Source organism: Anomaloglossus baeobatrachus, chromosome 1, assembly GCF_048569485.1.
Source record: "Anomaloglossus baeobatrachus isolate aAnoBae1 chromosome 1, aAnoBae1.hap1, whole genome shotgun sequence".
NCBI lineage: Eukaryota > Metazoa > Chordata > Amphibia > Anura > Aromobatidae > Anomaloglossus > Anomaloglossus baeobatrachus.
Genome location: NC_134353.1, coordinates 633,285,822 through 633,430,000, shown reverse-complemented (window position 1 = coordinate 633,430,000; position 144,179 = coordinate 633,285,822). Strand labels below are relative to the sequence as shown.

Here is a 144,179-nt window from a genome sequence, read left to right as displayed (position 1 = left end):
ACTATCTGCCTGAGCCACTTGCTTGTGTTGACCCTGAGAAAGGACTGTTTTTTTTGTTTTGAATATTGTGGCTGAAGAAAAGCTATTATTTTTGTTTTTTGAGACCACACCCTACCAAAGTGTAATAGAACATGAGGCCCAGATGCAAGAGAGAATTGCTAACGTGATGCCTATTGTGAGACAGCACCTCCTCAAAGCACAAGAACCACAGTCTAGGGCAGTGATGGCGAACCTATGGCACGCGTGCCAGACTGGGCACGCAGAGCCCTTTTTGCTGCCATGCGCACTGTCGCCACATTCAGCCACTTTGCACTGTCGGTGTGATTGCACCAACAGTGCAAAGTGGTGTTGGGGCAGAGGAGACATTTCTCCTCCTTCTGACACGCCTTCTCTCCTGAGCCGCAGGCCTGTTGCCTAGGAGACGGAGGAGCGTCAGTAGGCGGCGCCGGCGTCTTGTGGCCGGACGGGAACTGAAGTGACTGAGGACGCACCGGTGGAGCGGGTGCGGCAAGGTGAGTTTTTTTTATTTTTTTTATTTTTAAGCTGTGTGCGGCTGTGCCAATGTGTGGGGGGCAAACATGGGAGCACGGGGAAACATGGGAGCACGGGGGAAACATGGGAGCACGGGGGAAACATGGGAGCACGGGGGAAATATGGGAACACGGGGGAAACATGGGAGCCCAGGGCAAACATGGGTGCACGGGGCAAACATGGAGCGCATGGGGCAAACATGGGAGCACGGGGCAAACATGGAGCGCATGGGACAAACATGGGAGCACGTAGGAAACATGGAGCGCACAGGGCAAACATGGGAGCACGGGGCAAACATGGGTGCACGTGGAAAACATGGAGCGCATGGGACAAACATGGGAGCACGGGGGAAACATGGGAGCACGGGGGAAACATGGGAGCACGGGGGAAACATGGAGCGCATGGGGGAAACATGGAGCGCACGGGGGAAACACGGAGCGCACGGGGGAAACACGGAGCGCACGGGGGAAACACGGAGCGCACGGGGGAAACACGGAGCGCACGGGGGAAACATGGAGTGCACGGGGGAAACATGGGAGCACGGGGCAAACATGGAGCACACGGGGGAAACATGGAGCACACGGGGGAAACATGGAGCGCACGGGGAAACATGGAGCGCACGGGGGAAACATGGAGCGCACGGGGGAAACATGGAGCGCACGGGGCAAACATACAGAGCATGGTGCAAACATACAGAGCACGGGGCAAACATACAGAGCGCGGGGCAAACATACAGAGCGCGGGGCAAACATACAGAGCGCGGGCAAGCAAACAAAGTGCGGGGCAAGCAAACAGAGCGCGGGGGAAGCAAACAGAGCATGGGGCATACATGGCTGCAAGGATGGGGGAAACATGCAAATATGGAGAGAAACATGCAAAGATGGAGAGAAATGTGCAAAGATGGGGGAAACATGGCTGCAAGGATGGGGGAAACATGACTGCAAGGATGGGGGGAAACATGGCTGCAAGGATGGGGGAAACATGCCAGGATGGGGTACATTTAAGCAGGATGGGGGATACATTTACCAGGATGGGGGGAAACATGAAAGGATGGGGGGAAATATGCCAGGATGGGGGTACATGAACATGCCAGGATGAGGACAAATGCCAGAATGGGGAACATTTAGCAGGAAGGGTGACATTTATCAGGATGGGGTACATTTACCAGGAAAGGGGACATTTACAAGGATAAGGGAACATGCCTAGATGAGGTACATTGACCAGGATGGGGTCATTTAACAGCATGGGGGAACATGCCAGGATGGGATACATTTACAATGATGGGGTACATTTACCAGGATGGGGTACATTTACCAGGATGGAGAACATTTACCAGGAATGGGGTACATTTACCAGGAATGGGGCCATGATGGGGACAAATATACAAGAATGTAGGAAATATATATCCGGATGGGGGACATGTTTACCAGGAAGTGGCCAGGAAGGGGGACAGAACTACACAATGAAGGGGGAGGGGAGCAACTCGTACGTCTTTATGGGATTTCAGGATATTCAGACTTTGAAACGTAGATGTGGATGTGGATTACAGGGTGAAATCTGACTGTATTCCATGCTAAAATCTCTGTCTAATATGCTGCAATTTTTTTCCAGAGGGATCAATCCAACTGCTGTGTCTGGAAAGGGGTCAGCTTCAATGTGTGGTAAGCATGAGCGTGATGCCCCCTGCTGAAGAGAAGACTGCAAAGGTAAGGCTACAATCAATTATTTACATAATAGGATTGGTTGGCACTTCGGGAAACAAAATGGGTTTAGGGCTACAGTTTGGGCACTCGGCCTGTAAAAGGTTCGCCATGACTGGTCTAGGGTGTATAATAAGTCAGCTACAGCAAGACAGTTCAACCCTGGGTATTGAGTATTTGTCCTGGTGCCGATGGTGGAGCGCAAGTTCTTGGCCAATTGGCAGGGACCCTTTGAATTGGTGGAAAGTGTTGGTGAGGTCAACTATAGGGTTCACCAACTAGGGAAAAAAAAAGCACTACCAGGTTTATCATGTCAACTTAATGAAACCCTGGCAGGCTAGGGAACCTCTAAAAAGCCCCTTGCTTGATGGCTGAGTCCAAAGCAGGGGGGGTAACGTTCGCAATCGTAGTGATCACGACAACTCCTGACGATACAAGGGGCCAGCCAGCCCCAGCAACGGTTTCAGCTGGATGTGCGTCCAAGGGCGTGCATCCAGCTGAAATACATTGCAGCACAGAGACCTATTGGGTCCCTGCACTGTGATGTGCCAATTAAGGCTATGAATATTCACTGCTCCCCACACCCAGAATCCAGGTCATGGGGAGCAGAGAATATGCCAGCATCCGGCAGCTGACTGCACTATAAATTGACAGTGACGTCATGCGCTGCACTGCTTACATGCTGGTCAGTTGCAGCATGCCATCATCAGAAGAGGACACCGGGGGAGAGGGGGGAAGGTGAGTATATTCGTTATTTTTTTTTTACTGTGTGCAGCACCTGAGGGTATCATATGTACCAGGATGCAGCCAGGATGGAGACATAAACCAGGCTGGGGCCATTATGGGGATATATATACCAGAATGGGGCCATTTTGGGCCATATATATGATGATGGGGCCATTATGGGGACATGTATAACAAGATGGAGCCATTATGGGGACATGTATGCCAGGATGGGGCCATTTTGAGGAAATATATACAAGGATAGGGCTATTATGGGAACATCTATACCAGGATGGGGACATATATATATATATATATATATATACATACACCAGGATAGCGCAATTATGGGGACATTTATACCAGAATTCGGCCATGATGGAGACATATATACCAGGATGGGGACATGTATATCAGGATGGGGTCAGGATGTGGACATTTACCAGGACGAGCCATGAAGGGGACATATATTCCAGGAAATAGCAATGATGAGGTCATATACTAGGATGTGGCCATGATTGGGATATATATACCAGTATGAGGCCATATATGCCAGGATGCGGTCATGATTGGGACATATATACCAGGATAGGGCCATATATTCCAGGATATAGCCATGATGAAGTCATACACCAGGATGGGGGACATATTTACCAGGAAGTGGCCCAGAGATGGGGGACATCAGTATAGGATGGGGGCCAGTACTACACAATGAAGGGGGAGAAGAGGAAATTCGTATGTCTTTAAAGAATTTAGAACGCTACAATGGCCCATACATATGAGCAACATGTTGGGGAAAGTGTAGGCTTAAAACTTTGCATTGGACTCTAGTTATACCATTGGTTGGAAGCCAACATGGAAGATGTCAAGGTGGCAGAAACCTTGTCCCACTCCGAAAAGCAGCAGAGCTGAGAGTTGTTGCACCAAAATAGAAACCTCTTCTCAGGTCTCATTCAGGTCATAAAGTATGAGGTTCTCATGGAGCCTTATGTTTGTGTCAACTTGAAGCCCTAATATCTAAGAGTGGCTGGTCTAGTCCCATAGTGCTGGTACCAAAACCAGATGGGGAGTGGCAGTTCTGTAACAACTATAGGTAGCTCAATGAGGTGTCTAAATTTGACACGTACCTGATGCCCAGGGTAGATAAGTGTGGCACCCCTGAGGCTTCAGTCGCTACAGAGGTACTACACCTCAGCCAGAGGTGTGGTATCCCATCCCTGGTACGGAGGAGGTCATCCACCAGTATGCACACAAAACACACACAACACCTCAATTAGCAGCTCTCCACCGGGTCAGGGTTAGGGCTTGGTTCCATTAATGCCATGTACAGTCACCACACTGCTGGTGATGTTTCCTCCCTCCCCCTAATCCGACAGATCAGAGGGGGGTGTCTAGTGAGTTGGGGACACTAGTGTTTGGCAGTTATAAGGAGCACTGGATGAGTGAAGACCTGTAGCGTGGAGCTAGTGCAGCTCGGCCAGGGCACAAGACAGAAGGGGTCCTAGAGACCACGGGAAGTCCACCATACTTCCGTTGCCTCGTTCCACATGCAACCTTGGAGTGGAAGGACTTGGCAGCAGATAGAGGACTCCACTATTAAAACCAGAGGCTGAGGGCCATTTAGTACCAAAGCCAACTCCACACACGAATCCACTGGAAGGTGACCACATATGGCCAAGGGATAGAGCTTCAAGCCACCCCGACAGGGCCCACGGACACCGGCTCAGGGCACTGTGTGTGTTTAGGTGCAGGACAGGCGGGAGAGAAGTCAGCGCAGGAAGACGACCAGGGAAGGAACACTAGAAGGGTGCACCGGTCTTGACCTCCGAACTGGAGCCCATCACAATGAAGCCCCAGCACTCCAAAGGCGGTCACTGACATGTCGTGTTACCTTGGAACATGCTGCAGTGAGTAAAAACCTTGAGACTGCATCCCTGTGTCTCTCCGTTATTTGCCTGAGCCTGCAGCCCTGCCATCGCCTACTACTACCCCCATCTGCCCTGGGGCCCAGCTCTCCCTGTGGAGAGCTGCACCATCTAAGCTGCATCGCCATCTGTTCTAGAGGTCCCCATCCTGCAGCGGTGGCAGCCAACTTGCCGCATACCACAGATGGCGTCACGAATAACTGTCATCATCCCCTTCATATTTAAACGACACTGCAAGGGTCACGGAACCGGAATATTAAAATATTAAACGGCTAGGGCCAGCTCAGTATATCACCACTAGAGATGAGTGATCCTGCCGAGGATCAGATCTGGTTGGGATCACCGATGTGATTGACGCTCATTTTGTATTTCCTCCATGGTTGGTAGGGTATCAAATACTTATTACTCTCTGCAAAATGTAAATAAATTTATATAATTTATACAATGTGATTTTCTGGATTTTGTTTTGGATATTCTATCTCTCACTGTTAAAATTAACCTACCCTTAAAATTATAGACTGTTCATGTCTTTGTCAGTGGGCAAACTTACAAAATCAGCAAGGGATCAAATAATTATTTCCTTCACTGTATATAGTGGAAGGGAGTGGTGGCCAACCGGAAGTACCTGAGGCCAGGAATCAGAAGCGGCTGTAAAGGAAAACTGACATTAACCCTAGAGGCACCAAAATAAAGGAAATACATTTATATGAGGAGTCGCAGATGGCAATGTGAGACTCTGGCCCAGATCCTGTCACAAGTCTCTAAATGCAGAGAGACGGCTGTGACAAGTGACCCATTACTTTTAAAGTTGTGTCATTACTATAATTACCTCCTCTCACCAATACAATCCTACACAATGTGCAAGAAAGATAGTTCCTCTAAAAATAACAGTCCCATATAATGTAATTGTAAGGGGTAGTCGGACCCCTGGTAGTGAAGGAGCAGTTTTTCCCCCTGAAAACGCCACAGTAGTATGGTGGCAAATTGTAAATGTTGATGGTAAAATGTTACCTGTCATAAACTGTTTCCCCACTAGGTGCCAGTGTAGAGCAGTGTTTCCCCTGGTAACAGTGGCAGGGAAGGAAGGGGCAGGGCAGCCTAGGTGGGGAAGGAAGGGTTCTGAATGCAGAGTCCAGTGTGCAGTGAGATGTGAGAGGCGAGCAAGCTCGGTCTGAGTTGACGGGGCAGAGTGTGGGAGTGAGACGAGGCAGTCAGCCTGAGTGAGTACTCTTGGCTAGAAAGCAGAGGAAACCCATGAGAAACGGTGGAAGAGTTGGGACTAGTCCGGAGCCGGTGGTGTGTACTAGAGTGGAGTGCAGCTATCAGGGGGATAACAAGTGGCCCCTGCAGGCGAAGGTTAGTGCCCTGACAAAGAAGTGGAGAGGTGAGAACTTATCCAGAGCCGGTAGTGTGTGCTGGATCTGCCCTACAGTAAATCCGGGTTAGAGCGCAGCTACTAGGGGGTTAACGTATGTCCCCTGCAGGCAAAGGAAAGTGCCCGTAGAGAAAAAGGAAACCGTTTTTGTAGAAAAGGACCTGTAACTTGTAACGTACTAAAGTAAACCTGCTGCAAACAAAAAGATGGAAGCTTTGTTTAATAAATCGGTGTTTGGTTTATCTGCTGCCTGCAATTGTCTCTTTCCTGAAAGTGAAGAAGGAGCTGGAGAGCACAGAAAGAACGCGGTCATGAATGGGCCCCATGCATCCACACTCTGCCCCAACAACACACCTGTTTTGCAAGTAACGGCCGGGCCGGGGTTCAGCCTGCGGCCCACAAGGCGAGGGGACCCGACTACACCCCCTGAGGCGCCCCCTGCCCCCGTTACATAATAATGCCCCCAGTGTACTATCTAGCAAGTAATAAGGTTCCCTTTTTGCCCTCAGACAGCAACAATATGCTTATGTTTTCTCCTTATGCTTCTCGCAATATTATAATGCTACAAGTACCTCCTTCAAGGAATAACTACCACTCTTAAAGTAACAATGCCCTCAAATAAAGTAATAATGCTCCAAGTTTCACCTTAAGGCTATGTGCGCACGTTGCGTAAATACATGCAGTTACGCTGCGCTTTGTAGCGCTGCGTAACTGCATGCGTCCTGCGTCCCCTGCACAGTCTATGGAGATTGTGCAGGGGCCGTGCGCACGTGGCGTTTTAGAGCGCAGCGCTTCGGCTACTGCCGAAGCGCTGCGCAAAAAGAAGTGACATGTCACTTCTTCCGTGCGCTTTGCCGGCAGCTCCTGCTCTGTCTATGGGAGGAGCTGCAGGCAGAGCGCATGGAATCGGCTTCACTACGGACATTTCTGCAGCGATTTAAAGCGCACATGTGCTCTTCAGATCGCTGCAGAAATTTCTGCAGTGAACTGTACGCAACGTGCGCACATAGCCTAAAAATTAATGATGCCCAAGTATCACCTTAAACACTAATAATTCTAGAGTAGCCTAATTGAAACTAATAATACCACTATTTAAAACAAAAAAAGACTCAAAAGGACCACCTTCAAAACTGATAATGTTCATGAGTACGGGCATATGTGGCACCCCTGAGGCTCATGTCGCCACAGGGTACTGCACCCCACTTAAGGTGTAGTGCTGATCATGGATCCAAAGGAGGTCGGTGCCGGTTTCATCATACACAACCACATACACACATGGGTTGCCCCTTCCCCACTGGGGACTGGGCTAGGGTTGGGCATAATTATAATAATCTTTATTTCTATAGCGCCAACATATTCCACAGCCCTTTACAATTCAGGGTATAAAAGGGGTTGCCAACAGTGTGGCATTTACAGGATGCCATCGCAACAGGGGCCCCAATCCACTAGCTTAGGACCTGGGAAGGGGGAGGAGCAGCCACCAGGGAGAGTTAGGGGTCACACACACAGTTTTTAGAAAGTTCTACAGAAGATGTGACAGTGAGCAGACGTCTTTCCCGGTAGCTCCTGTGGGAAATAGGAATTTAACGGTCGCTGTGGAGGATACCATGTCAATTCACCTGGGACAAGCGCTGTTCAGGGTGCAGCACCCTAGGATGGTGCAATTCCACGTTGCATCACCAGATTCTGCCAGACGGAGAGGTCCAATGCTTCTTCGACGACACAAGTTTCCAGAGCCAAGTGGCACCTAGGATTCTGGGGCCTCAATCACGATCAGACTCAAGGGGATCCACGCTACTGGCATAGGGGACAGTACTCTACCTAGTATGAAGGGAGTCTAAGTGCTTCAAGCCACAGGGACCCACAGTGAGGGCACACAGAATACGGCACCGGTTCTGACCTCCCACGGATCCGGGATAGACCTAAGCCCATCACGGCAGAGACCAGTGTGACCGGGCTAGCAGCTGAAGTCATGAGTAAACTACACCCTGAACTCGCAGAGACTGTGTTGGCTCGTCCTTACCAGCGCCGCCGCCCAGCGCTTAGACGCCGACTGACATTACCTTCCCTCTTTATCCACCCAGGGCTCGCTCCGCCTGTGGGGAGCGATACCATCCCGGCTGCCTTAACACCTACCCCGGAGAGGAATCCTGCAGCGGCGGCTACTCCTGTCTGCATACCACAGGTGGCGTCTTGATAAACTCTCCCAAATACGCAGCTCCCCCACCCCTTACTGTACGCCTTAGGGCAACGTAACCGAGCAAGGCCACCCTGTGACATTGCCTGATCCAACCGAAATGGCCTGGTGACGAGTAGGTTAACTACCTGCCCTGTGGGGCGCTGCACATACATAAAAATCATGGGTCCCCATAGTAAAAGTCCTACTTGGGCACTTCCCAACTACACAGAAAAAAATATTCAGTGGAGTCAACTGTGCCATGGTGTATTAGTGAGTTGGAGGAGGATATGGACTGGTGAAATGAATACCAGGAGCTCTAATGGGTCACAGGTTACGTGGCACAAAAAACTTGCCTTGCCTTTGGTGCTGGTGTGACGCCCTGGACTAGCCAGGTAGTCACAGACATAACAACATACACACCCCCCCACCCTAGACAGTTACAACAGTCAACCAAAAACACTTGTTGCCTCCCTCCAGGGACTGATGTCCACACCAGGTGGGTCGGAGCCAGGCGGTTGGCCCCACCCACCGAGGAGTTCATAGGCCTGGAGGCGGGAAAGCAGTCAGAGTAGTTTGGAGGTGAAAGTGAGAGGTCAGAAACTGCAAGTGTCTGGGTCGGAGCCCAGGCACGGACAGCAAGGTTGGCAGATGGTGGTGGCCGTCTGCAGGAGTTAGCGGAACTCTGCAGAGCCGTAGGACCGGGGTCGGGCGGTGGCCCGCCGGTACCAAACCAGGGAGCGGAGTGAAGCTAAGCACACAGGCAGGGCCATCGGACCCCGACCAGGCTTGGAGACACCGACAATAGTCAAATCCGAGTGTGACAGGAACCCCAGGGGTTTCCCAACAACCAAGACCCGACAGAAGGCAACAGTCCACACCGAGAGGATATACAGCCACCGACACAGGCTAGAGATCCAAGGGCCAGCGCCTACGGGCAAAACGGGCTCCTACGGCACCTATACGCCGGGGAGCAGACTACCGGTGGGCAACCACAGGAGTCAGAACATTCTAACAGGTGCAGAGAACGACAGCCACCATCACACCGTCCGGGGAGAGCACAACAACACTGCAGCCGGCTGCGGGACCCGTCCATCCAGCCGTTTGGTTTACCAGAGACTCTGACATTGATTGCCTGAGTGAGTACACCAGTGCCGTCCGGCACCGCGCCGCGCTGCCCCTGCAACCCTGCACCCCAGCCATCCAGCCAACCCCGTTACACCACCGGGCCCTGGGAACATCAACCCCCTACCCACAGAGGGGACAACATCCTAGCTGCTCGCTACCATCTCTCCCGGGATCCCCGTCACCAGCAGCGGTGGTGCCATCATCTCTACGTCCCGTGGGTGGCGTCACGAACTCTCTCCCCAAACAAACCATTTCTTTTCACTCACGGGTGAGGAGCGTTGCTTGAGTCCCCGGGTCCGGCCCACCGCTTGAGCCACCGAGCAGCAGAAGCCCCGGACCCAAGCGTGGTGAGCGCGTCCCCTCCGCCCACGACACTGGCAACTCATGCCACACCACTGCCATATATCAGACATAGAAATAATGTCAACTTTCATAATGGCCCCATGAACAATCCCTTTTTTTTAGACAGTTTGATAAAAAATGTTTTATAACATGGATTTTACTTGTGTAAACACCTTCATGAATTTGTGACAAATATAATTTTATTGCAACACATCTGGAATGAGTTCCGACATCAATCAGCCCCAATAAGTTATATGTAATTCATATGCGACAGATTGAATTTATCTTCTGCAGCCTTTATACTGTATGTATGGATCAGTACAATCGGGGTGTTGCATGCATGCCATCTCTTGCTAAGTGCCATCATTGCGAAGTGCTGGGCAATTACCTCAATGGCAGTGGACTAACTTCCGTCTTCTCTCTCTCTCTTCTCACAGGTATATAACTCTGCTTCCTGTCAAGTGAATTGTCTGTTCCCCACTGCATTGGCTGAATATGTGTTCTGGTATATAACTCTGCTTCCTGTCAAGTGAATTGTCTGTTCCCCACTGCATTGGCTGAATATGTGTTCTGGTATATAACTCTGCTTCCTGTCAAGTGAATTGTCTGTTCCCCACTGCATTGGCTGAATATGTGTTCTGATATATAACTCTGCTTCCTGTCAAGTGAATTGTCTGTTCCCCACTGCATTGGCTGAATATGTGTTCTGGTATATAACTCTGCTTCCTGTCAAGTGAATTGTCTGTTCCCCACTGCATTGGCTGAATATGTGTTCTGGTATATAACTCTGCTTCCTGTCAAGTGAATTGTCTGTTCCCCACTGCACTGGCTGAATATGTGTTCTGGTATATAACTCTGCTTCCTGTGACGTATGCTCTGTCATTTTCATAATCTATGTAATACTCACTGATGTATGACTGTATATTCCTCTTTGTAAATGTTATCTGATGGTGGATGGTGTAAATCTGTGTAGACTGGAAGTCCGGGTGGGTGTCAAATGTCCTGTTCCCTTTGATTCCTTAATCATCCCCTGGTGTGATCAGCATTTGTTGATTTCCCTTAACAAGCTGGCCTCCCACAATCCCACTCACCTACCCCTCTAGTCAGCCCTATATATTTGTGTCTTTCTTAAGGGGCGCATGCATGCGGGGTGTTGCATGCATGCCATCATTGCGAAGTGCTGGGCAGTTACCTCAATGGCAGTTAGTCAGGGCAGGAGTCTGCAGGTAAATTACTCTTTGATGCCATCTGTTTTAACCTTAACTATTATTTCACTCTCTATCATCCTATGTGCTTTTTCTGTACACTTTCACCGCCCTGTCCCCGCTCCATCACCACTCATCCACATCAGCCCCTCTCTCCTCCCTTCTCCTATGTACGGCTCCCAGGCTCTTTTCACCTATCTTAATAATCTGATTCAATCAAGCTCCAGGGACTTCCAAAAAAAGCCATGCCACAAGTCCAAAAACCATCTGATCTTTCTCCTTCTACTCCTACTTCTTTCAGGTGATATCTCTCCTAATCCCGGTCCACCCCAGGCTAACTTTACCCCCTCCCCCACCTCCCATAGAAACCCTGATAATATTATTAACATTCCCTGTACACCCTCACTTCCCTCTTTTTTAATTGTGCTCTATGGAATCCATGGTCTGTATGTAACAAGCTTCCTTACATCCACAACCTCTTTCTCAATAACTCTCTTAACTTACTAGGCCTAACTGAAACCTGGATTCAGGATTCTGATACTACTTCCCCTGCTGCCATCTCTCATGGTGGTTTACACTTTTCCCATTCACCAAGACCTGGAAACAGACATGGTGGTGGAGTCGGCTTACTCCTGTCCCCACAATGCACTTTCCAGGTCATCCCCCCCAGCTCCATCACTCTCATTCCCATCCTTTGAGGTCCACACCATTAGGCTCTTCCATCCCCTTCCCCTCAGAGTATCTGTCATATACCGTCCCCCAGGCCCACCCACCCAGTTTCTTGACCACTTTTCAGCCTGGCTGCCACACTTCATGTCCTCAGAGTTACCAACCCTGATCCTAGGAGACTTTAACATCCCCATGAACAGCCCCTCCTCCCCTTCTGCATCCCAGCTTCTATCTCTCACCACCTCCCTTGGCCTCTCACAGCTCTCATCCTCTGAGACACATGAAGATGGTAACACCCTTGACCTGGTCTTTATCCGCCTCTGCTCAATCTCTGATTTTGACAACTCACCTCTTCCCCTCTCTGACCACAACATCCTCTCCTTCAAGCTCACAAACCCTCGTCCGCCCCAGCACACTCCCACCAATCACACATTCAGAAACCTACAGGCCATCGATTCTCAGACACTTTCAGACTCTTTACACGCATCACTGTCCCCTATATCCTCACTTTCCTGCCCTAATCTGGCTGTAAAGCACTACAATGACACACTCAGGACTACGCTAGACCAAGTAGCGCCCCTCACCCTCAGAAAGACCAAACACAGAGTAAAACAGCCCTGGCTCACATCCCAAACTCTACTTCTTCAGCGATGCTCCAGGAGCGCTGAACGCCTATGGAGGAAAACCCGCACACCAGAAAACTTCATCCACTACAAGTTCATGTTAAGGACCTATAACTATTCCCTTCACCTCGCCAAACAGACCTACTTCACCAACCTTATTTCCTCACTTGCCAACAATCCAAAAAAACTCTTTGACACCTTTCACTCCCTCCTCAGTCCCAAAGTACAGACCCCTGTCACAGCCCTTCATGCTGATGACCTGGCCTCGCATTTCACAGAGAAAATTAAAAACATCCGCCAAGAGATCAGCTCCCAGCCACCAAGCCCTGTGAATCCCATCCCTCCCCATATCCCATCCAGCTCACTTTCCACATTTGACCCAGTCACAGAGGAGGAAGTCTCCAGGCTCCTATCCTCCTCTCGTCCTACAACTTGCCCTACTGATCCCTTCCCCACACCTCTACTCCAGTCCCTCTCTCCGGTTGTCGCCACTCACCTAACTAAAATCTTCACTCTCTCTCTCTCTTCGGGTATCTTCCCCTCCTCCCTCAAACACTCTATCATTACTCCATTATTAAAAATACCTTCTCTCGATCCATCCTGCACAAGCAACTACAGACCAGTCTCTAATCTCCCCTTCATCTCCAAACTCTTGGAGCGCCTGGTCTACTCTCGTCTCACCCGCAACCTCTCCACTCACTCTCTTCTAGATCCTTTACAGTCCGGCTTCCGCCCTTTACACTCAACAGAAACGGCCCTTGTCAAAGTGACCAATGACCTATTGACAGCAAAACGTAACGGTGACCACTCTCTGCTTATTCTTCTTGACCTTTCTGCTGCTTTTGACACTGTTGACCACCATCTCCTTCTCTCTATGCTCCATTCTATCAGCCTAAAGGACACTGTTCTTTCCTGGTTCTCTTCCTATCTTTCTGGCCGTTCGTTCAGTGTATCATTTGCTGGCTCCACATCTTCTCCTCTCCCTCTCACTGTTGGGGTCCCTCAAGGTTCAGTCCTTGGCCCTCTTCTTTTCTCCCTCTACACTGCCCCAATTGGTCAGACCATCAGCAGATTTGGCTTTCAGTACCATCTTTATGCTGATGACACACAGCTATACACCTCATCCCCTGAGCTCACCCCCGCTGTACTACAGAACACAAGTGACTGCCTGACTGCAGTTTGCAACACCATGTCTGCTCTCTATCTGAAACTTAACCTTTCCAAAACTGAACTTCTTCTTTTCCCTCCATCTTCCAACTTTCCTCAACCTGACATCTCCCTCTGTGTGTGGCACAACGATAAGTCCTAGGCCGCAAGCCCGCTGCCTGGGTGTTATACTTGACACTGATCTCTCCTTCACCTCCCATATACAATCTCTTGCCCGCTCCTGCCGCTTGCACCTCAAGAACATCTCTAGAATCCGCCCCTTTCTCACTATGGAAACGACAAAAACCCTCACCGTGGCCCTGATCCACTCTCGCTTGGACTACTGTAACTCTCTATTAATTGGTCTCCCCCTAACTAGACTCTCTCCTCTACAGTCAATCCTTAATGCAGCAGCCAGGGTCACCTATCTGGCTAACCGCTACTCGGATGCCTCCGCTCTGTGCCAGTCATTGCACTGGCTGCCCATATATCATAGGATCCAATTCAAACTGCTTGTTCTCACCCACAAAGCTCTCCACAGTGCAGCACCCCCCTACATCTCCAACCTCCTCTCTGTCTATCAGTCCACCCGTTCTCTACGCTCTGCAAGCGACTTTCGACTAACATCCACACTAATTCAAACCTCCCACTCCCGGATCCAAGACTTCTTCCGAGCTGCACCAACCCTCTGGAACGCTCTACCCCAAAAAGTTAGGACAAATCACAACTTACTCAGCTTCAGACGCACCCTAAAGACGCATCTTTTTAGGGCGGCCTATCACACTCCCTAATCATATTCGATTCACATAGTCCCCCTACAACCTCTCACAACATAGCTCCACATCAAACTCCATGGCACCCAAAGGCATCTCAAGGCTCGGGCCCACTGGTCCAGGAAACCATTATCCAGCCCCATTTCCGTGAGATGGTTGGATTGTCATTGTAAATAAGCACTTGAACCTTGCCTCTCCCCCCATCTCATTGTAGATGGGTCTCTCACGAGCAGGGTTGTATTTTTTTTTCCCTCTAAATATTGTATTTCTATAACTGTTACTTGTTTGTATATGATCCTCCTGAATTGTAAAGCGCTACGGAATATGTTGGCGCTATAGAAATAAAGATTATTATTATTATTATTATTACAATATTGGAATTTATCTCATTGTACCAAATATTTACAGTAGTTAATCTCTGTCCACATCATCATGTAATTGATTCATTATGGATACCTATTTAGGCACCTCTAGGTCTTATAGAAGAAATATTCTTTGGTTTGCTCTGCATGATGTTTTTTTATTGGCTCCAAGGCCAAGCTTTGTACCATGTCATTGAAAGCACTTTCCTTTTATGTTCAACAGCTAAATTTACATTGAATAGAGTATTAGTGTAGATGGAAATACTTCATGATTTGCAGGTTGTGGAGCTGTTTTATCTCCAGATAGAAATTAAGATTAAAGGGTCATGCACGCAGCTAAACAATGTGCATGGAGACTTTATAGCTCTCTAGTGTTCAGACACATGGCTCTTTTGGGTGGCATTACATATATACTAGGGTCAGAGGCATAGCTAGGTGTTCAATTCAAGAGGGGGCGAAACGTCTGAATGGACCCCTAACCAGGCAACCATGTTTATGTACCGCCCCGGGGCTCGGCCGGCTGCCGAGCCGCTCGGATGCGGGCTCGTCGGTGGGTGGCTCGAGCTCCTCCCGGAACCGGGGGTCACGTCGCTCTGAAGGGATGCTGGCGCTACGTGAGGGGTGGTGTTCGGTGGGGAGGTCCACGGCCGAGGCCGGGGTTGTTATTGGGGGTTAAGTTCCTGACGCCACCCATGGGTTGTGATGAATGGATGGACACCACCACTGCCGTTGACTAGGCTCCCGGGGACGGTGTTGCGCAGCTTGGTGTTGGCCCCTCCGTGGGTAGGAGGTGATGGTCCCGGGGGCCCGTGGGAGGTGCTGAGGCAAGGGATGGATGCGTGCTGGCGCGTCGGTGTGGTGCAGCGCGGTGCGCGGCCCAAGGACACTGTTGTACTCACTATTACAGACACACGGGAGTCTCTGGTAAACCAAACAAGATGGTGGATGGTGCCCGCAGCCGGCTGCGCTTTTCCCCTTTTTTTTAGATTGGTGGTTTCCGCCTTTCTCCTGCACCTCAGTTTTAGTAGAATGGTGACTCCTATGCCTGATCAACGGTAGTCCGTTCCCCAGCTTTGTGTGTGTGCCGTTAGAGCCCGTTTGCCTGCAGACGCTGGCCCGTGGGATCTCGATGCCTGAGCGGTGGCTTTCTAACTCTCTGGTTTGGCTGTTATCTTCAGTCAGGTCTTGGGTTCGAAAGGACCTAAAGTCCAGACCCCAATCAGTGAATTCGACTTGGTCCAGTGGCTTTTGGGCCTCGTACTGGGTCGGAGTACCCCTCCTGGTGCTCCAGTTTCCAATCGGTTCCCCGGTTCGGTACTGGCGGGCCACTACCCGATCCCGTTCCCTTACGGTTCCGCCGGCTGTAATCCCAGCTCCTGCAGGCGGCCAACACCGTCTGCCTCCTGGCCACAGGGTATCCGGGCTCCAACCCAGATCCCTGACAGATGTCCAAACTTTGCTACCACTCTCCTCTACTCCTGTCACTGAACTCTCTTTTTCCCGCCTCAGTCTCTCCGAACTCCTCGGTGGCCGTGGCCAACCGCCTGGCCCCGCCCCCCGGGTGTGAACGTCAAGTCCTGAGAGGGGTGACTCAGGGTTTTAAGGTTGGCTGCTGGTACCTTTTTAGGGGGATGTATTTGTGCAAGGTCCTACCTGTGACTACCTGGCTAGTACAGGGCGTCACATTTACCCTTCTGTTACAGTCTGCATCCCTCTATCCCACACAGCAAACACCTGTCTGTCACAGCCTGCACCCCTCTATCCCACACACCCTGCAACCCCCAATCCCACACAGTCTGTACTCCTCTGTCCCAGTCTGTACTCCTCTGTCACAGCCTGCACCCCACTGTTACACCTTCAACCCCTCTGTTACAGCCTGCAGCCCTCTGTCGCACTCTGCAGCCCTGTCATAGCCTTTACCTCTGTCACAGCCTTCACCCCCCGGTCACAGCCTACACCCCTCGGTCACAGCCTGCACCTCTGTCACACCCTAGATCCCTGTCACACTCTTCACCTGTGTCACAGCCTACACCCCGCTGTCAAAGCCTGAACCCCTGTCATACTCTGAACCTCTGTCACACCCTGCATCCCTCTGTCAAAGCCTTCAGTCTTCATGTCCTTCTCTTCCCTCATTAACTGTTATGTGCTCTCATCTTCTGCAGCTTCTCCCTTATCTTGTATCTCCTCGCACATGGGTCACATGGGCTTGACATCATCGCACGTTCTGCACCACTTGCAGATATTTTCTTCCGTCTGGGCTGAGAGCAGATTAGAGCTTCCCTGCCTCTGCAGTGCTTATGTATTAAACACTCCCTCCACTCCCTCATTACCTGTCATGTGCCCTCATCTTCTGCAGCTTCTCCTTTATCTTCTAGCTCCTCCCACACGGGTCACATAGATTTGACATCATTGCAGGTCCTGCACCACTTCCAGATATTTTCTTCTGTCTGGACTGAGAGAAGATTAGAGCTTCCCTGCCTCTGCAGTGCTTATGTATTAAACACTCCCTCCACTCCCTCTTAAAAAAAAAAAAAATGCCGGATTTGCTACTTCGCCAGGCAAATGGGAATGGAGTTTAAAAAAACAAACATAAACTGGTGTCTTAACATGGTCCTGGATGGCAATAGCTCCGCGTGGGTGCCTCTAGGTCATGGGCCAGGGGTGACTGCCCCCTCTGCCCCCCAGTAGCTACGCTACTGACTAGGGTGTTATTCTCAAGATACATAGATGTATGTATAAAAACCAATCGATCCAATCACTGGTGGACACAGAGAGAAAAGGGCCCCTGTGCAAGAACATACAGTACAGACCAAAAGTTTGGACACACCTTCTCATTCAAAGAGTTTTCTTTATTTTCATGACTCTGAAAATTGTAGATTCACATTGAATTCATCAAACTATGAATTAACACATATGGAATGAAACACTTAACAAAAAAGTGTGAAACAACTGAAAATATGTCTTTTATATTCTAGGTTCTTCAAAGTAGCCACCTTTTGCTTTGATCACTGCTTTGCACACTCTTGGCATTCTCTTGATGAGCTTCAAGAGGTAGTCACCGGAAATGGTTTTCACTTCACAGGTGTGCCCTGTCAGGTTTAATAAGTGGGATTTCTTGCCTTATAAATGGAGTTGGGACCATCAGTTGTGTTGTGCAGAAGTCTGGTGGATACACAGCTGATAGTCCTACTGAATAGACTGTTAGCTGCTTTTTTATTGCCATAATACAAATTCTAATTAAAGAAAAACGAGTGGCCATAATTGCTTTAAGAAATGAAGGTCAGTCAGTCCGAAAAATTGGGAAAACTTTGAAAGTGTCCCCAAGTGCAGTGGCAAAAACCAGCAAACGCTACAAAGAAATTGGCTAATATGAGGACCGCCCCAGGAAAGGAAGACCTAGAGTCACCTCTTTTGCGGAGGATAAGTTTATCCGAATTACCAGCCTCAGAAATCGCAGGTTAACAGCAGCTCAGATTACAGACCAGGTCAATGCCACACAGACTTCTAGCAGGAAACACCTCTCTAAAACAACTGTTAAAAGGAGATTTTGTGCAGCAGGCCTTCATGGTAAAATAGCTGCTAGGAAACCACTGCTAAGAAACCACTGCTAAGGACAGGCAACAAGCAGAATAGACCTTTTTGGGCTTAAGAACACAAGGAATGGACATTAGACCAGTGGAAATCTGTGCTTTGGTCTGATGAGTCCAAATTTGAGATCTTTGGATTTAACCACTGTGTCTTTCTGTGACACATAAAAAGGTGAACGGATGAACTCTACATGCCTGGTTCCCACTGTGAAGCATGGAGGAGGAGGTGAGATGGTGTGGGGGTGCTTTGCTGGTGACACTATTGAGGATTTATTCAAAATTGAAGGCATACTGAACCAGCATGGCTACCACAGCATCTTGCAGCGGCATGCTATTCCATCCAGTTTGCGTTTAGTTGGACCAGCCGGCCGCTGTGTGACGTCGCTGTGACGCCGAACGTCCCTCCCCCTTCAGGAAGTGGATGTTCGCCGCCCACAGTGAGGTCGTTTGGAAGGTAAGTACGTGTGACGGGGGGTTACGACTTTGTGCGACACGGGCAAGAAATTGCCCGTGCCGCACAAACTATGGGGGTGGGTGCGATCGCACATGCGAACGCACGATTAATCGACACGTGTAAAGCAGCTTTAAGAAGAAGATTGATCGGGTCCTACTCCAGATGACCTGGCCTCCACAGTCACCAGACCTGAACCCAATCGAGATGGTTTGGGGTAAGCTGGACCGCAGAGTGAAGGCAAAAAGGCCAACAAGTGCTAAGCATCTCTGGGAACTCCTTCAAGACTGTTGGAAGACCATTTCCGGTGACTACATCTTGAAGCTTATCAAGAGACTGCCAATAGTGTGCAAACAGTAATCAATTTTCAGTTGTTTCACAGTTTTTTCTTAAGTATTTCATTCCACATGTGTTAATTCACAGTTTTGATGCCTTCAATGTGAATCTACAATTTTCAGAGTCATGAAAATAAAAAAAACTCTTTCAATGAGAAGGTGTGTCTAACCTTTTGGTCTATACTGTATATGGCCCTTTTGCAGCCCAAAAGCTCATCATAATGCTCAATTCCACCTGCTTTAAAAGTTAATATGGTTCTCCTTACCCCTTGGCCCCTTATGTGGCCGCACAGGTTGCACCAATGATATGTCTGTCCATGGATCAATATCACAATTTATTTTCTACATATGAAATTGGAGACATAGTGAGGTACAATAAGTGCCAATACATTTGTATGACCATTGTATTACAGCTATAAGGCATAATTCAGCCTTGTGAGTAAGCAAACAAATTTTTAAAGTACCGTATATAGATTTCTGTTTGCATCCTATTTGAGAGAAATCCAAAAGGAACCAGAATGGTGATCTGTTTGCCGCTGTGCTACTGGAAATGATGAAATGTCCAATACGCAGAACCTGTATAATTCAACGCATTTCGAAGTGCTCCTCAATTCTTCATCAGGCTAGCTCCCCTGAATAAACCACGCTTATACAGTTCAGCAGCGCAGGTGCAACTACATCACTATTCTGGTCCTTTTGGATTTCTTTCAGCCTTACAGCCCGTGGTATCTGCAGCAGCTAGTTCTAGACTTTATTCAGCCACACAAAGTGAGTGACCATCCCACTTAAAATATAAAAATTATTTCCGGGTAAGACCCCATTAGCCCTCGTTTATCCACAGTTTTCCTCTAGCATCACATTTGGGCACAGTGTTCGGATTATGCATTTGGATAGTACTTGGAAAATAAAGTTGTAGGACATACAATTGCATACATTTATTATTAAAGGAGTTGTCCACTACTGGACAACACTTATTAATGGGCCCGTGGAGGCAGAAAAATAATGTTCATGTCGCGGGCGGAGGAGGGGACGCTGCGCTCTCCCACTGCTCGGGTCCGGCTGCCGCTGCTGCTGTGGCCGCTGCTGCTCGGTGGCTCGAGCGATGGGCCGGATCCCGGGGACTCGAGCGGCGCTCCTCACCCGTGAGTGAAAAGGGGTTTGGTTTTGGGGATTTATTGTCCGTGACGCCACCCACGGTTGTGGTGATTTTTGGTGACACCACCGCTGCTCTGTATGGGGATCCCGGGAGCGGTGACAGGGAGCAGCAGAGTTGTTAGTTCTCCCCTCCGTGGGTAGGGGTTGGTTGTCCCGGGGCCCAGTGAAGGGGTGGAGGATGAGAGATGGCAGGCCAGGTGCGGGGCCTGGTGAGGTGCAGGGTCGTGGGGGGGCAGCGCTGTGCCTCACGGCACGGGGGTACTCACTCAGCCTGAGACGGTGACACAGTTCTCGGTAAAACACACGGCTGGAAAGACGGTTCCCACGGACGGCTGCTGTTTTTCCCCGGTAGTTAACGGTGACTGTCTCTTTCCCTGCACCTTGTGTAATGTTGGTAGCGATGGGTTCCCACCGGTAACCCGCTCCCCGACTTGGATATGGGCCGGAGGAGCCCCTCTTTTCCTGCAGGCGCTGGCCCTGAGAAACTGGTGCCGTGGCGGTGTCTCTCTCATACGGTTGGACTGTTGGCTTCAATCGGGACTTAGTTGTTTGGAAACCCGGAGGTCCCCTTCACTGACGGATTTGGCAAATTTACGGCGACTCCTAGCCTTGCCGGGATCCGAAAGGCCCCTGCCAATGGTGCTGGCTTCTCCTTGTGTACCGGTCTGGTACCGCCGGGCCACCGCCCGTCCACGGTCCTTACGGCAACTCCGATAGGCCACTCCTGCAGACGGTCACCGCCATCTGCTAACCTTGCTGTCTCAGTCCGGGGCACACACCCGGACCAACTTCAGGCTTTCAAACTGTCACTTTTTCTCTTTCACTACTTTCCCTCCTTCTACTTCCACCTCCACAACTCTAACTCTCACTGCCTGTGTTCTCCCTCCTCCAGGACTGTGAACTCCTCGGTGGGCGGAACTAACCGCCTGGCCCACCCCCTGGTGTGGACATCAGCCCCTGGGGAGGGCAACAAGGATTTCTGGCACACACCCGGACTCACTTCAGTCTGCTCTCTTGCCACTTCACTACTGCTCACTTTCCCTCCTTCCACTTTCACTGTCAAAACTTAACTCCTCTCACTTCCTCCTCCAAACTCCTCCACCTCCACAACTCTAACTCTCACTGCCTGTGTTCTCCCTCCTCCATTACTGTGAACTCCTTGGTGGGTGGAGACCAACTGCCTGGCTCCACCCCCTGGTGTGGACATCAGCCCCTGGGGAGGGCAACAAGGATTTCTGGTCTAGCTTTGATGTGCCTAACCGGGGTGTAGGGTGTGGTGATGTTATTACCTGTGACCCCTGGTTTGCCCAGGGCGTCACATTCACATTGAGGCTGTTGCCGACCCACCATTCTCAGCATTGCATCCCCTCAGTCTTCTTTCATCAATATCAAGCTGGGCACTCAAATTGATATTTCATGTGAGTTGAGCAAGAAGAAACGGTACCAAAAAGACGGGTGATGCAGAGCTGAGCAAAGAGAATGGTATCGGTTCACGTGGTAGGTATTGTCTGAGTTTTTTTAATTCACACATCTCTGGGCCCATTGATAGGGGCTTTCCAATAGTGGTCAACCCCTTTAACTCACATTACACAAAAAGTAAAAAAAAACCTATAATGCTCATGCATACATATTTTTGCAACATACAATTACATTGGAAGTCGACAACACTTGTCAATACAGTTGTGAACAAAAAGTCGAGCCAGACATATGGAAAAAGACTAATATGGGTCGGATTTTAGACAATTTAGGTGTGCGTTCCATACATGATAATATGGTTTCCGCAACCCCATTCACATACAGCAGAAATTTTCAATAGAATTTTTTGGTGCAAAAAAAATGAGAAATCTGCTGAGCAAACTGGCTACTTATTTTTCGGAAGCTTCACATGAAAAATCTAAGGATCAGCCCCAATAAATCTGTGACAGAATTCTAAATCTCAGAGTGAAATACATATTAGAATTTTATTGCATAGTTAGAACATTGTGTTAAAAAGTTAATAAAGGCTGTGCATACTTTCAGCAATAGTCACTCTGGAATTTGCATTGTAAATGTAAGGGGTACTTTGCACACTACGACATCGCAAGCCAATGCGTGCGATGCCGAGCGTGATAGTCCCCGCCCCCGTCGCAGCAGCGATATCTTGTGATTGCTGCCGTAGCGAACATTATCGCTACGGCAGCTTCACATGCACTCCCGTGCCCTGCGACGTCGTTCTGGCCGGCGAACCGCCTCCTTACTAAGGGGGCGGGTCGTGCGGCGTCACAGCGACGTCACACGGCAGGCGGCCAATAGAAGTGGAGGGGCGGAGATGAGTGGGACGTAAACATCCCACCCACCTCCGTCCTTCCACATAGCCGGCGTGAGCCGCGGTGACGCAGGTAGATGTTCCTCGCTCCTGTGGCTTCTCACACAGCGATGTGTGCTGCCGCAGGGGAACGAGGAACAACATCGTACCGTCGCTGCAGCTACATTATAGAAATGTCAGACCCTACACCGATGATTCGATTATGACGCTTTTGCGCTCGTTAATCGTATCATAAAGGATTTACACACTACGATATCGACAGCGACGCCGGATGTGCGTCACTTTCGATTTGACCTCACCGACATCGCACCTGCGATATCGTAGTGTGCAAAGTACCCCTAAGACCCTGCTAAACAGACAATGCACCACATTTTTTTTATTATAGAATCTCTACATTTTTAGACTAGTTTACATTATAGAACAGTCCTGCAAAAAAAATCTAAAGAGAAAAAAAATCTGAAATTATAACTTTGCAGGTCAGCCGATGACAAGAACATTAATCCTGCTCAGGGTATAGAATTGCACATTTTGTCTGAAGTCGGCTCAAGTAGTTCTTTCAACAGTACGCTTTCATAATTCGCGGGGGGTGCTTTAAAAAAAACAATCCTTCAGAAAACCACAGTAGTACAGCTCAAAGCAAAAACCTCAAGTGTTGGCAGCAGCTTCTGTATATGTAATGTTTTCACCTGCTTGATGATAGTAAGATTTTCTATAAAAATACTCATATTTTATATTACAATTCTTATGAGGAATCCATATCAATAATTTCATTGTTGTTGCCACGAGTATGTCACAGCCTGATGTGATCTTGGGGATATCTGAGATCAGAAGGTCATAGTGTATTGTTGATTGCAGATCTGCTTTAGTGTCTGCATGTCTTTTTCCCTGAGTTGGAGCGTATCTAATTCCATCCTGTACGTAGGGGGTCAATCTGCATTTCTATCCAGCGGAGACCTAACAGGTAGTTGTAATCTCAGCTGCAGCCACTCCCTTATGTTATAAATATGCACTCTTCACTCCACCCTATGTCGGCTATAGCTCAAACCTTACCTGTCCATGTTGAAGGAGCTTGTCTCTGCAGAGCTGTGGTGTTGCAGCTGCAAAGCTCCTGCTGAAGAAACTTTGGAAGACTCATTGTTGTGTCTTTCCACTCCTATTTGTCTTACCTCCCTTGTGTTGTCTTATTTGCAGTGGCAAGACTAGCATCTTGCTGACCATCACTAGTCAGGATGAGCTCAGGGCAAAGTGAGAGCCTAGGCACATGATTGTTGACGGGGGACGGACCCTTATAGGTATGTTAGGGATTGTAGGGATCAGCCTCAGGTAAAGCCATTCCCATATGCCTAGACCCAGTTCCTTTCCTTGTATCATTTCCCCTGTATACCCTGTATGTTGTGGCACTCGCCAGGAGTCCCATCTACACATAGCCGGACCCCAGTAGTCAGTGCATGACAGTTGCCCATTAGAGATGAGCAGATCGATTTGCCGAGAATCGACTTTGAATCAAGTCAAATTGCCTGAGATTTGCAAGTCAGCACAAATTTGAAAAAAAAGCCTGATGCCATTTCACACAATCCTGAGTCACAAACAGGGCTAATGACTTCAGGTGTGGATGTGCGGCCTTCCTCATAAAGCCCTGCGGCTATCACATCACATGGCCTAGTGAATCCAATCAAGTGCGACTGTCCGAGCCAGAATAAAAGATAAGTACCAGTTAAGTTGCGCCATTTTAGACCTTTACAGCTCAGATATAGGAGTTCAGAATACACAGCTTATTCCACATAAGGACAGAAAAAGTCCTAATTGGAGTGTATCATACCACAGATAAAGACAGTATAAGTCCCTAACTGGATTGTGTTGTACTACTGCACTAGTGCTGAAGCACATTGAAAATGGGAGTGGCAGTCAGTCTGTGAATAATCCAAATGTTCAACTGATAAAGGGAGGCACCTTAATAGCAGCATTTTTTTCATCTGCACACACTGAAATTGCAAATTGGGAGGGCAGTTTAACAGACTGTATCCTAATTTTGCTAGTAATGAAGAATCTTGAAACCTAGGCTTGTGTATCACATGTATGGAAGCCTGAATTTATGTATTCAAAGACAAATCTCCAAAATCCAGAAATTTAACAGCTACTTTTTTTGCACACTTCTTTGTTGTTGTAGTAGTCCAATATTGTACCTTTACATGCGACCCAAATACAGCAACCTGTTTCTGCTACTTGCTTTTAGAAAACAAAACTAACAACATGTTTTTTGCCCCACTACTTTTTTGTAAAAAATAAAAAAAGGAGTGCAATTTGTTTAAAAAAAACTAATTTTTATATAATGGACATATTTAAAAAAAAAATTAATACTAATTTTAAACGGGTGTCCAAAGTCAAATTAAATTTTCATCTAAATCCCTACCTATTTAGAGCCGTAATCTAAGCTATTTTCAAATATACTTGAAATAAAAATTCTCTACCGTTCCTTAAATACACTAATTGCTATTGTTTTATTTTTTTCCTATTTCCTGTCTGATGACAGTTTGCTTGAGAATCCTGGAGCATGTTGGGATACTCAAACAAAGCGTTATCAAAGCATGGGGCAGAGGCTGTGGTCACTTTCACTACCCCTGCCACCTCCTTGAAACGAAGAACCCTCAGTGACCCTTGTTGCTCTATTTGACTCCAAACTTGCGAATCCTCACATCGCTTTCACTGTGCATTGTGAGGATTCTCCGGTGTTAAGGTCCAGTCACACTAAGCAACTTACCAGCGATCCCAACAACGATAGGGATCGCTGGTAAGTTGCTAGGAGGTCGCTGGTGAGATGTCACACTGCGACGCTCCAGCGATCCCACCAGCAACCTGACCTGGCAGGGATCGCTGGAGCGTCGCTACACGAGTTGCTGGTGAGCTCACCAGAAACCAGTGACCAGCTCCCAGCGCCGCATGGAAGATGCTGCGCTTGGTAACTAAGGTAAATATCGGTAACCAACCCGATATTTACCTTGGTTACCACCGCACGGAGCTACACGTGCAGAGAGCAGGGAGCAGCGCACACTGAGCGCTGGCTCCCTGCTCTCCTAGTTACAGCACACATCGGGTTAATTACCCGATGTGTGCTGCAGCTAAATGTGCACAGAGCAGGGAGCAGCGCACAATGCTTAGCGCTGGCTCCTTGCTCTCCTAGTACAGCACACATCGGGTTAATTACCCGATGTGTGCTGCAGCTAAATGTGCACAGAGCAGGGAGCAGCGCACAATGCTTAGCGCTGGCTCCTTGCTCTCCTAGTTACAGCACACATCGGGTTAATTAACCCGATGTGTGCTGCAGCTAAATGTGCACAGAGCAGGGAGCAGCGCACAATGCTTAGCGCTGGCTCCTTGCTCTCCTAGTTACAGCACACATCGGGTTAATTAACCCGATGTGTGCTGCAGCTAAATGTGCACAGAGCAGGGAGCAGCGCACAATGCTTAGCGCTGGCTCCTTGCTCTCCTAGTTACAGCACACATCGGGTTAATTAACCCGATGTGTGCTGCTTCTACATGTGCACAGAGCAGGAGCCGGCACTGACAGTGAGAGCGGAGGAGGCTGGTATCAAAGGTAAATATCAGGTAACCAAGGACAGGGCTTCTTGGTTACCCGATGTTTACATTGGTTACCAGCCTCCGCAGAAGCCGGCTCCTGCTGCCTGCACATTTAGTTGTTGCTGTCTAGCTGTCACACACAGCGATCTGTGCTTCACAGCGGGACAGCAACAACTAAAAAATGGCCCATGACATTCAGCAACAACCAACGACCTCACAGCAGGGGCCAGGTTGTTGCTGGATGTCACACACAGCAACATCGCTAGCAACGTCACAAAAGTTGTTCGTTAGCAGCGATGTTGCTAGCGATGTTGCTTAGTGTGACGGGGCCTTTAGTGCAGTGATGTGCAGTAGACATACTCCCAACCAGAATTCGTCTAGACTGTTTCCAGCTTTGCATAATACACTTACATTGAGCTCGCTGGAAACAGTCTAGTCAGAGTCTGGCCAGGAGTATGTATATCACATACTTGAAGACACATGACTGCCGTTCTTGGCGCTAACAGCAGAGAATTCACACAGAAAGCAGTACAGGCAGGGCTGTATTTTGCCTTCATGCTGCCCTAGGCACTTTAAGCAGTCGCGCCCCTTAGTGACAACGTAAAACTGAGTTTTCGCACACGACATCTGTTTAAGGCAGATCTACTCTGTAGCACACTTTAAAAAGTATCAATAAGAAACGAAGGGCACTAAACCCCCCCCCCCCAATGGGGATCACCACAGGCACATCAAAACATAGCATGAGTATAAAATATTCCCACCACACCGTCCCCACTTATATACTGTGACTGTGACACTGCCCCTAATAAACTAAAACACCACTCTGCCCTTCCTTATAAACTACTGTATATCCACCACACCTTCCTCGATTATGAAATATGATCTGTACATTGTGAGGAGGGAGCAGCATGATGTAAGGACAATGTCCCATGCATGCTGCCCCCTCCTCACAATGTCCCATGCATGCTGCCCCCTCCTCACAATGTCCCATGCATGCTGCCCCCTCCTCACAATGTCCCATGCATGCTGCCCCCTCCTCACAATGTCCCATGCATGCTGCCCCCTCCTCACAATGTCCCATGCATGCTGCCCCCCTCCTCACAATGTCCCATGCATGCTGCCCCCTCCTCACAATGTCCCATGCATGCTGCCCCCTCCTCACAATGTCCCATGCACGCTGCCCCCTCCTCACAATGTCCCATGCACGCTGCCCCCTCCTCACAATGTCCCATGCATGCTGCCCCCTCCTCACAGTGTCCCATGCATGCTGCCCCCTCCTCACAGTGTCCCATGCATGCTGCCCCCTCCTCACAGTGTCCCATGCATGCTGCCCCCTCCTCAGTGTCCCATGCATGCTGCCCCCTTCTCACAGTGTCCCATGCATGCTGCCCCTCTCCATGAGCTCCTAATGCTGCCTTCCTCTTTTCCATAATGAGAACTTCATGTTGCCCCACTCATGCTAAGACCACCACACTGACGCTTATGCTGAGACCCCCCCCCACACACTACCCCACTCTTGATATTGACTCCCCTACATTGCTCCACTCCACACTGATCCCACACATGCTGCCCCTTCTCCATAATGAGCTCCCAATGCTGCCCCCCTCTTATTCTGAGTCCTTACACTCCCCCCACCCAATCGATGTTGTCATTGCACTATCCCTCATCCCTTGTCCTCTGTCTCTAGCATTAGCCCCTCTCTCCCACTCCCCCAGCATCAGCCTCTCTCCCCCAGCATCAGCCTCTATCTTCCCTCAGCATCAGCCTCTCTCCCCCAGTCTCAGCCTTTGCCTCCCCCCAGCCTCAGCCTGCCCCAGTCTCCGCCTCAGCCTCCCTCCAGCCACCCCCAGTCTCAGCCTCTGCCTCCCTCCAGCCTCCCCCCAGTCTCAGCCTCCCTCCAGCCTCCCCCCAGTCTCAGCCTCCCTCCAGCCTCCCCCCAGTCTCAGCCACCCTCCAGCCTCCCCCCAGTCTCAGCCTCAGCCTCCCTCAGTCTCAGCCTCTGCCTCCCTCCAGCCTCCCCCAAGTCTCAGCCTCTGCCTCCCTCCAGCCTCCCCCCAGTCTCAGCCTCCCTCCAGCCTCCCCCCAGTCTCAGCCTCCCCCCAGTCTCAGCCTCCCTCCAGCCTCCCCCCAGTCTCAGCCTCCCTCCAGCCCCCCCCAGTCTCAGCCTCAGCCTCCCTCCAGCCCCCCCCAGTCCCAGCCTCTGCCTCCCTCCAGCCTCCCTCAGTCTCAGCCTCTGCCTCCCTCCAGCCTCCCCCAAGTCTCAGCCTTTGCCTCCCTCCAGCCTTCCCCCAGTCTCAGCCTCTGCCTCCCTCCAGCCCCCCCCCAGTCTCAGCCTCTGCCTCCCTCCAGTCTCAGACTCTGCCTCCCTCCAGCCTCCCCCCAGTCTCAGCCTCGGCCTCCTTCCAGTCTCAGCCTCTGCCTCCCTGCAGCCTCCCCCCAGTCTCTGCCTCTGCCTCCCTCCAGCCTCCTCCCAGTCTCTGCCTCTGCCTCCCTCCAGCCTCCCCCCAGTCTCAGCCTCTGCCTCCCTCCAGCCTCCCGCCAGTCTCAGCCTCTGCCTCCCTCCAGTCTCAGCCTCTGCCTCCCTCCAGCCTCCCCCCAGTCTCAGCCTCTGCCTCCCCCCAGTCTCAGCCTCTGCCTCCCCCCAGTCTGAGCCTCTGCCTCCCCCCAGTCTCAGCCTCTGCCTCCCTCCAGCCTCCCCCCAGTCTCAGCCTCTGCCTCCCTCCAGCCTCCCCCCAGTCTCAGCCTCTGCCTCCCTCCAGCCTCCCCCCAGTCTCAGCCTCTGCCTCCCTCCAGTATCAGCCTTTGCCCCCCCCCCCGCATGCGCAAATCTCCGGTCTGCATTAGAGACCCCCCCATGCTCCTTATGAATCCACTTACCTGCTCCAGTGCCCGCCGCCATCTTCCTGGCTCACGTGAGTATCCTCTTCTGACACCGGCTTCCATCACGGCATCCTCCGCGGCGTCCTGCTGTGAGCTCTGCATGTGACGTCCATACAGCAGTGGACGCAGCACAGAGGAAGGAGCTGATTGGCGCGCGCCTGTGACCACGGAAGTGCAGGCGCCGGCAGTTCTGGGGTCAATCAGCTCCCTGTGCTCGGCGGCCGCAAAAAAAAAATGTAAAAAAAAAATTATTTTTTTTTTTGCTGCCAGAAGGTGCCGCCCCCCACAACCTGCCGCTCGAGGCACCGGACCACGGGTGCCTAATGGTAAATACGGCCCCATGCAATATGAAGGTTCACAAGCTTGCAGTCACATAGAGTGACTGCAGACGAGTCATTTTAGACCAGACAACCCCTTTAGTCCTTTTTCCCTATAGTGCTTCAGAATGCATACAATAAAGAATGCAGATATTCAAACTGTGGACATTCAATATACTAATCAGACTATATCTCATAACATAACTGTCATGAACAAAGATCCTAAATCCAATGATTCTCACTAAATCTACACTTCATACTATGTATAATTAATATAATGCATACCTATCAGATGTATTTAGATCCAGTGTGAAATGTTAAACACATAATTAGCTATATCCTATTCCTGTACACATAATCCCACCTTCATACAGTTTCTGAGATACACACCCTATATTTTTATTCCCATTTTACTGCAACGCTTGTATGCTCATCTTTCACTTATTTCATTCCTATGTGCACTTCAAGGGAATATGTCAGCAGGATTTTGCCCCCCATAACTATTTATATATGCATGTAGCTGACAAAGACAAGTCCACAAATACCTTTTACATGGGAAGTCCATTTCTCTAGTAGTGAAAAAACAGCGCTTCGATTGATATGCAAATGAGAATATAGATCTAAAGCTTTGGTCACTCCAGCTCTATTCCCTGCCGAGCACAGCTTCCTCTTGCTTGTTTGATGGCTCCTTCGCCTGATGTCAAACAGAATAGAGTCTGCCAGTCAAGCGGGAGGCGTTGCTGGGCAGGGAATAGAGCTGGAGTTGCTAGAGTGGTGTGATAGTAATGGACAGTGAACCACTGGGGAGCAGCAGTGAAAACTCTACCAATAAAGTAAAACTACGTCCCCAGGAGCAGCACAAAAATGATCACCCACTCCACATTCTCTCCTCATTAAACAGCAAAATCATGCTGCTTAGTACAAAGAGACCAGTTAATTGATATGGGGTGAGTGATAATGTGTGCACTGCTGGTAGGGATATACTTTTACATTATTAGTAGAGTTTTCACTTTCTCTCCGCAGCGCTTCAATGTTCATGACTGTCACGCTGCTCTCTGCTCCAAACAGCGTGACAGCATCACAACACGCCAACTACAGCAAAGAGCAGTGTGACAGTCATGCAGAGTGAAGCACTGCGGAGCGACCGTGAAAACTCTACTATTAAAGTAAAACTAATCCTCATCAGTAGTGCCCTGCACACACCATCTTTCATACCACAGAACTGAACATGATCTTTCTGCTCTAAACATTGGCGCTACATAGCTCTGCTCGGCATGCCGGTAACCTGCTGACGCTACCTAGCAGCAAATTTCAATACAAAGTTGGCAATTTGCATACCATGTAAATGGCTTTACCAAATTATGTTTTAATAGTTATATTTAAAAATGTGTTTATTTTATAATGTTTAACATAGGTGATGTTTAATGACATGTTTTTTGAAAACAAAAAAAAGAAAATTTAGTCAAACATTTAAATATGTATTTGACTTTACATTTTCTAAATTGTAAAGACTTTCCCCTAAAAAAACAAAACATAACAGAATTATACAATGAATTTACATGTGTCTCAGGAAATTGGAAATTTTTCTCACTTCTTTTTCAGTATTCTCTGTTAGATTTTAACAAGACTATTTCAGTAAAGTTAAAAAAAAACTTGTAGGATGGCAACCATGAGGTCAAGGCTATCGCCTGTTGCATACATTTCTAAATTTGTAAAGGTAGCTGGGAATTCGGAGGCAGTGATGCTCTTGTAGGGGGTGAGCATACCCCTACAAAAGGAGATAGTACCGGATATGTTATTAATAAAAATGTGTGATCTATATATGCATGTAGTTGGTGTTAGGGCACCCCTAGTGGCCGGGTGGGACGGCTGTTGCCACCGGGGAGGAGGAGCCGGCTGTAGCATGGGGGAAGGTGTGAGTGTGTGTGAGGTTGTTGGATCCGGGACGTGAGAGAGTGAAGATCAAGGGGCAGAGAGTGGGGCTGAATCAAGAGGGGACGCCGGAGAGAACGGGAGAGTGTACGGATCCTCGGAGAGTGAAGCTACCGGTGTGGGTCCGGTGTGTGTGTGTGTAACCGTCAGTGGGAGCCCGGTGAAGCGGAGTAATCAGGGCACAGCCCCACAGGAGGATTCGTTAGGGCAGGTTGTCCCCCAGCCCAGGAAGTGTTATCTGGTCTGCAACCGCCGGATTGAGACTACGTGTGTCCAGTGTGTCAATAAATATGTCTTTTGTTTGCATCACATCTGGCCTGAAGACTGTTTGTACCGCTGCCGGCGACGACACCAACACACTCTGCCCCACCAAGCCAGTTCCCGACCTTGAAGTAGTGATGGAGCCAGGGGTAAGCCTTGAAGCAACAAAGGCCACGACTACAAGGCCGGAGGCGCCCCTGGCGCCTCATTACACTCTTATCCTGGAATTTTGGATTACAAGAAGAGGAAGACCTGCGAGGATTCATAATTTAAGGTTGGACTTCAGAAAGGCAGATTTTGATTGACTCAGAAAGAGGGTAAGAAATGTCCAATGGCTGGATGTTCTAAAGGACAGAAATGTCCAAGAACAAGGGGAGATTTTGCTAAATGAAACTCTCAATGTACAATCAATAGCAATCCATAAAAGAAGGAATAATTGGAAGCAATTAAATAGACCAGGATGGATGAACACAGAACAGTTGCTAAAAAGGAAAAAAAGTAATGAATATCAAATGGAAAGAGGGGGGCATATCCAAAGAGAAACATTATGCTGTGTGCAGGGCAAGTGTTAGAAGAGCTAAAGCCAGTAATTAAGTGAGGCTTGCAAGGGAGACCAAAGCAATGCAAAAAGGTTTTGGGGGGTATTATAAAAAAGCAAAGGAAAAGTCAAAGATGCTATAGGATTTTTACATGATGAAAAGGGTGAAGTGGTCAAAAATTATGCTGAGAAGGTCGAACGTTTAAATTCCAATTTTCATCTGTGTTCTCTAAGAAAGCAAGTGTAACATCAACTGCTCTTCACTGTACTATCAATGGAAAAAAATAATCCACACTATCTATAAACAGAGAGATAGTGAGAAAACACTTAGCTATAATGCCAGCCTGGAACCACAGACTCAGACTGGCTGTCACGGACAGGCTAGAGGAAAGACGCTCACAAAGCAGGACCCTGAGAAACCCGAAACCCTTTAACCCCTATACAGGGATTTGGAATTACTGCAGGGCCCCGGAGATCGCTAATTGTGGAAGGCTGCAGTCCAGAGGAGAGTAGTAGTCAGGCAGGGTCAAACCAGGAGATGCAGAACAGGGACAAAATCGGCAGACAAGGACATAGTCAGGAAACCAGGCAGAGGTCAAATCTGGATCTGGCAGCAAGGTACAAAAACGGCAGGCAGGAGGGTAGTCAGAGAACAGGCAGAGGTCAAAACACAGGGATCACTATACAGAACAGAGCGGGAACTAGAAAGCAGGAATACAAAACTATTTCTGGCAGTGATCAGCAGACAATAAGGGGAATTAGAAGAATGTGGTGTCTTCCCATTGGCTATAGCTGAATGGTGGTAACTTCAGCTGGAAGACACATGCCACCTACAGTCAGCCAGTAGTAATGCAGGTCCCAGGGAAATCCAGCTTAGTGGATGAGCGGAACCTGCACCCCCATCCCAGAGTCACTGGCATCAACTCCTCTCCTATCACCAGTACAGTCCATGGCGGGAACACAGTGTCACCTGGTGATCAAGACAGAAGTCGCAGGAGCGGACTCTGGTGGAGACGTGACATTGGCTAATTTAAATGAATTTAAATCTCTTGGCCAAGATGAATTACATTTTAGGGTACTGAAAGAGATAGCAGAGGAAATTGGAGAACACTCGCCAGTATCTTTGAAAATTCCTGGAGAATATGAGACGTTTCAGAAGATTGGTGAAGGTCAAATGTTGTCCCTATCTTCAAAAAAGGGAAGAAGATGGAGCTGACAAATTACAGACCAGTGAGCCTTATTTCAATACGAGAAAAGATCTTTGAACAAATTATGTATGTAAGCTCTTGGCTATGAATACAGTAATTAACCAGAATCAGCATGGGTTTGTAGCAAATAAGTCATGCCAGACTAATCTAATTTCCTTCTAATATTGAATCAGTGACTGGGTGGATCAAGGATATCTTGATTTCCACAAAATATTTCATAAAGTATCTCATACTATCCTTATTGAACAAATGACCAAGCATGGGATTGACAAGGCTATGGTTAAATGGATCCATAACTGACTAAGTGATTGTCCTCAAAGAGTAGTAATAAATGGTTACACATCTAATTGGAAGAGTGTTTAAAGTGGGGTACCACAATGCTCTGTCTTGGACCCAGTTTTGTCAATATTTTTATAACTGAACTAGATAAGAGAAATCTAGGTAAACTAATCAAATTTGCAGACAATGCAAAGCTATGAGGGATAGCTAACACTGGTGTAACACCGTTGGTGTCCCTGCATGTTTCCTAACCCTACTTCTGGGAGGGATGCCGTAATGCTTTGGGTGCACGTACGCTCCCTTCTTCTTAAAGGGCAGCGTACCTAAATCCGGAACTGTCTGTCGGCCTATGGCTGAGAGGCACCCGGTTCTTAAGGCATGCTTCCCCTTAGGGAGGTGCCCGAGCAACGTGTTAAGTTAGCTGTTTCTATGTTTGCTAGTTGTCAGGTCCCCTGACCCGATCCTGTGTTTCTGGGTACATATCTAGCCTGTTCACCTGTTCCTGATTCCCGTTGGTGTACCTGTATCCTGCATCCTGCTCCTGTGTCTCAGTACCTGTCTGAGTTCCTGAGGGTCCTATATACCCGCACCTGTGTTCCTGTATGTACCAGCCATCCAGCCTGTACTAGCCATCCTGCTTGTCTCAGCTGTACTGCCTGTCTCAGCTGTCCTGCCTCTACCAGCCATCCTTTTTGCCACAGAACCGGTGGTTGCCTTGGAGTGGTACCTGGTTCAACCCCCAGTTCTGACTTAGCCAGTTACTCTTGCACCTAGAATTGGACCCCATTTGTCTGCTCCACCACGCTTTGACAGCAACCCTAAGCAATGCTGCAGGTTCATCATCCAGTGCACGCTGCACTTTTAACTATTGGCTCATCAATTTCAGTTGGACCAAGATAAAGGGCATTTATTATTTTGTACCTGGAAGGAGAGGCTCTTGCATAGCTCAAACCAAAACTCAAAGGGAGAGGATCTTGTAGTTTCGAACCTGCACACCTTCCTGGAGGCATTCTGCATGGTTTTCGAAGAGGCGGGTCAAGTCACTGTGAACGTCTTCTCAACTCAGACTGAACTTACAGTAGGCCATTATGCTGTCCGTTTCCACACCCTGTCCTCAGAACTTGGAATAATGAACAGCTAGTAGCCACATTCTGGGCCGGCCTGAAGGGGAAAATTAGGGACACATTAGCAGGCTGAGATCTTCCAACCTCACCAGATGACTTGGTTTCCCTGCTTATTCAGATCATCCTCAGGATTTAGGAAACACCAAAGAGGTGTTCCATGAGAGGAGGTCGATGCGCCTGGCCCTGACCATCCAGATGCCGGTCATTCCACAGTCTTCTGCTTTCACAGCTTCTTGGGAACCCATGGAAGGTGACTGAGTAAAGCTGGCTAAAGATTGTCAGGTGCTCCATCGCACAGAAGGAAACTGCTTCTACTGATGTAGTCCGGAACATTTTATCCTTTCCTGTTCCAAGAATTCAGGAAACTCTCAAGTCTAGGGTCTGTTGGAAAGGCTACCCTAGGTGAGAAGAACTCTCCAACCCTGACTCTGTCAGTGTCCATTTTATGTGGCAATGACCAGTTCATCAAGTCAGCTTATCTGGGCTACGGTTGCACAGGAAACTTCATGCAAAAACTGTGGTGGATTGATACCAGATTCCCATCGAAAGGCTTCAAAGTCCTCTGGTGGTGTCATCTGTTGATGGGAAAGCTTTCTCCTAGGTCGTCTATGTGCTACATAATCTGGTACATCCACTGCTTCTGAGCCTGCCGTCACGATGAATTCATGAGCCCATCTATGATTGGAGATGCAGTGAAGGGCTTTCATGGGGTAAATCCTGCCATGAGAAATGTCTTGTCCCTCTCCATCCTGCCTGATCACTAACGACTCCAAAAAACCTAAAGGGTCTGCCACCCACCTATTGGTAATACTTAGACATCTTCAATAAGAAGAAAATGGAGATGTTACCTCCACACAGGCCGTATGACTGTCCAACAGACGCCATGTCTGAGTACATAAAAGAGCATCTGTGAAAATGATTTTTACAGAAATCCTCTTCTATGTCTGGTGAATAAGAAAGATTGCTCTCTCCAGCCCTGTATCAACTATAGGGGCCTCAATGAAATCACAATCAAAATGAAATATTCATTGCCTCTTATTCCAGAATACTTTGATCGCCTCAGAGGATGCAGGATTTTCACAAAGCTTGATCTGCGAGGGGCTTACATCCTTATCAGCATATGCCATGGGGACAAGTGTAAGACCGCCTTTAATACTCAGGATGGCCATTGCAAGTATCGTGTAATGCCGTTTTGGCTCAGCAATGCCCCTGCGGTTTTTCAAGAATTTGTAAATTACATCTTCCACGCCCTGCTCTACTTTTGTGTGGTGGTGGTGTACCTGGAAGAAATCCAGAATTTCTTGCCCGATCTCCTCACTCACAGGAGGAATATTCATCCAATCCTGCAGAGACTGAGGGAAAACTGCCTGCATGCCAAGATTGAGAAGTGTGTTTTTGAGGAGACCTCTCCTCCTTTTCTGAGTTACGTTATCTCGGATACAAGGCTTAGGACAGATCATGAGAAGGTATCTGCGATTCTGAAATGGCCCCACCCAGATGGTGTAAATGCTATCCAACGGTTTCTGGGGTTTGTTAATTCTTACTGTCAATTTATTCCACAATTCTCGAACCACTCCAATTTCTGTCCTGATCCACAAGGGAGATGATACGATGAGATGGACCACGAATACTGAGAACACTTTTACCTCTCTGAAGCAGGCCTTTTCATCATCTCCAGTGCTGCACAGACCAGAGGTCAATAAACAGTTCCTTGTGGAAATGGATTGTTCTTCTTTATCTGGACCTGGGGCAGTCCTCACATAGAAATCTTCTACCGGATGAATGGTAACCTGCAGTTTCTTTTCCAAGGCCTTCTTTATTCCTGAACACATTTATTTGATTGGCGACCATGAATTGCTGGCAATTAAGATGGCTTTGGAGGAGTGGTATTACCTACTAGAAGGAACAGTCCATCCAGTTGTAATTTACACCAACTATAAGAACTTGGCCTACCTGCATTCCACACAGAGGGTAAATCAGCACAAAACTAGGTAGTCATTGTTTATTTCCCCAGTTTGACGTTGTTCTTCATTTTAGGTCAGCAGACACAAATGTCAAGGCCGATGTACTTTCTCGGTTCTTTTTGTCAACCAACCAGTAGGAGAAGCCACAACACATCATTGAGTCCTCCAAGATGCTTACTGTGGCTCCTGTCAAGTTATCTCATTCTCGGGTTCTACCTGGTATCATCTCAGTCGCAGAAAACGGCTCTTCTCATCTTGTGGAATTATTGGTGGCCAACGCTGCACAAAGACATTGTGTACTTCATCTCTGCCTTGCCTTCTTATGCTTGTAAAAAGACTCCTAAACAGCCTCCGGCTGGTTGGTTACTAACTCTTCCTGTGTCTTCCTCCCTCTGGCAGCACATCACGATGGACTTCATCACAGTTCTTCCGGAGTTCTCTGGGTGTCATCTAAGTGGTAGTGGACCATTTTTCTAAGATAGCTCACTTTACTCCTTTGCCTGACCTTCCTTCTGCTCCCATACTCGCCGAGAAGCTCATTTAGTATATTTTCCGTTTTCACGGCTTACCCATATATGGAGAGTATCTGATAGAGGTGTCCAATTCAAGTCCAGATTCTGGAGAGCCACTTGCAAGTTGATGAATGGAGTTTTTGTCTGCCTACCATCCTTGGTCCAATGGTCAAGTGGAATGGTTGTCAGGTCTTGACTAACTTCCTCCAGCACTTCATCAATGCATACCACAGCGACTGGATCAAGCTGTTGCCTTCAGCAGAGTTCTCTTCTAACAACCATGTGAGTGAGACTTCGTCTAGTTCTCCAATCTTTAGCGTGCATACTCAACAGCCCAATATTCCCTTTCATGTTTCTACCACTTTTGGCGTTAGTGCGACAGATGCTCTCACTAAGAGTTTCTCCAGAATCTGGGAGGACTCCAAGAACACACTGGTAAGGTCGTCAGAGTGGATGAAGAAGCATGCAGACAAGAGGCGTCTGGACACACCTTGCTTTCACCCACCTCAAGTTACCTTCCTACAAGTTGGACTCTCTCTTTATTATACCTTTTGAGAATCTCAACCAAATTAATGCCATCTTCTACCAGTTGACGCTCCTGACCTCGCTACGTATCCCCAATTCCTTCCATGTGGCCCACCTCAAGCCTTTTGTTCTGAGTCTTTTCTTCAAAGATCTTGGTACCTTGCATTTACCTATCTACTCGTAGGATATCTTCGAGTTGAAGGACATCCTGGCCATGAAGAGGGTTAGCGGAAGAACTTGAGGAGGAGAGCTCATGGTAACCAAAAGAGAATATTAATGCTCCTCTCCTCCTGAAGAAGTTCCTTTCAGGCTTGAAGAAAGAGGAGCGGAAAGGGGGGTATGGTAATGTCCCTAGCATCCCTGCATGTTTACTCACCCTCCTCATGCTCTACTTCCTGGCCACGCTGTTGTGTCCTCCCACCGTGCTCCCCCAATGCAGGTCTCCCTTGAGCTAACAGAGGCTCTAGTGAAGACGAGGAAGTCGCTTAGTCACGCACCTCCTGGGTAAGCTTGGACCCATGGCATTATGGGTCCACACTGACCAGCACGTCAACTAGAATAGAGAAAGGATTCAGAAGGATCTAGATAAGCTGGAGCAATAATCAGTGACTTATAGAATGGTATTTAAAGGGAACCTGTCAGGTGCAATATGCACCGAGAACCAGGAGCAGTTCTCGATATATATTGCTATTCCCTGTCTAATTGTCCCTGTATACACTAGCATAGATAAAGGGATCTTTAGAAAAAGTATTTCTAAAGATCTTTTATCTTATGCTAATGAGCGCGGGGACTAGTACCGAGGGTGTTATATCCCCCAACTAGTCGCCCTCTCAGCTTGGCAGCATGCCCACAGGGGTGTACAAACATGCTATGCAATGCAGCGTCACAAGCGGTGCCGCATGTAAATGTTCTGAATGCAGGGCACTTCCAGTCATGCGCAGTATGAAGCCGTGTGTATGCTTCCCAGCTTCAGAGAGCTCTATTGCACATGACTGGAAGTTCCGGGCATTCAGAAGCACGGTCACAGCTATCACAGGTATGTGTGGTACCACTTGTGACTTCTGCATTGAATGGCATGTTAGTACGCCTCTGTGGGCGTACTACCATGCTAAGAGGGCGGACTAGTTGGAAGATATAACACCCTTGGGACTAGTCCCCGTGCCTATTAGCATAAGATAAAAGATCTTTAGAAATACTTTTTCTTAAGATCCCTTTATCTCTGCTAATGTATACAGGTACGGTTAGGCAGGGATTAGCAATATGCACCCAGAACTGCTCATGGTTCTGGGTGCATATACACCTGACAGAGTCATTTTAACAGAGAGAAATGTGTGCCGCCCCCGCGTCAGCAGCCTGCCGCCGTTGCTCGGATCCGGATCTGCGATGGCTCGAGGGGTCTCTGGACCCGAGTGGTCGGGGTCTCGCGGCCACTCGGAATTAAAGGGGGTTATTTACAGGAGATTGTATGGACAGTTCGTGACGCCACCCGTGGTGCGTGGTAAGGTGTAGTTCCACCGCTGCAATGGGGAGTTCCCGGTGGCGCTAGATGCTAGTGTCGCGGGCGGAGGAGGGGATGCCACGCTCTCCCTTCTGCTGCTCGGGTCCGGCTGGCACTTGCGGCCTGCTGCCGCCGCTGCTCGGTGGCTCGAGCGATGGGCCGGATCCCGGGGACTCGAGCGACGCTCCTCGCCCGTGAGTGAAAAGGGGGGGTTGTTTGGGTGTGGGAATTGTTTATTGTCCGTGACGCCACCCACGGTTGTGGTGATTTGTTAGCACCACCGCTGCTCTGTCTGGGGATCCCGGGAAGGATGGTATGGAGCAGCCAGTTGTTGTGTTGCCCCTCCGTGGGTAGGGGTTGGTGATCCCGGGGCCCAGTGATGAGTTGGGAGATGCAGGGCTTGGTGGGCGCAGGGACGCGGCACTGTGGTACTCACTCAGCCTGAGACGATGACACAGTTCTCGGTAAAACACACGGCTGGAAAGACGGTTCCCACGGACGGCTGCATTTGCTTTCCCCAGTAGGTGACGGTGACGGTCACTCTGTCCTGCACCTATGTTTCTGTGTTGGTAGCGATGGGTTCCCACCGGTAACCCGCTCCCCGGCTTGGATATGGGCCGGAGGAGCCCTACTTTGCCCGCAGGCGCTGGCCCTGAGAAACTGGTGCCCTGGCGGTGGCGGTGTCTCTCCTCAATGGTTGGACTGTTGCCTTCAATCGGGACTTGGTTGTTTGGAGACAGACGTCCCCTTCACTGACAGATTTGGCAAATTTACGGCGACTCTTAGCCTTGCCGGGGTCCGAGAGGCCCTTGCCCCGGTGCTGACTGTTCTTTGTATACTGCTCCAGACCGCCGGGCCACTACCCGTCCGCGGTCCTTCCAGCAACCTCCGAGCAGTCCCCCTCCAGACTGTCACCGCCGTCTGCTGACCTTGCTGACACTGTCCTGGCACACAGCCGGACCAACTTCAGGCTTTACTACTCTCACTTTTACTCCTTTTCTGTTACTTCAGCTTTCCTCTTTAGCTCCACTACTACTTCCTTCTGCTTCACTCCCCTCAACTGCACTCAAGCTCTGCCTGAGCTTAACTCTGTTCTTTCCACTTATCCCTCCAAACTCTAACTGCCTGGTTCTCCCGCCTCCAGGGCTGTGAACTCCTCGGTGGGCGGAGCCAACCGCCTGGCCCACCCCCTGGTGTGAACATCAGCCCCTGGAGGAAGGCAACAAGGATTTTGGTAGCCTTGGTGTTCCTAACTGGGGTGTAGGGTGTGGTGGTGTGATGACCTGTGACCCCTGGCTTGCCCAGGGCGTCACATTCCCCCTTAGCAAAATGCAGACCGTCCGCGGGCTGCCCGTCCAACACCGGTTTTATTTTCTGAAAAAGGTAAAAACATAAACGGTAACATAGCAACTCATGACAACATCCCACATCGGGAGGCACATTTCTTACACGTTGCTAACGGTTTACGGTTACGGTCTCCGCTCTCTCCCACCCAAGCAACCTGGCCCTGATGCTACCCCTAAAACCCAGGCAGCACCCCTTGACCCAAGTCCAGCACAAGTTACCCGAGCGGGATCTGTCCTTCCCCTCCAGAGGGTAGCCACCGGTTCCTGTGGTGGCTGGGCCCCAGCCTGCTCTGCTGAGGGCCCTCCCTCCAACCTGCCTCTCCGGAGGCGGCAACTGCGGAAACGGTAACGGTAAAACAATTATTTACAAGCCACTAACGTTTGTGGTTGCCCTGCAAGTTCACGGGCTTGTCCATGGAAAGTTCTCCATGCAAAACAACTTTCAAACGGTCCCCACGGGGACAACGGTGCCGGCAACGGCCGGTTTTCTCAATCACGGTTTGCAGACAATCTGATGAATCTTCGGTTATTATTTTTGCTTATCATTCTTTTTCAAACATGCAAACAGGTGGTCCCAACGGGGACTGCTGCAGCGGGCATCTGCTGCCCTACTCATACTCTTCTGCTGAGGCGGACCCATCCTCTGCCACCAGCATATCAAACATGCACTGACATGCCTGCTGTGACAGGGGCACCCGGTACCCATTTCCACCGGTACGCGGGGTGTGGAAAACCCCGGGGTCTCCCACATAGCGGGGACGCTCACTTGCCTCTTCAAACTCAGCAGCGGACCCGGGGCTGGGGCCAGGGCCATCACTTCTTGTTCCTGCGTCAGGCGGGTTGCCGCCAGCTGCCGCAGCCTCCTGGCCTTCAGCATCCAGCATATCAGATCCCTCTGTAGCAGCACGGGGCAGCAGGTTAGGCGAGTCTACACTGAGGCGCCCCAGGAGTACCGGCAAGGATGATGCATGGGTCGACACGAGGCCGGGCCCCTCAGCCGCAGCGGCCGCTCCTGGTAGGACATAGGGACGTGGGTCACCAGTCGGTTCTGCTACATCTGTTCCCCCTCCGTACACCGGGGCAGTTGCAATCAGCATCTCCACCTCGTTGGTCCACTGCTCCACCATCCTGAGGATCTGATCCTGCTGACGTTGGTGGAATTGAATCACCCAGGCTTTTATCCAGGCCACGGCCCCGGGCTCGGGGTCTGGCACAATCACCGCTGGAGCCTCCAACACATCTTCATCAAGGGGGCTCGGCTCCGGGGGCTTCTGGGGAAGCAGTGCAGGGCTGCCCCAGACGCCTGCAGCCGCTCGGTCCGCTTGGGCGGACGGGCAGGGTACCGCTACCGGTTGGGCAGGTAGCGGGCCTAGTGGCGGGGCGGCAGCAACTGACGTGGGTAGCGGGGGAGGCAGCAGGGTGAGCGGGTGTTGGCCGGGCCCCTCAGCCGCAATGGCTGATCCCTCCGGAATACAGGGACATGGGTCTCTTACCCGCTCCTCCAAATCTTCCTCCATCTCGCATCTCCACATAGCAGCCACCACGTCCGCCATGTCGGCCTCCCACTCCTCCAGGAGGAGCTGCATCCGGGCCTGCAGACGCTGACTCAGCGGGGTAGTCCGGTTCTCTATCCACGCCGCTGTGCCGGGCATGGGGATCTCGCTGCCGTTTGTTGGAGCGGACATCTCAGCAGTCGTGCTTTCCAGGAACTGGCAACAAGATGGCCACAGGGTCCTGGCGTCCCTGCTTTTATAGCTGCTCTCACATGCAGCCAGCCGCCATCGCGTCCCCCTTAGCTTCTTTCCGGCCTCTCCTCTATTGGGGCGGAGTTTTGGCCTTCGCGCCTCTGCTACTCGAGAAGACGCTCGAGCGGGAACTTTTCGCGCAAAAGATGGCGACTTCCGAAATTTTTCAACCGGATACCTCCGGCGGTCACAAGGCGCACCTCTACCCAACGGCAGAGCGGTAAGATCCTGTTCGTGACGCCAAGTTGTTGCGGGCGGAGGAGGGGACGCCGCGCTCTCCCTTCTGCTGCTCGGGTCCGGCTGGCACTTGCGGCCTGCTGCCGCCGCTGCTCGGTGGCTCGAGCGATGGGCCGGATCCCGGGGACTCGAGCGGCGCTCCTCGCCCGTGAGTGAAAAGGGGGGGTTGTTTGGGTGTGGGAATTGTTTATTGTCCGTGACGCCACCCACGGTTGTGGTGATTTGTTAGCACCATGTACCCATCCGTGTACCCGTCGTGCCCTGGCCCCTGCCCGATGATGGCAGAAGGCTTCCGGCTGTCCTCCGTGACAGTCCGTGCCCCTTGTCGCGATCCCCCTGCGACCGGGGTCCAGTTCCTACCAGGCCCAGACCAACATCTGCCACCTAGTAAACCAAGGAGCCCAGCTCCAGACCTCCTCTCACCTTCACCTCCAACACTACACTGACTGTTTCCTTTCACTCCTGACCTCCGCTTAACCAACCCCCAAAGTGGGCGACCCTATTCCCTTCAGGTCAGCCACTGGTGTGTCTGGTGGGTGTGGTGCAGAGTGTTCCTAGGATTTTGATTAGCTTGGTCTTGGCAACACCAAAGGTCAGGGACCCGTAACCAAGGAGGAGGTGGATACTGTGCAGAAGGTTAGATTGCACAATACCCTGTGACGACCTGATAGGCCAGGGCGTCACAAATGCAAAATTCTACATGTGGGCAAGAAAATTGAAATAACAGAATGGGATGGTGAGCGGACTGTAAACTGTTCTATGAGGAATGGTTAAAGGATCTGGGAATGTTTAGCTTTCAAAAAAGAAGGCCAAGAGGAGACTTAATAGCTGTCTCTACAAATATCTTATAGGAAGTCACAGTGTGGAGGGATCTGTCATACAGTGTCTGGCTCAGAACTTGCCGAGTGTCAGGACTACTTCTGATGCTTTTCATACAGCAGAGTCAGACACGCCACACAATGCTGCTTTTGAGCTGCACAGACAGGCTTGGGTGCTGACCAGCTGTGCTCATGTTAGTAGGCTTGCAGGAGTTAATTTCTGCTAGCCTGTGGATTACTGCTTGAGGCACATGGGGCACCCCAGTGGTCTGGTTGCCACAGTAGTGTTGCACCACAAGGGTTAATGTAGCGCCCCTGAAGCCATCAAGGAGCTACAAGGTACTGTAACCCCACCGGGATGCAGGTCCTACCACCAGGGACCCAGAAGACCAGTGCCGGTAACAACAAGAACATTCCCGTTAATCCCTTTTTTTCCCCAAAATTCCCCATAGACTGGTACCAGACTGTTGGACCAATGGATGGCCACTTAGAGGTGGAGACGATCCAGTCCACTAGACAACCAGGTGGGAGGGGCAGACAGTGGACAGTCAGACAGGGAGTCTGCAGGAGTCGGTGACAGAGAGAGGAAATGAGACACACTGACAGGAGGATGACAGTGAACTGAGGGCCCAAGCGGTTGGTTGCCGGTGGAGTACGGTGGAGTACTCCCGGAACAACAGCACCAACGGGGTACAGAATCCTAGGTCAGGAAAATGCTCCAGGCAGACCTGATAAAATCTGCACAGTGAGGGGATCATCAAGGAGCTCACTGACCTTGAAGTTCGAGACTCAGTAGCAATGGGAGAACTGGGGAACAGGACCAGAGACTCCGACCCCACAGGGTTCACGCTACCGTCATACGGGCTACCGTTAAGAGACTACCAGGAGGGGACCCCCAGCCGCTCCAAGCCACGGGGAGCCACCAACCAAAGAGAGGCGCAGGGGAAAGAAGCCACCAGGTCACTAAACCGGCACTGGGACTAAGGAGACCTGCGGTCAGCACCAGCCTTCCTCGGGTGACCAGTTTCCACCTTACTATGAGTAAATGAACCAGTTACACTGCAACCCCTTGTGTGGCCTACCTTATTTCAACACCCATCTACATCATCTATCCTCTGGGGCCTGGCCCTGCTTGTGGAGGGCCTAACATCCAGCCTGCCACTAACACCAGCCCCAGCAGTGAGAACTGTGCAGCGGTGGCTCCATCTACATAGCCGCAACCCGCAAGTGGCGTCACGTATAAACTTTAATTTAATCTCCCCTGTAAATATACCCCTGTTAAAAAAAAGCACCCAGGGCACGGAACCGGGCAATGGCCACCAAGTGACATTTCCTCAGTTATACACCGCCCGGGACCGAGTACCCCATAACCCTGGGCGACACATTAATACTAAGCCTGGAAGAAAGAGGGGGAGTCCCTTGGCCAGTGGTACCTACATTCAACGTAGTTCCTACTCCAGGCCAGCAGAGGGAGCTCTAAACCTGATGTTCTGGGGAGTTTCCCAGAAGCTATGACCTGGGGGAGGAGTTAGAGAAGTGACAATTTGGAAGCTGACCGTTGAAGAGAGAGGAGCTCGAGTGAGGAGCTGGAGTAGTGCGGACAAGCGAGCAGGGGTCTGGGGCTAAGATAGCTGAGCCCAGAAAAGCCAGGACTGCAGAGAGGCACAGGAGGAAGATTCTGGGGAGCGGAGCTGAACCAGCTTACCTCAGAAGAAAACGCTAAAGACCGGACATCGGAGTCCATAGTTGCTCGGGGTACTCGAGTCCCGGTAACCAAATCCGAAGGGCAAGAGGACTGCAAGTCTCCTGGCCCCACAACAACCCGAAGGTACAGCCGCACATCAGGGTTCCAGAGCCGCTGCCAGCAGAGCGGTACTTGAGAAGGCCCGCGCAACCTACCATATGGGTAAAGGGTAGTACTACAAGTCCCAGCAGTGAGGGCCTCCGTTTGACTAATGCAGCGGGGTCCTGTAAGAGAGCAGAAGAGCGTAGTTAGAAGACCTCAATACTCACCTGGCCAGGGAGATACTCCCCAACTGCTTCTAGGCCAACCGGATCATTATCATCACCTGTACCGGTCTCCCCGGACTTTACCGGTTGTTTTGGATGAAAAGGAAGGAGGGAAAGAAACTGCTGTCTTTGTCCATCATTGTCCGTAACCCAACCCTGCACCCTAAAGTCCACCGGATTCCCAAAATAGACTTTCCAACGGTTGCCCCGGGGTCCCGCTCCACCTGTGGGGAGCAAGAACACCTCAGCTGCGCCATCACCACCTGCCCTGGGAAAACACGCAGCACAGCGGCAGCCCACATAGCCCCAGACTAGTCCAGCCCAGTTCCAAGTATTGCTTAAGGCTCTGGGGCTGGGCGTGTCACACATGTTGCAGGAGACTTATCACAGTTGCCTCCTCCCTTTTCCCATTCTGATGATAGCTTATGCGATCCCGGTCCTTGTGCTTTGATATCCAGTTGCTGATGAACTTCTTTGTGCTGTTTGGTGTGTTTTGGAAATTGTCTTGTTGTCTGATTATTTCATCCCTTCCTTTAGTTTCCTCCTGAGCACGTATTATCTATACCTCTGTGAATGATTGCTGTGAGTTTCTGTTTATTTGTGTGGGATTAATCACTCCTGTCCTGGCCCTCTCCTGGGTGGAGGGAAGGGGGCCACTAGACCGGAGTTGTTGAGGAGCTAGGGTTAGGAAGGCTTCTGAGTTATCTTGGGATCCAGGTCAGCCAGGGTTCAACTAGCCTGAGGGCTAGTTTAGTCTCCCCTGTTCCTTGTGGTCCCTTCACATCATATGACAGAATCATCCTTATTCTCCTTTGCATATGGAAACATGAGAATCAATGGAATGAAAGTGGAAAGGAGAAGATACATATTAGATATTAGAAAAATCTTTAAATCTTTTAGACAGGGAGGATGATCAGTGAGGGGAACAGGTTGCCACAAGAGTTCTCCTTCAATGGAAGTCTTCAAACTGAGGCCCGACAGACATCTGTCTAAGATGGTTTAGTGAATCCTGCATTGAGCAAGGGTTTGAACACAATGACCCTGGAGGTCCCTTGCAACTCTAACATTCTAAGATTCTATGATTTTCTGTTCCTTTAGTTATCAGTTAGGTATAATTCTGCCTTTTCCCCTTCCAATTGTATTCTTTTCTCACTAGTTGGTTCTACTTATCAAACAGAAATGTCATGATTACATTTTAAAAATACCCATTTCTGTGTTGACCAGCCGTCACGAGTGTGCCTCACTCTGGGGAGGCCTTTGGCAAGTCTGGGAACAGAAGGCCACAGAACCTTATTTTTCTCAGGTCTAATACTTGTAATTGAGTGAATCTACTTTCATTTAGTCTTGTAGGGGTAAAAGGAATCTTTCCTATCTGGCCGTCCTTTGTATCCTTAGTCTCAGGTGCAGCTATTTGTGACCACTCCCCTTGACTATAAAAAGTCACATGTCTTACCATCTGTCGCCGGGCATTCTATGTTGTCCACCTTGGAAGGAGCCGGTCTCTGGAAGAAGCTGAGGATTCATGAGTATTGAAGCTGTGGTGTTTAGCTGTATTGGAGGAGCTTGGAGTGTTTTCCCTTTTGCATCTATTTTCCATCTGTCTGTCTCCCTCCTTACCTTGTGTTATATTATTGAAGTGGTGAGACTAGTGTTCTTGCTAGCCTTCTCACTAGCAAGGGTGAGTTCAGGGCAACCAAGGGACTAGGCACGTGATGGCAATGATTTGAACAACCCGTATAGGGACGTTAGAGAGCATAGGGAACAGACTCAGGTGAGTTACATGACATGTCCTTTTTCCCCTCTTCCTATGTCCAAAGCCTTTCTTCTATACAATTCCCGTTCTTACCCTTGTGTTGCTCTATATGATGAGCGTCTGTACACTCTGACGTGACACCAGCCCATGTAATAAGGTCCGAGAATGATCCTATGACTGTGCCTTAAAAAACCTACTGTAACCGTCAAAAGGACCAGTAAAGGAACTCTGATATGCTGATTGATATGCAGTTTTATAAACCGCAAACTGCGATGCACTGTTACTCTGCGGGATCTGACCAGATGGGCCTACACCCCCTAAGCGCATTAAAGTGATTTTCCAGGTTTACTATATTTAGGTCATTAGTATCAAATCTTGAGAGACCATCAACTGTCACCACCATCGATCAGTTGTTTTCAGCTTTGGTCATGGCAGAATTGTAACAGGAAAAAACGCCAAATAGCACCCTGTAGTGGATGTTCCCACTTACTGCAATTCAACTCCAACTCACGTCAATTTCTGAGCAGCAGTATGCGAGAACAGCTGATACAAAGTGAATAAAGTAAGACTATTTGAAAACTGCTTCACTGTTTTCATCCGGAACTGAAAATTAGCTGATTAGTGAGGGTGCTAGATGTTGTACTGCCACTGATATGATATTGATCATCTATAACAAGGATAGTATAACTTTAGTTTACCCAATTATGAAGCTATTTATGTTCAGTGAAATGGTGCAGTGTAGAGGCAAATTACATATCCCTAAGACAAATTTGCTCTAATCACAGGATCTAAAGTGTATATACTTATCAATGTAAGTGCACCTACAGTGGATATAAAAAATCTACATGCCCCTATTAAAATGCCAATTTTTTTACATGTAAAAAAAATCATACCATGAAGAATAATTTCAGAACATTTTACACAAAAAATAAACCTACAAACATGAAAGCTGAAAAAATGATTGAGCTACTCCTTCATAGTACCCCTTTTTTTGAATTCACATCTTGTCTATACAGCTTTCCACAGGCCTGTATAAGACAGTCATGCCATTCATGGGTCCTACTTGGCCCCCTCGTCTATTGAGGTCTGCTGGCACTTAAGGTGGTATCACACATAGCGACGACGACAACGACGTCTCTGCTAAGTCACCATTTTCTGTGACGTAGCAGCGACGTCCCATCTCTGTCGCTGTGTGTGAAATCCAGCAACGACCTGGCCCCTGCTGTGAGGTCGCCGTCGTTGCTGAATGTCCTGCTTCATTTTTTGGACGTTGCTCTCCTGCTGTGAAGCACACATCGCTGTGTGTGACAGCGAAAGAGCGACAAACTGAAGCGAGCAGGGAGCAGGGAGTCGGCGTCTGTCAGCCTGCGGTAAACTGTAACCACGGTAAACATCGGGTAACCAAGAAGCCCTTTCCTTGGTTACCCGATATTTACCTTAGTTACTAGCATCCGTCGCTCTCACGCTGCCAGTGCCGGCTCCCTGCATACGTAGCTGGAGTACACATCGGGTAATTAACCCGATGTATACTCTGGCTAGGAGTGCAGGGAGCCAGCGCTAAGCGGTGTGCTCTCACGCTGCCAGTGCCGGCTCCCTGCTCCCTGAACACGTAGCTGGAGTACACATTGGGTAATTAACCCGATGTGTACTCTGGCTAGGAGTGCAGGGAACAGGGAGGCGGCACTGGCAGCGTGAGAGCAGCGGACGCTAATAACTAAGGTAAATATCGGGTAACCAAGAGAAGTACTTTCCTTGGTTACCCGATATTTACCTTAGTTACGCTTCCACGCGTCGCTGCTAGCTGGGGGCTGGTCATTGGTCGCTGGTGAGATCTGCCTGTTTGACAGCTCACCAGCGACCATGTAACGACGCAGCAGCGATCCTGATAAGGTCAGATCGCTGGTCGTGATCGCTGCTGCGTCGCTATGTGTGACACCACCTTTAGAAAGGTGAAATACTAGAGATAGGACCATCCTTAATTGGGTATACTTTGTAATGATGGGATGACTTTTAAATTTTTTTTTTATCAAAATAGTGTCAACCAAGTAACCTATGTTATTTACATCTACTATTTATATATACTTAATGCACAGTATTTTCTCATTATTTTTTTTCTTGGTTTTACTTATTAATGGCCATAGTGTTAATGTACACATTGCCACTTATACCATCAAATGTGCTGGACCATTTTTTTCAGTTATTCTTTAGTTTCTTGAACTCTGTACATACAGGGCTATAGCCAGTGGTGTAACTAGAGTATGATGGACCCCGATGCAAAGTTTGGACCTGAAACCCTCCCTCCCCCCACGTACACCGACACTCAGGGTATGGGATAATGATGCCGACACACGGGGTATGAGATAATGACGCTGACACTCGGGGTACAGAATAATGACGCTAACACTTGGCTCTTTCCCTCAGCACCCAGGTTTTCCATGATCTGAAATCTCTTTTTCTATCAGCACCCAACTTTCCTATGTTCTGATATCCATCTTGTCTTCAGCACCCAGCTTCCCCATGCTCTGCTATACATCTTTCCCTCAACACGCAGCTTTCCTATGCTCTGATATACATCTTTGCCTAAGCACACATCTTTCCCATGCTCTGATATACATGTTTGCCTCAGCACCCAGCTTTCCGATGATATCAGAGCATGAGAAAGCTGGGTGCTGAGGGAAAGAGCCTCTTTCCCTCAGCACAAAAAACTTTTCCATTACATGCTTGTATCTTTGTCCCCCCTCGTATATAGCTCTCCAAATACTATAATGGTCCCCACATAGTCTTCCATATAGTATAATGGGTCCCACACAATCCTTCATATATTAGAATGCGTTATCCTCCATATATTATAATGCATTTCCCATAGTTCTCCATGTATAAGGTAGCCCTCATAGTCCTCCATGCATTATATTGCACCCCATAGTCCTCCATATATTGTAATGCACCCCATGCACCTCTCCTTGCTCCCCCACTGCTTTGGTCAGAGCATCCTCCCGTCCTGCACGCTGCATATCTCAGCACAGCAGGAGCACAATAGTGCCGTGACCGTGCTTCGTTGCACTGAGATGTTGAGCGCAGGCACAAGGGGAGAATGATGAAGGATGGAGCGGAGTGCCCCGCTCCATCCTTCATCATTGCTGTGTGTGATGACGGTTGAGGGCCCCCTTGACTCACGGTTCCCACAGTGGCCGCATTGTCTGTTTCCATCTTGTCTATATAGTTTTCCATCTTGTCTATATAGGTTCAAAATAGTCAGGCCTGGGTCTTGCTTTGCCTTTGTCTATTGAGGCATGATGGAACTTAGGTGAAATACTACAGATAGGACCATCCTGATTGTGTACACTTTGCCGCTCTGGGATTGTAAGGCTGGGGCCACACGGGGACTACTGCGATCCCCTTGCATGACACTCGACTCGTGCTGGCAGTACAGCAGAACCGAGTGTCATGCGTGTGTCCTTGCAACTGAGGTCCGTTCGTGCGAGCAGACCTCAGCTGCGGGGGCGGGCCGGCACTCAGGAGTGGAGGGAGGGATTTCTCTCCCTCTCTCCTGCATAGCCGGCTATTGCCATTCTCTCACTGCACTAGCGGTACACCGGTGTACCGCGAGTGCAGTGCGATTTTTCTCTCGCCCCATTCACTTGAATGGGTGCGAGAGAAAGAGTCTCGGCTTACAATCGCAGCATGCTGCGATTGTTTTCTCAGTCCGATTAGGGCTGAGAAAATAATCGCTCATGTGTGCTGACACACAGGCTAGAATTGGTCCGAGTGGAATGCGATGATTTATAGCACTCCACTCGCACTGTTTTTCTCGCTGTGTGGCTTAGGCCTAACTGTGAACACCATTTTATACGAGGGGCTGCTGATAAGTCTTTGGCTTTGTGATCTTTGTTTTGTTTCTATAGTAACAAATGTTACAGCACATGAAAGCTTTGTGTCTAATATATGTTTTCAAAATTTTGTGTTTGTTGCTTATGGCAACAGTGTTCTACGCACAAAACAAAATGGCAGAGTCTAATGCGATATTCACAGCAACTGAGAGCCGAGGAGTGATAAAATTCTTGTTACTGCAAGGAAAGTCCACCAAGGATATTCATGGTGATATGTCGCAGATATTGGGGGATCAATGCCCTTCATATTCCATAGTTAAGAACTGGGTTGCCAAATTTAAAACAGGCCACTTCAGCACCAATGATGAGGAATGGTCTGGACGACCGAGAGTGGTTGCTGCTATGCACAACCCAATACTGGAGAATTGACGAATTTCAGCAGACATAGCAGACACAATAGCAGACATCATGGGAATTTCCCGTGCATGTGTTTGTGTCATTATCCATGAACATTTGGACATGAGGAAGCTATCTGCAAAATGGGTCCCCAAATGTTTGACAACAGATCAGAGAAGCAAGCGATTGAAAACTTCCCATTCCATTTGTCAGCATTTCCAGACTGATAAGAACTTCCTGCATTGACTGGCCACTATGGATGAGACCTAGATTTATTTGTTTGACCCTGAAAACAAGGAACAGTCAAGAGTGGAGGCACAGTAGTTATCCTTGTCCAAAGAAGTTCAGGGAGCAAAAATCAGCCACTAAGGTGATGGCGTCTGTGTTCTGGGATAACGAGGGCGTGCTACTAGTGGACTACCTTCAACAGGGTTCCACCATCAATGCAAGGTATTACATTGAACTTTTGGACCAATTGAAGGCAGCTCTGAAGGCCAAAAGGCACGGCAAGCTGTCCAAAGGAATCTTGTTCCTGCAAGACAATGCCTCTGTTCACACTGCACAAGCGACCACGGCAAAACTGGCAGTGCTGGGCTTCCAGTGTTGATCATCCACCTTAGTCACCAGATCTAACTCCCTCCGACTATCATCTGTTTCCAAACCTGAAGAAACACCTCAAGGGTACCTAATTTCACACTATTTCTAATGCCATGGCTACTACGGATGCCTGGTTTGAGGCACAATCGAAATCCTACTTTTTGCTAGGCTTAAGGAACTTTGAATAAGATGTGTGTTCACATCAGTGGAGAGTATGTTGAATAAATGTAAAGTTTCATCATCCTATCTCTTTCTGGGTAAAGCCAAATACTTATCAGCAGTCCCTCGTAATTGTGGATGTGGTTGTGTTCAAAATTGGGCAAATACATTTAAGCTCATGATAAATAGTAGTCAGTACAGAGCTGGCATCAGTGATTCTGTTTAGCCCTATATAAAGTTTAGTAGGATTTTCCTGACATTTTTCAATTTGCATTTTACAGCAAAAGCTATCATCCGTTAACAGCTTACAACACAGCCAAGGAGAAGAGTACAAAAAAATTTCCAAGGAATTTGTTATACCGTGGAGGACAGTGAAAACGGTCATCAAGTTTTTAAACTTCGGCACACTTGAAGAAAAAAGGAGAATTAGAATTCTTGCTATGTGAATTTTTGTTCAGATGGACTGAAAAACATAAAAAAAACCTTCCTTAGATTTAGCCTTTTTCAAGGTACATTTAAAGTTATAAACAAAACAAAAAGTGGTTTTAATTCACCATAATGACAATATTAATGTACATTAGCTTCAAAGGAATACCCATATTAAATTACACATAATAGGCAACAAAACTCAAATAGGATTTTAGACAAAAGAACAGCAGAGTATATTATACCTTGAAAATATTTTTATTTTGAACTATTAAAATTAATTTTTAATAATAACTTTTACATAAAATACTACAGTATATCAAAAACCTGCTGCCAATAAAACGGGGATGACTCCACCACAAGATAAAATATAAAATATCTACACCATTGGGATTCATACCAAATAATTATGTCACTATTTATCGACTGAAATAAATATTGCAAAAATACATATATAAAATCTAATTGAGTGACATACTGTAAATTAATGACACTGAAATTACTCAAAGGCAACATAAAACTTTTTTCCCTTAACACAGTATATATTAACTGTTTGTTTATCACATATAAAGTGCATATGCCTATGGAATTATTAAACCAAAAAAGAGAAAACCGAACAACAAGGTCTTAAATAAGTTATATCTTTATTAACAAAGTTAAAATTGTACATAAAACACACACACACACACGGCTGTTGACTGGAAAAAGGCGTCAAGAAAAACCTGCATAGTATATAGGAATAGTATCAATCGGAAAGCAATAGTATGGCAATTGGGATAGCGTTAAGGGAACTCAGGGACAACAATGAATAGATTATAAATGCTGCCAAAACCCTTTCAGACACCAAAAAATGTAGCTAGAATTAGTGCCACATAAATTGTAGTAGGCAAAAAATGCAGCTAATGGCAGATAAATAAACAGGTAAATAAGTATTGTTCCTGAACACCATGAACGCTAACCGACAGCCTCAAAAAAGCAGGAAAAATATATAAGGGAGACATACGGCTCAGGGGATTTTAGACCCGTAAATGATCTTAAGGAATTGTCAAAATCAACACATTCCAATCACTAAATAGTGGTATATTCGCACAAAATATAGAGCACAGTCTCTTCACAATATATAATGCCTGCTTCACTAAAGGCTATCAGGCACTATAAATGGTGCCACATTAATGGGATAAAATCACCAAAAGTACAACTGATGATAAGCAAATGAATAAGCAAGGAAAATATCATTCCAGAATACCGCTAATGCGAAACCGACAGCCTCAAAACCAGCAGGCAGAATATAGAGAGAGTGAGACACAGCTCAGGATTTTTAGACCAACAGGGAAACGATATAGATATAAATAATCCTAATCCCAAAGAGGTGTCAGAATCGGCACACTCTAATCACGAAATAGTGATATATTCACCTGGGGTTATGGAGCACAGCCTCCTCTCGGTGTACGGCGCCTGCCCCGACGCGCGCACGTTTCGTAGCGACTTCTTCAGGGGGCCCCTGAAGAAGTCGCTACGAAACGTGCGCGCGTCGGGGCAGGCGCCGTACACCGAGAGGAGGCTGTGCTCCATAACCCCAGGTGAATATATCACTATTTCGTGATTAGAGTGTGCCGATTCTGACACCTCTTTGGGATTAGGATTATTTATATCTATATCGTTTCCCTGTTGGTCTAAAAATCCTGAGCTGTGTCTCACTCTCTCTATATTCTGCCTGCTGGTTTTGAGGCTGTCGGTTTAGCATTAGCGGTATTCTGGAATGATATTTTCCTTGCTTATTCATTTGCTTATCATCAGTTGTACTTTTGGTGATTTTATCCCATTAATGTGGCACCATTTATAGTGCCTGATAGCCTTTAGTGAAGCAGGCATTATATATTGTGAAGAGACTGTGCTCTATATTTTGTGCGAATATACCACTATTTAGTGATTGGAATGTGTTGATTTTGACAATTCCTTAAGATCATTTACGGGTCTAAAATCCCCTGAGCCGTATGTCTCCCTTATATATTTTTCCTGCTTTTTTGAGGCTGTCGGTTAGCGTTCATGGTGTTCAGGAACAATACTTATTTACCTGTTTATTTATCTGCCATTAGCTGCATTTTTTGCCTACTACAATTTATGTGGCACTAATTCTAGCTACATTTTTTGGTGTCTGAAAGGGTTTTGGCAGCATTTATAATCTATTCATTGTTGTCCCTGAGTTCCCTTAACGCTATCCCCATTGCCATACTATTGCTTTCCGATTGATACTATTCCTATATACTATGCAGGTTTTTCTTGACGCCTTTTTCCAGTCAACAGCCGTGTGTGTGTGTTTTATGTACAATTTTAACTTTGTTAATAAAGATATAACTTATTTAAGACCTTGTTGTTCGGTTTTCTCTTTTTTGGTTTAATAATTCTATATCCGAATGGTCATTATTGATCCTATATCCCCACATTTTGATTATGCTTTAGTATTATCTTTATACGTATCTTTATATTCATGAATCTTATGTGGTATGGATTTTGTCCTCTAACTATTGGTGTTCTCATATGCCTATGGAAGTACAAGAAAATCTATGCAACTTCACTGAAGAACTACAAATCTAAGGAGTATGGCCGGGGCCACACGGAGCACTAGTGCGATTCTCGCATGACACTCGGCTCACGCTGGCAATACAGCAGAGCCGAGTGTCATGCTAGTATCCAATGCGACTGAGGTCCGACTGTGCGAGTGGACCTCAGCTGTGGGGGGCGGGCCAGCACTGAGGAGGGGCAGACCGGCATGGAGGAGGAGAGGGAGGGATTTCTCTCCCTCTCTCCTCCGTAGCCGGCTATTGCGATTCTCGCTCTGCACTCGCAGTACACTAATGTACCGCGAGTGCAGTGCAATTTTTCTCTTGCCCCATACACTTGAATGGGTGCGAGAGAAAGAGTCTCGCATTACAGTCGCAGCATGCTGCGATTGTTTTCTCGGTCCGATTAGGGCTGAGAAAATAATCGCTCATGGGTGCTGACACACAGGCTAATATTGGTCCGAGTGGAATGCGATAATTTATTGCACTCCACTCACACCGTTTTTCTCGCCGTGTGGCTTAGGCCTATATCATACGCTCCCTGTAAATGTAAGAGAACTAGTGCAAATAAAATAAAGTGCCAAAAAGAGGAGTACATGTAACTGCATGTGTGACGCCTTGACACTACAGGTAGTCACACATAAGCCCCCGCATAACACCTTCCCTCACCTAGGTTACACACAGCCAACCAGAAAACCCTAGTCACCTCCCCCAGGGAAAGACAGGCACACTAGTGGGCAGGACCAGACGAAGGAAACGCCCACCTATTTGTCTGGAGATCCCGGATCAGGAAAACGTGAGCAGAAGAAAGTGAGCAGAGAGTGTGGAAAGAGGAGAGTCAGAGGAGTGAGTCCAGGCCTCTGTCTTAGGCCTGAGGCTGAACTGACAGGTGTCAGGGTCGGAGCCCGGACACATTGGCTAGGTGGACCCGTAGCTAGCAGGAGACAGGAAGATGGCTCGGCGGATCCGAGGTGGACCAGGACAAGGTTGGAGCCCGCCGGTACCGACACCGGAGACCCGACCGGAAACCGTACACAGAGGGGGTACTCAGACCCTGAAGCCAGAACCGGAACCAACGGCCTAGCTAATCAACCGATTGAGGGCAGCATTATAGGTCCTGTCCCAACCTAAGTCACGAAAAGAGACAACCACATACAGAGAGGGATAGGGCATCCGTCAGAGCCTGTAGATCCCACGGGTCAGCGTCAGTGGGAACGGCTCCCAACAGTATTACCGGGAGCGGACTCCCGAGTTCCAGACCGGGAAGTCCACAACACTACAGCACAGTGCAGAGGGAAGAGATACGGACCACCAGCCCGGGTGGGGGGACCAGAATACACCCGGCCGCAGCGACCGGCCACCATCACCTTGGTTAACCAATGGACTTGTCTGACTTCTTTAATCGTGAGTAAGCTGAGACTCCCTGGTCTGACCAGGCGCACCGGCTCCTGCCATCACCGTCCCCTGCACCAAGTCACCGGATCCCGGGGCCACCATCCCTATCCACGGAGGGGTTAACAACAAGCTGCCATTCCATCACCCCGGGTGTCCCACAACAGCAGCGCTGGTGCCACATCTCACCACACACCGTGGGTGGCGTCACAGACAGTTTACTACCATCCTGGTACAAATACGTCCCCTTTTAGTCGGAGTGTCCGCGCGACCCCCGGGTCCAGCAGAACCCCTCGAGCCGTACCGTAGATCCGGATCCGAGCAGCGCCGGCTGCTGGAAAGGGGCGGCACACATGGATAAAGTATATTGTATAATCACAGAGGATTATACTTACACTGATACAGCATACTCAAAGCTATATGTTTAAGGAAAATATATATATGTCAGTGCATAAGTATGGGTATAGTGTTGTATGTACACACCAGTTTAAATCCAACAAGAAAATGAATGTATACTCCGAGCCGTTGACGGGGCCAACGGTTCGTAGTATGCGTTCATTTTCTTGTTGGATTTTAATGATTTAATAAAGGAATAATTTTATGAAGAACGGATGCCCGATCTATTCATCCACTTTCATTTATAAACTGCATTTTGTGTTTACTTGTGTTATCTTTGTCTAATATTTAAATTTGTTTGGTGATCTGAAACATTTAACTGTGACAAACATGCAAAAGAATAAGAAATCGGGAAGGGGCAAATACTTTTTTACATCACTGTATATATATTTCAAAAGAATGAGGATCGGCACTCAGATCAAATTAGCTTAATTTCGTTGCCTTATTTATTCAAATTTTTTCAAAAGATGCAATATACAATGTGATGCGTTTCGGTCAAAAAGTGCAGACCTTTCTCAAACCATGCACCTTTTGTATCTTTTGAAAAAATAAAATAAATAAGGCAAAGGAAAGAAGCTAATTAATGTGAGTGCTGATATTTTTGACAACCAAGCATTGGATCCTCTCATGTGCACAATGGAATTGTAGATCATTCTTCTACGTTATATAGAGATGGGCGAATAGTGACTATTTGGGTTTGGATAATGCTTACCGAATACCAAGTAGTATTCCGGTGTTCGGCACGACAAGAAAAATGCTTGGGTTCTGCATTGAGTTGCATTAGGTTTGTTATTTGTGACGAATACCGGAATAGTACTTTTGGATTCGTTATGAATAATAATCCGAACATGAATAGTTCCTGTTCGCCCATCACTATATACAACTTTTTTAAGAGTTAGTTTGTCTCATATGCTTTGTATTTGTTAAAGGGAACCTGTCATGTCTAATATGCACCCAGAACAAGGAGCAGTTCTGGGTGTATATTGCTAATCCCTGCCTAACCGTCCCTATATCTAGTAGCATAAATAAAGGGATCTTTAGAAAAAGTATTTCTAAACATCCTTTATGATATGCTAATGAGCGCAGGGATTAGTCGCAAGGGCATTAGTTCCTGCGCTCATTCCAGGGTATGCAAACATACTATTCAATGCCTATTGCCTAGTGTCATCAGCGATCAAACACAGGGCAGTGTGCATAATCAGAAGTCACCGCACTTCCGGTCATGCTCACTAGACCTCTCTGAAGCTGGGACACGTACAGCTGGCTTCATAGTGCGCATGACCGGACGTCTGGGGACTTCTGATCATGCGCACTGAGCCAAAATCTAGCGTCGGCCGTGGTGCTAGCAGAGAGGTGAGAGCGACTACGCACAGGAGCATGCTTACATGCTAAGGAGGCCGACAAGCTAAGGGAAGTAACGCCCATGTTACTAGTCCCTGGCCTCATTAGCATATTATAAAGGATCTTTAGAAATACTCTTTCTAAAGATCCCTTTATCTGTGCTACTATAGTCTAGGACAGTTAGGCAGGGATTAGAAATATGCACCCATAAATGCTCATGGTTCTGGGTGCATATTGCATCTGACAGGTTCCCTTTAGTCATGTTTTTGTGCTACAAATTTCATAGGCAGAGTAATTTGATTTCAGAATATAAATCTGGGTCTCACACCTCATTTAAAGGGATAGTCATCCCATTTAAATAATATTATTGCTTTAGCCTCCTTGATCAATTGTACCCTTCTTCTTATGCTGTTTTTTGTATGTACTTTATTTCTACTGTACAATAACTTTGTCATTATGATGAATTATAACTGATTTTTGTTTGTATATTTAGATGTGTAACACCCTTACCAGTGTCCCCGTGCTGTTCTGCCCTCTTTCCTGGCGGGGCCACTGGCACCCTTACATTCACGACTTTGATGCTCCATCCCTGGTCCCTGCTGATGCTTTCCAGGCCCTGCACACGCTGCACAGGCCTCCTACGAGTGTCCTCAGGGTGCAGGCATGGGCACGCCCCTTTTTTAAAGGGCCAGTACGTCCTAAGCCAGAAATACCTCTCAGCCTATCGCTGAGAAGCATCAGGTAATTTAAGGGCAACATTTTCTCAGGTCTCAGTTCTCAGGTCCCTTGGTGTTGCCTTTGCTGTTACTGTGCTCTATTACTGATTCATATCTGTGTTCCAGCACGTCAAGTCCGATGCTGCTGCAACTATCCATACCGACTGCTGCTGCAGCAAACCACCTAGACCGGCCACTACAGAGATCCAGGTACCTTGCCTCCCCAAGTCAGTGATGAAGACACCTTTGAGGAATAATCCATCTTCACTGTAAAATGGGTTAGAGGTAAAACTTTTTTCTTTTTGGACTGGAAGGGGTTTATTCCTGAGTAGAGGTCATGGTAGTCAAGGGAGAATATAAATGTCCCTCTTCTTCTTAAGAGATTCCTGAAAAACGGGGAGTAATAGGGGGGTACTGTATTGGCCTTACCGGCGTCCTCATGCTGTCCTGCCTCTCTTGCCTGGCATGGATGCTAGCACTCTCACCTTCCAGCTGTGCTGCTCCATCTCCTGTCACTAATGCTGTCTCCTGTCTGCGCATGCCGCACAAGCCTCCTGGGAGTGTCCTTAGGGCACGAGGGAACATGCCCCTTTTCTTAAAGGGGCAGTACTCCCTAACCCAGATGTACTTCTCAGCCTATCACTGAGAGGCATCAAGTATTTAAGGCAGCCTCCACTTAAGGGAGGTGCTTTGGCAACGTGGTCGGTCCGTTGCTAGTTCTCAGGTCCCCTGGTGCTGCTGCTGTTGTTACTGTGCTGTGTGCTGTATTATTCATTTGTATCTGTGTTCCAGTGTATGTCAAGTCCGCTGCTGCTGCAACCATCCATAACGACTGCTGCTGCCACAAACCATCCAGACCGGACACTGCTGCAACTATCCACACCAGCCACTCCTACAATACGGGGCAATGCTGCTACAACAATCCAGTCTGGCCGCTGCTACAGCAATCCATCCAACCTACAAAACCAGTTGCTGCAACTGCTCCTACTATCAGCAACTGTTTGTGTCCATATCAGTGGCAACAGCTTCCAAGGTACCGTGATTCCCTGTGGCTGTCCTTTTTAGCTACTTAAATTGGTAGCCGTTCAGGTATGCTCCTCCAGGCCAGTGATTAGTGCCTTGGTCCAGTGTATCTACTAAGCCCTTGCCCGCCTCGATAGCATTACAAGATGTACCTTGAAGAAGGCTAAATCTAGCCAAAACTTTGTTTTTTTCTGTTTATCCATATGAGTAGTTCTAAATAAAGAATTCACACAGCAACAATTCTAATTGTCCTTTTTTCTACAAGTGTGCCGAAGTTTAAAATTATTTAATAACTCTAAGCATACCTCCAAATCAACAAAAGAATGGCTTTGCCAGACGAAAATTAGGCTATGTGCCCACGTTGCGTTGTTGTGTCCCTCCAGAAATTTCTGCAGCGATTTGAACAGCACATGTGCGATTCAAATCGCTGCAGAAACACTGCGTAATGAATGCAGTGAAAAAGCCGATTTCATGCGCTCTGGATGCTGCCTCTCCCATAGACAGAGCGGGACCTGCATCCAAAGCACACGGAATAAGTGACATGTTGCTTTTTATAACGCAGCGATTTGGCAGCATGCAAATCGCTGCGTTCTAAAACGCAACGTGCGCATGGATTATGCACAATCTTCATAGATTGTGCTGGGGACGCAGGACGCATGCAGTTACGCTGCAGTGCAATACGCACCATAACTGCACGCAAATACGCAACGTGGGCACAGAGCCTTATAGTGTTGGAATGGCAAAGCTCGAGCTAAGACCTGAACACAACTGTGGGTTGACATAATGAGAGCTGTACACAGGAGATCCTCTTGCAATTTAACAGATCTGGAGGGCTATTGCAAGGAAGAGTGGGAAAAGTTTACCAATTCTAGATGTGCCATGCTGATAGACTCTTACCCAAAAAGCCTGAATACTGTTATACATTCAAAGGGTTCTTTAACAAAATAGTAGCTTAAGGGTGTGCATATTTATCCAACCACTTTATTTTAGTTCTTTATTGTTCTCCTTGATTTCAATTAAATTGTATAGAACAGCCATACTCACCAAGGGGGAGCGGTGGTGGTGGAGCGGCTCAGAAGGTCTCAGGAGGCATGGTAGGCGATGCTGTGGACACGGAGGAGAGACTGCTGCTGCTCAAGATGGTCAGTGTGCAGAGGGTCAGCGATACTGCTGCGGGCTTGTGAGGTGTCACAGCGGCGGGCACCATTGATCTGCTGGTGGGCTGTTTTGAAAGTCTCACAGTTGACAAGATCGACTTTAAGAAAATAACCGCGGTGCGTGCGCAGATCGACTTGATGGACTTCAAGAAAATGGCTGTGGAGTCTTATCTGCACACATACTGCCTCCCGGCCATTTTCATTAAGTCAATCTCGTTAACTGCAGGAGATTCAAAGCAGCCTGCTGTCCGAGGCAACACCCCACGAGCCTGCAGTATCGCCGGCCCTGCGTCACCACTGCCGCCCTGGTAAGCCATATGCGGTTTGTACGATGCACCCCCATTTTTCCCCAGTTTTGGGGGAAAAAAGTGTGTCTTACAAACTGGAAAATACGGTATTTTTGTTATTAAAGATTTGTCTCCGAGCCAGATGCAGCCATCCAAAGGGCCACATCTGGCTCGCGAGCCATAGGTTCCCACCCCCTGGTATAGACTATCAATGACATTATTGGGAACATGTCATTAGTATAAAACCTCCTAAGCTGTCTGTATGGTCAAGTAGATCATAGGAAGTTGAATATAATAATACCTTGATATCTTTGAACTGATGTCTTATTGTATTATCATGCAAATAGTGCTTTTGCCTTCATCCTGTCACTTTTGGGTGTGAGAGTCAATGAGTAGGCATTGTACTGTCTTTCCTTCATGGGCATCCACAGGCCTGGGCATTTTCTTTACCAAAGGATCCTCCAGCATTTTCTTCAGTTGAGGCATTTTTCTCGGCTCTTGGTCTCATCCTAGACGACTCTGACAAAGTCGTTGTTACTGAATCCAAGATCTGCAAGCTCGTTCAGGGAGGCCATAGAATTGATGATTACTACTTATGGTTTAGACGTTGGGCAGTAGAGACCTCCTGAAATGATTTTGCTCATGAGAGTAAGTTCTGTCAGGGACGATTAGGTAAGTAATTTTGATCGTTAACGGTTGTTCGTGCGTTTCACACGCAACGACGTCGCTAATGAGGCCAGATGTGCGTCACGAATTCCGTGACCCCAACGACATCTCGTTAGCAATGTTGTTGCGTGTAAAGCGGTCTTTAGGCTACGTCCACATTTCCGTTGTTTATGATCAGTCACAATCCGCCGCTCTGATAAGCAATGCAATCGGTTTGGCGGATTCCGTTGTTTCCCATAGACTTGTATAAGCGGCGGATTGTGACTGATGCCCTTGTATTGCATCCGGCACCCGACTGATCAGTCGTGGAACGACTGACCATCGGGTGGTAGCAACGCAGCATGTACTGTTTTTTGAGCAGCGGAATCCTTTTGATTTCGCTGTGCATGCTCTCTCGGCGGCTGAACAATCAGCTGATCGCCCGGCAGCCGCCTTCTGTGAGCAATCAGCTGATCTCCCAGCGGCCGGCTTATGAGAGCGATCAGCTAATTGTTCACAATAGCCAGCCGCTGGGAGATCATCTGATCGCTCTCAAAAGCCGGCGGCCGGCTATTGTGAACGATCAGCTGATCGTTCTCTCACTCACATTTTACAACGGAATCCGCTTTATGATGACAATGAATTCCAATTCTTGTCACCCGTTGTACAACACATCAGTCACAAGTGTCAAGCAATGCATGTGAGTGATGCAAAACAACGGATATGTGGACCTAGCCTTACAGGTATCCATTAAGACTAAGTCAGGTTTTGTTTGCACATCTGCATTTGTTGGTTCAGGTTTTACCTTGAATTTAATTGATTATGACTTCACTGTAGATTCTGGTTATAAGCTCTCCTCTTTCAAATTACCCATTCAAGTTTCTACTATTGATAACTCTCCTCTTTCACAAAGTGATGTTACTATGAAGGTCGAGAATGTATGCATGAAGGTAGGAGGATTACACATGGAATCCATTTCATTTATGGTTCTACCTCCTCTAACTACAAAGGTAGTGCTAGGCCTGCCATGGTTATTTAAACACAATCCGATCATTAATTGGGACACCCAAGAGGTTAGGCTATGGTGTGACTCCTGCTTTTCCAGGTGTCTCTCTAGGTCCTTGGCTCCCATAATTTGTCTCCACAGATCCAAGAATGTTAAGGCTGATGTTTTGTCTCATAGCATTGTCCCAGAATTGACGAACAAAGAACCAGTTAGGATTCTTGGTGAAGGGTTGGTGCTGGGTGCTCTGAGGGCAGATCTCACACAGCACATTCAGAATGCTTAGTAGAGAGTGCACCAGAAGATTTACCTATAAACAAACTCTATGTAAGGGGTGTACTGTAATGCCTTTTTTTTCAGGTTTCAATCCGGTGACCTCTTGCTGCATTGTCGGTTTCCTTCTCTGCTGAGCCACATCCTGTTCAGTCTCTGTCCAACTGCTGATGGTTCTCTTATATTTGCTTTTCTTCAATGCTTTGCTGCTAATCAGGTGTTTCTCACTTTCTTATTTTGTCTCTGTCCTATCATATTCCAGGTGGGGCTATTTATACTCACCTTGAACCAAACTTCTTTGCTGGTGATATGTCTGGGTGGATTTCAGTTAAGTAGTTCCAGCCGTGCAACTATGGGATTTCACCTGTTAGACAGAGACCAGTTATGTTACTGCTCCATGTTTGCTTATTTACCATCCCAACACCTTTCCTCGTTCCTCAGTTAGGTTAATGGGAGGCTTTGTTTGCTTTTATTTTTATGTCTCCTTTTTCCCCAATTCTTCATGTGCCTTAAATTTCCTAACCTTCAGTCCCCATCTATGTTTGCACACTTTCTCTCTCTTGTTTATTTGTGTGGAGTGGCCTCCCCTCTGATTCCTCAGGAGGAACAAGAAACAGCTTGATGGCCTTCCAGGGAGCCAGTTCCAAGTTGTGGGTTTTAGTTGTATGGCTAGGGATCTTCTAGTCTGTACAGGAACCAGTAGGGTGTGGGTGCGGCTGTTGTGCTGTAGACTTAATTTCCCCCTTGACCTTTTCCACTGTGGTATACTTCTTTAAGCAGTCTATGCACAATATGTTTATTTCTATACACTAATTTTATGTAGTGTTTCATATGCCAGATATATTGTCATTGTGTAGTTATGTAACATGATTCTGATCCTTATATGTATCCAGTATAGTGATTGTAACCATATTCTCTATTACACACAGCTACTGCTTGTTCAAAATATATTTCACGTACCAACGTTGATATCATTTTAAAGTTTTATTATTTTAGCTTTATTTTAAATAATATTTTTTTTGCATCTTTCAGGTTCAGTCAAAGGCAAAATACTGCTACAAAAATAGGAGTGGAGTGCATGCTCTGAAACGGGGCATAAAGCATGAGGCAACGGGGCACAAGGCAATTAAAGGAGATAAACAGGCGATAGATTAAAGCAAGGGTTCAGGCAATATGGCAGGACATACAGAAGTCAATAAGAGGCATGGTGAGATGAGGAAGCACTGGAAAAGGATCTGAAAAAAGGAGTGCTGCAGGCAAGGGGAGAGCATATCCATGGTGGGTTGATTTTGAGGCTGTTGAAGGAATGAGTTTAGGTGCAAAATTTTACTGCAATGGAAAAGAAATACTGCAAATATACTGAATGGGATCATCACATTCCTTGAAAGGATACTTAATAGGGAGAGAAAAGGAAGAAATGATGAAAACAGTACAGAAGAAAAGAACACAATTGGTAGAAGTGTTTCAACAGTCATAGTCCATTTTTTTATAGGGATTGATGGAACTACTAATATTAAAGCTGGCTACACAATCAAAGATTTTTTGTAATTTACGTAATATATACCAAGTATGTTGTTTGTGCCATGTGTGACCTTAACTTATGTGATCAAAATCTGATCATTCTGAGATAGTTAAAAAAAAAATAGTCCAGTTAATTGACACACTGACTTGTGAATTGGCACTGGTTATAGGTGACAGTTTTGTAGTCCTTTACTCCTTAACTGGATCTCTGCCACTGTGCGACATTTTTGACAGAGACCGTTGATAGGAGTAAAAAGTCAGATTTAAATGTGTTGCCAGCAAAAGAGAGAGATGAAGATGTGGTAACAATGGGAGACATAAAGATATAATGAGAGACAGAAGATAGGAAGAGAGAGAAGCCCTTTTCATGTAAACATTAGGGGTAGAGAGGTAGAGAAGGAGAGACAGATAGGAGAGACTTTGTGAGAGTGTATCATAAAAGAACACTTTTTCATCTCATGTCATAAAATACGAGATGAGGAATGCGAGCGAAACATCAAGAAACAGCACGACAGCCACCACAAGAGGGTCAGCATCCTGCAGAAGAGGAAGATTAATATCAGAGAGAGGATCATGATAAGTATACACAGAGAAAATGCAGAAAGAGAACACAAGAGCAAATCTCAGATCCCAAATTAAAGCTCACCATTTGCATACGAGGTTTGGGGGGGGGCTCTTGTGTCCCCCCTGTATCCGCTGGTTCTTCCATGCATTCTATGCTGGGTGAAGGGTTACTCAGTTCTTTTTCAGGCATGGATTCAGTGGTTTCTTGTTCCACTGGGTGATCAACAGCATGTGCAGGGGTTCCCACCTGAGAAGGAGTATCTTCCTCCTGGATGGGTGGGCATGGAGTCCCGTCTCTGAGATGGCTGCACAACAGACCTGGGGGAGTATCGGGGTGGCTGGGAGGCAAGCTTGGTTCTGGGGTTTGGTCAGACAAAGGTGTTCCATCATTACACATCTCAGTTGAACACTGCCTTAGCCAGGGCATATCACCTTCAACACTGTGCTCCTCCTCATCCTGTACACATTGTGAGCCTGTAAAGATGTAGACATGTCCAAAGAATAAAGACAAATCAAACACTGGCCTTGTGAATACATGCTATAGCATTTCATATATTTGAAATAGTTGGCACCAGTGACATATGTCCAGGACCTTTTGACTAATAATCTGGAAAGGTTCTACACACCAGTGATCATCATATTTAATTGTATCTACATCCCTCCCTTCACTTCTGCCCCAGGTACCTTCTTAAAATAAAGAATATCCACCTTTCATAATGTATCAACTACCGTGTTTTTCCAATCATAAGCACTCCCCAAAAAATAAGCCCTAGCATGAATTTACAGCATTTTCGACGTAAGGCTTAAATATTAGCCCTACCCTGAAAATAAGCCTTAGTTGCGGTTCAATAATGAAGTCTCCATGCAGCTAAAAATGTTAAATAATACTGCAGGGCACTTCATTATAGAAAGCAGACACCACCAAAAGTGAGAACAAAGAAGACAGAAAACCCTGCAATCATACTCACCAGATGTCGAAAGGGAGGACCTGTAGTGGAACACAGACCCACACACATCAGATCTCACACACATCAGATCGCACATACCATCAGATCGCACACCCACACACATCAGATCGCACACACACAGACAACAAATCACACAATCACTCATCAGATCGCACACACAATCACACATCAGATCGAACACACACTCACCACATCCAGCGATACCGATTGCTTCTGGCTGGCAAAGAATCCTGGGACACAGGGCAATGGAACGCATAGAGGACCTGCGGTGGAACACATTGATGCGTTCCACCGCCGAGTCCTCCATGCATTTCACCACAGGTCCTCACGCTGCACTGTGTCCTATCTTCTTCTGATGGCCGGAAGCAATCGGTATCGCCAGATGTTTTGAGCGAGTGTGTGTATGCGACCTGATGTGTGTGTATGAATATAAGTGTGTGTGTGTGTTGGACCTGATGTGTGTGTATTAGTGTGTGCGTGCGATCTGATGTGTGTGAGTGTCAGCAAGAAGCAGGGGAGGACTGCTGTCAAGTATACCTGCTGGGAGCACGCGCCGAGGATCTCAGGAGGACCTGGGAGCCACGCAATCGTTCGGGGTCTGGTAAACATAATTCTCCTGGGAAGGAGGGTCTGCATTTTTTGGGGGGTAAACTTACCCCCAACCGTGTTTCCCCAAGATGAGACCTACCAAAAATAAGCCCTAGCGCTTTTTTCGGGGAAAAAAAAAGTATAAAACAGTGTCTTATTTTGGAAAAACATGGTAGAAGCTGAAATATGGTCATTACAACAGTTATGATAATTATAAATGAGGACTGGACAATACAGTTAGAAATGTGAATAGTTGGATATCTTTAGTGACCTTCATTTCTTTGTGTTAGACTTTATACACTGGTTGCTGCTCAGTGTAAGCTTGGATGAACTTACCAGACTGGAACACTCTGATTTATAAACCTAGCAAAGGGAAACTGGTCCATTACAAACTTTCCTAGCTATTGTGTCTAAATATGTTCCGTGTGCATGCAAATGTATTTTTACTTTATTATCTGCTCACTTGGTGTCTCCAGCAGTTCCTCCAGGTCATGAGAGAGGATTCGAGCAGTACGAGATGCCTCCAGTGCCTGTTGTGCAGCTACAGAAGCAGAATCGGCTTGAAGTCGAGAATCAGCAGCACTGACAAGAAAAGAAGAGACATAAAGAGACACCTCAGGAGGTAAGAATAAAAGAGGCTCACAGGCTTATCTACTCTGACAGTACTCAGCGTGTGTTTATATGTACATGGAAAATATAATATGGTAATAGGGATATAAAGGCGTTCCTTGTAGTAGGGACCACTTCGGTAATGATTTTTAAAACCATTTTTGTTCCCATGCATCTGAAATATACAAGCAACTTTGCAGTAGTGTATTGATTAACCCTTTAAGGACCCAGACTTTTTTTTGTTTTTACGCTTTTATTTTTTCCTCTTTTTCTTCTAAGAGCCATATTTTTTTTGCTGGATGTATTGTGGGATGTTTTGAATGATAAAATATAATGTACTTAAAAATGGGGGAAAAATTAAATTGGGGTAAAATGGTAAAAAAAAAAAGCCCCACTGCAATTCCAACTTGGTTTATTGTTTTAACAATGTTAATTTTTTTTGGTAAAAATAACCTGGCAATATGATTCTACTGGTCAGTAAGATTTCGGCTATACAAAAGCTATAAGTTTTTTTTATATTTTACTGGTTAATTCAGAACCTTGTAAAAAAAATTTAGTTTTTCTTGCCATTTATCCGTAACTCATTACTTTATTTTTCTGTTCATGGAGTTGTCTGATAGCTAGTTTCCTGTGAGCTGAGTAGTGATGGGCGAATAGTAACTATTCATGTTTGGATTATTCGTAACCAATCCCAAAGTAGTATTCTGGTATTCTTCACGAATAACGTACCTAATGCATGTCAATGGGGAACTTGAACATTTTTCTTGCAGTGACGGATACTGGAATAGTACTTGGAATTCAGTAAGCATTATCCAAACACAAATAGTTACTATCACCCATCACTAGTGCTGAACTGTAGCTTTTATTGATATTATTTTGGGGTTTATTGTGGTTTTTCAGTTAAGTACGACAGTAGGAAAAAAAATTTGGGACAGATTGGGAATTTTCAGACACGACAATATTAAATATGATTATTTTTGTTTTCATTATAGTTTTTTAATTCTTTATTTTGAATGGCGCATAGGGGGATTAAAACTTTTACATAATTTTTATTTATAAATAGATTTTTCAAAACTTGTTTTAAATTTGTACTTTAATTTTCAGCCCCCATTAAGGCTTGAATGTGCGATTATTTGATCACTGATGACTTATACTATATACTGCAATACCAGAATATATTGCACTCCATTGTGTAATTACTGTTCTCTTATGATCTGCACAGGATGACTAAAATGGCAACCACAGGGGCCTTCAGCAAGCCTTTAGCTATCATGATAAGCTATTGGCTCAAGGCAATTGCATACAGGGGACAGGATTGCAGTGCGCACCAATGCAAGAGCGCTCCAGCATTTGCATGATTTAAATGATTGACAGCAGCATCTAAATGGTTAAAAACAGCAATGAGGCATTGGCTGGCATCTGCTATCTATGAGGCAGGATTAGCTCCTGAGCCGCTCTATATATCCAACATAAAATCTCCCACAATCTTGTGTATACAGCTTCTGTTTCCATGGTTACAGACTACAAACAGTTTTGTGTAGTACTATATGAACCTGCGATCATGTTACTACGCTTCTTTTGACCCCTGTAGACTTACAGACTACAAGAAAGGAATCAAATAAAAGAAAGTTACTTATTACTGCTGAGACTACGCACCGTGAATGTTTCGTTTGCAGTCATAGTGGCTGAAAAGGAACCTGTCACCTTGGAAAACGCTATTTGCCTGCAGATATAGGATCAGTCTGCAGGTTAAGTCACTGCTCACTACACTGAGTTGGAGCTGTAAGCACAGTCAAGCCCTTTGATTGACAGCTTATGCTGCACAGATTCGCTGCAGAGTCATCTGTCAAAATAGCGGATCGTATTTCCAGCCACTGCTCACAGTATAGTGAGTGATGACTGTAGCTGCTCAATGCACACCCCCATGACTGAAAGCCAGCAGCTCACAGAAGGAAATAAGTTCATTTTCTCCCAGTTGCCACACTTTCACTAAGATCAGCTGAGCATTGTAAGGCCGGATTCACACTTGCTTATGACTTGCGCGAGAATTAAGTTGTACCACCCGGCACGGCCTGCCGCTCTCCGGACAGGAGCGTGCAACTGCAAAGAAATGCATACAGCTGAACACTCCTGTTCGCAGTGTGTCCGATTGTATCAGGTGATGCAACTTGATTTTTCTGCGAGTTACACGCAAGTGTGACTCCGGCCTAATACTGTTCAACTATATTAACCCTAAATCTTCAGCTAAATAGTGTTTTCCAAGGTGATAGGTTCTCCAAGGCCAGAGTCACACTTGCGAGTCTTGCATCACATCACCCGGCATGGCCTGCAGCTCTCCGGACAGGAGCGTCTCAGCTGCATAGAAATACATGCAGTGGACACGTTCCTGTCAAGATAGCATGCAGCCGTCACAGAATTGTAGAACATGTTTAATCAATACTGTTTGCAAATTAGGCCCATTTTTTTCAAATACAAAGAGGCAATATAATGTTATAATATTTAAAGGGTTTGTCCAGGACTTTAACATTGATGACCTACGCCGATCAGCTGTTCTTTATGCCTTGCCAGCCAGAAGTACTCATTTGAGAAGCTGCATAGCAAAACTCTGTCACCTATATGGTGGCCACAGTTGGATACTTGCAGATCTTTTCCCCTAGTTGAATCAATAAGGGCCAGATGTGCAGTACCTGCTGGTGGCCTTTATTCCTTCGTCAGAGCTGTGCAGCTTCACAACTGAGTAGTTCCGGCCGTTGGTAGCGCTAGGAACAACTGATTGGCGATAATGCCAAATGTCACACCCTCAGCAATCAGACATTGATGACGTTAGGATAAATCATTAATGATAAACTCACAGACAATGCCTTAAAGTATTCAGGCTTCTAGGAAAAAAAAATCCTTCCACATTTGTAATAAAAAATAGCAAGTACAGTATAAATGCACAATTAGATCAACTGTGAAGCATGGCAACATTTTTATTGTTTACCATTGTATTCCTTACCATTGATCCAAATCGATTGTGCATTGGAATTTGTTGTTTGTAACAGAAGTTACATTTATAGCATATTTGACTGAGAAAACAACTGGTGGTCGACATGATGCTTCCAGGGTCGACCCAAAACAGCCTGTACAGAAAATAATAAACAACTTGCTGCTGAAACATTTGTTCAGAGCCCAAAAAAGTCCACCAGAAAAGTCTCTTTAGAATTGGGAATTTCATGAGTTTCTATCATGCAAAGAAACAACAAAGAGCCAGCACCAGTGTGCACTAAGGCATCAAATATTCCAAACTGCATTATAAAAATTTTTTTTTTTTTTTTTGAGATTTTTGGCAAAAAATTGCAATTTCTTGAGCTGCTTCGCCAAAAAATTTTTTATAATGCAGTTTGGAATATTTGATGCCTTAGTGCACATTGGTGCTGGCTCTTTGTTGTTTCTTTGTTGAATTGGTCGGTGGTTGACCTCCACCTTGCTATGCACCCCAATTTGGGATGTATTCCATCTGTATAGATTTTGGCGTTTGGTGACTGTTCACATTGGGTCATCAGGCTTTGTCCACAGGCTATATATACTTCATGCAGCATTTGCTTGGACCTGTCCCGCCCACAGCCATGACTCAGTCATGGGTACGGGACTGCAATAGACCAGGTGAGTGCTGCTGAGAGCAGTTCTGCTATTTATATGTGAGGCCGCATGGCACATTTTATAAAAATATTTTAGTGTAGGACTGCTTCAAATGAGATTTGCCGTGACGTGGCGAAGCAGCTCAAGAAATTGCAATTTTTTGCCAAAAATCTCAAAAAAATTTTTATAATGCAGTTTGGAATATTTGATGCCTTAGTGCACATTGGTGCTGGCTCTTTGTTGTTTCTTTGTTGAATTGGTCGGTGGTTGACCTCCACCTTGCTATGCACCCCAATTTGGGATGTATTCCATCTGTATAGATTTTGGCGTTTGGTGACTGTTCACATTGGGTCATCAGGCTTTGTCCACAGGCTATATATACTTCATGCAGCATTTGCTTGGACCTGTCCCGCCCACAGCCATGACTCAGTCATGGGTACGGGACTGCAATAGACCAGGTGAGTGCTGCTGAGAGCAGTTCTGCTATTTATATGTGAGGCCGCATGGCACATTTTATAAAAATATTTTAGTGTAGGACTGCTTCAAATGAGATTTGCCGTGACGTGGCGAAGCAGCTCAAGAAATTGCAATTTTTTGCCAAAAATCTCAAAAAATTTTTTATAATGCAGTTTGGAATATTTGATGCCTTAGTGCACATTGGTGCTGGCTCTTTGTTGTTTCTTTGTTGAATTGGTCGGTGGTTGACCTCCACCTTGCTATGCACCCCAATTTGGGATGTATTCCATCTGTATAGATTTTGGCGTTTGGTGACTGTTCACATTGGGTCATCAGGCTTTGTCCACAGGCTATATATACTTCATGCAGCATTTGCTTGGACCTGTCCCGCCCACAGCCATGACTCAGTCATGGGTACGGGACTGCAATAGACCAGGTGAGTGCTGCTGAGAGCAGTTCTGCTATTTATATGTGAGGCCGCATGGCACATTTTATAAAAATATTTTAGTGTAGGACTGCTTCAAATGAGATTTGCCGTGACGTGGCGAAGCAGCTCAAGAAATTGCAATTTTTTGCCAAAAATCTCAAAAAATTTTTTATAATGCAGTTTGGAATATTTGATGCCTTAGTGCACATTGGTGCTGGCTCTTTGTTGTTTCTTTGTTGAATTGGTCGGTGGTTGACCTCCACCTTGCTATGCACCCCAATTTGGGATGTATTCCATCTGTATAGATTTTGGCGTTTGGTGACTGTTCACATTGGGTCATCAGGCTTTGTCCACAGGCTATATATACTTCATGCAGCATTTGCTTGGACCTGTCCCGCCCACAGCCATGACTCAGTCATGGGTACGGGACTGCAATAGACCAGGTGAGTGCTGCTGAGAGCAGTTCTGCTATTTATATGTGAGGCCGCATGGCACATTTTATAAAAATATTTTAGTGTAGGACTGCTTCAAATGAGATTTGCCGTGACGTGGCGAAGCAGCTCAAGAAATTGCAATTTTTTGCCAAAAATCTCAAAAAATTTTTTATAATGCAGTTTGGAATATTTGATGCCTTAGTGCACATTGGTGCTGGCTCTTTGTTGTTTCTTTGTTGAATTGGTCGGTGGTTGACCTCCACCTTGCTATGCACCCCAATTTGGGATGTATTCCATCTGTATAGATTTTGGCGTTTGGTGACTGTTCACATTGGGTCATCAGGCTTTGTCCACAGGCTATATATACTTCATGCAGCATTTGCTTGGACCTGTCCCGCCCACAGCCATGACTCAGTCATGGGTACGGGACTGCAATAGACCAGGTGAGTGCTGCTGAGAGCAGTTCTGCTATTTATATGTGAGGCCGCATGGCACATTTTATAAAAATATTTTAGTGTAGGACTGCTTCAAATGAGATTTGCCGTGACGTGGCGAAGCAGCTCAAGAAATTGCAATTTTTTGCCAAAAATCTCAAAAAATTTTTTATAATGCAGTTTGGAATATTTGATGCCTTAGTGCACATTGGTGCTGGCTCTTTGTTGTTTCTTTGTTGAATTGGTCGGTGGTTGACCTCCACCTTGCTATGCACCCCAATTTGGGATGTATTCCATCTGTATAGATTTTGGCGTTTGGTGACTGTTCACATTGGGTCATCAGGCTTTGTCCACAGGCTATATATACTTCATGCAGCATTTGCTTGGACCTGTCCCGCCCACAGCCATGACTCAGTCATGGGTACGGGACTGCAATAGACCAGGTGAGTGCTGCTGAGAGCAGTTCTGCTATTTATATGTGAGGCCGCATGGCACATTTTATAAAAATATTTTAGTGTAGGACTGCTTCAAATGAGATTTGCCGTGACGTGGCGAAGCAGCTCAAGAAATTGCAATTTTTTGCCAAAAATCTCAAAAAATTTTTTATAATGCAGTTTGGAATATTTGATGCCTTAGTGCACATTGGTGCTGGCTCTTTGTTGTTTCTTTGTTGAATTGGTCGGTGGTTGACCTCCACCTTGCTATGCACCCCAATTTGGGATGTATTCCATCTGTATAGATTTTGGCGTTTGGTGACTGTTCACATTGGGTCATCAGGCTTTGTCCACAGGCTATATATACTTCATGCAGCATTTGCTTGGACCTGTCCCGCCCACAGCCATGACTCAGTCATGGGTACGGGACTGCAATAGACCAGGTGAGTGCTGCTGAGAGCAGTTCTGCTATTTATATGTGAGGCCGCATGGCACATTTTATAAAAATATTTTAGTGTAGGACTGCTTCAAATGAGATTTGCCGTGACGTGGCGAAGCAGCTCAAGAAATTGCAATTTTTTGCCAAAAATCTCAAAAAATTTTTTATAATGCAGTTTGGAATATTTGATGCCTTAGTGCACATTGGTGCTGGCTCTTTGTTGTTTCTTTGTTGAATTGGTCGGTGGTTGACCTCCACCTTGCTATGCACCCCAATTTGGGATGTATTCCATCTGTATAGATTTTGGCGTTTGGTGACTGTTCACATTGGGTCATCAGGCTTTGTCCACAGGCTATATATACTTCATGCAGCATTTGCTTGGACCTGTCCCGCCCACAGCCATGACTCAGTCATGGGTACGGGACTGCAATAGACCAGGTGAGTGCTGCTGAGAGCAGTTCTGCTATTTATATGTGAGGCCGCATGGCACATTTTATAAAAATATTTTAGTGTAGGACTGCTTCAAATGAGATTTGCCGTGACGTGGCGAAGCAGCTCAAGAAATTGCAATTTTTTGCCAAAAATCTCAAAAAATTTTTTATAATGCAGTTTGGAATATTTGATGCCTTAGTGCACATTGGTGCTGGCTCTTTGTTGTTTCTTTGTTGAATTGGTCGGTGGTTGACCTCCACCTTGCTATGCACCCCAATTTGGGATGTATTCCATCTGTATAGATTTTGGCGTTTGGTGACTGTTCACATTGGGTCATCAGGCTTTGTCCACAGGCTATATATACTTCATGCAGCATTTGCTTGGACCTGTCCCGCCCACAGCCATGACTCAGTCATGGGTACGGGACTGCAATAGACCAGGTGAGTGCTGCTGAGAGCAGTTCTGCTATTTATATGTGAGGCCGCATGGCACATTTTATAAAAATATTTTAGTGTAGGACTGCTTCAAATGAGATTTGCCGTGACGTGGCGAAGCAGCTCAAGAAATTGCAATTTTTTGCCAAAAATCTCAAAAAAATTTTTATAATGCAGTTTGGAATATTTGATGCCTTAGTGCACATTGGTGCTGGCTCTTTGTTGTTTCTTTGTTGAATTGGTCGGTGGTTGACCTCCACCTTGCTATGCACCCCAATTTGGGATGTATTCCATCTGTATAGATTTTGGCGTTTGGTGACTGTTCACATTGGGTCATCAGGCTTTGTCCACAGGCTATATATACTTCATGCAGCATTTGCTTGGACCTGTCCCGCCCACAGCCATGACTCAGTCATGGGTACGGGACTGCAATAGACCAGGTGAGTGCTGCTGAGAGCAGTTCTGCTATTTATATGTGAGGCCGCATGGCACATTTTATAAAAATATTTTAGTGTAGGACTGCTTCAAATGAGATTTGCCGTGACGTGGCGAAGCAGCTCAAGAAATTGCAATTTTTTGCCAAAAATCTCAAAAAATTTTTTATAATGCAGTTTGGAATATTTGATGCCTTAGTGCACATTGGTGCTGGCTCTTTGTTGTTTCTTTGTTGAATTGGTCGGTGGTTGACCTCCACCTTGCTATGCACCCCAATTTGGGATGTATTCCATCTGTATAGATTTTGGCGTTTGGTGACTGTTCACATTGGGTCATCAGGCTTTGTCCACAGGCTATATATACTTCATGCAGCATTTGCTTGGACCTGTCCCGCCCACAGCCATGACTCAGTCATGGGTACGGGACTGCAATAGACCAGGTGAGTGCTGCTGAGAGCAGTTCTGCTATTTATATGTGAGGCCGCATGGCACATTTTATAAAAATATTTTAGTGTAGGACTGCTTCAAATGAGATTTGCCGTGACGTGGCGAAGCAGCTCAAGAAATTGCAATTTTTTGCCAAAAATCTCAAAAAAATTTTTATAATGCAGTTTGGAATATTTGATGCCTTAGTGCACATTGGTGCTGGCTCTTTGTTGTTTCTTTGTTGAATTGGTCGGTGGTTGACCTCCACCTTGCTATGCACCCCAATTTGGGATGTATTCCATCTGTATAGATTTTGGCGTTTGGTGACTGTTCACATTGGGTCATCAGGCTTTGTCCACAGGCTATATATACTTCATGCAGCATTTGCTTGGACCTGTCCCGCCCACAGCCATGACTCAGTCATGGGTACGGGACTGCAATAGACCAGGTGAGTGCTGCTGAGAGCAGTTCTGCTATTTATATGTGAGGCCGCATGGCACATTTTATAAAAATATTTTAGTGTAGGACTGCTTCAAATGAGATTTGCCGTGACGTGGCGAAGCAGCTCAAGAAATTGCAATTTTTTGCCAAAAATCTCAAAAAATTTTTTATAATGCAGTTTGGAATATTTGATGCCTTAGTGCACATTGGTGCTGGCTCTTTGTTGTTTCTTTGTTGAATTGGTCGGTGGTTGACCTCCACCTTGCTATGCACCCCAATTTGGGATGTATTCCATCTGTATAGATTTTGGCGTTTGGTGACTGTTCACATTGGGTCATCAGGCTTTGTCCACAGGCTATATATACTTCATGCAGCATTTGCTTGGACCTGTCCCGCCCACAGCCATGACTCAGTCATGGGTACGGGACTGCAATAGACCAGGTGAGTGCTGCTGAGAGCAGTTCTGCTATTTATATGTGAGGCCGCATGGCACATTTTATAAAAATATTTTAGTGTAGGACTGCTTCAAATGAGATTTGCCGTGACGTGGCGAAGCAGCTCAAGAAATTGCAATTTTTTTGCCAAAAATCTCAAAAAATTTTTTATAATGCAGTTTGGAATATTTGATGCCTTAGTGCACATTGGTGCTGGCTCTTTGTTGTTTCTTTCTATCATGCAAATCCTGAAATCTATTGGGTGGAAACTTATCGTCCACATCTAATTCATGGTTTATTGGAGGAAGATCCACACAGGTGGCTGCAATTTAGTGAGATTATGCTTAACGAAATTGAAGAAAATCCAGTAATTTTAAGTAACATTATGTGGAGTGATGAAGCTTCTTTCAAATTATCAGGCCATATTAACAGACATAATTGTATTTACTAGTATAATGAGAACATGCATTTAACATTAGAGCAATAACTAAATGAGCCTGGTGTCAATGTTTGGGGTGGTATTTCAAGTTTTGGTGTTTTAGGACTACTATTATTGGATGGAACAGCCACAGGAGATAAGTATCTCGAAATTCTAATGAATCAAGTTGTTCCCCAGTTACAGGAACAGCCTAAAGGCCCCGTCACACTAAGCAACATCGCTAGCAACATCGCTGCTAACAAACAACTTTTGTGACGTTGCTAGCGATGTTGCTGTGTGTGACATCCAGCAACAACCTGGCCCCTGCTGTGAGGTCGTTGGTTGTTGCTGAATGTCCTGGGCCATTTTTTAGTTGTTGCTGTCCCGCTGTGAAGCACAGATCGCTGTGTGTGACAGCGAGACAGCAACAACTAAATGTGCAGGCAGCAGGAGCCGGCTTCTGCGGAGGCTGGTAACCAATGTAAACATCGGGTAACCAAGAAGCCCTGTCCTTGGTTACCCGATATTTACCTTTGATACCAGCCTCCGCTCTCACTGCCTGTGCTGCCGGCTCCTGCTGTGTGCACATGTAGCTGCAAGACACATCGGGTTAATTAACCCGATGTGTGCTGTAACTAGGAGAGCAAGGAGCCAGCGCTAAGCAGTGTGCGCTGCTCCCTGCTCTCTGCACATGTAGCTACAGCACACATCGGGAAATTAACCCCATGTGTGCTGTAACTAGGAGAGCAAGGAGCCAGCGCTAAGCAGTGTGCGCTGCTCCCTGCTCTGTGCACATTTAGCTGCAGCACACATCGGGTAATTAACCCGATGTGTGCTGTAACTAGGAGAGCAGGGAGCCAGCGCTCAGTGTGCGCTGCTCCCTGCTCTCTGCACGTGTAGCTCCGTGCGGTGGTAACCAAGGTAAATATCGGGTTGGTTACCCGATATTTACCTTAGTTACCAAGCGCAGCAGCTTCCACGCGGCGCTGGGGGCTTGTCACTGGTTGCTGGTGAGCTCACCAGCAACTTGTGTAGCCACGCTCCAGCGATCCCTGCCAGGTCAGGTTGCTGGTGGGATCGCTGGAGCGTCGCAGTGTGACATCTCACCAGCAACCTCCTAGCAACTTACCAGCGATCCCTATCGTTGTTGGGATCGCTGGTAAGTTGCTTAGTGTGACTGGACCTTAAATCAAATGACCTTAATTTCCAACAAGATAGGCCCCTCCACATTATTAAAGAGTACTCCGCAAGTATCTTGATGAAACATTTCCTAATAAATGGATTGCCCGAAGAGGCCTACTTGATTGGCCGACACGTTCACCAAACTTGACCCCAATGGATTTTTTCTTTTGGGGAGTACTCAAAGACAAAGTTTATAGTCGAAAACTAAAAAGTGTCAGGGATTTGAAAAATTACATAAGAGATGTATTTCAAGAAATTAATACCCAAAGAGACTTGTGCAAAAATGTTTGTCGAAGCGTAAGAGGCAGACTTCAAAGCTGTGCAAATTGTAATGGAAAACAGTTTGAGCATCTGCGTTGATAACATTTAAGGCTTTTGTATTATTATTCAGAATAAAATTTAAATGTCAATGTTATGCTTGGGTTAGTAAATATAATTTTATATATAAATGAAAATAAATGTTATTATTTTCTGTTAACCTGCTATCTTAACTTCTACACAGTCTATGTATTTTGCATATATTTCCATTATTATGGCTAGAGATGAGCGGACACGTGGAAGTTCGGTTCGGGGGGTTCAGCAGGACTTTAGATAAAGTTCAGTTTGGGACCTGGTTTTGACTTGATGGAAGTCACTAATTGGGCAGCTCGGGTCTCTGCCCGAATGCAGCCAGCCATAAACAGATCACTTCTGGGGGCGCATTTTCCTATTCTTTTGTTTGGTGCACACTACATCTGATCACGCTGTTGTCACTCCCAGTGCGAGCCGTTCAAACAATGCAAGCGCCACGCACTGGGCTAAGCACTGAACATATCTGAGCACGACAATGCTTGCGCAAATGGTTTGTATATGTAAAGCACCCGAACTCCGAACCCAAACTCTGTTTTGTTTGTAAAATCTGTGTTTGGTATCACTCATCTCTATTTATGGCCATTTTCCATTTGCATGTTTCTCATGCTAGTCCGGCCTATAGTTTCATTTTTTTATCTATTACTTAATAAAGGATAGACATTTTCTATATTTCTTTTTGGCACTTGTTTCTCCACTTTTTGCGAATCAAAAGGGTAGCTGAAGATGAACCACTCCACAGGATTAAACTTATTTAGGCTAAAATGTAGGGACCCCATCCTTAGTATTTACTGTTAGTTCCACCTTTGTCTTTACAAACATATTAATTAATTCCTTCAGTCATTTTTTTCTCTTTTAATTTGCCAAGTGAAAGGCGGTTCAGTTAGTGATTTCTTTGATTACTGCAAGTGAAGTTATACTGTCGATAAAATGCAAATACAAGAAGGGAGCAGACAGTGCGATAATGCTTACAAATGTAATTTATGCTTCCCTGCAATTTGCTCCTGGCTAAATGTAAAATAAAAGGGAGTACAATATCTTCTCAAACACTTGGAGACTTGCCAGCAGCTCTTGGACAAGCAAGTTATCCTTGTAAAATATATAAATCATTGAAGAGATGTGATGAGGTGTGATAATATATGTTTAAGATCATATCATACTGTAGTATGTGTAAGAAGCAGAAATAACAAGGTCTTGGAAATATTCCCAATGGAATTTCAGAATTCACCATGGCCAAACCTACTTGCTATCACTAGTCCTCTAAAGCTCAAATCTGTAGCCCTCCCCTGATATGCTATTAAGCCAACATTTGTATAAATAATTAAGTAGTGTATGTACGCTAGAGTCACTCCTTCATGACCATCTTAAGTGATTAACCCATTAGAGGCTCATACTTATGACTGAAATTGCTGCATTGATGTTATGCCAGATACACACTGACATCCATATTTATAATATTTTACAAAATAAGGGATTTTTTTTTTTAATATAATTGATACATTTAATATATGTGTGCACAGAACAGTAATTATTGTTTAAAAATGGTTGATTAGAAAAATGGCATTGCCAATATTGGCTAAGGCCTGTGGTTAGTATTGTAGATTATTCTTATTCAAGTGACAAGGGCTGGGCCTGGGTTGCAATACTAAGCACAACTTAAAGAGTTATTCCCACCTCCAAGATCCTATCCTAATAATAATAATAATAATAATAATAATAATAAATAATATTAATATAAACAAATTCCTCCAATTAGAAATATAGTATAGTTGTTCTGATTCACTATGTTGCTTACCTCATGTGCAGGGCATTGCAGGACCTTAGGTATTCATGGTTACAACCACGCATATAGTGACAGTTAATTAGTTGCTTGTGGTTGTAACCATGGATACCTAAGATCCTGCAGTATCCTGCACATGAGGTAAGTGACATGTGCGGGGCATTGCAGCTGTTAACAGAGGCAGCTACCTGCCTTTTGTAACCAAAGCACACAGTGGTGCGAGGTCCTGGTGACAATTCAGCTGCGCCATGTTAACAAAGCTATACTTCTTCTGGACTACTCTAGACTGGGTCTGACTGGTGTTGTCATGGTGAATGAAAGCCAGCTCCCCGCAGTTAGTCAGTGAGGAGCCGGTTATCAATCAGCATGAATTTAACAGTCATGCAAAGCGGAAAAAAGCTGCTACTCTGTCGACATGATGTCAGTGGCAGCAGGTGAATTGCCAGCAGGAGCAGTCCCTGAGCACTCTATGCCAGCAGAGTTCGGCATCGGCCACAAAAGGCAACTGTCTGCCTATTAGTCCTTGGGCACATAGTAAAAAAAGAAAATGTCCTGAATAAGTACTATAAACACAAATGTGTGAATGAGGTTTAGGCTCGGGGGGGGGGGGGGGGACACACGAGCATATGGCATCCGATGCGAGAGCATTGGATGCAAAATGCTAATGACCCTCTGCTCCTGCTCTGCTGTGAGCGTGAGCCAAGTGCCATTATGCTGTGATCCGATCCTATGATTGAATCCTGTGGAGGAAAGAGACGGACTAATCTCCCCATCTCCTCCATTATTAGCTGGTTCAATTATCGCACTGCACTCCGGTGTCATCCGAGTGCAGAGCAATGTTTCACTCGCACCCATAGACTTGTATGGGTACAAGTGAATACGGATCGGATTACACCCGCAGCATGCTGCGATTGTTTTCTTGGTCCGATTAGGGCTGAGAAAAAAAATCACAGATGGGAGCTGCCCCATAGAGTAACATGGGTGCAGGTAGAATGCGATTCCACTTTTACTTGCCGTGTGTCCTGGCCTTTAAGGAGAAGAGCAGCAGTGCTTCTGGGAAAGAAAGAATCATTCTTTATACAAAATGTATCACTTTTAGCATTATAACATTTTTTTTCTAATCTGTTTATATTTTTTAATTGTAGATTGTTTATCCTATTTTTTGTACATGATTATGAAGGCACCAAATTTGACTGGGCTGGGCTTTACAGTAGAAGCATGGACCATAGACAGCAATAAACAGGCTTTGATTCACTTCTATAGGAGAGCTTCCAGGCATGCTCTGATTTCGGTAAAGGTCTTTTTGCAGAGAATGAGAAAAGTTGAGCTGTAAATGGTGGATTCTGCAGGGTAGAAATAAATTATCCTGTCTGTAATGATAATGAAATGACTACTGAAAAGTGATCTCTTCAGAACTGGAAATATGAACTAAACATTAGGGTTACCGTGAAACTTGCAAGATTTCAGGATTTTATTTAATATAGATAGTGACACAGAAAAAAAGACACAACAACAAACAAAATATATGTAATTTTTTTGTCCCCCCCCCATAAATCAATAGTACACATGAAAAGAAGTGTTCAGGGAATACAGATTTCCCCACTACTGAAATAGGAGATGGCAGCTGGTGCTCATGAAGTTCTATGGAGGGGGAAGGGAGAGGCAGACATAGACATTCTGCTGTATTAGTTACACATTCTGTTATTAGTTTTCCTGAAATGAAAGCTACATTTTAAAAGGGCTTCCACCTATTAAAAAAGTGATTCTCAAATTGTAGAACTTATACAAAATATCAAAATCAAATAGTACTTACCAGGTCCAGTGCCGCCTGTCCGCTGCTGCTCTGGTCTCAGTGATTGGCTGCAACAGTAATGTGATCTGTGATGTGACGTCAATAGTGCAGACAAAACATTGAGCCTGGAGCAGCGGCAGGGAGCCCGCTCTGGACCTGTGCAGAGTGACTACTATCTGATTTTGTTATTTTATACATTATATGACATGAAAAATGTAAATCTTTTTAGATTTCACATTTACATTAAGGGTAAGAACGCACTTTGCAGTTCAATTCTGCAGCGAAAAAGTCACTGCATGTGCGTCTCAGCCGAAAAAGCTGCGTTCTGAGACACATTCGGCAGAACGCAACGTGCGGACATTCCTGGTGAGAATTCATGCGTTCTGGATGCTTTCTCTGCCATAGACAGAGTGGGAAAACCAGAACGCATAATTTTTACAGAACGCACCCACTCGGCTCTGCAGCATCCCCATAGACTTACAGCAGAGCCGAGTGGGGCCGCACTGTCACTGTCATGGCTGGCTGCGGACAGTGCCGCGCAATCAGAATGAACTCGGATGAACTTCACCTGACTTCATTGTGATCGCGCGGCTCTGTGCGTGTGCCGCGGCTTGATTTGCGGTCACACGTGAAGGACTCACCTGTGATCGCAAATCCCCTGAGTGACTGCAGTGATCCGCGCGATCAGCTGTGCTTTCACTCAGGTTACTCGCGGCCACAGCTGCAGTCCTCCACCGGAGAGCGGTGGCTGTGAGTAACCTCAGTGACAGCACAGCTGATCGCGCGACTCACTTCAGTTGCTGCATGGAGCTCACAGGAGCGCCGGTGTTCTACTGCCGCTCCTGTCAGCTTCCGATGTAGCAGAGCTGGAAGCGTCGGGGGACCTTGCGTGGATTACGTTGGACCTGGAGGTGTTTTTGAGGGGTTAATAAAGTGGTGTTTTTTGTCTTTCATTACAAATAAATGATTTTTTGGATGAGTGTATTTATTTACTAAAAGTTACAGGTTCATCATGGAAGGTATCTCGGGGAGACGCCTGCCATGATTAACCTAGGCCTTAGTGGCAGCTATGGGCTGCTGCCATTAACTCCTTATTACCCCGTTTGCCACCGCATCAGGGCAATTCGGGATGAGCCGGTAAAGTCCCAGGACTGTCGCATCTAATGCATGCGGCAATTCCGGGCGGCTGCTGGCTGATATTGTTAGGCTGGGGAGCTCCCCATAACGTGGAGCTTCCCATCCTGAGAATACCAGCCTTCAGCAGTGTGGCTTTACCCTGGCTGGTATCCAAATGGGGGGAGAACGCACGTCGTTTTTTTTTAATTTATTTATTTATTTTTTTTACTGCTCGATATAGACACATCCACCGGCGGCTGTGATTGGTTGCAGTGAGACAGCTGTCACTCAGCGTGGGGGCGTGTCTGACTGCAACCAATCATAGGCGCTAGTGGGCGGGGAAAGCAGGGAATACGTGATGGATTAATGAGCGGCCGGCATTTTCAAAAGAGAAGAAGCCGCCACAATGAGAACACCGTGCAGCGCCGCGCCGGTGATCAAGGATCGGTGAGTATGAGAGAGGGGGTGGGAGGGAGAGACTGACATGGACAGAGAGAGAGATAGAGACATAGAGAGAGAGACCGACCGACCGACCGAGAGAGAAAGACAAAAGAACTGCCTTTGTTATGTTAAAAAAAACCATGTGGATCACAATAATAATGCAATGCAAGCGCACTGCTTCACATTTTGGCTGTGATTTTATACAACTCATTGATTTCAATGGGTGCAGAACGCAGCCAAAATGGCAAAAACAACTGACATGCTGCTTCTTTGAACGCCTGGTTTTTGCCACAAAATATGCAAATGAAACGCAGTGTTTAGAAACGCAAAGTGCGGTCTAGAAATCCCCATTTTCCATAGACTTTGCTGTAAAATCAAAACGCATGCCTTTTGGCATGAAAAAGGTGCTTCTCAAAACGGACGTAAAAAGCAGCAGAAACGCAGGTGGAAACGCAAAGTGCGTTCTTAGCCTTAGGGAAAAGAAGAGTGATTTACACTTTTAGGCCATGTGCACACGTTGAGTATTTGGTAAGTTTTTTACTTCAATATTTGGTGCCCGTGTTTCTATTAGGCTATGTGCGCACGTTGCGTAAAAACATGCAGTTACGCTGCGCTTTGTAGCGCAGCGTAACTGCATGCGTCCTGCGTCCCCTGCACAGTCTATGGAGATTGTGCAGGGGCCGTGCGCACGTGGCGTCTAAGAGCGCAGCGCTTTGGCTACTGCCGAAGCGCTGCGCAAAAAGAAGTGACATGTCACTTCTTTCCTGCGCTTTGCCGCCAGCTCCTGCTCTGTCTATGGCAGGAGCTGCAGGCAGAGCGCATGGAATCGGCGCTCACTACGGACATTTCTGCAGCGATCTAAAGCGCACATGTGCTCTTCAGATCGCTGCAGAAATTTCTGCAGGGCTAGTACGCAAAGTGTGCACATAGCCTTATACTTTTCCTCTGATTGTCCCACTTCTGATTTTGGCTACAAATACTGAGGTAATGTTATGGGGGGGTTTTTATCAATATTTTATTTTAATATTTCAAGTATTTTTTTTTTATCAGTATGTTGATTTCTTATACAATGCGATTCAGTACTATAATATTGCAGTCTAATATATAATTACTGATTTATGAGCGAACTCCAACTGTAAAGTTCGGTGTCTGTACCAAACACTGAAATTGCATAAAAATTATGCAATTTTCTACCAGGAGATGCGAATTTGGTGCAGAAATTTATACACCAAATTCCTGCACCAAATCTGCATCTCTTGGAAAAAAAACAAATCAATACCACATCGCTTTTAGATGTATTTTTTTTTGCCAAAAGATGCCGATTTGGTGCAGGAATTTGGTGTTTAAATTTCAGCACCAAATCTGCATCTCTTGGCAAAAAAAAAAAAAGTGTTTTTCTGCCAGGAGATGCAGGTCTCATTTAACTAAATGAGGTGAGGTCACTGAGTTCAGTGAGGTCACCTGAGGAGAGGTCTCTGAGTTCAATGAGGTCACCTGAGGGGAGTTTACCTGCGGTCATAGGTAAACTCAGTGACGTCACCGCTCACAGCTGCGCCTCAGTCAGTGTCTGCCTACAGCCACAGCAAGAATCAAAATGCTGTGGAGAGAAAAGCGCACATAGGGTCTTATCTGGCAAACAATGCAGGCTTAGAAAATGAAAACAGGTGCTCACCTATGGAAGTTGTGACAGGCACAACTCCTATGTATGCAGAAAATGGTCAAGCAGCAGCCCCGATGATGCAACAGGGAATCATGAATGGATAAGAAAGTCGGGTTTAACACTGCGCTAAAACCATGAAGCCAAACGATGTGATGAATTCTTTGCTATATTTTCTTTATTTAGGCCAGGTCTACGCGTTTCAAAGGCATGTCCGCCTTCTTCATCAGGACAAAGGAAAAAACAGCATGATGCCTTTGAAACGCGTAGACCTGGCCTAAATAAAGAAAATATAGCAAAGAATTCATCACATCGTTTGGCTTCATGGTTTTAGCGCAGTGTTAAACCCGACTTTCTTATCCATTCATGATTCCCTACAGCCACAGCAGGCAGTCATGTTTTCTAATGTGGTGTAACGTGGCACTTCTGGTATAGATCAGGGTGCTTCGGTAGGTTCCAAACCCATAATGTGGAGGTTAAGTGATTTGACCATTCACAAAAGTGTGAAAATAATTGCTTTTTCTTTTTTTAAACATTGCGGTGAATCCAGTTATGGTTGAAAACGTTTCGGTCTCAATTTAGACCTTCGTCAGTTCAACGCACTGCCGCATCTGACACTGCATAGACTGGTGGCATAGAGGAATCACAGCGGTATCCGCCGCTGACAGTGTCAGATGCAGCAGCACGTTGAACTGATGAAGCTCTAAATTGAGATCGAAACGTTTTCAACCATAATTGGATTCACCTCACTGTTTAATTAAAAGCAATTATTTTCACACATTTGTGAGTGCTTAGATCATTTGACCTCTACGTTATCTAATGTGTCCCCGTGCTGCAACTTCAGTATGTATCATAGCCGGGATCATCATGGAACTTCATATGGATTACATTGGATCTGCAGGTGTGTTATTGGGGTTAATAAAGGGGTGAAAGAGGGTGTGTGTATTTAATTTCAAATAAGGGATTTTTTCTTTTTTTTGTGTTTTCTTTCTTTTTACTTACAGGATTAGTATGGGGGGGACTTTCATAGACTCCTCCCATTACTTATTTAGGGCTTGATGACTGCTGTCATTTTTTGACAACTCACAGCTGTCATTAACCCCTTATATTACCCTAATTGCCACCGCACCAGGGCAATCGGAATGAGCCAGGTAAAGCGCCGGCATTGTCGCATCTAATGAATGTGTCTAATCTGGTCAGCTGGTATTTTTAGGCTAGGGGGGCCAATTAACATGGCTCCTCCCATCTTATTAATACCAGCACCCACCTGTCTGCTTTACTGTGGCAGGATATCAAAACTGGGGGGATCCTATGTCTTTTTTCCCCTTCGATTTTGATATCCAGCCACATTAAAGCTCACAGGTGGGGCAGTAGCCTGCAGCTGTTGTATTACCCTCGCTGACTATCCATATATGGCGGGAGCCTACGTAAGTTTTAAAAAATATTTATTTATTTGTTTTTACACTACTATACAGCAAACTGACTGCAACCAAATAGTGGACTCAGGGTGGGGGGCATGTACAGTACACCAGTCTGCAACCAATCACAGACACTGGCACAGAGGGTGGGCGTCGGAAGCAGTGAATATTGATAAACCTTAATTAGCGGGCTCTTACTACCCAGCGCTTACTATGACCTTTTTACAGCGTCCCCATTGACTTGTCTGGGTTCATTGTTCAGGGTTAAGTTTGCCGTCAAGTTTGTTTGCCGAACCCGATTTTTTTTTCCGCATGCTGGTATGGAGAACCCGATTATCCACAGGTTCACTCATCACTACTGATCTACTATCAAGCTCTACTACAGGCTGTACTTCATAGAGGCAAAAGAATGTGAGATACTTAGAGCATTATATAACAACCCATTGGCAACCAATGATTGTCACCTGGTGGCAATGAGCATCAGAGTGACACTCTTCATGTGAAAGGCTTTTTAAAAGCTGCTATTGTAGCGCCTCTGCGGTCATGCTACTAAAATCTGCAACCTGGTTCCTGGAGTCTTAGCTCTGGCTAAACCCGCACACACCTAAAACACTCACACAACCCTGAACCACAAGAGGGTTGGCCGTCCTATGGTGTAAAGCCTGTCCAGGAAGTGGAGGTTGCCTAGGAGGTGTAAATCCAACCCTCCTATAGTTACGTCCCTAGAGGGAAGGGGAGGGGTTGGTGAGTGAAGTGGAGGAGAAAATCATACAAGTCCAGACAGAGACAGAGAGAGTAGAAGGAAGGAGTAGGATGCCCGGCTGGGTGTAAGGTCTGGGTGCGAGGCCTGAGGATCATTGCACGATGCCCAGGGGAATCCGTGACGCCACCCACGGGTCGTGGTGAAGATGGGCACCACTGCTGCTGGTGACGGGGATCCCGGGGGCGATGGTAGGGAGCAACTGGGATGTTGTTTTCCCCCTCCATGGGTAGGGGTCGGTGGTCCCGGGGCCCGATGATGTAACGGGGAGGCAGGGTTGGTGAGGTGCAGGGTTGCAGGGACAGCGCGGCGTGGTGCCGGATGGCACGGGTACTCACTCAGTAAGAAATGTACAAAGTCCTCGGTAAACCAAACGGCTGGATGGACAGGTCCCGCAGCCGGCTGCTGTGTCTCTCCCCGGACAGGTGATGGCGGCTGTCTTTCCCTGCACCTTGATGTTCTCAGTTGACTACTATGGACCCCCAACGGTAATCCACTCCCCGGTGTATGGGTACTGGAGGAGCCCATTTGCCCGCAGGCGCTGGCCCTTGGGTCTCTAGCCTTAGGCGGTAGCTGTATACCCTCACGGTGTGGGCGGTTGCCTTCAATCGGGACTTTTGCTGTTAGGAAACCCCTGGGGTTCTGGTCACATTCGGATTTGACTACTGTCGGTGGCTCCAAGCCTGGTCGGGGTCCGATGGCCCTGCCTGTGTGTGCTGGCTTCACTTCGCTCCCCGGTCGGTACCGGCGGGCAAACGTCCGACCCCAGTCCTACGGTTCCGCGTTGCTTCACCACTCCTGCAGACAGCCACCACCATCTGCCAACCTTGCTGTCAGTGCCTGGGCCACAAACCCAGACCCCCAAGTGCTCACTCCTCTCACTTCAAACTCCAACACTTAACTGTCACTTTTCCCGCCTCCAGGCCTGTGAACTCCTCGGTGGGTGGGGCCAACCGCTTGGCTCCGCCCCACCTGGTGTGGACATCAGACACTGGAGGGAGGCAACAAGGGTTTTGTGTTTGGCTGGTGTCCCTGTCTAATGGGGGTGGGGGGTGTTTGGATGTTATTTGTGACGACCTGGCTAGTCCAAGGCGCCACACCTGCAATCCAGACCTTTAACCATAGCAAACATTTGGTGAATTATAAAACTAAAAATCTAGTAAAGAGACCAAGAACTATTGAGCCCTGAAAATTCTACTTCAGCCAAGTGTAGGACAACATACCTCTCCCTAAACTTCAACAATTGGTCTCCTCACTTCCAAGAATTTACAGACTGTTGTAAAAAGAAGACATACTACAAAATGGTTAACTTTTTTGAGATGTGCCAACAATTTCTAAATGAGTTATACGGTATATTTCAAATGAAATGGAAAAATATCTAATTTTCATCTTCTCATCGGTGTTCTAGCTCTGTTCTAGCATTTCTTTTTTCTTTTAGTGCTGGAGTGGTCCCATTAACATAAGGTCCCTGAGCCTAGTATTATACTTACCAGCTGCCGTCTTCTGCTGTTCCATGTGCCGCTCCTGTCCCGATCTGCCATCTTGTGACAGCAATTTCTGACTGACCGGATGTCAGAGGTAATGATCAGAAGTTTTCAATGTAAGTCTATGAGAGCCTCGTTTCGGCTCTCAGACCTTTATTAAGTTGTGAGTTGTGACCTCCAGATCGCCCAGCAAACACTGTAGCGATCAAGTAGATGACAAACTGCTGAACACTGACTGAAGTGACATTGATAAAAAGATGGAGAGGGCAGCCGATAGGTATAAAACTGAGTGCAGGGAATTTATCTTAGAATAGAGGAACAAAAGGAGCGCTAATAAAGGGAAATTTCAAAAAGTTCTTTTAAAGCAACAAACTTTTTATTGGTTGTCCCTTATAGCCACTACGCGTTTCAACAACTCATATGTTGTCTTCTTCAGGTGATACGGGACCAACTGTGAAGGCAAGCAGCTGCAGTGTGTGGATTCACGTGATGCCTGGACCAAGTCTTTCCCTGATTCAGCATTGGAGAGAGGACGGCTGGAATCTCTCCCTAAATATAATAAAGCCTACTCCTGGGGTTGTGCGGGGGCGCACAACCCTAGTAGGTGAGCAGTAATTAGGAATTTTATAGTTCTAAACCCGCTGGTGCGTCTCATTGCGCTCCTCTTTTTTCTATTCTTTTTGCACAGTTGGGAAGTTAGATTAGTGACACTACTCCGGCGGTAGAATAAAAAAAACAAGCTGGAATTGTGCTTGAATAAAATCTGGCTATACCAGATTTCCAAATCATTGCATTCTCTTTTCCTTTACATTTGACATAGCGTCCCACCTTTTTGGGAATAGGGGTTGTAGTGCGATAATCAAATAATTTACAATATATATAATTTTTTATGTTCCTTCTAAGTTTTTGTAGCTAGTGAGAGGCTAAATTATGGATCTGGGCCATTCTCTCTAAACCAGACAATCGACAACAGCAGAGGAGCGAGAGTTTATGGTTTACAGATGTTTTCGCCTGATTTTGTGACTTTTCAAAAAGTCACAAAGATGTTGTAAATATATTCCAGAGTGACATTTTGTATGCCAAATAAATTGATTGCACCATTTTGCAAAATATACAACCTTTTGCATTGAAGAGTCACAAAATGGTTAAAGACAAAAATACTTTGTGCAAAATTCATGAACCATGAGTCCTTTTGAAGAATTTGGAGAAAATTAACAACAAATATCACAAGACTTCAAAGTAACATTAAAAATTGCAAATGATGAACTGGAGCAAAGCCAACATCCCTGGTGATCTAAGGGCTTGTTCAAACATCATTTTTTTTAACATATAAGAAAAACACGCAAAATCTCATAATCCCTCCACCGAGTATAGGCGTATAACCCATAGAGAGAACGTGACCAATCAAAATTAAATATAAAATATTTTATTAAATCAAAAAATTAAAATCATGCAACAACATTACAAGAAAAGTAAGAGACAGGGAAATTCCCAGATTATGGCAGCTAGGGACAAAATCCAAAAGTGACAGTGCATGTACAGAACCTTTTACATAATACCAAATAACATACATTAAGGAGCAAGTGCCAACAGTGCTGTACAAAATATGCAAATAAATATATTTAAAATGTATGTTAGTGTTAGAGGTAGAAAAGGGGGAGTGAACTGTGTAAAAATATATATATATATAGTCCCCTCCACAAAGTGAATGTATGGGTGGGGAGCAAAGGAAGTAACCTGTGGGCAACCACGGGGGAAGGGGTTGTGTGTGTCTATTAGATTTAGCAGAAAATTCGCTGCTTGAGTATACCTCACGTGTTTCATGACTTCCTCAGGGGGTTCCCAGCACCCCCTGAGGAAGTCACGAAACACGTGTCGGGGCTGGCAGCGGACGTCCTGACCACTTGGACCGTACAGACCCTTACCCTGAGGTATACTCAAGCAGCGATTTTTCTGCTAAATCTAATAGACACCCACAACCCCTTCCCCCGTGGTTGCCCACAGGTTACTTCCTTTGCTCCCCACCCATACATTCACTTTGTGGAGGGAACTATATATATATATATTTTTACACAGTTCACTCCCCTTTTTCTACCTCTAACACTAACATACATTTTAAATATATTTATTGGCATTTTTTTCACAGCACTGTTGGCACTTGCTCCTTAATGTACGTTGTTTGGTATTATGTAAAAGGTTCTGTACATGCACTGTCACTTTTGGATTTTGTCCCTAGCTGCCATAATATGGGAATTTCCCTGTCTCTTACTTTTCTTGTAATGTTGTTGCATGATTTTAATTTTTTGATTTAATAAAATATTTTATATTTAATTTTGATTGGTCACGTTCTCTCTACGGGTTATACGCCTATACTCGGTGGAGGAATTATTAGATTTTGCGTGGTATCTCAGTGACTCTCTGCAGAGTTTTTGATTACATATAAGAAAAACAGACCGATTTTTTTGGTCAATATTTTATCAGAGTTTGGTCTGAGTGTCATCAGTTTTTTTTGTAAGTGAAAAAAAAAATAAAAATCTCTATTTTCCTATCTAGCAATCGGGATGGCATCAGAGTGATGTCCGATTTTTTCACAGATCAATAGGCTTGCATTGACGATTTTGATCTGACTATTGAATCAATATTGGACATATCTTTGTGATTTTAAATGGACTGATATCACTCATAAGAGAATGAATGAGCCCAAAGCAGTAAAATACTTAATGTCGCTATACCTATATGTCTTGTGCAGAGTTAAGACTGCTTTACACCAGACAATCTATCGTGCGATAGATGGTCGGGGTCACGGTTTTTGTGACGCATATCCGGCATCGCTGGCGATGCCGGCCTGTGTGACACCTCCTAGCGACGCAGTATCGCTCACAAATCGTGAGTCGTGTACTGCTCGCTAGGTTCCATAATATCGTTTAATTTAGTTGTTCATCGTTTCCGGGGTAGCACACGCCGCTCCGTGTGACACCCCGGGAACGATGAACAGCAGCTCACCTGCGTCACGCGGCCGCCGCCGGCTATGTGAAGGAAGGAGGTGGGCGGGATGTTTACGTCCCGCTCATCTCTGCCCCTCCACTTCCATTGGCCGGCAGCCGTGTGACGTCGCTGTGACGCCGAACGTCCCTCCCACTCCAGGAAGTGGACGTTCGACGCCCACAGCGTGGTCGCACGAGAGGTAAGTATGTGTGACGGGGGTTACCGACTTTGTGCGCCACGGGCAGCGATTTGCCCGTGACGCAAAAAGGACGGGGTAGGGTACGATCGATTGTGAAATTGCACAATCGGTCGTACCGTGTAAAGCAGCCTTAAGGGTTACTTTCAGGACCTCTGATGGTTTGCAGCAGAAAAAGGGTTACTATCAGCAATCATGTGATCTAGACCAGTGAAGAGGTTAAGGTTCACTCACATCTGCGTATACTGTACATATGTAATGCCCCAAAGTTGTTGAGTATGTGCTTTTAAGAAGTAGCAGAGCTGACAGCTACCTTATCATGTTTGAACTCTGTTAACAGTTCACTTTGCAGACATTGCACATGAGAATTCAGCATATAGAAGTGGTTTATATATGCATAAAGTGCTGTACCCGTGATGTACTGCTATTCGGAGGTTGTTAAGGGTTAATGAAGCAGCCCTGTTTTTCCTCTATATGGTATACAGGTCATCTGGTAGAATCACACTACCATGTCTCTAGGCTTAGCAGGACAGGAGAGCAGACATTTTGTCTATGAGAGTTGTTCTGGAGAAGCTGAGGGGGAAGGTAAGGGAGCAGCCAAAGCTCATATATATATATATATATATATATATATATATATATATATATATAATCTCAATCAGCAGCACCCAGAGCCTCGGCTGTAGATAATTGTGTGCTTAGAATTGTGCATATCAGCAGAAACCTCTTTTCTGGACTAATCGGAGTGCACCGCATTACACCACACTGCCAGGAAACACAGGTAAATTGAATGCACCTAGGGTCCCAAACTCTGTTTTATTTTAATTTGTTTTATTATTTTTGCTACTTCTACCGCAGATCATATGATCTATGGTACGTGCCACATGCCCCTTTAGTATGTACTAAAGCCTGTAAGGCTGCATTTACACTGGGCAGCCATCAGAAAACAAGCATTCCTAGGAACACTCATTTTCTAATAATTGGTGTGTCTAAGCAGGCTGTCAATCACCTTATGAATGAGGAAAACACTTGCTTAACCCTTTAACGACTGCTGATACGCATGACTCCGGAATGTCTGACTGAAGGCCTTTGACCTTCCCCAACAACCCCCTACCCCTTAGGGTTCTTATCTAAAATAAACACAAACACTGTGTGACGTTGGAATATAAAGGCCACAGCAGCCCCATTTATTCATAACATAAACATCAGCCATGTAACAATACAACTCTTCATTGAAGAACCCGAAAAAGGAAGGGGGGGGTACCTGAAGGTTAACCAAAATGTTCTTTGCAACATCAGCCCGTCTCCTGACCCTCAGCCGCAACACACCGACTCGAGAGCCCAAGCCAGATGTTGCCCCCACTATGTCCCGCTGAGACTCAACCCAGCAAGGACCCGTTTACCAAACAATTGCACCGCTAGAGGTAACCCGCTCCGGCACTGGGTTCCGTCCTCTCCTCTGTGCAAACCCCCACCTTCAGACACCCCCCTCCTTTCCGCCGCTGCGACAAATACGATCTTCCTTCTTTTCTTCATCGATGTCGAATCCACAATTAGGGCGGGCGGGCGGGAACGATTCCAGTCACCGTCCAGGTAGGAATGACCCACCCCCCCTCTGACCTGCCCTATATACTACCCCCTATAGCCACCACCCCCTGACCAATCAAACTGACCCCTGATCCTAACTGCCCCTTAGCACCACCCCCAAATTTCGCGCCCAAACTGACTTTCTCCATTAACCCCTTAACGACCGCGGGCCGTAAAATTACGTCCTAAATGACATAATCTTACTGCCCGCGGTCCTCCGGCGGCAGCATGCCGCGATCGGCACACATCTCAGCTGATTTTCACAGCTGAGATGTGTGCCTGCTAGGCACGAGCAGAATCGTTATCTGCTCGTGCCGATTAACCCCTTATAATGGCGCTGTCAATACATGACAGCGCCATTATAAGCGCAATCGCGGTAAAGTTTTACTTACCGCCGAAACCGGAAGTCACGTGACGCGATCACGTGACTCCCGATAGTTGCCATGGTAGTACAGGGTCATGTGATGACTCCTGTACTACACATGAATTGGTTTCACTTTCGCTGTGCCCGGAGCACAGCAAAAGAGAAAGACAGCGTATCTGCTGTTTACAGCCTTCCAGCTGTGATCAGCAGATACTGCAGAGCGATCGGAATGCTGATCGCAATAGCCCCCTAGGGGGACTAGTAAAATAAAAAAAAAAAGTAAAAAAATAAGTTTTAAAAAATTAAAAAAAAACAAAAAAACCTAAAAGTTCAAATCACCCCCCATTCGCCCCATTAAAAATTAAAGGGTTAAAAAAATAAAAAATATACACACATTTGGTATCGCCGCGTTCAGAAACGCCCGATCTATCAAAATATAAAATCAATTAATCTGATCAGTAAACGGCGTAGCGGCAAAAAAATTCCAAACGCCAAAACGACGTTTTTTTGTCGCCACAACTTTTGCGCAAAATGCAATAAGAGGCGATCAAAACGTAGCATCTGCGCAAAAATGGTACCGTTAAAAACGTCAGCTCGAGACGCAAAAAATAAGCCGTCATTGAGCCTAAGATCCCGAAAAATGAGAACGCTACGGGTCACGGAATATGGCGTAAAATGTGCGCCACTTTTTTCGGACAAACTTCCGATTTTTTTTTAACCCCTTATATAAAAGTAAACCTATACATGTTTGGTGTCTACGAACTCGCACTGACCTGAGGCATCACACCCACACATCAGTTTTACCATATAGTGAACACAGTGAATAAAATATCTCAAAAACCATAGTGCTATCGCACTTTTTTTGCAATTTTTCAGCATTTGGAATTTTTTTGCCATTTTCTAGTACATAATATGGTAAAACTGATGGTTTCATTTAAAAGTACAGCTCGTTCCGCAAAAAATGAGCCCTCACATGACCATATTGACTGAAAAATAAAAAAGTTACGTCTCTCAGAAAAAGAATGGCGAAAAAAAAAAACGGAAAGCGAAAAATCGGCCGGTCGTGAAAGGGTTAACCCCTTATTAACCCTATGGCCTGGCATCCCTCCTAGTCATGTAGCCCTCCCTTAAGCCCCTTCGGGTCAGCAGTCCGGGCTCTTCCTTGACTCCGGAATGTCTGACTGAAGGCCTTTGACCTTCCCCAACAACCCCCTACCCCTTAGGGTTCTTATCTAAAATAAACACAAACACTGTGTGACGTTGGAATATAAAGGCCACAGCAGCCCCATTTATTCATAACATAAACATCAGCCATGTAACAATACAACTCTTCATTGAAGAACCCGAAAAAGGAAGGGGGGGGTACCTGAAGGTTAACCAAAATGTTCTTTGCAACATCAGCCCGTCTCCTGACCCTCAGCCGCAACACACCGACTCGAGAGCCCAAGCCAGATGTTGCCCCCACTATGTCCCGCTGAGACTCAACCCAGCAAGGACCCGTTTACCAAACAATTGCACCGCTAGAGGTAACCCGCTCCGGCACTGGGTTCCGTCCTCTCCTCTGTGCAAACCCCCACCTTCAGACACCTCCCTCCTTTCCGCCACCGCGAGCTCGCATGACCCCTTGTGCGCGCGAGTCCTCCCACACCAACAAAGCCTTCTCAAGCCCCTCCATCAGCCCTAAGGCCCAAATATCATTTCCCACCGAATTTAAATGGACCCCGCCCCGGCGCAACAAGTCGGCGGACGCCGCTTCCAACTCCGGGTGCCGAACAGAGACACCCCCAACCCGGGAAATGAACCGCCCAATCTCCCGATTCACTTTACTTCGCGCCCTGTTTACTGCCTCCACCGACCTGGCGTGCCGCCATGTCAGCCGCGCAACCATATCCGACCAGACAATTACTAGACCCGGGTGGGAAGACAGGAGCCGCAGGCAGTCACATTTTATGTCTTGTATCAGGTCCCTGGAAGCCCGGAGACCCAGGTCATTCCCACCCGCGTGTAGTACTACCACGTCCGGTGCTCTGTCCAGCTGCGAATGGTGGCGCCAGGTAGGCAACACCTCACTCCACAGCATGCCCCTGACCCCGATCCATCGCACAGTAGCCTTTTCTCTGGGAACCCCCAACTGGCGGCCGTCCGGTCGTATTCCCGCACGAAACGCCCCCCAATACACGTATGAGTGGCCGAGCACCCACACCAACAACGGTAAACCTACAAAACAAAAAGGTGACAACACAGAGGGGGTGGGGGGGGGGGCACGAGGAAGAAAATGGGTAATGATTACCAAACAAATACCGCCCCCGACCCCCCCCCCCTTCCCCACCAATAGCTCACAACAAGTTCGGCCGGACGTAAGATCTAAACCTGGCCGAGTCCCATCGTCCAATCTTACGGAGAGCCTGCGCGCCCAGACCCCAACGAGCCGCCTGAGTCGCAGCCCCAATCCGAAAGGAATGCGACGCGAACTCAGCCTCGTTGAGACCGCAACACTGCAGGCACCTCCGAAAGATGCAGACAAATTGGTAACTCGACAAGGCTGACCCGTCCTGGTGGGACAAAAGGGACCCCGGGCGAGCTCCCCTCACTTCTAAAAACGCCGACAGCCATCTGACAGGGCACTCCGCTAAACCAGGTACACCCCATAGTTCCACCATCCGACCTCTACCCAGCTGGTCCGTCTTTGACCGTCTCAAGCAACACCGCACCACATCCATACCGCATTCCACGTCCTCCAGCAACAAACCTCCGTGACTCCTCGTGTTTCTGCTCACCAGTTCACTAATTCTAAACGCCCCAAAGAAGGCCAAAACAAAAGCGGTCCCGAACAACTGGCATTCATACTCCGAACAGCACACCCGAGGCAACACCGACAACAGCTTGCCCAGCAGCTCAAAAGATACCGGGCGCCGAAGGTCTCGGCGCGCCCCCGCCCTCCGGTAACCCTTCATCACCTGGCGCACCCAGAAATCCTTCGTAACATCCTTCCAGCCCAATAACTTGAAAAAGAAGGAAATGCCCGCTAACCTGCCCGCCACGGCCGACCACGAAAGGCCTTCTTCCTTAGCCCTGCCCAACATGAACAAAACTAAATAAACTCTGTCACCTGCAGATACATGACCTCCCACCTCATCAACCAACTCGAGCCAACGGTCCCACGCTGAATTATAGCTGCGCCACGTACTGGGTGCCACCGAGTGTCGGATCAATTCCCAGGCCGGCTGCAAACCAGGTCCCACAACCAGACGGGCCATACGGTCTCCTGCTGCTCCGCGTCCGGCGCCAGCATTCGAAAGCGGTCCCACTGGAAGCGAGATAAAGCATCAGCCACAGAATTCAGCACCCCCGGCACATGTACAGCGCAGACCCACAAGTTCAACTCCAGACATTTCAGCACCAAATGACGCAGGAGATCCACCACCGGGGGGGAATCAGCTGTCAACTTGTTAACACACTGAACAACCCCCAGGTTGTCACACATGAAACGCACCTTCCTGTCTTTCAAATCCTGTCCCCAAACCTCTAAGGCCACGACAATAGGGAAAAGTTCCAACAGGGCCAAATTCCTAGTCAGACCGCAAACCCGCCACGAATCAGGCCACCTGCCGACACACCATCTCCCCCCAAAATATGCGCCAAAACCACTGGATCCCGCCGCGTCCGTATACAGCACCAACTCCTCATTTGACACCACCTCACGAAGCCACAATGACCGTCCATTATACAGCTGCAAAAAACGGGACCACACTCTCAGGTCCGCCTTATGCTCCACTTTCAAACGCACAAAATGCAAAGGGTGCAACACACCGGTGGTGGCTTGAGCCAAGCGACGGGAAAAAACTCTCCCCATCGGCAATATTCTACACGCAAAATTCAACTTCCCCAACAGGGACTGCAAGTCCCGTAAACGAATCTTCTTGGCCTCAATGGCCCCTTGAACGCAACGCCTCAAATCCACCAGCTTGTCCTCCGGCAAGCGGCACTCCATGGCAACCGTATCCAGCTCGATACCCAGGAATTTCAAAACCGTAACCGGACCCTCCGTCTTCTCCGGCGCCAACGGAACGCCAAACCGGCGAGCAACCTGCTCCACTGTCCGAAGCAAAAGGGAACACTGCGAGGATCCCGCAGGCCCCATGCACAAAAAGTCGTCCAAGTAATGCAACACTGAATCTAGACCCGCCTCCTCCTTAATTACCCATTCCAAGAAACAACTAAACTTCTCAAAATAAGAACATGAAATTGAACAGCCCATAGGCAAACAACAATCTACATAAAACTTGTCCTCCCACCAACACCCCAACAGGTGAAAACTGTCCGGGTGCACCGGCAACAGGCGGAAGGCCGCTTCTATATCCGTTTTCGCCAAAAGCGAACCACAACCCAACTTCCTTAACCATTCCACAGCCTTATCAAAACGGACATACGAAACCGAAACCAGCTCAGGATCAATACCATCGTTCACCGACCGGCCAGTAGGATAGGACAAATGGTGGATGAGCCGAAACTTGTTAGGTTCCATTTTCGGGACCAACCCCAACGGGGACACAACCAAGTCCGGCAATGGAGGGGCATCAAAAGGCCCCGCCATCCGTCCTAGCTCCACCTCCTTCCGTAACTTATCCGCAACAATCTCACCATGTAGGCGAGTCGACTGTAAATTTTTTAAACGAATCTCTCCCGTCTTAACCACTGACGGTATCTTGAAACCAAAACTAAAACCGTCACTCAACAATTCCGCCGACCCCCGATCCGGGTATCTACTTAGAAACGGCGCCATCCGATCTACCCTCACCGGGGTCCTCCCTTTTTGACGAAGACTCAGCGGCCTTTCCTTTTCCCTTCCGGAAGCACTTAAGGTGACTGTGGGCGCCACCACAGCCCGAACACTCGTGCTTGAATCGGCAGGAAGACCCAAACCGGCATTCCTTCTCATTAAACTGCCAGCAAACGCCCTTTTTGGGCCCCGACGAGGTGCCAAATGATCCCCCGCCGGTGCCCCCTGGAAAGGACTGTGATGCCGACTTCGGCGCAGCCATCAGCCGCATCCATAGACTAATTTCTTTGTGGTCCCACCGTAAACTGGGTCTGACCGCCTTCCTCTGGCGAAACTGCTCGTCATACCGTAGCCAAGCAGTCCCCCCATAGGTCCTATACGCCTCACAGATAGAATCCAGATAACAAAAAAGCGCCGTACAGTTATCCGGAGCCTTTTCCCCCACCACACCGGCCAGTATCACAAAGGCCTGCAACCAGTTCTGAAAAGTGCGGGGAATAAGGCGATAACGCCGCCGTTCTTCCTCGTCCTTTTTGCTCTCATCCGGTTTAACCCGATCCAGATTAAACTTTTCCAACGGAAGCAATGAGAATATTTCAACATATTCATCCTTCCATATTTTTTCCCTGGTCTCCTGCTTCAGATGCGCCCCCAACGGGCCATCAAAGCAAACATACACTTCCCCTCTCGCCTTGTCATCCAATCGAACAATGTCCACTGCAGCCGCAGCTGCGGCAGCGGGAGCCGCAGCTGCGGCAGCGGGAGCCGCAGCTGGGGCCGCGGGAGCCGCCACCACCGGCTCACCAACCGCAGTGCCACTAGCAACCCCTCCAACCGCAGGAGTCGCAACCTCCTGCCCCGTCGCTCCCTGCCACACCAAGCTAGGGCCCCCCACAGGGGCAAACAAACCCCTAACCAACCTCAACAACTCGGATGCCACACTGCCGTCACCCGTCACCACATTCACGACCCGCCCACCACTCGGGCCACCAAGTAAACCACCCGTACCACCAACCACATTCACGCCCTGCACGCCATCCATATCACCAGACACACCATCCATAGCCAAACCAGATGCACGAGAAATAGAAGAAACCGTGGTCTTACCAGGCTGACTCCGAGAAGATCCCGAAACAGCCGTCACATGTCCTCCGCGTCGCACTCCAGCCGCCTCGCCGACCTCCACGATCTGGTCCCCGGTGCCGTCCTCCGCGCCGTCCTCCTCCAGGGTGGCCTCATCGTCCTCACTGGACCCAGGCCCAGGGAGCCCGCCGTCCGGCAGACTCGACCTTAGGCCCCGTCCGCCCGCAGCACCATCCATCCTCCGCGACGATCCAGACGCTGGCTCCGCCACATATACACCGCCTGGGGCATGCCGTCCGGCATCCCCGCGTGCTCCGGCTGATCCCAACGCCGTCCCATCGTTGTCCCTCCGCTGTGATCCCAGGCCGGGCCCCGCTGATCCGGGCCGTCTCCGCACGGACTCCCCCGCCGACACTGAGACCCCATGCTCCTGCAGGGGCCCCGCTCTGCTCCTGGACCTTGCTGCCACCGCCACTGTGGCCTCATCTGCGCCCCGCGATCCCGCTGGCCCGCGCAACCCAGCTGGCCCCCGTGACCCCGCTGGCTCATACGACCCCGCTGGCCCACGCGACCCCGCCGACCCACGCGACCGCGCCGGCCCACGTGACCGCGGCGGGTCAGGTGACCGCACCGGGTCAGGCGAGCCTGCCGGATCGCGGGGACGCGCCGGGACGGGTGAGTACGCGGAGTCACATGACCGCGCCCGGTCAGGTGACAGCGCCCGGTCAGGTGACAGCGCCGCCCCACGTGACCGCGCTGCCCCACGCGACCGCGCCGCCCCACGTGACCGCGCCGCCCCACGTGACCGCAGCGGGTCAGGTGAGCGCGCTCGGTCAGGCGAGGCCGCCGGAGCACCAGGGGACGCCGGGTCACGTGAGCGCAGCGGACCACGTGACCGCGCCGGGTCAGGTGACCGCGACGGGTCAGGTGACCGCGCCGGGTCAGGTGACCGCGCCGGGTCACGCGGCCGCGACGCGCGCGTCACTGCCGTGCGCCGCGAACCGGAAGAGGAGGGGAGGCCGGCCGTGTCGCTCACCTCCCCGTTGCCTTGGCGCCCGCGGCCCGACTTCCGGCCGGGGCCTCGCGACGTTCCGGCTCCTGGATCCACCGCCGCACATCCACTTGGGCTCCGTCTCCGCTGCCGGCTCCTCGGCGTCATCTCCGGGCTGAGGCGCTCCGGGGGCCGAGTTCTTCGCTGCCGCTTCGGAGGCAGGGGGTTCCATCTTCCTCGCCGACGCCGGACCATCGCTGGAGCTGCTCGTCCATCCAACGCTGTCCACGCTGCTCCGCCATCCTCTTCATCTGTGCCATGAAATCCTCCATCTTCGGGATCCAGCCACAACGATTCCAGTCACCGTCCAGGTAGGAATGACCCACCCCCCCTCTGACCTGCCCTATATACTACCCCCTATAGCCACCACCCCCTGACCAATCAAACTGACCCCTGATCCTAACTGCCCCTTAGCACCACCCCCAAATTTCGCGCCCAAACTGACTTTCTCCATTAACCCCTTATTAACCCTATGGCCTGGCATCCCTCCTAGTCATGTAGCCCTCCCTTAAGCCCCTTCGGGTCAGCAGTCCGGGCTCTTCCTTTAAAACAGCAGCCGTTAAGGGTCTTATTCCCCCAGTTTTAAAACGGTGGTGAGAAATAAGTAAATAGTATCCCCTAGGGAAACTAAAAAGTGAACTCTTCTCCACACAGAAGAAACTGTATGATCCTACAGGTCACAAATACAGGCCCCAATGTGCTTCTGAGAGCAATGGTATTCTATGGGAACAGAATTATTGCATTAAAGTGGTTGTTCACTACTTGGACAATCCTTTTTCAGTCACTATGTTCCCTCCTTAAAAAATTATAACACCTATACTCATCTCCAATGTTGGCGCCATTCCTGGTTCTCTCAAGGCTCATGTGACATTGTTATGTCACATGATCCCTGATGCCAATCTTACTTCTTTCAGATGTCAGATTTGTCCAAAGAAGGATGAGAATGAAGAGGCTGCTGATTGGCCACAGAGATCACATGATATAACAAAGTCACATGAGCCTTGGGAGTGCCAACATTGCTGGAATGGCACTGGTTCTTTCGAGGCTCGTGTGACTTTATGTCGCACGATCCCTAAGGCCAATCTCATTTCTTTTGGATGTCAGATTTGATCAAAGAACGATGAGAATGAAGTGGCTACTGATTGGCCACAGAGATAACGTGACATAACAAAGTGACATGAGGCTAAGGCTAGGTTCACATTTCCATTGTTTTAAATCCATCAGGTCCGTCAGCGACGAATCTGTTGTTTTTTAGATGTCTACTACACTACGGATGTATTTTTCACAGGATTCCGTTCACAGGAATCTTGTAAAAAAAAACTGATCCGTTACATCCGTTACATCCGCTGTGCGTCCGTTTTTTGACGGATCCGTCATGATCCGTTTGTGTTTGGGACAGTCCAATGGGTGTGCTAAACATGCTGGTCATGCTCAGTAGAGCATGATGGAATCCAGCGCTGGATTCCGTCGTAAGACGGATTAAGACAGAATCCAGCACCATAGACAAACATTACAAGCATGACGGATTGCGACGAATTCCTGCGCGGTGCGTTAATTTTGACAGCCCAAAAAACGTTACATTCTGCGTTTTTTCCGCCCGGCGGTCAGTCCAAAAACGACTGACCACCGCACAGCAGATGCAACGCAGGGTCATCAGTCGCAATCCGCCACTAATACAAGTCTATGGGAAACAACGGAATCCACCAAACGGATTCCGTTGTTTACCAGAGACGCGGATTGTGACTGATACATTTTGGCGGAAATGTGAACCTAGCCTTAGGAGAGCCAGTGCCGACACTACTGGAACGGCACTGGCAACATCATAATTAAAAGAACCTGAAGGCAGTGGCACCAGTTTAGAAAAGTTATTTTTCAAACCATTCCGAGGTCAAATAACAGATTATCTTGTGACAATGGCACCGGCTCTCCCTCTTTTCTTTCTTTCCTTGGCTGATTGCATTCCACTTTATCTAGTCATTTCTCTGCATTTTTAAAGGGATTGTCAAGTGAAAACAAGTTATCACCCATCCAAAGAATGGGGGGTCCAATCTCTGGGACCTGGACCAATGGGCAGAGTGAGGCACTTTCATCCCTGTTAAAATGAAGCGGCAGCGTGCATGGTCAAATGCCACTCCATTAATTCCCTACAGGGCTGCCGGGTGCTGCACTTTTCCTGTAGCCCCATAGAGAATTAATGGAGAATCCGACATGCTGCCCCATTTAGTAAAAGAGATAAATTCTCCATTCTGCCGATCTGTGTGGGTACTTGAGGTTGGACTCCACTAATTAGTAAGCTATCACCCCTTTCATGATGGAGGAGGCGGAGGGGCACTTGGATTACTTATTTTCTTTATGATTGTCTCTTATGACCATTGTATTACAGGAAATCCAACTGTTCTCATAAATAGTATTACCAATATATTCCATGATTTTGATAGTGGGTACTGCAAATAATCTACTGACTGTGTCAGGACATGTGCAATCTAATAAAATCACCATAATTTATCTCCAGGGGATTCACAGTTGGGAATGATACCTCCAGCTCACCATACTGCTCTCTTCCCTTCAACATTATCATTAATCTTAATTTTTTTTTTCTTGGCAGCAAAGCACTTAGAGCATCAACAATAAATGAATTCTGCATTTTTGTCTGTGAAGCCTGAAAGGGAAAAAGATAAAAAAAAATGGAAAAAAAATACACTTACGGAATTAGCCATTTTATCAATTTGTGAAATCTGTCAACATAAGACTCATCAGCCTATCATCATCCACCTTACTAATAAAGTCTGTTTGTTTTTAACGTTTCAAGGTACCTTTTGCCATATATTAAAAGGAATGAGTCAGTGTATAAAAGAGAGTTTTATTTGGTCACTTTCTAGATTATATGTTTGTTTTTTCAATATTTAAATGAAAATTAACATTAAAAATATCTGGAAATAACAGTTCCCACACTGGCCTGTAGAGCGGCGATAGTAAGCTATTTCCTGTTCTCTGTAATTCACTTTTCAGCTTTGCTGTAAATATTGGCACAGGATGAACAAAATGCTATGGCCAAATTAATGATAGCTCTATTATACTGATGGAAGCCACCTACAGGGAAGGTTTTATACATAATATATAGAGAGCTAATGGCGGTATTAGAAAGACCAAACACATCGTTTGATGAAACTATGGATCAAGGGGTAATCTTATCTCAGATTTTTAAAACATATCTGCAGACGAGCGCACTTTCTCAGCTTTTTTCATAACGCCAATAGAAAACAATAATAAAACAGTGCATGTGTGACCGGCCCTCAACTTACAACGTCAGCAAAATGAGGGCAGGTGACCCCCATCCTGTGAACATGCCATAAGTGTCTGAAATGAGAATATCGCCTTAATAAATATACACTTTCCTTATAAAGTTCCACATTATGAAGAAGTATAGTTCTAAAATGTAGTTCCACAAAAAACCCAAAAAAAACCTTAAAACCTTTCAGAAACTGCTATGCCTCCATACCATTTACATGTCTGTATAGCCCTTTAAAAGATAAGCAAGGTGATCTTTTAATGTCCCCAAGGTGATGTTCCAGTTGTGAGATATCAGGTTTTGAAGTCCTGAGACTGGTAGTGCTTTGAGGCATGACGGTGCACTTACAGCTCCTCAGCCTCATGGGTTCCCTGCCTAGCTCCACTCTCCTCAGGTTAATTGACAGGTTGTTGGCTCCGATACACGGCAAGGAGTACAGCATGAGGCTGAGGAGCTGTAAGTGCATCGTTACGCCCCAGTGTACTTCCAAATACATACATACAGAATTTCAAATTGTGATTTCTCACAGTTGGAGAATCACTTTGGGGTCATAAAGTGATCAACTTGCTTATCTTTCAGTGGGCTACACAGTCACATAAGTGGTTTTGGGACATAGAAGTTTCTGACAGGTTCCCATTAGGCATCATTTACACATCAGTATTTTTGATCAGTATTTCATCAGTATTTGTATGTAAACATAGCAAAAAGGCAATGGTATTCAGAAATGCACATATGGGATGCAGCAGTACCTCTTAATTAATGGGTCATTGCTGCATCCTGTCTTTGCATTTGTTTTTATGACCTTGGCTGGTAAATACCATTGTCTTTTTGCTATGTTTATAATTGAATTATCTTGGGGTGGTTTTCTTTTGTTTTTAAATCCTTATTTCTTTGGCTATGGTTTTTATTTTACTGTAGTGTAAGGACTTGCAAGCAAGACATGGGAACCCTTGAGGTTGGGTTGCGAGCTTGCCATATATTTAACCAATATATAAACCAATACCTCATATTTGTTTTTATACACATTTTTTATTTTTTACAGGGTGCAGCCAGGCCCATCAATGATGACCTTGTAAGCATTGTTTATTATGTTATTTGTGTGGTTTTTCTTACTGACTAAAGGTTTTTCCCCTTTCTGTGATATTTTTTTTTTGGGGGGGAATTTATGTGTTGTATAATTTTGCTGTTAAATAAAAATGAACCTGATTTAAAAAAAAAAAAAACAAAAACAAAAAAAAAATGATGACCTTGTAAATTGGGGGCCTGCTCGTCTGTGGGGCACTAATCAAATAGTAAGGGCATGTAATAGGCTGTTGGCTAGGCACTGTGCATCACATGTGTGCAACATGCGCCCTATTGCAGGCCTCATGTGTGTGCAATTCTAATACTGGGCAATCACCCTCTCCATGATTGGTTAGGTTGAGAGTGGTTGTTTCATCAGTATTTTGCACCAGGGACAGCTGCATCCTGTCTCTGCATATGATTCAATATCATTGACTTTTTGTTATGTTCATAATTGCATTATCTTGGAATTTAAAATAAAGAGAATTTTGTTTACTTACCGTAAATTCTTTTTCTTATAATTCCGTATTGGGAGACCCAGACATTGGGTGTATAGCTTCTGCCTCCGGAGGACACACAAAGTACTACACTAAAAAGTGTAGCTCCTCCCTCTGAGCATATACACCAACTGGATAACCAGATCTAGCCAGTTTAGTGCAAAAGCTGAAGGAGAATAGCCACCCACAAGTAAAGACAGAGCAAGAACCGGAACAACCGGAGACTCTGTCCACGACAACAGCCGGTGATAACACGCGGAACAAGAAACTGCCAACAGGCAACAGGGAGGGTGCTGGGTCTCCCAATACGGAACTATAAGAAAAAGAATTTACGGTAAGTAAACAAAATTCTCTTTTTCTTTATCGTTCCTATGGGAGACCCAGACATTGGGACTTCTCAAAGCAGTCCATGGGTGGGAATAAACAGAAAAACTGAGAAGTAGGCGGAGCCTAACTTCACAAATGGGCGACAGCCGCCTGAAGGATGCGTCTGCCCAAGCTCGCATCTGCCGAAGCATGAGCATGCACTTGGTAGTGCTTTGAAAAGGTATGCAGGCTAGTCCAAGTGGCAGCCTGACAGACCTGCTGAGCCGTAGCCTGGTGCCTGAAAGCCCAAGAGGCACCGACAGCTCTGGTCGAGTGTGCCTTGATCCCCGGCGGGGGAGGCACCTGAGTACACTGGTAGGCATCGGAAATGGCCGACCTAATCCAACGAGCTAAGGTCGGCTTAGAAGCCGAGAGGCCCTTACGCCGACCTGTGGTTAGCACAAAAAGAGAGGTGCACCGCCTAAGAACAGCGGTGCGAGACACATAGATCCGGAGCGCCCGCACCAGATCCAGAGTATGCAACGCTTTTTCAAAGCGATGAACAGGAGCCAGACAAAAGGAAGGCAGGGAAATGTCCTGGTTAAGGTGGAAAGGAGAAACCACCTTAGGGAGAAAGTCCGGAGTCGGACGGAGAACCACCTTGTCTTGATGAAAAACCAAAAAAGGTGACTCCGAAGAGAGCGCAGCCAAATCAGAGACTCTCCTGAGGGAAGTTATGGCCACTAGAAAGACCACTTTCTGTGAAAGACGAGACAAAGAAACCTCCCTAAGAGGCTCAAAGGGGGGTTTCTGCAAGGCCGTGAGGACCAAATTGAGGTCCCAGGGATCCAAGGGCTGCCGGTAAGGCGGAATGATGTGAGACGCGCCCTGCATGAAGGTGCGGACCTGAGCCAGCCGGGCGATACGCCGCTGGAACAGCACTGACAGAGCCGAGACTTGTCCCTTGAGGGAATTGAGGGATAGTCCTAGCTGCAGACCGGACTGTAGAAAGGACAGAAGGGTCGGCAAGGAAAAAGGCCAAGGAGCATGGCCGGAAGAGCGACACCAGGACAGGAAAATTCTCCAGGTCCTGTGATAGATTTTGGCCGAGGAAGACTTCCGAGCCCGAGTCATAGTGGAGATGACTTCAGGAGGAATACCAGAAGCCGTCAAGATCCAGGACTCAAGAGCCACGCCGTCAATCTGAGAGCCGCAGAATTCTGGCGGAAAAACGGACCTTGTGAGAGAAGGTCTGGACGGTCCGGAAGATGCCACGGCACATCTACGGACAGATGGAGCAGGTCTGGGTACCAAGCTCGCCTGGGCCAGTCCGGAGCAATGAGGATGACCCGACGGCCCTCCATTCTGATCTTGCGCAGAACTCTGGGCAAGAGAGCTAGAGGGGGAAACACGTAGGACAGACGAAACTGGGACCAATCTTGAACCAGAGCGTCCGCTGCAAAGGCCTGAGGATCGTGGGAGCGAGCCACGTAAACCGGAACCTTGTTGTTGTGCCGGGATGCTATTAGATCCACTTCCGGAGTGCCCCACTTGCGGCAGATTGACTGAAACACTGACGGATGCAGGGACCACTCGCCACTGTCCACGGTTTGACGGCTGAGATAATTATTATTATTATTGTTTATTTATAGAGCACCATTGATTCCATGGTGCTGTACATGAGGGGGTTACATACAGAATACATATACACGTTACAATAGACAGACTATCACAGAGGGAAGAGGGCCCTGCCCTTGCGGGCTTACATCCTAAAGGATTTTGGGGAGGAGACAGGTGGGGTGTAGGTTGGGCGGCAGCTCCGCACGGTGGTGGGGCGGCAGCTCCGCACGGTGGTGGGGCGGCAGCTCCGCACGGTGGTGGGGCAGTGAGGTCATTGTAGATTATAGGCATTTCTGAACAGATGAGTTTTCAGGGTCCGTTTGAAGTTTGCAAGTGTAGTAGATAGTCTGACGTGTTGAGGCAGTGAGTTCCAGGAGACTGGGGATGCTCGGGAGAAGTCTTGGAGTTGGTTGCAATAGGAGCGAATGAGAGAGGAGGAGAGAAGGAGATCTTGGGAGGACCGGAGGTTACGTTTTGGAGTGTAGCGAGAGATTAGTTCAGAGATATATGGAGGAGACAGATTATGGATAGCTTTGTAGGTCAGGGTTAGTAGTTTGAATTGGATACGATAGAAGATTGGGAGCCAATGGAGGGACTTGCAGAGAGGAGAAGCGGGGTGGTATTGAGGAGAGAGGTGGATCATTCGGGCAGCAGAATTAAGGATGGACTGGAGAGGGGCGAGTGTGTTAGCAGGGATACCACAGAGGAGGATGTTGCAGTAGTCGATGCGGGAGATTATGAGGGCGTGCACTAGCATTTTTGTAGATTGGGGATTGAGGAAAGGGCGGATTCTGGAAATATTTTTGAGTTGAAAACGGCAGGAGGTGGTGAGGGATTGGATGTGTGGTATGAAGGACAGGGCAGAGTCAAAGGTCACTCCGAGGCACCGAACTTTGGGTGCTAGGGAGAGCGTGATGTTATTAATTGTAATGGATAGGTCAGGTGGAGAGTGCAGGGGAGATGGAGGAAAGATGATCAGTTCAGTTTTGGCCACATTAAGCTTTAGCAAGCGAGAGGAAAAGAAGGAAGATATAGTCGATAGGCACTCTGGGATTCTGGACAGCAGAGATGTGACATCTGGACCAGAGAGGTAGATCTGAGTGTCATCGGCATATAGGTGGTACTGAAAGCCATGGGACTTTATGAGTTGTCCCAGGCCAAATGTATAGATAGAAAAAAGTAAGGGTCCCAGGACAGAGCCTTGAGGGACACCAACAGAGAGAGAACGGGATGAAGAAGTTGTGTGGGAATGGGAGACACTAAAAGTGCGGTTGGAGAGGTATGAAGAGATCCAAGAGAGGGCGAGGTCTCTGACGCCAAGGGAAGAGAGGATCTGTAGTAGCAGGGAGTGGTCAACAGTGTCAAAGGCTGAGGATAGGTCTAGAAGTAGGAGTACAGAGAAGTGGTTGTTAGCTTTGGCAGTAAGTAAGTCATTTGTGATTTTAGTCAGGGCAGTTTCAGTGGAATGATGTGGACGGAAGCCGGACTGTAGGTTGTCAAAGAGAGAGTTAGAGGAGAGGTGGCAGGAAAGTTCAGCATGGACGTGCTGTTCCAGGAGTTTTGAGGCAAGTGGGAGTAGTGATATGGGTCGATAGCTGGTAGTAGAGATAATCTGCTTCCCAGTTTTCCACGCCTGGGATGTGGACTGCGGATATGGTGGACTTGGAGTCCTCCGTCCATTGAAGGATGCGTTGAACCTCCAACATTGCCAGGCGGCTGCGTGTCCCGCCTTGGTGATTGATGTAGGCAACCGCTGTCACGTTGTCTGACTGGACTCGGATGTGCTTGCCCGCCAACAGGTGGTGAAAGGCTAGGAGAGCTAGAAGCACAGCTCTGGTTTCCAGCACATTGATCGAGAGGGCTGATTCGGACGGAGTCCAAGTGCCCTGTGCTCGGTGGTGGAGACATACCGCTCCCCAGCCGGATAGACTGGCATCCGTGGTGAGGATCACCCAGGACGGGGCCAGGAAGGAGCGTCCCTGAGACAGAGAGAGGGGCCGAAGCCACCACTTAAGGGAGCCCCTGGTTTGTGGCGACAGAGCCACTAGCCTGTGCAAGGAGGAAGTCCGCTTGTCCCAACAGCGGAGAATGTCCAGCTACAGAGGACGCAGATGGAACTGGGCAAAGGGAACAGCCTCCATTGACGCCACCATCTGACCCAGCACCTGCATTAGGTGCCTGATGGAATGACGGCGGGGCCTCAGCAGAGAGCGCACCGCCAGATGGAGGGACTGCTGTTTGACTAAGGGCAGCTTCACAAGTGCCGGCAGAGTCTCAAACTGCATCCCTAGGTACGTGAGCCTCTGGGTCAGAGTCAGAGTGGATTTGGGCAGATTGACAAGCCACCCGAATTGGGCTAGAGTGGCGAGAGTGAGCGAGACACTCCGCTGACAGTCTGCGCTGGATGAAGCCTTGACTAGAAGATCGTCCAGGTAAGGAATCACTGCCAACCCCTGGAGGTGCAGAACTGCAACCACTGCTGCCATGACCTTGGTGAATACTCGAGGGGCCGTGGCTAACCCGAAGGGGAGAGCCACGAATTGGAAATGTTCCTCTCCGATTGCAAAACGTAGCCAACGCTGGTGTGAAACTGCAATTGGCACATGCAGATAGGCATCTCTGATGTCGATGGATGCCAGGAAATCTCCTTGGGTCATTGAGGCAATGACTGATCGCAGAGACTCCATGCGAAAATGCCGCACCTGAACATGCTTGTTGAGAAGCTTGAGATCCAGGATGGGCCGGAAGGAACCGTCCTTTTTGGGGACTAGGAAGAGATTTGAGTAGAAACCTCTGAACCGTTCCCGGGCGGGAACCGGTACAATTACTCCGTTGGCCTGCAAGGATGCCACGGCCTGAGAGAAGGCGGCGGCCTTGGAGCAGTGGGGAGTTGACAGAAAAAAATCTGTTTGGCGGGCTGGAAGAGAATTCTATCCTGTAGCCGTGGGAGATGATATCCCGCACCCACTGATCGGAGACGTGTTGAAACCACACGTCGCCAAAGTGGGAGAGCCTGCCACCGACTAAGGACGTTGCTGGCGCGGCTAGATAGTCAAGAGGAGGCTGCCTTAGTGGCAGCAGCTCCTGCGGTCTTCTGTGGACGCGCCTTTGTGCGCCAGTTGGATTTTTGGTCCTTGGCTGAGTTAGTGGACGAGGCCGAGGGCTTAGAGGATGACCAGTTGGAGGAACGAAAGGAACGAAACCTCGACTGGTTCCTACCCTGGGCAGGTTTCCTGGTTTTAGTTTGTGGCATGGAAGTACTTTTCCCGCCAGTAGCTTCCTTAATAATTTCATCCAGTTGTTCACCGAATAGCCTGGATCCAGCAAAAGGGTCGCCCAGCAAGGTACTTCTTTGAAGAAGCATCTGCCTTCCACTCTCGAAGGCACAAGATCCTGCGGATAGCGAGGGAATTAGCCGAAGCCACCGTAGTGCGGTGAGAAGCCTCCAGCATGGCAGACATGGCATAGGATGAAAAAGCTGAAGCTTGGGAAGTTAAGGCAACCATTTCGGGCATAGATTCCCTGGTGAGGGAATGCATCTCCTCTAAAGAAGCAGAGATGGCTTTGAGAGCCCACACTGCTGCAAAAGATGGGGAGAACGAGGCCCCTGCCGCCTCATATACAGATTTGGCCAGAAGGTCAACCTGGCGGTCAGCTGAATCCTTAAGAGAGGTGCCATCAGCCACTGATACAACGGTCCGGGCTGAGAGTCTAGACACCGGAGGGTCTACCTTTGGTGAATGAGCCCACTCCTTGACCACCTCAGGTGGAAAGGGAAAACGGTCATCAGAACCACGCTTTGGGAAGCGTTTGTCAGGACAGGCCCTAGGCTTGGTCACAGTGGCCTGAAAACTGGAGTGGTTAAAGAACACACTCCTTGTCCTCTTAGGCAAGGTAAACTGGTGCTTTTCTGCCAGAAAGGGTTGTTCCTCTGATACTGGCGGATTGAGGTCCAGTACAGAATTAATGGACGCAATCAAATCACTAACATCTGAGTCACTTTCGGACAGATCAATCGGGCACATGGAGGAAGCCTCCAAGCCCCCAGTAAAGGCATCCTCCTCGTCCTGCGAGTCAGCTCTTGAATCAGAGCTGCGGGACGAGGAAGGAGAGGGGACCCTGCGTCTCCTTTTAGGAGGACGGGGTCTGGGATCAGATGAAGAATCCTCTGTGAGCTCCGCTGAGGGAGCCCTAGCAGCAGAGGCACCCTGAGAAGGGGGCTGATGCATGTTCAGCAAAGTCCGGGACAGCTGTCCCATGGAGTCGGCAAAAGACTGGGAGATTGACCTAGAGAAGGATTCTACCCAAGCCGGGGGTTCAGCCACCGGAGCCGGAGCAGACGGAGGGACCACTGTGGGTGCGATTCCAGGTTGAGGCATTGTCAGGTTAGAGCAGGCATCACAATGTGGATATGTGCTCGGTTCAGGCAGCACGAGCTTACATGCAGTTCATACTGAGTACAGCCTTGCAGCCTTGCTCCTCGTGTGAGACATGCTGCTGGAGTGGGGGCTCTGAGCCAGAATGACCCCCAGAGAGTATATAAGAAGGTCCACAACCGGAGGTTACCAGACAGTTTGTGTGCCCTCCAGATCCCACAGCCCGGACCCCCAAGCAGCTTAGCAGGGATGCTGCAGCCAGCGCTGATCGCAGAGAAAAACGCTGATAAAATGGCGCCGGAGCGAGGAGAGGGGGCGGGACCTGCTCTGAGAGCGGGATCTGGAGGGCCAAGGAGACTTACGGGAGAGGGGACATGTACTCAGAGAGGAGTGTCCCTCCCCTGTGCCGAACGGCCGCTGGGCGGAGCCGCACTGTCCCTCTGCATGATTGACATGCGAGGGCAGTGAAATCAAAAGTAGGCCTCCGGCGAAGCCGGGGCCTAAATTTGAGCGATGCGGCCGGCGCGCAGGCACCATCGGCGCGGTTCTCAGGCGACAACCAGAGAACCGGCCGGAAATGTCAGAAAAGTTACACAGCACACTCTCCCACCATAATAAAGTACCGGGACCCCCCCGAATATAAACGTCTCAGGTACTTAGCTTGCTGAGACGCAGGGTTCCAAGTCCCTGGGGATGAGTGCTCCGTCCAGCAGGATCCTGAAGGGCTGCGGATGGAGACCGGTCTCCTGCAAAGCAAGGAGAACCGTGCTGGCTCCCACTTCAAGCCAGAGCCCGAGGGATGGTGAAGGAGCGCGGCATGTAAGGCTCCAGCCTTGGAATCAACCTTAACAACACCGCCGACACAGAGTGAGAAGGGACATGCCGGGAGTCCAGGCTTGGACCCGCTTTTCTTCAAAAACTTTCCAAAAATGAAAAATCAGATGAGAATGCATGTGTGGATGTATGCCTCCTGAACACAAAGCAATGAACTGGCTAGATCTGGTTATCCAGGGGGTGTATATGCTCAGAGGGAGGAGCTACACTTTTTAGTGTAGTACTTTGTGTGTCCTCCGGAGGCAGAAGCTATACACCCAATGTCTGGGTCTCCCATAGGAACGATAAAGAAATAACAATTTCCTTATTTTTTTGGCTATGCTTTTTATTTTATCACTATTTTTATGTCAAAACCAGGACTGTCACCAAAACACAGAACAGGTGTCAATCTTTCAATTATAGTTCTTCTCTATACGTTCCACTTCTGGCTTTGGCATAAACTGTAAATACTGATGTAATAATACTGAAGTGTGAATGAGGCCTCAATGAATGATCATCATATCAATGATGAGAAGGACTTGATTTACTGAAAAGTTCCACCATGTTCATATGTATATGATTTTCTAAACTCCTGCACATTTGATTTACTCCAAAATGTCTAGTACCTGTTGGAGATCTCATCAGTACGTATGACCCTACACATTTGGTAGTCTGTGATTTCATTCTTCTGGGAATCCATTCATTACTTTTTAGCAAACATATTAGTTTATGATATTGAGTATAATGGCTCTTATCTTCCAAGAATAATAACCTGTTATGGTAGGATTCCTCTCCTCTCATGTCTTAAAGGGATGTTACCACAACGAAAAATACTATCTAAAAGATCTTAAAAAATAATACACTTATAAAATATAATCAATTCCAGAAACTCCCTTTTCTATATAATAATAATAATAATTAATAATAATTTTATTCAGTTGTATAGCGCTATTAATTCCACAGTCCCTATTTGTATGTCTTTGGATTGTGGGAGGAAACCCACGCAAACACGGGGAGAACATACAAACTCCTGGGACTTGAACCCAGGACCCCAGCGCTGCAAGACTGCAGTGCTAACCACTGAGCCACCGTGCTGCCCTATATCAGGCATATTATATAATATGATCACTGGTCTTACAATTTGCTTCTATCTGTATAGTTCATGCATCAGCAGGCTTCTCCTGTTGTGGCTAACCATGGACAGATGATATCTATAGTGGAGTGCGCATATATTCTTCACATAGTGTATTTCTATACAGCAGTCTGCCTGCACTATGGCTGACAGTTCGCTGGGGTCACTGCTTCAGTTACTGTGAGTACAGATCAAGAGTCACAGGTCCCTGAGCACTCTCAGCCATAGTGCAGGCAGACAGCTGCATAGAAGTATACTTTGGGTCCACATTATGTGAATGTTTAAGAAGATGTACTTGTCATGTTTCCCCCAGAAGACACCAATCGCGTTATTTTAGAAGTAATGTGAACTGTGATGTGCAGTGGTGTTGTTAAGCAGGAAGTGATATGCTGACAATAGGGTCAGAGATAGTTAAATGTTGGGACTAGCCTATAGTGCATAGTGGGAGTGACTAGAATGCAGGGAAAGTGATTTGTTTTCCATGGAACATCAGAAAGGGCCCAGTGTGTGACTAGAGTAGACCTAAGGTCTAGATTACTGATAAGGCCGCATGATGTGGGAGTTCCTGCAGTTAGAGGAGACTGGACCCAAAGGTGCGACCTGGACTATAGAGAAAAAAAAAGGAGGTGACCAGAACACAGACTGATCCAACAAGTCAGTCAAGTCAGTGGACTGACCAAGAGAATAAGTTACCGAGTGATATGGTTCCTTCACTAGCAGCTCAGCAGCAAGGCCCTAGGAAGTTTATAACTCTGAAAGGTAATGGGCATGTATGGAATAGAACATGAGACAAAGGGGGTGTCTTGAGTGGAATTTTTATAGGTGTCAGTAACCGTGAAGGTAAAGTGCAACCATATTGGAAATGGCAATTTATCTCCTTTATAAGGAGAAGAAACTAAGGAACCTCAGGAGAAAAACAATGACTCTCACGAATTGTACTGTGATGTTGAGCTGGGATGTGAAACAAACAGGACTAGTGAGGACAGGAACAACTGAGAAGGAATGAGTAGAGGGACTGGTTGTGGAGGAGCTTTATGTTGATAAAGAAATGTGCGAGAAGACATGTGCCAGCTCCTATTTACAGTTGTTTTGAAGTTACTGTTAAAAAAAAGACTATTTTTAAAGAACTGGTAGTCTACTTTAGCAACATAATTGGTCCTAGCCAGCCCAAGCCATCGACAACCTTTGTCGTGAGTGCGGTACACCCATGCAGGCTGTAAGTTCACACACCCAGGCAGGACTCCATCTTTTATGCAGTATACTGGATCGTAAGAGAACACCACCTCGCACACGACTACCAACCACGGTCATGCTACAACTGCTATGGCTGGCACATAGTCATGAGAACTGCCTACAATGATGCACTAGCCTGAATGGCTCTGAGTCTGACAGCCTACGAGGCCCCTGTGAAGGATATGGTGGCTGTTGTTAGGGCTGCATGAATCTGCTGACAGGTTCCTTTTAATTACAATGCTTTGGTGAAAATTAATTTTTCCACAAAAAAAAATAATCTGTCTCTGTTGCCCAAAGCAACTAATCACGTTGTAGCTTTTATTTTGCCAGATCAGTTTAATTAATAAATGCTAAACTCTTATTGGTTGCTGTAGGAAACAGACAGTTCTCTTAAGTAATTTTGATAAATGGGGCCCATTATTCCGCAAAAGTGTTACGATGATAATGAAGTGTTGGTAGATAATTAAGTTCCATACAGTTTAAGAGGCTATTCTGGAATTAGCATACAAAAATTATTCTGTCTAAAGAATGTATGAAATTTTAGAGTTACTTTCTGTGTCAATTCTCAGTTTTCATCATATCTGTTTTTTTGTAGAGAATAGCAGAATATATAAAGCAAAACGGAGACAGTTCTATTTCTACATTCAAAGAGACTCATTTTTGTACCAGTTTGACTTAAATTATACACATGTGCAATGCTATCGACAGAAGAAATCAGAAGGGTAGAAACGCGTTGGCAGGCACCTAGGGCCTTTTGTATGGTATTTTCTTCATAGGGTCAGATGGGGCTTCCCTTGTCAGGGCGGGAGTTTTTAGGTAACCTCAGTTTTAGGCCCAACAGATCTAATAGTGCCTTAATAGTGTGAGTCTCCAAGATCTTCCCCCTGGACTGATGGTTTCATATGACATGGATTGTTGAGCAAGGACCTCCTGGATTGAAACAGATGGGTGAGATAACTCTAATTTATATTTCTCCCCCTTCTGTTTTATACTAAGCCACGAATGATTGGACAGCTTGTGGTTTATGGATGAACAGTTTGACCCAGAATAATATATGGACCATCTATGGTTATCTGGCCATTGTCCTATTTTTGTTACAACACTTCTATCCCTATTTATTGGTCATTTTGTTATTGGCATTGATCACTATGGATTTGGCATTTATGTGGCGAGTGCGTCTTTTTGTGGTATGTGTTTTATGGCCTGTCACTGAACAGGTATTTGTATTGTGTGATTAATTACGGTGTGACTAATTTTATTAGTATTTAATAAAAGTTATGTTTTAGCTAAAGCTCATTTTTTGCAGATACAATATCTGTTTTTTTTGCATTAAATTGGAAACCTTTATTGCTTACCTCAATATTAAAACTCTGTGCTGGCCATGTGATGAATACACAGGAGCACTGTTTGTTAAAGAATAACCAAACTTTTTTTTAATTAAATCATTGACCGGTCTTTGTAAAGTTAGGAACCTTTTGTAATGTACAGTATATCATTACTTTATATCGTTTCTTTTTCTCCCAAACTCCATGCTGAAAGTGCTGTTTCAGCTGCCTTGTTCCTGCACTTAGAGCAGCTGATCTGAACTGCAGCTATATAAAAACTATATTCTCCATTGTGAGGTTCTCTCATCCTGTCCCCAATTACTCAGACGGAGTTTGCATGGAGAAGGGGAATAGAGAGGCTCAACTTGGAGTATAGATTTTTGGTATGGCTGCTATTTAAGCTATATGGGTGCCGATTGGTGGTCGTTTAATAACCTCTTTAGTCAGGCCAACAGCACCTCAGAAAGATCGTTAATAGACTGTTCTGTAACAATTTATTTTTTGTTTCATAAATCAATAGTACACATGAAAATATGAAACTTTGTTATATATCTTATCAGAGAAATGTGCATCTTTCTCTTCCTGGACTAATCTTTTATTTTCAATTCATGGGTAAAGTTTTACATTCAGTGAATACAGACTTTCCCATTACTGACATAGGAGACAACAGTTGGTTCTATTAAATTTCTTTGGAGAGGAGAGGGGAAAGGAAGAGCTATTGGCAGACACAGATCTTCTGCTGCAAGTTCTCCTGAAATGACAGTAATGCGGGCGTCACACGAGACGAGCTATCGCGCGATGCATCGTCGGGGTCACGGTTTTCGTGACGCACATGCGGCATCACTTGCGACGTCGTTTCGTCTGACACCTCCGAGCGACGCAGAATTGCTCACAAATCGTGAGTCGTGTACTCGTTGCTTATTTTTAAAAAAATGTTTATTTTTAATGGCACCGGTTGTTCATCGTACCCGGGGCAGCACACATCGCTCAGTGTGACACCCCGGGAAAGATGAACACAGCTTACCTGCGTCCCGCGGCACCCGCCGGCAATGCAGAAGGAAGGAGTTGGGCGGGAGGTGTACGTCCCGCTCATCTCCGCCCCTCCGCTTCTATTGGCCGCTGTGTGATGTCGCTGTGACTCCGAACGTCCCTCCCCTTCATTAGCACCAATTGTCATCTCCTATCTCAGTAATGGGAAAATCTGTTCTCCCTAAACTCTTTAACAGGGTTTGTTCTGTTCAAATCCACAAGTTTGTAGTCACTCAAATCGCACGCACTGTGCGCTGTGAGGATTTGCCAGCTGTAGATCCAGGAACGGCATCCGTGAGTATGTGATATGTATAATGTTGGCCAGAATCCAACTAGATGGGTGCGGCCTCGCTCAATTCCTTTCAATTGAGCAAGGCTGTGTCCATCCAGTTAGAATGTGGCTGTGAGTATGTATGCATATTGCACACTCGCAGCCCTGTGACTTGTGTTCCCGTCTCTGAAACCTCATTGTGTGCGATGTGAGGATACACAAGTCTGGAGTCACGAGTGACACATAGAATGACTGCAGACTTGTGGATTTAGACCAAACAAACCGTTTTAGACACAGCTCTGATAGCTGTACTATAATTGTAATCAGTCCTTTACCTTGGCGCTCATCACATGACCAGGACAGATTCTCATCCACTGGAAGTAACCTAGGAATGTTCCTATTAAATGCCTGCAAATATAGAGAGCTTGAAAAACAAGATACATTACACAAAGTATATCAGAAAATTCCATTATCTGAAATACAGTTGAACCCGTTCCTGACCTAGGTCATGTGTATGTCCTACATAAAGTGTAAGTTTTAAAGGGGTTGTCCACTACTAGGAAAAACCCCTTCTGATTCCACATGTTTCCCTCAGGTAAAATAAAAAAGCCGAAGTGTACCGACCCCGTGCCAGCGGCCGAGTCGCTCGGATCCGGAACCGCGGTGGCTCGAGGAGTCTCCGGACCCGGGGGTTCATGTGGAACACTCAAATTCAAAAGAGGGGGTGAAATGTACAGGGGATGTGTACGTTCGTGACGCCACCCACGGTACGTGGTAATGTAAGAGACCACCGCTGCTGTTGGGGAGCCCGGTGGCGATGGTGTAGCAGCAGGATGTATAACCCCTCCGTGGGTAGGGGATTTGTGCCCCGGGGCCCGTTGGTGTTGGTGAAGGGGGTGCCGTTGAAGAGAGGTAAAGGGGCTTTTTCAGTGTACTCACTCAGTCCAGGAATAATCACACCGATAGCTTGTAAACCAGAATTCTGAGCACCACTGCAGCATGGAGGGAGCACGCTTGGATCCGTGACCTTGGTGTTGCTGTTAGCCTGTGGCCTTCTCCATGGCACCTTCTCACTAGGTGGACCCTCAAGTGTGAAACTTTTCGGGTCCCGCTCACCCTAATGGCTAACGGAGTGAGCTTGCTCTCAGGGTTCACGCGTAGGATTTCTTTGCACTGTATTTGGGAAAGTCCTATCCCATCGGTGCGCTAGTACCCCGATTTTGGAGCAGGTTGGGGATGAAACTTGAAGTCTTCACCCCCGTCGGGTAAAAACCGGGATGCGTGAAGCTACTTCCCAGCCTAGGGTCCACGTACCCAGTCATGCCCTGGCCCCTGCTCGGTGATGGCTCAAGGCCACCGGCCGCCCTCCTCGGCAGTACATGCCCCTTGACGCGATCCCCTGAGACCGGGGTTCCAGCTCCTACCAGGCCCAGACCAACGTCTGCCACCTAGTAACTTCAGGAGCCCTGCTCCAGACCAGTGACCTCTCTATCCCAGAGAGTCACCTTCCACCTCCTACTCCTTTCACTCCTGTTTCACTTCTCACTCACTTTCCCACTTTCCCCTACCAACCCCCCATATGGGCGGTCATATTCCCTTCAGGCCCCCCAATGGTGTGTCTGGTGGGTACGGTGTAAAGTGTTTCTAGGATTTTCATTGGCTAAGCTGTTAGCAACACCAAAGGACCAGGATCCGTAACCAAGGAGGAGTGGATACTGTGCAGAAGGGCAGATTGCACAATACCCTGTGACGACCTGATAGGCCAGGGCGTCACATATACCTGCCTCCATGTCCGGTGCCAGGGCTCACATGACGTTGTGATATCATGCGTGTCCCACGTCCAATCAGTGCCGGCTTTTGTCTCCCCGACTTCGGACAAACGAGTTAAGCAACAGGAAGAGAGCTTTGCGGCTGCCATTCACTTCCTGTTGATTGCTCTTGTATCCGAAGGTGGGGAGACAGAAGTCGATGCTGATTGCATGTGGGGCTCGTGTGACATAACATCAGGTGAGACCCAATACCGCTGAACCGCGCCGTCCGAGGAGGTGAATATAGGTTTTTTTATTTTACCTGGAGGCAACATGTGGAATCAGAATATTTGTTGAGGTTTTTTTTACGTCAGTATTTATAGCCCAAAACCAGGAGTGGAAAAATCAGAGGAAAAGTATAATAGAAACACGTCACCACTTCTGTATTTCTAAAGCCCGCTTTACACGCTACAATATATCTTGCGATGTGTCGGCGGGGTCACGTCGTAAGTGACGCACATCCAGCATCGTAAGGTACATTGTAGTGTGTGACAGGTACGTGCGATTGCGATTGAACGTTAAAACGTTCATCGCATGCACGTCGTTCAATTCCTAAAAATTGAACGTCAGATTGTTCATCGTACCCGGGGTAGCACACATCGCAGTGTGTGACACCCCGGGAAAGATGAACTGCAGCTTTTCTGCATCCTGCGGCTCCCGGCCAGCAATGCGGAAGGAAGGAGGTGGGCGGCATGTTTACGTCCCGCTCATCTCCGCCCCTCCGCTTCTATTGGCTGGCTGCAGCGTGACGTCGATGTGACGCCGAACGTCCCTCCCACTCCAAGAAGTGGACGTTCGCCGCCCACATCGAGGTCGTATGGACGGGTAAGTATGTGTGACGGGGGTTAATCGTTTGTGCGGCACATTCAACAAATTGAACGTGCCGCACATACGATGCGGACGGTTACGATCGCATACAATATCGTATGCGAAATCATAACATGTAAAGCAGGCTTTACTCACTCCTGGTTTTAGCTACAAATACTGAGGTAAAAATCTTACCAAACACTGAACATGTGCACATGGCCTGAGGCTATGTTCTCATCGTGAGCTTTTGGGGAGTTTTTGATGTTGCGTGTTTTTGCTGTGTCAAAAACGCAGCATTTTACAGTTCCAGCAAAGTGAATGGGATTTATAGAAATCTGAGGCCCACTGTGCTTCTTTTTTTACATTGCGTAAACTCACCCACAGTGTATGTGTACAATCAACAGCATGTCAATTTCTCTTGTGGGTATGCTGAGTTCTCTGATAAGAATTTCCCCTTAGACTAGCATTGAACGTGGAAACTCCGCAGGTAAGAAATGCACATGACTTTTTAGTTGTCAAAGCCAAACACCAGAAAGTTTAAAAAACAAGGCAGCTTTATTTAAAGCCAGACACACCAAACAGAGACAGAATACCGCACAGTCAAAAATGCGAAAAAAAAACCAAGTTAAAAAAAATGCAGAGAAAAACACAACGTAATTTACATAGTAAGTGCAGAAATGGTGCAGAAATTCCACAACATCAAAAACTCATTGTGGGAACGTAGCATTAGGCCACGTGCACATGTTGAGTATTTGGTGAATTTTTTACCTCTGTATTTTTAAACCAAAACCAGGAGTAGAACAATCAGAGGAAAGATAAAATAGAAACATGGAAGCCACTTTTCCCATTCCTGGTTTTGGCTACAAATATGGAGCTAAAAAACTCAAACACTGAATGTGTGCACTTGGCCTTATACTGCCAATACTTGCCACTACAGCAGCGACTAGTGCTAGCTCTGATTGCTGTATTTGAACTGTTTAGGCTAAGTTCCAAGGGGGTGTTACACGCTTCGATATATCGGGCGATATGTCGTCAGGGTTACGGATTCCGTGACGCACATCCGGCATCATTTGACATATCGTAGCGTGTGACAGCTACGAGCGACTATTTACGAGCAAAAATACTCACCTTATCGTTGCTTGTTGACATGTCGCTCATTTTCATAAAATCGTTCCTCCTTCTGCGCGCCGGTTGTTCATCGTTCCCGAGGCAGCACACGTCGCTCTGTGTGACACCTCGGAAACGACGAACTGCAGCTTACCTGCGGCCGCTGGCAATGTGGAAGGAGGGAGGTGGGCGGGAAGTTACGTCCCGCTCATCTCCGCCCCTCTGCTTCTATTGGGCGGCCACTGTGTGACGTCGCTTGAGCCGAACGTCCCTCCCCCTTCAGGAAGAGGATGTTCGCCGCCCACAGCGACGTCGTTAGGGAGGTAAGTACGTGTGACGGGAGTTAACAACTTTGTGCGACACGGGCAACAAATTGCCCGTGAAGCACAAACGATGGGGCGGGTGCGATCGCTCATGCGATCGCACAATATATCGTCCCGTGTAACGCCGCCTTAAGTCCATGAGTAGCCAGTGCATTTTTGCTGTTGTAGATTTTCTGCTGCATTTCTTATTAAGTAAATTAGGTTACTAGCATATTTTCATTGCATTTTTTAGTTCTCTTTTCACGTGTTTTTATTGCATTTTTCAGCTCTGATTTTGAATGCTTTCTGTTACTTAGCTTTCAATAAATCTTTAATGATAAATTCCTGTGCGGATTGCATTTCCGCTTTTTCGCTATGGAAAACCAATAACAATGAAGATGCATTTTTCTATCTATATTATCCTCATCTCATTCAAATTCATAGGGAAAATCTGCAAATTAAACGCATTTTAAACACAAGATATGTTGTAGATTTCAAAATTGATCCCATGAGAACTGTAATACTCTGCGTTTTTTGTGCACGGAAATATGGAAAGGAAAAAATTCACCAAATGCTCATTGTGGGAACTTAGCCTTAGATGCCACCAGGGGCGAACCAATCGCAGTTGCAGAGGTCACCATTGCGACCGGGCCCAGGGATTCAGGGGGCCCTAGGACCTCAGCCAGTGGTGCAATGGCTGCAGGCCACGCGACCGCTGTGGAGCCTGAGACTCAGGAGAGCCAATGCTGGCAGCGGGCCCCCCACCAAGGATCGCAGATGCCGATACAATTGAAAACAATGCTGAGAGACAGAGCGGCACACTCTCTCTGTCATTCTCCGGCTGTGTCTGTGTGCCTTCTGCCTCTGAGAGCTCAGCAGAGCGTGATGACGTCACCACTGTGTTGTGCAGAGCGGCAAAATGGTGGACGCGCTGAGGAGACCGGACAGCAGGGGAACGAGGAGAAGTGAGTATATATATTTAATCACGGTGACTAGAGGGCTATGGGGGTCCATTTAAACAATATGGGAGCTGTATATTACATCAAGGTACATAAAACTATATGGGGAGTGTATTATAATGTATAGAGAGCTATGGGGAGTGTATTATGTATGGAGAACTATGGGAAGTGTATTATAATGTATAGAGAGCTATGGGGAGTGTATTATAATGTATGGAGGACTATGAACAATGTATTATAATGTATGGAGTGCTATGGGAAGTGTATTAAAATGTATGGAGGACTATGGGAAGTGCATTATAATATATGAAGGACTATGAACAGTGTATTATAATGTATGGAGAGCTATGGGGAGTGTATTATAATGTATGGAGGACTATGGGGAGTGCATTATAATATATGGAGGACTATGATCAGTGTATTATGATGTACAGAGAACTATGACCAGTGTATTATAATATATAAAGGACTATGGGGAGTATATAATAATGTATAGAGAACTATAGGGAGTGTATTATAATATATAGAGGACTATGGGGAGTGTTTTATAATGTATGGAGAGAGCTATGGGGAGTGTATTATAATATATGGAGGACTATGAACCATTTATTATAATGTATGGAGAGCTAAGGAGAGTGTATTATAATTTATGGAGAAGTATAAGTATGGGGAGTGTATTATAATGTATGGAGAACTATGAGCAGTGTATTGTAATGCATGCAGAACTATGAGCAGTGTATTGTAATGTGTGGAGAACTATGAGCAGTGTATTGTAATGTATGGAGGACTATGGGGAGTGTATTATAATATATGGAGAACTATGAACAGTGTATTATAATGTATGGAGAGCTATGGTGAGTGTAATATAATTGTGGCACCCCAGGGTTGCCACAGTAACAACACAAAGGGTTAACTCCCCACACACAACACCAAGACCTCCTGGCCAGAAGGGGGAGACCAAGCTGCTTCCCTGTATATTCTGGTGAGGGGAGGAAATGGTCAGTAGTTTCAGTTTGTGAGTTCAGTGCAGAGCACTGAGAAGAAAGGATCTCTGCAGGTTGGAAGCTGGCTTTAGCTCACCTCAGGATCCACTGACCAATTCCAGGCCTAGCTGAGGGTCTGAGGGAAGGAGACAGAGTACACAGAGGAACATTCCTGGGAGGCAGAGCATTGCTGAGCTCACCCCAGTGGAGCACACAGAACGGATGCTGGATCCGAGACTGCAGGTTACATACTGTACAGTGAACACCAGATAAGTGAGGATTCCACATTCTCTATCTGTACCACAGACACCGCAACAAACGCAGAGTTCAGGAACATACAAGTAAGGACTCGAGTTGCCTGTCAGGTCGGTACCGAGGAGCAGAGCAGAGCAGAGCCGGCTGCATAGTTCACGCAGCAGCAGGGCCACAGACACACAGTGCAGAAAAGGAAGCCAAAATGGCCCGGCTGGGCCCTTAACCCCTGGCGACACAGCTTTGGCGTCACGAACAGGATGCGGACTGGACCCGGCTGCAACCCGGGTGACGTGTGCCTGTAAAGACTTATTGCATCACATAAAAGACTTGCACTGTGAATTGTTGCAACAAAGAATGGACTTTAAACTTTGCAAAGATACCTGGAAAAATCCAAAAACATCATTGGTAAAATTTTCCAGGCGCCATCTTTAATCACGCCATTACCTGCTACGCGCGGGAAAACATCGCGCCTAAACTAAGACTCCGCCCACCGCTTGCAGAGGAGGTGCGCTCGGTGCTGCGACCCGAACGAAAACGCAGAAAAGTGTCCCAGGCTTGCTGTCAAGAAGACTGGTGAAATTAACTAAGGGGGCGCAAAGATGTCGCAGCAGGGAGATGCTGTTGTACCCGGCGGTGCAGCGGCACCTATCATGCCGTTCCTGATGCCGTACACCCCGGGTGCAGTGTGGCTGCCGCAGTACTCAGGTGAGCCCAACACACTTAATGACTTTATCGGAAGGCTAAAAATCTACTACAGCATGTACCCCCTGACAGAAGCCCAGCGTGTTGGTATGCTTATGGGACAGTTAACGAGCAATGCCCAGCGGGAGGCTACATCCTGGCCGGACGATGCAAAGGACACTGTAGAGCATATAATAGCTGGACTAAAAGCAGCTTTTGAATCCACTGCTGGCAGCCGGGCTAAAATGAGGTTCTTTGGATGCAAGCAAAAACCTAGAGAGAGCGCAAGAGACTTTGCTTTAAACTTGCAGGAGGCGCTCAGAGCACTTAAAGTAGCAGAACCTGCCTTAGCCCCTGGAGCAGATAAGCTGCTGATAGACCAATTCCTGGATGGACTCTCATCCCCTTCCCACCGGGGACAACTGAGCATGATGGTGATCCAGGATCCAGGACTAACATTTGCCCAGCTAAAGGATAGAGCCATCCGCCTCCAGCAGGTGGAGGAGCCGCAGGATATAGACTCTGTTCAACACCTTACAGTGGCACCCCAGCAGCCAGTAGTGCCAGTGACATCGGCCATGTCAGCGGCTGCTGCTAACCACCTGGAGCCCATCACTAATGAGGCTCTCCATCAAAGGCTTGATGCCCTGACAGACACTGTTGCTTCCATGGCTAGAATCGTCCAGGAGCTGCGTGGATCCAAGTCTGCACCCAAGATTGAGCTGGCGACCAGCAAGGAGGATGTCCCGTGGATGAGGCCTAGGAGATACCAAGCGACGAGAGGACGACCCAGCGACCGCTACCAGCCGGATGGACAGCCCATTTGCCGCCGTTGCAAGGAGCCAGGTCACTTTGCCTGTGAATGTGCTTTAAATGGGGATCCCCTGGGGAGGCGGGCCGCTCCTCAGGAATGAACTCTCAAGGTCCTTCACCCTGGCACGACAAGTAGGCACGACAAGTATGTGGGGGGACGTCCAGTCATCCCCATCGTGCTGGATGGCATTCCGCTCAACGCCTTGCTGGACACTGGTTCCCAAATAACATCAATTCCGCATGTCCTTTATAAGAGGTACTGGGCTGATTCAGACGTTAGCAGTGGTCCATCTAATGTTGCATTGAATATATGGGCTAGCAATGGTGAATTAGTACCACAGGTTGGTTTCAGAGAAATGACCATTAAGATTGGGAGAGTAGAATTGCAGAATCAGGGTATTATCATTGTTGATGTTGACCGACGAGAACGTGAACCAACTATGCCGCTAGGAATGAATGTAATTGAAAATTGTTTTGCAGAGGTAATTACTGTCTTGCAGCAGATCGTCGAGACTGCCAAACCTGGGCAACAGAGACTCCTGCAGAAGGAAATTAAAGCCTTGATGCTGAAGCAGCAGGTAGAAATGTCAGGAGGTGAAATTGGCAGTGCAAGGGTAAGTGACCCAATACCTATTGTAATTCCTCCCAAAACTGAAATGCTGGTCTGGTGTAGAGCTGCAATAGGCATCAGAGGGCGAGACTATCAGGCCCTGGTAGAACCCGTGTACTCAGACAGTAGGCCCACTGTACTGACGGCCAGAGGAATAGTTGAGGTACACAGGGGGAGAGTGCCAATACGCCTTTTAAATTGTGGGGAAGATGAGGTCACCCTACCTAAGTATGCTACCATGGCTAAGCTATATACGGTTGATAACAACGCCATCACCACCGTTGAGCCCTTGAAGCCGTCAAATCAGGCGGAGGACAATGGCTCAGAGGGAAAGCTGGAGGATTGGTGCCGAAAGCTACATGTAGGTATCGATTCTACACCCTCCCATCAAAAGCATGGAGTATACAGGGTAGTGAATGAATATGAACAAATATTCAGCAAACACCCATTAGACTTTGGGCAGATCAAAGGGGTAGAGCACACTATACCCACAGGTAACCATCCACCAATAAAGGAGAGGTATAGACCAGTACCACCAGCTCACTACCAATGCGCCAAAGACATGCTCAAAGAAATGAAAGAAGCAGGGGTAATAAGAGACAGTTGCAGCCTCTGGGCAGCCCCACTAGTGCTAGTTAGAAAAAAAGATGGGACCATGAGGATGTGCGTAGACTACAGACGGATCAACCGCATTACACACAAGGATGCATACCCATTACCTAGGATAGAAGAGTCATTGGCTGCATTAAAATCCGCTACTTACTTTTCCACCCTAGATCTGACTAGTGGGTATTGGCAAGTTCCTGTGGCAGAGGCTGATAAGGAGAAGACAGCATTCACCACGCCGATGGGCCTCTGTGAGTTCAATTGTATGCCGTTTGGACTCTGCAACGCACCTGGTACCTTCCAGCGACTGATGGAGTGCTGCCTAGGACATAAGAACTTTGAAACTGTGCTCCTGTACCTGGATGACATCATAGTCTACTCCAAGACCTATGAACAGCAACTACAAGACCTGGCAGAAGTGTTTGAAGCCTTATCTGGATATGGCATGAAAATCAAGCCATCCAAGTGTCACCTTCTAAAGCCAAGGGTACAGTACCTGGGACATGTCGTGAGCTCAGAAGGGGTAGCACCAGATCCTGAAAAAGTTACCGTGATCAGAGATTGACCGAGACCCACCAGCGTGAAAGAGGTGAGGCAATTCCTGGGACTGGTAGGCTACTATAGAAGATTTATAAAAGGGTTCACGAAGCTAGCAGCTCCCCTACAAGACATCCTGGTAGGACAGTCAAAGAAGTCTGAGCCCGAAATCCTCCTTTCCAGTGGAGTGATGAGAGAGAAGAGTCCTTTAAGAAGTTGAAGTGGGCACTGACAGGAGAAGAGATCCTGGCATATCCAGATTACCATCAACCCTTCATTTTGTACACGGATGCCAGCAACGTAGGACTGGGAGCAGTATTGTCTCAAAAGCAGGAAGGCAAGGAGAAAGTTATTGCCTTTGCAAGCAGGAAGCTCCGGCCTACAGAAAGAAACCCAGAGAATTACAGCTCCTTCAAGTTAGAACTACTGGCAGTAGTTTGGGCTGTAACAGAGCGTTTCAAACACTACCTGGCAGCTGCAGAATTCACCATCTTTACTGACAACAATCCGTTGACCCACCTGGACTCTGCAAAACTAGGTGCGCTGGAACAGCGATGGATAGCCCGACTGTCAAACTACAACTTTGTCATCAAGTACAGGGCAGGCCACAAGAATGGGAATGCAGATGCCTTATCCCGGATGCCACACTCGGGGAACGTGGAAGAGGAACCGGAGGGACTGGAAGAAATTGAGCTGCCGGCCTTTCACCATCCTAAGGTGGGACAGTATCAACCGAGTGTCTACCAAAAACAACAGCAGGCAACTCTCAACCCATTAGCACACCACGGATGGGCTGACACACAAGACAGCGATCCAGCTGTGAAGCTAGTGAAAGAACTGCTTACACAACAAGGTGCATACCCTAATCAGAATGCCCCAGCTGAGACACAACATCTCTGGAAAGAGAGAGGTAAATTGTTCCTGTACCAAGGGAAGCTCTGTAGAAGGCACACCAATCCAAAAACACATGAGTTGGTCTGGCAGATCATCGTGCCCAAGAGAGACGTCAAGATGGTTCTGGAAGCTTACCACGACGGTGCTGGTCATTTTGGTTGGAAAAAGTTGGAAGTGCTCTTAAAAGAAAGATTCTACTGGGTTGGCATGAGAAAATCAATTGAAGATTGGTGTAGAAAATGCGGACCGTGCAACCTCAGAAGAAAGGATCAACAGAACCAGAGAGCTCCACTCCAGTCCATAGTAACCAAGCAACCACTCGAGCTAGTCGCGTTAGACCACGTCAAGTTGTCACCAAGCCGGTCCGGCTATGTCTATGCCTTAACCATCGTGGACCATTACTCACGCTTCTTAGTGGTGGTACCCGTGAAAGACCTTACAGCTAGAACAGCAGCTAAAGCATTCCAGACGTACTTTTGCAGACCCCATGGTTACCCAGAACAAGTCCTTGCAGATCAAGGTCCAGCTTTTGAATCACAGATTTTCCAAGAATTCTGCAACATGTATGGCTGTAAAAAGATCCGCACAACAGCATACCATCCCCAAACAAATGGCTTATGTGAGAAGATGAACCATATTGTGATTGACCTGTTGAAGACCTTACCAGAGTCAGAAAGAAATCAATGGCCAGAGAAATTGCCAGACTTGGTGGACTTGTACAATCATGTCCCGGTGAGTTCTACAAACTGCACCCCCGCTTACCTCATGCGTGCAAGGCCCGGTAAACTGCCAATTGATTTAGATATGGGAATTCTGAAGCCAGATGCGGAAGTTCAAGAATCCAATTGGGATACCCTACGTCAGCAGCAGTATCGCCAAGTACAAGAGTGCGTAGAGAAAAGTCTCCAACAAGCTAGGGGAAGACAGGAGAGAACCTTCAACCAGCATGCTCTAGCAAACCCATTGCAACCTGGTGACCAAGTTCTCAAGAGGAAACGGCGCACAAACAAATTGGATACTCAATGGGAAACCACCCCATATACAGTCTTACCATCCAGTATGGATAATCCAAAAGTGTGTCTCATCAGTAAGGATGAAGGAAGGACATCAGCTGTCGTGTCAAGAGATCAACTCAAACCGTGTCCTGAAACCCTGAAGACACCAGAAGTCACCTTACCCATACAGGTACAACCTGTCAAGAAGGAAGAAGATGTATTCCATACAGTCTTAGGAGATTTCCCAAAAACATGGCCAAATTACTATGGAGCAGTAGTAGTCCCAATGATCGCCTTCCCTCAAGTGGCAGAACCAGCATCAGAACTCGTACCACAAGAAGTCTCAAGACAAGAAGAACTGGAAGTCGAAACAGTAGAGGAAGAACAGATTCCTGGTCCCAGTGAGCTTGCCAGTCCTACAGTCAGCCCCCCATCCTCACAAGTACCAGAAACACCAAATAGGTACACTTCCACTCACACCATTATGCTAAGTACACCCAGTACAGCAGCAGTACGCAGGTCACAGCGTAGTACTCAGGGTCAGATACCAGCAAGATATAAAGACTAATGTGGAATTGCATATAAAATGTACATATGTTATAATGTTTATATGAAAAACCGTAACAGTTTAGTGTACAGAAAAGGTGAGAGAAGAGTGGTGTAAGGTGGCAGCACGGAGAGTTACAACTTGATCACATTGTTGGTGGCCCGAGGGCCGTGAGGCCTACTGCACTTACGACCAGAGTAGAGACACCTGTAAGAAGCGTTTGGTTGTTTAAATGTTTTATATAATTGCAACGTTAAGACCAATAAGCCCAGTACCTACAGAGACTATACTGTATGAACACTTATATATTTATGAACATTTTGGACTCTTTTTGAGCTTTAAGGTTTTTGTATTTTTTCCTTTTGAGACTCTGTATATATATAATTGTTGTGATAACTTGTTTGTTTGTTTCACAGTCCCGGAGTACTGTTCTTCACTAAGGGGGAATGTGGCACCCCAGGGTTGCCACAGTAACAACACAAAGGGTTAACTCCCCACACACAACACCAAGACCTCCTGGCCAGAAGGGGGAGACCAAGCTGCTTCCCTGTATATTCTGGTGGGGGGAGGAAATGGTCAGTAGTTTCAGTTTGTGAGTTCAGTGCAGAGCACTGAGAAGAAAGGATCTCTGCAGGTTGGAAGCTGGCTTTAGCTCACCTCAGGATCCACTGACCAATTCCAGGCCTAGCTGAGGGTCTGAGGGAAGGAGACAGAGTACACAGAGGAACATTCCTGGGAGGCAGAGCATTGCTGAGCTCACCCCAGTGGAGCACACAGAACGGATGCTGGATCCGAGACTGCAGGTTACATACTGTACAGTGAACACCAGATAAGTGAGGATTCCACATTCTCTATCTGTACCACAGACACCGCAACAAACGCAGAGTTCAGGAACATACAAGTAAGGACTCGAGTTGCCTGTCAGGTCGGTACCGAGGAGCAGAGCAGAGCAGAGCCGGCTGCATAGTTCACGCAGCAGCAGGGCCACAGACACACAGTGCAGACAAGGAAGCCAAAACGGCCCGGCTGGGTGGGAGAAACCCTGAACCCCTCACAGACTCCGTGGACAGTACTCTGCTGAATACCATCATCAGTAAAGGACAAAGAAACTGCAAAACCGTGAGTCTGCCTGTTTATTGTGCTTGTGTCCTGCACTCCCCCCATAGACTTACACACTGCCCCAGGGAAAAGGCTCTACCCGTGGGGAGCCGTCCCATCTCAAGCTGCCTTCCATCACCCCGGAGGTTCTGCAGCAGCGGTGGTCATCTCTGATCACATTCCACGGGTGGCGTCACGGATACAACCCCCCTTTTTATTGTGGAACCAGGGAGCACGGACCGGGTCACGACACCGTGATCCCCTTTCCAGAAGCGACCCCTTGGCCCGGTTCTGGGTATCCCCTTAACCCCTGGCGACACATAATGTATGGAGAAGTATGGGGAGTGTATTAAAATGTATGGAGAACTATGAGCAGTGTATTGTAATGTATGGAGGACTATGCGGAGTGTATTATAATATATGGAGAACTATGAACAGTGTACTATAATGTATGGAGAGCTATGGTGAGTGTAATATAATGTATGGAGAAGTATGGGGAGTGTATTAAAATGTATGGAGAACTATGAACAATGTATTGTAATGTATGGAGAACTATGGGGAGTGTATTATAATGTATGGAGGAATATGGGAAGTGTATTAAAATATATGGAGAACTATGAGAAGTGTACTATAATGTATGGAGAACTAGGAGATGCATTATAATATTGGATATTATATCATCGGGATATCGGAGTATGGGAGAGCCAAGTGTCAGTGTAATTATCGCGTACCCCGAGGGGGGTGCACTGACAGCAATATTTCCACTATCCTGATCATGAAATGCCAATGGGTAATGGCATCCGAGACTCTACTGAAGACCCCATCACCACTTATCTTTGTATTCCCATGCAGCCTAACCTGTGTCTGTTCTTCCTTAGCGATCATCACTTTTGCTGTATATTGCCATACTGAAGTTTTTCAGTATATAGCACAACTAATTAAATGATGCCTGAAGGGGGACAAAAGTGAATAAGTGAAAGTTATTAAAAAAAGAAAGTTAAAAAAAATTAAGTTTGAGTCACTCTATTTTGAAAACTGGAAAAAAGAAATTAAAAATAATAAAAAAAATATTAGGTATCACCATGTCCACAAAAAAGATTGATCTCTGAAAATCTAATATTAATTAGCATAAACATTGTACAGATTTTTTTTTTTTTTAGAAGATCCAGAATTAGCATTTTTAATTATCACGCATCCCCATAAAATTGCGTAGAAAGCTATCAAAATGTGGTATTTACCCCAAGACAGTAAACTACAGCTCGATAGACCAAAAAACAAACCCTAAGGAAAGATAAAAAAAAGTTATGGGTCTTAAGAGGGCTTTACACGCAACGATATCTCTAACGATATGTCGTCGGGGTCACGGAATTCGTGACGCACATCTGGAGTCGTTAGCGACGTCGTTGCGTGTGACACCTATAAGCGAGTGTTAACAATCAAAAATACTCACCTAATCGTTGATCGTTGACACGTCGTTCATTTTCAAAAAATCGTTGCTGGTGCTGGATGCAGGTTTTTCGTCGTTCCTGAGGCAGCACACATCGCTACATGTGACACCCCGGGAACAACGAACAGCAGCGTTCCTGCGTCCTCTGGCAACAAGGTGGGCGTGTCATTAATGCGGCTGGTCTCCACCCCTCCGCTTCTATTGGCAGGCCGCTGTGTGACGTCGCACGAACCTCCCCCTTAAAAAAGAGGTTGGTCGCCACCCACAGCGACGTCGCTAGGAAGGTAAGTATGTGTTACGCGTCCTAGCGATATTGTGCGCCACGGGCAGCGATTTGCCCGTGACGCACAAACGACGGGGGCAGGTGCTTTAGAAAAAAAGCAGCCTTTAGAAAAAGGATACGCAAACCATTTTTTTTTTCTTCAAAGTTCAGATGTTTTTAACCATTAAAATAAAAAAACTATCCAAGTTTAGTATCATCGTAATCAGACTAAACAGGAGAATTATGTATATCCAATGAACACTGTAAAAACAAAAGCCCCCAATAAAATCAATGACGGAGTTGGATTTTTTCAGAATTTCAACCCACATAGATTTTTTTTCCCCTCAAAAAACAAGTCCTCATAAGGCTGCGTCAACTGAAAAATAAAATAAAAGTTAAACTCATAAAGACTGATCGTGCTATCTTCAGTCATCACATAATCTAATATTTTGATGTGCAGGAACATTTTATAAGGTTTGCTGCACAGCCATGGATACTTGTCAGGTATCTGGCTGTGAGAGACATCTGGGCACACATTGAGACGAGAGAAGCCACTTCCTAAGCGGGCAAAATATATACTCTAGTTATGGGTTAACCCTTGTTTCACCAACAGCTACCTCTTTCGGCTTTTCTCATGGCACAAGAGAGAAATGAGTATCTTGAATTAAACATGCCTGCTCCTCCTTTCCCCGACATTCGCCATATAATTCAGTTGAAAGCCAGCCGTATGTATATTTTTGGCAGGATTCCCCTACATTAATCTAATGTGTATAGGCAATTTTGCTGCGTCTGACTTCTCTATCATGTTACGCACAGGCATTAAGCCCTGTATACACAGCCAAGGATGTTATGCATCTTCCTCACAAGGATCCGGTGACTGATCATGTGATCTGTAGGATCACAGCCCTGAATTGGACTGCCAATAACAAGGCGGTCTTCCCTTGTAACTAGGGCTGGTAGAATATCTCTAGATACAAAGGAAAAATGTAAACAACACGATGATCCTGTCACACTGATAAAAATCATATTGACAGACCACCTACTTATATGTTATTGATGAAACACCGGCACAGACGTGGTCATTAAATGGCTCTATTCGGTTCTTTAAAATCGATGGCCAACCCTACGGCTAGACCGGTGGTAGTCCTACTCATGAAAACACCTCTGCACACAGTCCCCTTCACTTGAATAAAACACACTGTAATATCAGTCACATCCAGAACTAGAAGTGTGGAGCTGTGTATGATTTATAATGTGGGGGACCTGAGCGCCATGTCCCAAAGGAAAAGCCATCTATTTTAAAGAACTGTAAAGTGGGCTAAATTATTACTGTCCAGATTGTCAGTTTGCTTCTTCAAGATTTTAGCATAAAGTTTCTTCTTATACAAAGCCCAATTTTATTTGATTTTGCTTTAAAAATTGGAGCAACGTTTTATAAGTTTTGTTCAGTTCTGCTTGGGAAAATGCCACTCATAGGTATGGAAAAAAAAATAGAAATAAAGCCTGATGTTTGGAAGAACTGTTGTACAAGTCACGTCTTCTAGTTACACTTACCTGGCTAGTGCCATCTCTTGCTTCTGTCTTGCTGTAACCTCTGCTCTTCTAGCAGCCTCTACAGCTCTTTCCACCTTTTCTCTTCCTTTTCCTCTTCGTAGTGGAAACAGACTCTTGACTTTTCCACTGGCCAACATATTCATTTTGTACTTTCCCTCTTCACGTGACCCGTCAGGATAGGTGGTTCTGCCATATCCATGCCGTCGATTTCGCAACCATTCTCCTTCATAGCAAAGTCCATTGGACCTTCGACTTACTCCATATCCACTACGTCGGTCACCCTTCCATTCACCAGCATAAGTCTCTGTTTCCCATGCAGCAATTGGCAACTCAGATTCTGTTTCTGCTACACTAGCACTTGAACCATCCTGACTGGCACTTGACCCCAAAGATCCTCCAGCTCCCCGTGTTTCACTTCTTATAGAACTACGTTGACTGTCTCGACCACTTGAAGGTGCTTTGGTGTCTGATCCACGATGTAATCGGAAACCACTGAGTATAAGAGAACGTGTGAAAAAAAAGCCTCTCTTTTTGGGCTTACCACTCCCTCCAGGTCCAGGGCCCTCTGATCCAACCCCTCGAACTTTCAGGACAAAACCTCCACGTGATCCAGAGGCTGGACTTCCTGGCAGCAGTCCTGGGTTGGCATGAGAATGGGGACCAGGAGAATGTGGCAAGGAATTCAGGGTTGGTGTTCTAGGAGAACGTAGGAGTGCAGCTTGGTGATATGGGACACTCTGTCGTACCCCATATCCATGACGTTTGCCAGTCTGCCATTGTCCTTGATATGTACCTGCAGAGATGAAAAGTAATGAAGGGAATGAAAAGTCATTTTAGCATACCATTAATTGGTTATTATACAGATCTTTTCTGTTCTAAAAAAATAACTTAAGTGCTTATTACAAGCATGGCAAGTTATTACCTAAGTACAGTATTGGGGATAACTTGCTGATCATTTGGGGTCTCACTGCTGGGGCCTACTTTAATCCCAAAAACAAGGCCCTCAAAAGCCCTGCTTAGATTGATTTGTGGTTCCACATACCCGTTACCGCTATGGCAGTCCCAAAAACAGTAAATGGAGCAGTGGCACACATCCATAGCTAACACTCCAGTCAAAGTCTGCATTGCAAAGTTGTGATTGGTATTTATTCTAGGCACAGTTGTTAACCTGTCATACTGGGAAAAATGTTTTAATATTAAAATGATCTAAATACATTGTGACAGGCTCATTTTACAAATGTACAGAATGTTTTTTTTCCACTTTGTAACGTCTATTCACTTTATCATGTGTTCGGCAGTAAGTAAAATCCATTAAAATATAGATGATTGGTGACTTACCTCCATCTGAATATGTCTCCACACCATATCCATCCTGCTGTCCATCTGTCCATAAACCTTCATATCGTGCTCCAGAAAGGCTCTCTCTTACTCCAAGCCTTCCTTTTAATCCATGTGTCCACTCGCCTCGATACAGCCATCTCCCTTTGTGCTCTTCACCTAGCCCATTTCTTTTGCCTTGGTCCCAGTATCCACGATATGTGTTACCACTGGGCCATGTATAAACTCCCAGAGATTCGAATCCATTGCTCCAAAGACCACTGTATTCTCCCTGCCTCGTGGGGCCCTTGCATACTCCATATCCATGTGCTCGACCCTCATGCCAGTCTCCCACATAACATCCACCATCTGAAAACCCAAATGTTCCCCCGCTGAACATGCAAAAGCCGTTCTCACATCGATCTCGTCCGACCCCCAGTTTGCCTCTTAATTGCGTGCTCCACGATCAATGCATATTTAGTTTCTCTGTATCCACTGGAGTTCACACATTGATATATAAATAGTTGGATTCATGTATACACTTAATTTCTTAAGATTTCTTCTTCACCTTTTTCTTCCAAGGCTTTTTATGCAAGATTTTGCAGTTTTAAATCTTTTTTATTACCTGTCCCTATACCTGTGCGTCCATTATCCAGGTAGAAGCTCCTATCCTGTTTCTATCGGTCTCTTGCAGTCAGTCTCAGTTTGGGCATGTGACTAGTAAAAATACCTGAAAAATAGAACATAACAGTTACACTAAATACTATACATGGTTCAGTGAGTTTACAATTGTTGGCAATGCAGTGAGAAAGGAAATCCACATCATTTTTGGGGGTCAAACTTAATTTATTTTACTATTGGTTCATACCATTATTCACATCACCAGACAATATGTAAATTATTAATCAGGCATAGTAAAAAAGAAAATTACTGGCAGTATGACTATGATCAGATGTTGTTAAGCCTAACAAAGCAAAAAATGTGGACAATATAGGATTCCAAATTTAGAAAAGTCGAGGTTTACAGTATATGGGGCATATTTGGTGTGTTATGGTAATACATATGATAGCATGCCTCAACCCAGGGGTGCAAATACTGTCAAATCTGTATCTGTACACATGCCAACCTTAAAAAAAAGCAAAACACTACTATTTCTATGTCACTGACATACACATATATACAGAATGCATGTAAATATTACATAAAACAAGCTAATAGTCATGAAATCATGAAAAGCAACATATTAGCAGTTATTGACTAAAGCTGTGCAAGTGCATACACAGACCGGGGATTTTCAGATGGGTACCTATCCATCCCGGTGCATGAAATACCCAGAATAACGTGGCCATAAAACTAGATATAGAGTCCAGCACGGAGTGTAACCACAATCATACACCTATGTACATATCACACATTTACATCACAATCCGCTCACTCACACATAGCTCTTCACTCACCTCTCCGTGCTTATAGATGCAGGTTTGAGACGGCTGGAGGGGGTGGAGGATGGAAAGGAGGAGGAGAGCTAAATATGGAGGGGCTTCTGTCAGGGTGGAGATGTGCAAAGAGGGTTAGTGGTGGCCAGGAGGGGGAGGTGTGCTGGAAGTTTGGAGCATTTATAATAACCAGTCCCTGGTAAAGATGTGCTGTGGGCGAAAGGAAAGATGATGGGTGTGGGTGGAAGAAGGATAGATACTGGGAGGGAAGTTGGGGTCATTTCAAGGGACTGGAATTAAACTGGTGCCCACCTTGTTTTCTTAACCTAGTGTAAATGTCATGAATTGAATATTGCATATATGAAACCTGTGAGCATGCTAATAATTAATGAATGTATCAATTGCAATAAATGCAGGTCTAGGGGGATTTATTTAGTGGGATATATCGTCTGCACTTATTTACCTATGTATACACATGTACTGTAGTGTATACAGCTCTAGTCATTAGCACACAGCCTTCTTTTTCTCCCTAGCAACATCTTGCAGATGGCCCATGACTACCATCTCCATGGCAGCAGAAGGAAGAGAGGCGGTCCCATGGAAACAGTTGCCATGGAAAAGAGGGCTGCAGCATCCCCTGCTATCTTGTTACATACACACTGACAGACATAAACATGGATACAGCTAAGCAGGCTCATAAATTCTAATCAGGCCTGCCATGTTCTCGGGGATGGATTCTTATTTTCCTATGAGTAGTTATTCACCTGTGAATGATGCCGGTAGCGTGCAGGGGCTTAACAGAACGCTGATGCACTGGCTACTGAGATGTCTTCATTTACACAAGGAGTGATATGTAAATTTTACAGGTCTAGATTGTGAATAATGTATTTTATCTAGAAGAACAAATTAAAAAAGAATAAATGTGTATATATATATATATATATATATGTATATATATATATATATATATATATAATGTTATATAACTATGCTGTAAATATTTATGTATTGCTAAGATACAGTAGTTATTGGTTAAAGGGGTGTACAGGGAATATTTTTCAATGTGTAAGGCGGGCTTTACACACTGCGACATCGCTAGCATTGGCTAGTGTGGAACCCCAGGGTTCAGTTGTCACAAATATACCTGTACCTGGGCAGGGAAGGATCTCCACATTAGGTAATCCAACATACAACATTTCCACTCCAAGCCTGGAGGGGGAGCTCTACAAGTCGAGTTCAGGTGAGGTCCCCTTTAAATCCAGGTTTGGAGGCGGAGTCAGAGAGACAGTTGACAGTTGGAGAAAAGGAGACTGTGCGAGCAGAGAGGGAGGGAAGACATCAAAATGGAGAGGGCAGTGCTTAGCCCGCACAAGTAACTGTGTGACCGCCTGAGGAATCAAGAGTGAGGCAAAAGAGGAGAGACCGGGGAGGTGGAGCCAGATCGGTTCATCCCCAAGGAACAGCGCTGATTATCAGACACCGGCGTCCGAGATTGTGAGGGATCTAATCTGCCCAGCAATAAAGACCGGGGGCCAGGGAGACTGCAGATCTCCTGGCCGCAGCAGCACCTGAAGGCAAAGCCGCTACACAGAGCTTAGGGACCGCAGTGAGTACAGCAGTGCCCCTTAGAGAAGCTCCCGCCGCCTGCCATATAGGTGAAGACAGTGAGAGAGGGACAAGGTGTAGCTACAGGCAGCCTAGTACCAAGGAAAAACATAGCACAGCAGGGAGGCCACACAACTGACCTGGTGCAGAGATCCTGAACTGTTCCCAGATTACCCAAAAACTGTAACATCAGAAACTGAACCCATTTTTAATAACACCTGCAAGTAAAACCTGGTCAGAGTTAATGAATTGGTGTGACGCACTTTATTTCTTTCATCTGAGAAGCCATAGGCTGCTGCACTAAAGTGACAGTTGAAAAGGCTGTGAAGAAAAAACGCCATATCTGTGTACTACTAAAACTGCCCTGGGGACCCCGCTTCACCTACGGGAAGCGTAAATAACTGGCTGCCTAACCATCACCCCAGAGGTCTGACCTGCAGCCCCAGTAACCATACTGGAACCGTAGGTGGCGTCACAAAATACTTTTATTTATTTATTTTTTTCTTTATTATTTTTTTTTTAATTTTTATTATTTATTGACTTTCAGCGACCACCAGGGCCACGGAACCGGGCAAAGGCCCCCGTGACCTAATCCCATTAATCAACACCCAGAACCGAGTACCCCACGGCCCTGGGGCGGGTCACTAGCGATGTCGCGTGCGATAGTGTACCGCCCCGCGGGCTCGGCTGCGACCACCGAGCCGCTCGGATTCGTGCTTGTATGGTGGGTGGCTCGAGCTCCTCACGGACCCGGGGGTCACGTCGCTCTGCAAGTGGGTTGGCGCTACACGCAGGGACTTCGGTGGGGAGTTCCATGGCCGGGGCCGCGGTGGTTTGGAATGGGATGTAAGTTCGTGACGCCACCCACGGGTTGTGGTGAATGCTTGGTGTTGACCCCTCCGTGGGTAGGGAAGTGATGGTCCCGGGGGCCCAAGGGAGGTGCTGGGGAGCAGGTGCGTACTGGATGCTGGTGCGGTGCGGTGCGCAGCCTGAAGGCACTGGTGTACTCACTATGACACAATACACTGGAGTCTCTGGTAAACCAAACGGGATGATGAACGGGGCCCGCAGCTGGTTGCAGCTTCTCCCTGATCAGGTTGGTGGTTTCCGCCTTTCTCCTGCACCTCTTTGTGTGAATGTTTGACTTCTATGCCTAAGCAACGGTAGTCCGCTCCCTGGCTTGCTGGGTATCGGAGGAGCCCTGATTGCCCACAGACGCTGGCCCTTTGGGTCTCTATGCCTTGGCGGTGGCTTTACCCTGTATGGTTAGGCTGTTGTCTTCTAACGGGTCTTGTGTGGGAAAGGTCCTTAAGTCCTGACCTCAATCAGTTGATTTGACTCGGCCCTGTCGGTTTGGGGCTTTGTACTGGGTCTGAGTACCCCTCCTGGTGCTCCGGTTTCCAATCGGTTCCCCAGTTCGGCACCGGCGGGCCACCGCCCGACCCCAGTCCCTACGGTTCCACTGGCTGTAATCCCAGCTCCTGCAGGCAGCCACCACCGTCTGCCTCCTTGCCAGAGGTGACTGGGCTCTAACCCAGCCACCTGAGTAGACTATTGGCAGGCCTGGTCACAGGTCTGCCCTTGAACTCGACCTCTCTCCTCCACTGTCAAAGCTACTCTCTAGAACTACTCTCAAGAACTGGTGTCCTTTTCCCGCCTCCAGGCCTGTGAACTCCTTGGTGGGTGGAGCCAACCACCTGGCTCTGCCCCCCTGGTGTGGACATCAAACCTGAAGGGTGGTGACAAGGTTTTTAAGTTTGGCTGCTTTCACCTTTTTAGGGAGGGGGTGTGTGTGCATGGGACTACCTGGGATGACCTGACTAGTCCAGGGCGTCACAATAGCACCCACCCCCGTCACATGGCTTATATGTGGTGATCGCTGCCATAGCGAACATTATCGCTAACGACAGCGTCACACGCACATACCTGCTCTGCGACGTCGCTGTGACCGGCGAACCACCTCCTTTTTAAGGGGGCGGTTCGTTCAGCGTCACAGCGACGTCACAGCAGCATCACTGAACCGCCGCCCAATAGAAAAGGAGGGGAGGAGATGAGCGGCCAGAACATGCCACCCACCTCCTTCCTTCCTCCTTTTCCGGTGGACGCAGGTAAGGAGATGTTTGTCGTTCCAGCGGCGTCAGACATAGCGATGTGTGCTGCAGCAGGAACGACAAACAACATCGTACCTGCAGCAGCACCGATATTATGGAAATGAACGACGTGTGAACGAGCAACGATTTTGCACGTTTTTGCGCTCGTTGATCGTCGCTCATTTGTGTTACACGCTGCGATGTCGCTACCGGCGCTGGATGTACGTCACTAACGACGTGACCCCAACGATATATCGGCAGTGATGTCGCAGCGTGTAAAGTACCCCCAAACTTCTTTATAATAATAAGACATGATGCTTACTTGTCACGTTCCCATCAGGTTCCGCTCCGCTTCTGCTTCGATCACCAGGCGGCGCCATGTTCCCGCCATGGACTGGCTCCGCTCATGCACTAAGCTGGGTTTCCCTGGGACCCGCAGTACCACTGGCTGACTATAGGTGGCGTGTATCTTCCAGCTGAAGTTACCACCATTCAGCTACAGCCAATGGGAAGACATCACACCCTTCTAATTCCCCCTCCTGTCTGCTGGTCACTGTCAGAGATAGTTCTGTATTCTTTCTTCCTAGTTCCCGTCTCGCTCTGTTCTCTATAGTGATCCCTGTGATTTGACCTCAGCCTGTTCTCTGACTAAACTCCTGCCTGCCGTTTTTGTACCTCACTACCCGATCCGGATTTGACCTGTGCCTGGTTTTCTGATTACGTCCTTACCTGCATGATTTTGTCCCTGTTCTGTATTTCCTAGTTTGACCCTGCCTGACTATTAGGCTATGTCCGCACGTTGCTTTTTACCTGCTTTTTTGCTGCTTTTTCAACTGCAGCGTTTAATGCCAAAATGGTTGTGTTCTGCTTTTCAAGCAAAGTCTATGGGAATTTGGGTTTCTTGTCCGCACTATGCAGTTCAAACTGCAGCCTTTTTGTTGCAGAATTTTGGCCAAAAACTCAGCTTTGCAGTGCAAAACCCAAATGGCAAAAACAATTGACATGTCAATTGTTTTTGCCATTTGGGTTTTGCACTGCAAAGCTGAGTTTTTGACCAAAGTTCTGCAACAAAAAGGCTGCAGTTTGAACTGCATAGTGCGGACAAGAAACCCAAATTCCCATAGACTTTGCTTGAAAAGCAGAACACAACCATTTTGGCATTAAACGCTGCAGTTGAAAAAGCAGCAAAAAAGCAGGTAAAAAGCAACGTGCGGACATAGCCTTACTCCCATCAGACTGCAACCTACCACAGATAGTGATCTCCAGGGCCCTGTGTAATTCCAAATCCCTGTATAGGGTTAAAGGGTTTCGGGGTTCTCAGGGTCCTGCTTTGTGAGAGGCTTTCCTCTAGCTTGTCCATTACAGCCAGTCAAAAGGGTGCTTTACACGCTGCGACATCGCTACCGATATATCGTCGGGGTCACGTCGTTAGTGACGCACATCCGGCGCCGGTAGCGACATTGCAGTGTGTGACACCAATGAGCGACGATCAACGATTGCAAAATCGTTCAAAAATGGTGATTGTTGACACGTCGCTCATTTCCTTAATATCGCTGCTGCCACAGATACGATGTTGTTCGTCGTTCCTGCGGCATCACACATCGCTGTGTGTGACACCGCAGGAGCGATGAACATCTCCTTACCTGCGTCCACCGGCAATGAGGAAGGAAGGAAGTGGGCGGGCTGTTACGTCCCGCTCATCTCCACACCTCCGCTTCTATCGGCCGGCCGCTTAGTGACACCGCAGTGACGTCGCTATGACGCCGAACGCATCTCCCCCTTGAGGGAGGGATTGTTCGGCCGTAACAGCGACGTCTCTGACAAGGTATGTGCGTGTGACGCTGCCGTAGCGATAATGTTTGCTACAGCAGCGATCACCAAATGTCGCACGAACGACGGTGGCGGGTGCTGTCGCGCTCGATATCGCTAGCAATCGCTAGCGATGTCGCATCGTGTAAAGCACCCTTAAGTCTGTGGTTCCAGGCAGCCGTTACATTACGATCTTCAAACCATTTTCATCCTGGCAATCACATGGTTACTGCTCCTGTCCCCAACACACCAGAAATGGCGGGAAATACCCGCTCAGCCAAACTCGGAAGAGCAGGGGCGTACACAAAAATCATGGGGTCCCATAGCAAAAGTACCACTTCCCCCTCAAAAAAAAATAGCATAAAAAATGATAATTTGGTTGGGTCACATAAGAACATATCTCACCTTACAAAATAATTCTCCTCCTTTTATTGAAGCCCTTTGATTCTTCTCTCATTGCACCCATAGAGTATGATGCCAACAGTACTTCCCCTCCCCAGCTACTCTGGCAAAGTATGGTGACCCCAACACAGTATGATCCCCAGCTGTGATGGCCACACAGCTCTTCATGTATTATAATAGACCTACATATAGTATAACGGCCCCCACACCTCTTCACACTATATAATAGTCCCCAATTGCCCTCCAGACAATATAATGACCCCGATAAAGCCCTGTGTACAGTATGATGGACCCCACACAAACCTTCACACTGAATAATTGCTTGCATTCAGTATAATGGCCCTCAAATAGCCTTCTATAAAGTATAAAGGCTTCCTCATAGCCCTCCAAATATTATAATGGTTCCCACATAGCCCTCCAAATAGTATTATGGCCTCCACATAGCCTTCCAAATATTATAATGGACCCACATTGCCTTCTATATAGTATTATTGGCCCCACATAGCCCTCCATATAGTATTATACACCCTCAAAGTCCTCATAGTATAATGTGTTATGGTCAACAGACCGCTGACATTCTCATAGATATCCCATTCAAAGGAAAACACCATCCCTTATCCAGAGATAGTGGCAACCAAGGAACTAATCCACTACCCCAAAAAGTCCGGGAGGAAAAACTTGGAAAACCCAGAAAAAGAGCACAAGAGTGGTTGGTAACTAACAGGCACGAGCCCCCTGACTATGTAAACACAACTAAAAGTAGCGGTGGATCATGCCTATGACACGCCCGCACCGGGGCCTAGGGGTTACTCGTTACCGGGCCTCGGTTCCATTTCTGGGATGCTGTGGTGGCAAGGCCCGGCTCCATGACCCCGGCGGTGTCAGTACAAGTAGGGATCATGATGGGGTTTGTAGTCTGTGATGCCACCTGTGGTATGCGGCAAATTAAATGCTGCTACTGCTGGATGGGGACCTTTGGGGCAGATGGTGACGCAGCTTGGTTGGTATAGCTCTCCACAGGCAGAGCTGGGCACCAGGGCATATGGGGTAGTAGTAGGTGATTGTTGGAGGGACTTAACGTTGGGGTGGAGGACTGAGGACGCCGGTAATAACTGGACAACACAAGGGCCATAGTTTCCTTTACTTTTTACTTGGTAGTTGATGCTACAGGCCCGGGAGACTAGTCCAGCATGTAACAGAGGTTTGATCAGCCTGGAATCAATTGAGGGGATCCACCTAGCCAGGTGGGTTGTAGGTCTTCCTGCTTGCGCTGTAATGCGTGGGTCCCTGCGGCTTGAAACTACTCTGAGACCCTCTTCCTTATGTTGGTTATGGTTCTCACCCATATGGCAGGCAGAGCGAGTCCTTTACTTGTGCCGCTCTTTTGTCACAGCTCCTGGTTCAAGTATGCAGATGTGCCCCGGGCACTCTGTGAGACAGGAGACTTGTAATCTTCTGCCCTTCGGATTTTGCTGGTGGGACTTTAGTACCCAAGCAGCCTAGGGCTCCGTGCCCTGCTCCCTGTGCTCGG

At 47.2% G+C, this 144,179-nt stretch overlaps 1 protein-coding gene across 2 annotated transcripts; it reads right to left on the bottom strand.

Annotated features, from left to right (window-relative positions):
• Nucleotides 1–64,202: 64,202 nt before the first annotated feature.
• Nucleotides 64,203–136,946, bottom strand: JPH4 (junctophilin 4). 2 transcript variants are annotated; one of them, XM_075340854.1, is made up of 6 exons: nucleotides 136,764–136,946; nucleotides 135,328–136,036; nucleotides 133,990–134,782; nucleotides 67,338–67,456; nucleotides 65,401–65,792; nucleotides 64,203–65,291 (listed from the first exon to the last, which is right to left on the bottom strand). In XM_075340854.1, exons 2-6 carry the CDS (start codon nucleotides 135,704–135,706, stop codon nucleotides 65,211–65,213), a joined length of 1,764 nt encoding a protein of 587 aa, XP_075196969.1. In that variant the 5' UTR covers nucleotides 135,707–136,036; nucleotides 136,764–136,946; the 3' UTR covers nucleotides 64,203–65,210. The 2 variants fall into 2 exon arrangements, with proteins under 2 accessions (XP_075196969.1, XP_075196976.1); XM_075340861.1 differs by lacking the exon at nucleotides 136,764–136,946 and adding an exon at nucleotides 136,592–136,611.
• Nucleotides 136,947–144,179: the final 7,233 nt, after the last annotated feature.

What these genes read in the sequence shown, in the direction of transcription:
- JPH4 (XM_075340854.1), bottom strand. Translation starts at nt 135,706, where the DNA reads ATGTTCAGCGGGGGAACATTTGGGTTTTCAGATGGTGGATGTTATGTG. An exon ending in GGAGACATATTCAGATGGAG is followed by an intron (nt 134,783 to 135,327) that starts GTAAGTCACCAA and finishes TCATCTCTGCAG; the next exon opens with GTACATATCAAGGACAATGG. An exon ending in GGAACTGCTGGAGACACCAA is followed by an intron (nt 65,793 to 67,337) that starts GTGAGCAGATAA and finishes ACATCTTTACAG; the next exon opens with GCTCACAATGTGTACAGGAT.